The sequence below is a fragment of the Chrysemys picta genome, chromosome 1 (genome assembly GCF_011386835.1).
Source record: "Chrysemys picta bellii isolate R12L10 chromosome 1, ASM1138683v2, whole genome shotgun sequence".
In the NCBI taxonomy this organism is placed as follows: Eukaryota; Metazoa; Chordata; order Testudines; family Emydidae; genus Chrysemys; species Chrysemys picta.
In genome coordinates, this window is record NC_088791.1 from 114413430 (window position 1) to 114556714 (window position 143285).

The following is a 143285-nucleotide window of genomic DNA, read 5'->3' on the forward strand; positions in this document are numbered from 1 at the left end:
TGAATTGAAAAATACTATTTATTTTGTTTTACCGTGCAAATATTTGTAATAAAAAATATAAAGTGAGTACTATACACTTTGTATTCTCTGTTGTAATTGAAATCAATATTTTTGAAAATGTAGAAAACATCCAAAAATATTTAAATTGTATTCCATTATTGTTTAACAATACAATTGCAATAAATTTTTTTAATCACACGATTAATCGTGATTCATTTTTTTAATCGCTTGATAGCCCTGGAAATAAGCTATATTTGCAAAGGGCTTTTCTCCACAGTATATCTGCATCTATACAGGGTGCTTTTGCTGGTATAGCATTCCTATCTCTCAATCATGCCAGCAAAAGGCAGACTAGACAAGATATTTACTAACCTTGCAGAATTCCTTATGTATGCATAAACTACCTTTAATAACTCCTTAACTATTATCCCAAGACACCTACCTCTCTCTTTCCTGAAAAGTTACCAGTTCTTCCCCCAACCTTCCGTGAGAGAAGAAAGGAGAATAAAAATAACTAGAAAAAGGTTGAGTTTAGGTTGGACCCATGTAACCTAATGCATACTAGTTAAGTGATCTAAACTCAGCTATTTTCCTAGTGCAGACGCAGGGCAACATCTCTAACATATTAGCTGGTCAATTTCTAGACTAGGCTCCTGAATCTATATTAAGAAAAAAAGGTTGGCTTTAGCTACCATGGTGTAGCTAAGTCTGAAGTAAATTCAAAACTTTCCCTAGTAAGGCAAACCCTACAGAGTGTTTCACAGTTTCAGCCTAGATGTTTGGGAATTATGATAAACCAAATCAAAAAGTTTAGTTACTAAATTAGTCACACTAGATTAGAAATGGTCTAGACTAAGACTAAAAATAGTTATAACTAAAAACAACGGAGGAGTCCTTGTGCCGCCTTAGAGACTAACAAATTTATTTGGGTATAAGCTTTCGTGGGCCAGAACCTACTTCATCAGCTGCATGGAGTGGAAAATACAGGAGCAGGTATAAATACATGAAAGAATGGGAGTTGCTTTCTCAAGTGTAAGGTCAGACTAATAAGACCCCAGGCATCCTGTGAAGTGAGACTTGGCCACAGCTGCGATGACATATGTTAAGCTGTTATGTAAGATTTGTTTTCCTGAAGATTGCTCAGTAAAATGCACACATCTGGGAGAGCAAGATCCCAAGCCATAAAACTATCACTGGTGCTGAGTGTGTTTACATCCTGGAGCACAGGCTGTCACTTGGAGGGTGTTAATGCTTCATGGATAGGGGAAATATAAGTGTGTGGTCAGTGGTTTTGTTCCGTACCAAAGGGTAAATGGTAGTAAATGGGGAGGAGATACTTTAAGAACCACTGACCTTTCTAGAAAAGCACCGGCTCATTTCAGAGGAAAAGTGGTTACACACGCGGGATCTGGGTTTAATTCCCAGCTCTGCCACAAATTCCTGTAGGGCCTCAGACTAGTCATTTCAGTTCTTTGTGCTTCTGTTTCCCATTTGTAAAATAGGTATAATCTTTTCTTCCACCCATTGTCTGTTTAGATTATAAATTCTTAGGGGAAGAGACCGTCTTCTGCTTCTGCTTCTGCCTAGCACAACAAGACCTGAGTCAGTTGGGGACTTCAGGCGCTGTCATAATACAAATAACAGCAATAGTAGTTTGCCCAATTTCTCATTAAAACAATTCTATCATTAGATTGGTGGCAAACAGTGGTAATAGTAGTGCTGTTGCAAAAGGGCCAGCCTTTTAAAGGTATTGAGGCACCTAAAGATGCAGATAGGGATCTAGTGAGATTTTCAAAATGCAAGGTGCCCAATGGGAATTATGTGCCTAGAAACTTTTTGAAAATCCCACCAGGTGCCGATTTACCTTTCTGTGTTCCTAAATACTATTGAAAATCTGCCCGTTAGTATCTCAGGTGCAGGTAGAACATGTGCTGCAAAGGTTTTCTAAAAGCTCTGCTCTAGGAATTATAGTGGGGACAGGGCCGGCTCTACCATTTTTGCTGCCCCAAGCAAAAAAAAAAAAAAATTAAAAAAAAGCTTCCCGAACTGCCGAAGCAAAATAAATAAATAAAAAGGCCGCTCGGTTTGCCGCCCCAAGAATGGATGGAATGCCGCCCATAAGCGTTCGCCGCCCCAGGTACTTGCTTCCTCCGTTATACAGGAGGTCAGACTAGATGACCACAGTGGGCCTTTCTGGCCTTATAATCTATGAATCTATGAGTCAGGCTTTCAAATGAAGATTTGGGGAAGCTGTGTTCCATTCTGACATTATTGCCTTTCACTCGGCAGCATAACCTTATTCTCTTGTTTCTTCCGGTTAAACCTACAGCTTTTGCAGAAAGGCATGGAATGGCTTCTGCTCAGCAGCAGCAAGGTTACGACAGTTGCTGGGTGCGTTTGGGCTCCATGATGACCAAATTCCAGCAATGTGCTTTCCAGCATTCCCAGAGCAAGGTGAGGGATGCCGGCCAAAGCATCTGGGAGGCTCTTCAAACTAGTTCCCTGGTAGGAACCAAGTTCTTTCCCCTTCATCCTTATCCCAGAGATGTTCTGAGCAGGACCACAATATAACTAATCTTCTTCTTTGAGTGGCCTCTGCATATTCCCACTCTTGAGATCTACCCAGTGCTTAATTTGTAATGAAAGCGGTGCTGGGGCTCAAGCAGTTAAGTGCTGGTGATCAAGAATTTTTTTACTTTCATAACTGATACGGCAAGCCCAGAAGTGCCGAGGTTATGAGCTGCCAAGCCTAAAGGTGCCGGGGCTCAGCCCTGGCAAGCCCTGACGCAAATTAAGCACTGAATGTACCTGTGGCACAGCCAGGATCAGTGGAACCTTCCAATGCCATTGGAACATACCTTACACCCTCTTCTTGTCACTCCAAATGTTTGCGGATCAGAGCAATAAAAGTGGTGTGGAGCACGAACTGTCACAGTTCCTTCCAGCCACGGTGGCAGACGGAACGGGAACCTCACCTGGTCCATGGACCCAGTTTTGTCAGAATATATCATCCAGTGCCTTCTTCATTAGGATTAGTGTTAGTTAGCGCCTTTAGTTAGACAGTTTTTACTTATCTTTTTCAGGTTTGGCAGCTTCATTGTTGTTCTTTGTCCCAGTAGGTTTTTTTTCTTTAGCAATCCAGTCTTTATGAGAGTCAAAGCTTGCAAGACTTCTTATTTATCTAGGCCCATTCCAGACCGTATATAGCAGTGATACTCAGACGGAAGCTCGCGAGCCGCAAGTGTCTCTTTAATGTGTCTCCTGTGGCTCTTTGCAGCACGGGATATTAAAACACTGTGATTTAATTATTAACCAATCTAAGTGATTTACCAATCAGGATGCTTTTCCTATGATATTAACCAATTAAGTTATCAACTTGCACTAAGTTATTAACTGATTTACTGCGTGAGTAATATATATATAAAACTAAATGTAATATAGTACTATCGTAAATGAAACAATGAATTCACACTACTGGGTAATGTTGATCTCTAATGTGGCTCCTGGACCACTGAACGCTGAGTATCACTGGTATATAGTTTCAACAGAAGCTCCTCAATGGTCAGGGGGAACCATACCAAACAGGGCTGGATTGGCATGGAAAACATCAAAGAGAGCGGGAACAATGGTTCTGTATTGGGGAACAGTTTTAGGATCAAACAATAGTGTAGTTGTAGACGTCTCCCATTTCAAGAGGTATTTCTGAAACTTGTTCCTTCACAGTATTAATTTGCTTCTTGCAGTTGCTGAAATATTGCATCATTGCCTTGATTCATACAATTACCCAACCCCTGAAGACCATCTACCTGATCCTACTGGTTATTATTGAACTCTTTCCCGTCAACTTTCAGGACAAGATGCAACAGGTTTCCCATACCACAGAAGTGCTCCATGCTTCAGTCTCCACTCTTGATTCCTTCCAAGATCTGTCAAAGCACCCAAAACCTCCATGAAATGAAAAACTGAAAAAAAAAAATGATTTAGGGTCAAATGAATTGTTTTGTTTGGCTTGAAACACATTTGTTCATTTATTCCATTTAGATGAGGAAAAATTGAAAAATAAAATCCGTTTTGATTTGATCTGATTGTTTTTAACTTTATTTTTTGTGCAGCCCCTGAAATGAAAAATTCATTATTTGCTCAGTCCTAGTCCGCACGCAAATATTTTAATGTTGCATGACAATGTCAAGTGGGAAAGGTGGCAGCTAAGGGGAAGGATGTCAGAATCTCAATCTAGTTGCCCATTTGGGATAGACATTTAGAAGGGAAGGTGATAGTGTAACGCTGACAAACCCCAGTCACCAGGATTGAACTGGGGACCTCTGGAGCTTAGTGCAGGAGCCTCTAGCGCATGAGCTAAAAGCAACTGCCTCTTAGCGAAGGCTCTAGAGCAGACTCCTTAATTGCTCTCTCTTTAAGTGGTCTCGGTGCCACTCGATGGGACAGAACACCACACCCAGAAGATGTGTGGGTTACAAAAGCACTAACATAAAAAGACTACAAGGGTGGGAATTAAGATGGATTCAGCACTGGTTAGGGTATCAAAATTAAAGAATCTCAGTTGCTTCTGGAATTATCCATGACTCTTTTGCTGCCCCAACTAACTGCACCAGAACCTGACACCTCTTCAAAAATATCACAAGGAATGCCATGAAGTGGTTTGTGCCACAAGGCTGTACTGTACAGTGAGCAAGAAGGAATCCAATGGGAAATGGTATTTTCATGCAATCATGCTCATTTTACAAATGTTTACAATTTCCTTGATATTTATCAGTATTGAAGGCATATAAACTGTCAATGGAGAGGAGAGGCCTTTTTCTTAAGTATTACAAAATGCAGCCAGAAAGCACATTTGAGAAATGCAGCTTCATATGTTTAGAATGAACAGTAAAATACTTCCAAATTCAGTTACTTGGAAAACGTTGTGCCTTGCGAGTTACATGATAAAGCGGCCTCATTCTGGGAGAACCCCAAAACAGTCAGGGTGCATCAGAGGTCCCGTCCAGACTTACATTTCTGTGTTTCTTGCATTATCTGGAGTGGCTGGTCTTCAAGTGCTAATGGAGCTAAGCTCTATCAATATAATGTGACAACAGATTATGGAAAAAACCTTGAAAACATGATAAGAGCAAAAACGGATGCACAAGCATTTGCCTGCCTCTGCAGAGAGCCTGACACAGGAGCTCAGAAAGGTGTGAACTGCCCCATTCATCAAAGTGGGGTAACTCCAATGCAAAGTGATGGTGATATACATGTCTAGATTTTTCACTATTTCACTGCTGATCAAAGTAAGCAAAAAAAGAGAGGGAGGATTGCAGATCTGCATAATCTACCTGGGGTGGGATCTCATTTTCATGGTGAGAGTGGATGTCATTAGGGAACTATTCACACTCCCATGGCCAACATCTGACCGTTGGGGCTAAAAGACCAGATGCCACCAATCCCACAGAGCCCAGCTAGTCGAAGTCCTGGGAAGGTGGGTGGGCGCACAGCAAGAACAGCAAGGGCCAAGAGGGGGGTAAAGAGTTACCTCCCTTGGTATGGATGCTGCTTCTCCCTCTGCAGAAGGCTGGGGGCAGACACAGGCAGACATCACTTTCAGGGGAGGAATAGCTCAGTGGTTTGAGCATTAGCCTGCTTAAACCCGGGGTTGTAAATTCAATCCTTGAGGGGGGTCATTTAGGGATCTGGGCCAAAAATCTGTTTGGGGATTAGTCCTGCTTTGAGCAGGGGGTTGGACTAGATGACCTCAAGAGGATCCTTCCAATCCTGGTATTCTATGATCACTGTCTCAGTTCTATTCAATGGATAATCTCAAGCTTTTCTTGCAGCCATGTGGAGTAGAAACATTTATTTTTAAATAACAGCTGAGACTGACATAATCACATGACTCGGTTCCAGGCATGTGGCTATCGTGCCTCCATCTTAATCTGGTCATATCTAGTGGTGTAGCTGAAACTTACAGAGAGGGACCCAAGCCCCAAGGGGAACCCAGCAGAGCATGTGTGCTCATGTTTTGTACACCTGCACAATCTGCTAAAGTAGCATCTCATATAGGCAGAGCTTGGATTGTGGGCAGGACTTGGGACAGTACCACCACTTCTTTTCCAATTCAATCCAATTCCAATTCAAACTCTGAGGGAGAACAATGAAGGGGGTGACAGAAGAATAAACACACTTTTCTCCCACCCGTCCCTGAAACAGAAAGTGGCACACTTTTCCTTTTTTCTGAAAGGGGGATGAAGGTGGAGAAGGGCAAGTTCTTCCAGTTACCCTACCTAACTCTTGTTCCCCAACAAAATGCTTCACTATCTATCTAAGGTATTTATATAGCCCTGATTGCCAGAGTATCTGAGCACCTCACAAAACTTCTATGAAGCATGGAAGCCATATTATCCCCACTGTACAGAGGGGAAATTGAGGCACCGAGAGGCTAAGTGACTTGCACAAGGTCACACAGGAAGTCTGTGGTAGAGCCTAAAATTGAACCCAGTTCAAATCCTAGGCTAGTATGGTAATCACTGGAAAAAACTACCTGTCTTCAATATGCCACTCCTTGTTCCAGTGTGCCAGTTTTTACTTTGAAACTATGGGCAACATGCAGGTGAAGCAGGAACATTGCTATCTGCAACCTTACCACCAGAGATGGTCTATATTTGGCTGATTTTTTATTTGTTTGAGGGTTTTTTTTTAGATTTTTTTTAACACAATGAAAAGTTCTGTTTCAATTTTTTACCCTTTTTAAAAAAACTTTTCTCTCCCATTTCCCATTGGAAAGGGCAATGACAATTAATGATTTTTTAAGTCACACAGGTGTTTTTGAAAATGTTACCCATCCTAACTAGCAACTGTTTCTAGGCAGGCTGTGGACTCAAAGTGAGTTCAGCTGGGTGACAGCAAAGACCCAGTGGTATCACATTTGGGGAATAATTAACTCCCAGTATTTTCAGCTAACCAATAGGAGAATGCAAATCCTTCTTTTCACTGATTCCCTGAACTGTCAGTCCTGAGTATTTCACTCCCTCCCCTCACAATTACATCACCGGGGATGTATAAAATCTGACCAGTGGGTGAGTGGAGTAAAACAGTGTTTGGAGTACTGAGAAAGGTTAGTGGGTTGGTTTGGGGCTCGTACTTAAAAGAGTGGGACTTGGTGGTGAGGCTTTTTAGTCTTTTTTTTCATTGTTTATACAATTTCTTGGTCAGGGCTTTGCAGTTATGCTACTAAGAAATGTTTGGATGTGTAAATGTCTGTATTAAGAAGCTGTGGGTAGGACAGGATTGGGGAAGCTGAGTCTGGGGAACTTAATGCTCACTGGCCTTAAGTCTCTTAGCTGGTGAGATAGGATCACATTCTTAACTTTTTTTCCCTGTAGTTAGAACTATTAAATGGCCTTTATTAGTAATGACACCTACTGTCTCTAATGGACTCTCCCCAAAAAACAAAAAAAAATGAAGGTTTTCAACTACTCTGTGTCAGGAGAAGGAAACCTCCTACTTCCTTTTTCATTAGCTGTAGTAGAACTGAAATATTTCTTTTTCTTTTAAAAGAAAGAAAAAAAAAAAAAAAAAAAAAAAGGAAAAAGCAGTGACCATGTATTTAGCTCACTATTGCTCTAAATATTCCTTGTTAATCTGATGAGGGCCATGCCATTTCTTCTACTCCAAAGAGAGAGTAGAACACCACTCTTGTCTTTAGGGTACTGTAACTTTTCCTTAGAAACTTAACTTGTAACTTCAGGCCTGTCGTCTTGTCCTTTTCAGGTATATCTGATTATACCATGGCTTCTAATGGAAAAGAGACAACTATGGCATCTCCAGACCATGGAGAAGAAGAGCAACAGGTAATTGCTCCCTCTTAAGCATTGCTGGTTCAACATGTGAATACAAAAGATGGCTGGCTGTGATCTGGTAGCAGGCTTCACATATGCACACCTCAATGTCTAGAGATTTGTGCAGTTGCTCTTCCAGATGCTGCAAAATAGCTTAGTTTATAATATTTAAAAATGCTTCTTGCTTTAGTTCACCTTGTGACCCAGTACTCTAACTTCAGAAGCAGCTGTTGGGCCTCTTAGCTTGTCAGATTTTTGACCAATAAACAATCCTTTGATTGGGGGCTAACCCATCCAAGGGTATAACCACTTGAAAAAGTAATGGTTGAGCTCCAGTACAGAATATTGCCTTCCTGACTCACTGTTCTGTCCCCTGCCCCACTAGAATGTCTTGAGGAGGGTGGCTAGTCTACCTTTAGTCAACTCTGCCTATGATCTGGCTGCCACTGCCTACGCTTCCACCAAGGAGAGCCATCCCTATGTGAGGTCCATCTGTGACATGGCAGAGAAGGGAGTGACTTCCATAACCAGTGTTGCAGTTAGCAGTGCACAGCCAGTTGTAACTAAACTTGAACCTGAGGGTGAGTAAAGCATATATGCAGACCTTTCTGTTAGTATGGTACGATTACTCAACAGTAGGATCTTGACACCCTGTCAGGAAGCTTCCGTTTCTAAAACTCAGGTCCATGAAGATCAGTATGCCTTCAGTACTGGAGGAGAAGCTGGCAGTGGGGGTGGTGTGACTATATAGGAATAATACAATAGCCCATGCATGTAAACTAACATCTGCTAGAGGCTAACAAAGGGCTTTGTTGACACTAATTGCTATTGCTGAACCTGCACCCTCCTTGACTGTAGCCAGGAAGTGAGATCAGTGCTAAGCTCCCTCCATTTAAGGAGCAACACCCTTATAAAGGTACCGAATTGCAAACTGAGATCTCCTCATTCTGCAACTAGAGAGGCTCAGAATCTAGTCTGTCACCACCAGAAGTTGGTCCAACAGAAGATTACCTCACCCACCTTGTCTAATCTCTGGACCAACATGGCTACAACAACACTGCAAACGGATTACAACTGTTAAACTTGTCTTAACATCCGGCAATAGCTCACCGGCAATAGCAAGTCCTTAACTTGCTTCCTTTATGAGAACAGTTAGTTGGACTTATTGCAGCCAAGACATTGCGAAAACTTCTTGGTGCCTTCCAGAGGGATGTTAAACATTTGATCAAAAAGCTTCAGATCTGTAAGACTATGGAGTGAGATCATTGCACATAAAAACCTCTCACTTGGAGAGGGAGCCTGGAAAGTAATGCCTAGAATGCTTGGGCAAGAGACAATTCTGCCGTCAGTATAGATAGGAGGAGAAAGTATTCAGATGCCAGTTATAACAATCTTAATTGGGTAACTGTATTATGATGCATGGGAGGAAACCTGGAACTATGAACTATTGAAGGGGACACTATTTTTCATGGAAAATGTTCACCAAAGAAAGTTCATAACTTGGGGGAGAGGGAGTGAACCACCTTGCATGGGGAAGGAAGGGGGAAATAAAATCCTCCTGACAGTCTTGAATCAGTGTAATTGTAAATGTGCAGCACCTACAACCCAGAACTATTGCTGCGTGAACATATTGGAGAACCGAAGATTTCATTACAGATGTGAGCCAGGTTCTGTACATATGGCAGTAGCAACATTGACCTATTAAGAAATTAAACTCTGGTTTTTCTATAGTGACGACAGCAGAGGAGTGTGCTTCTGAAGTACCTGACAAAGTGGAGGATAATCTACCAATCCCTCAACAGACTGCTGATGAGGTAACTTTCACCACCCTCTCCCTAGACAAAATGACAATGCTATGTGTTTATGAAAGGGGTGCCAATAATGAGAGGCTTCCTCCAGCAGAGGAACACTCCATCCTAAAAGTGGTCAAGAGGCAGGAGCTAGTGGTTAAACATAACTCTGGTCTGGTGCTTAGCAGCAAGATGCAGTTCTCCCCCCTGAAGATTTATGACCTATGGAGCAGAGCACGTGGTAATCCCCCTCCCCAACCTCAATCTCTGGGTCAATGGGGTATTATCACCCTGAATTACTGTACAATGTCTTGCTTGATCGCTCTTCTCTAGGTTACATCTGAAGCACAGGAGTTGGCATCTTCCAGACTGACAGATGTCAAGGAGACCATGATCAGAATGGTAGATATGACCAAAGAGGCTGTGCAGGACAGTATGAAGACCACCAGATCAGTGGTAACTGACAGCATGAGCACAGTTGTGGAATCAAGAATGGGCCAATTGGCCATAAGTGGAATGGAAGCAGTGCTGGAGAAATCTGAAGAGCTCTTGGATCACTATCTTCCCATGACAGATGAGGAACTAGGTCAGAACACGTGAATGACAGGTCTATTATCTAAAAGTTTAGGGTAATCCTCCCATTGGGCCGAACTTCTCTCTAGGCTTCTCAGTCTTATGTCACCAAATGCAGGCTCATCTTACAGCCTTTTCATATCTTAACCCTCAGTCTCTGCTTTTAGTTGGTGGGCATGTAAAAATGACTTGAGCAACAAGTGGGGACAGGGTGGTACTAGAATAAATGATGGGCATGACTCTTCATTAGTCAGTTTCCCTATCAAAGTAGGCTGTGTGGTGCATGGGTTTTTGTTGTGCTTTTGTTTTAAGGCTGAAGTTACCTCTGGTACTTGATAGGTGCTAAGCCAAATGCTTGTTACAAGGGAGCTTAAGATTTAGCAGATCAGTATGACTTGTACTCCTTTACCAATCTCTCAATCTGAGAGGGTGAACAACCTGAGCTTTCTTCCCTCTAGCTGAACTTGCTGAATCTGTGGAAGGGGCTGAAGTGTCTTCAGCAACACCACAAGAGCGTCGGAGTTACTTCGTGCGGTTAGGTTCCCTGTCAACCAAACTTCGCCAACGTGCCTACCGCTATTCCTTAAACAAGATGAGAGATACCAGTCAAAGCATCAGAGAGGCTCTTTCCCAGCTTCATCAAACCATGGGACTGGTAGGAACTCCACTATCTCTTAAAACTGATGCCCTTCAGGGCAGGGAACACCTCCAATTCTACCTGTATAGAATGAGGCTTAGACCTCATTCATAGTTGTTATGTAAATAGACGCTTCTACTCTTGATGCATTGAGCATACCACTCTGTGGGGTGAAGGCATGTCATAAACCATGGAACTAGAATAACTGATGTGCAAATGTCTCAATATACTTAATCCACTTCTAGATTGAATACCTTAAGCAAGGTGTTACTCTTCAAGAAGTCCAGGAGAAGTTCCATCACATATGGGTGAGCTGGAATAGAAAGCAGACAAAAGGCAGTGAGATCAAAGATCTGGCAAAACCAGAGGTATGTACATTTCGGGGTGGGGGGCCAGCTCTGATCTGAGAGGTTAGCCATTATTCTGAGCCTTGCAGGGTGGCTTATCTTTGGATAAGTAGCTGATAAATTCAGGTGATCTTGGTTTATTACAAAAAGTTGTCCCCTTTGAGCCTAATAAATAGGTGGCTTCCTTGCTGTGACATCACTTTAGGGATGTCTAAGCACCAGCAAGGTCTGCCCAAGAAGCATAGTCTCTTTAAAAAGAGAAATCTAAACCTTCGGGACAGCCTGCAAACTGATTGCAGATCATGGGTTTGCAACCAGTGACACCCCTGTTAACTGACTTGGCTTAGCTCTGTTTTGACCTAGCTTACATGGCTTATTGCCTCTGGTGTTAGCCTCCATTGTCACAAGTTGCTTCTCATAGGGAAGGCGCAACTTGTTTGCTTTATATTTCTCCTGAAAGAGTGCATGGCACACCCATTGCAGACCTTGTTGGTGCCAATGGTCTTTCCATCAGACCTCCTTGATGCCTACCATTAGTACCTTGCAGCATAACTTGTCACTTTGCAACATCACCTGAGGTGGTGGTGGCAGCAGCAAGTTTGATGATCCTTATTGTGTTTTGAACATTAGGATTAAACATCTGTTTCTCCAACAGATGGAGTCTGAGACTTTGGCTATGTCCCGCAGCATTATCCAGCAGCTGCAGGATGCCTGCCAGATGCTAGTATCCAGCATTCAAGGTCTCCCCACCAACTTTCAGGATCTCTCCAGCAGCCTCCTAACCCAGAGCCAGGAGATGGTGACCAAGGCCCAGGAATATGTAGATGAGCTGATGGCATACATGATGGCAAATACTCCTCTGTCTTGGGTTGTGGGACCCTTCACCCCATCAGGCAAGGTGTCTGCCGATTCCATTGAACCACACAACCAAGAAAACGAGGCTGAGGAAGCTAAAGTCCTCACAGCATCCAAGGCTAAGGAGGACCTGTGACCTAGAAACATGAAACTTCACTTCTAAGGAAGAAGGCAAATTGATTCTGTCTTCCTTCTGACTTCATGTGTACTAGCCTCCTTCTGCAGGAAAGACACCAATGGCTGGTACTAGTAAGCATTCTGCCAAGATCTCTACTAATGTCTAGAGGTGGTGTGTGACTGCCATAATGTAGGTCACTTCTCTGCTCCAATACTACTTGTTTGTGTTTAATATCCCTGTCTTCAAAATAAAATGTCACTGCATTTGAATGAAGGTCTAACCTGTTCTTTCTAAGAGGTGATTACCAGTTCTACAGTAAAAATCTGTGCCTGCAATTAGTCATGCTAGATGTAGCCTTGTTTCTCAGTAGTGGCAACCACTGGCATTCGTGTGTAGACACTTAGAAGCCTGGGACGCTTCCCCTACTATACCATAGAACCAAATCTAGAGCCTTAATTTCTAAGTTGTTCTTGAGCAACTACTCACACCTGTAAACAAGCTCTAGTTTCTGGTTTAAACTTAGAACAGAAATGAGTTACCTTTGTTGCTGTCATATGGCTGTGGTAGAATTGTACTTGGGATTTCAGGTAGCAACTTCTGAAAAGCAAACATTGTAGTTACTTTGATTCCTACCCCCAGTCTAGCCCAGGTTGGCTAGACACTACCTGGGTTGCTCAGTCCTGGGGCAGGAGCCAGGAGAAAATGAGGCAAAGGAATCCCAGGTGCATATCATAAAACAGGGCTGGCCCTAGAGGGGCTCCAGGGCACAAATATCACAGCCTATGAAATATTGGTTCTTGTGGGGAATGGGCCAGTGTGTAGATAGAATCTCAAACATCAAGAATATTCCTTGGTGTTTGTATGAAGGCTGCATAAATCCACACTTCACAGCTGGAACTGTAAAAGGCTATACATGCAATTTTAGCCCTCATGTGCAGTGGGCCCTCTAAATCCACATCATAGAGTGACAAGTATCATGGGTAGCAGTGTTTTGGGGTTTTTTGTGGATACAGACTGAGGCGTCTTTTAGCACCTTAAAGATGACCAGGTTTATTTAGGCATACACTTGTGGCTAGAGAACCCACTTCTTCAGATGCATCTGAAATGGGTTCTTTGCTCACAGAAGCTTATCCCTAAATAGATCTTGGTCTTTAAGGTGCTACCAGACTCCTCATTGTTCTTGTTATCAAAGGGTGAGGAATTCAGCTTTTTCCACAGCCTCCTATCTACCTGTCAGCTGGGAAAGATTTCAATCACTGCTATGAAATACCTAGCAAACCACACTTTAACATAATACAGATTAAAATAAGAGCTTTGGAATTTCAATTGAAGGTGGTATAGTGCCCATACCCTGGGAAAGCCAAAAGATTGGGGCCCTTGTGCTTAAAGGTGTTTAGGCATTGCTTGACTCAGTGTTGCAGGACCTCCCTGAGACAACTTTCATTTACAAATGATATAGGCACTAAATGCTGAAGTCACTTTTTGAAAATGAGATTTACGTTGCTACCACATGGGTCTTGCCAAACAATGTTTAAACACTCTATAGTGCAGAGCAGCCCAGTTTTATTTGTAAAGTTCTTTAATCTAAAACCCAGGCCAAGCTTGAGGGCGCTATGATAGGTAGTAAATGACCATGTCTTTGGTTATTCCCAGCCCTGTTATTCCCGTGAGTCATTTCTATGCTTTGTGCCTCTATAAAAGGGCCCCATGATAGCACTTGTAAAATGGGGATAATTGTTCTCTGTAATCATGCAGTATTTAGAAATCTGGTCATATTCAGTAACTAGCACAAAGGGACCCAGTTGCAGCAGGGTAGCACATGGAGGCCCCCAACTGCAACTATTACTGCTGTGAATGTGCACAAGTGCTTGAGTACAGCTACATTGTGCAAACTTTAAATCAATGGGAGAGAAGCTGTTCCATATACATTTTCCTAAACTACTCTTTCTACAGAGGGGAAAACTGATCCAGTGGTTCTGGAATACCTACATTCTATAAAAGCCACCAGGAATGCCTTGCCTACAGTAGAAAGGGAAATGCAGCTTATTCCAGTAAAACTTTGTTGCCAGTATCATTATGACTTTAGCAAATAAGTAGGGCTGACAATTAATTGCAGTTAACTCACACAACAACTCTAACAGTGCAATTAAGCAGTTTTTTAAACAATAGAATACAAATTCAATATTTTTGGATGTTTTTCTATATTTTCAAATTGATTTCTATTACAACACAATACAATGTGTACAGTGCTCATTTTATATACATGTTTCTTATAAATACTTGCACTGTAAAAGTGATAAAAAATAGTATTTTTCCATTCACCTCCTACAAGTACTGTAGTTCAATCTCCTTATCAGGAAAGTACAATGTGCAAATGTAGACTTTTTTGGGGTTACATAACTGCTCTCAAACAAAACAATGTAAAACTTTAGAGCCTACAAGTCCACTCATCCTACTTCTTATTCTGCCAGTTGGTAAGACAGACAAGTTTGTTTACATTTACAGGAGATGCTGCTGCCTGCTTCTTATTTACAATGTCACCTGAAAGTGAGAAGAGGTGTTTGCATAGCACTTTTGTAGCTGGTGTTGCAAAGTATTTATGTTCCAGATACGCTAAACATTCATCTGCCCCTTCATGCTTTGGCCACCATTCCACAGGACATGCTTTCATGTTGATGATGCTTGTTTAAAAAATATTAAATTTGTGATAGAACTCCTTGGGGGAGAACTGTTTTACCCACATTTTGCCATATATTTCATGTTCTAGCAGTCTCAGATGATGACCCAGCACGTTTGTTTTAAGAACACTTTCACTGCAGATTTGACAAAATGCAAAGAAGGTACCAATGTGAGATTTCTTAAAAATAGCTACAGCACTTGACCCAAGGATTAAGAATCAGAAGTGCTTTCCAAAATCTGAGAGGGACGAGGTGTGGTGCATGCTTTCAGAAATCTTAAAAGAGCAACACTCAGATGTGGAAACTACAGAACCCAAACCACCAAAAAGGAAAATCAACCTTCTGCTGGTGGCATCTGACTCGGATGATGAAAAGGAACATGCGTCCGTCCACTCTTCTTTGGATAGTTATTGAGCAGAACCCGTCATCAGCATGGAAGCATGTCCTATGGAACTGTGGTTGAAGATGAAGGGACATATGAATTTTTAGCACATCTGGAACATAAATAGCTTGCAATGCCAGCTACAATAGTGCCGTGCAAATGCCCACTCTCGTTTTTAGGTGACATAAAAAAGAAGCAGCCAGCATTATCTCCTGCAAATTGTATCCAAGTTTGTTTGTCTGAGCGATTGGCTGAAGTAGGACTGAGCGGACTTGTGGGACAAAGTTTTACATTTGTTTTATTTTCAATGCAGTTATTTTTATACATAATTCTACATTTGTAAGTTCAACTGTGATGACAGAGATTGCATTATAAAACTTGTATGAGATGAATTGAAAAATACTATTTATTTTGTTTTACCGTGCAAATATTTGTAATAAAAAATATAAAGTGAGTACTATACACTTTGTATTCTCTGTTGTAATTGAAATCAATATTTTTGAAAATGTAGAAAACATCCAAAAATATTTAAATTGTATTCCATTATTGTTTAACAATACAATTGCAATAAATTTTTTTAATCACACGATTAATCGGGATTCATTTTTTTAATCGCTTGATAGCCCTGGAAATAAGCTATATTTGCAAAGGGCTTTTCTCCACAGTATATCTGCATCTATACAGGGTGCTTTTGCTGGTATAGCATTCCTAACTCTCAATCATGCCAGCAAAAGGCAGACTAGACAAGATATTTACTAACCTTGCAGAATTCCTTATGTATGCATAAACTACCTTTAATAACTCTTTAACTATTATCCCAAGACACCTACCTCTCTCTTTCCTGAAAAGTTACCAGTTCTTCCCCCAACCTTCCGTGAGAGAAGAAAGGAGAATAAAAATAACTAGAAAAAGGTTGAGTTTAGGTTGGACCCATGTAACCTAATGCATACTAGTTAAGTGATCTAAACTCAGCTATTTTCCTAGTGCAGACGCAGGGCAACATCTCTAACATATTAGCTGGTCAATTTCTAGACTAGGCTCCTGAATCTATATTAAGAAAAAAAGGTTGGCTTTAGCTACCATGGTGTAGCTAAGTCTGAAGTAAATTCAAAACTTTCCCTAGTAAGGCAAACCCTACAGAGTGTTTCACAGTTTCAGCCTAGATGTTTGGGAATTATGATAAACCAAATCAAAAAGGTTAGTTACTAAATTAGTCACACTAGATTAGAAATGGTCTAGACTAATAACTATTTTTAGTCTAACTAAAAACAACGGAGGAGTCCTTGTGCCGCCTTAGAGACTAACAAATTTATTTGGGTATAAGCTTTCGTGGGCCAGAACCTACTTCATGAGCTGCATGGAGTGGAAAATACAGGAGCAGGTATAAATACATGAAAGGATGGGAGTTGCTTTCTCAAGTGTAAGGTCAGACTAATAAGACCCCAGGCATCCTGTGAAGTGAGACTTGGCCACAGTTGCGATGACATATGTTAAGCTGTTATGTAAGATTTGTTTTCCTGAAGATTGCTCAGTAAAATGCACACATCTGGGAGAGCAAGATCCCAAGCCATAAAACTATGACTGGCGCTTACATCCTGGAGCACAGGCTGTCACTTGGAGGGTGTTAATGCTTCATGGATAGGGGAAATATAAGTGTGTGGTCAGTGGTTTTGTTCCGTACCAAAGGGTAAATGGTAGTAAATGGGGAGGAGATACTTTAAGAACCACTGACCTTTCTAGAAAAGCACCGGCTAATTTCAGAGGAAAAGTGGTTACACACGCGGGATCTGGGTTTAATTCCCAGCTCTGCCACAAATTCCTGTAGGGCCTCAGACTAGTCATTTCAGTTCTTTGTGCTTCTGTTTCCCATTTGTAAAATAGGTATAATCTTTTCTTCCACCCATTGTCTGTTTAGATTATAAATTCTTAGGGGAAGAGACCGTCTTCTGCTTCTGCTTCTGCCTAGCACAACAAGACCTGAGTCAGTTGGGGACTTCAGGCACTGCCATAATACAAATAACAGCAATAGTAGTTTGCCCAATTTCTCATTAAAACAATTCTATCATTAGATTGGTGGCAAACAGTGGTAATAGTAGTGCTGTTGCAAAAGGGCCAGCCTTTTAAAGGTATTGAGGCACCTAAAGATGCAGATAGGGATCTAGTGAGATTTTCAAAATGCAAGGTGCCCAATGGGAATTATGTGCCTAGGAACTTTTTGAAAATCCCACCAGGTGCCGATTTACCTTTCTGTGTTCCTAAATACTTTTGAATATCTGACCGTTAGTATCTCAGGTGCAGGTAGAACATGTGCTGCAAAAGTTTTCTAAAAGCTCTGCTCTAGGAATTATAGTGGGGACAGGGCCGGCTCTACCATTTTTGCCGCCCCAAGCAAAAAAAAAAAAAAATTAAAAAAAAGCTTCCCGAACTGCCGAAGCAAAATAAATAAATAAAAAGGCCGCTCGGGTTGCCGCCCCAAGAATGGATGGAATGCCGCCCATAAGCGTTCGCCGCCCCAGGTACTTGCTTCCTCCGTTATACAGGAGGTCAGACTAGATGACCACAGTGGGCCTTTCTGGCCTTATAATCTATGAATCTATGAGTCAGGCTTTCAAATGAAGATTTGGGGAAGCTGTGTTCCATTCTGACATTATTGCCTTTCACTTGGCAGCATAACCTTATTCTCTTGTTTCTTCCGGTTAAACCTACAGCTTTTGCAGAAAGGCATGGAATGGCTTCTGCTCAGCAGCAGCAAGGTTACGACAGTTACTGGGTGCGTTTGGGCTCCATGATGACCAAATTCCAGCAATGTGCTTTCCAGCATTCCCAGAGCAAGGTGAGGGATGCCGGCCAAAGCATCTGGGAGGCTCTTCAAACTAGTTCCCTGGTAGGAACCAAGTTCTTTCCCCTTCATCCTTATCCCAGAGATGTTCTGAGCAGGACCACAATATAACTAATCTTCTTCTTTGAGTGGCCTCTGCATATTCCCACTCTTGAGATCTACCCAGTGCTTAATTTGTAATGAAAGCGGTGCTGGGGCTCAAGCAGTTAAGTGCTGGTGATCAAGAATTTTTTTACTTTCATAACTGATACGGCAAGCCCAGAAGTGCCGAGGTTATGAGCTGCCAAGCCTAAAGGTGCCGGGGCTCAGCCCTGGCAAGCCCTGACGCAAATTAAGCACTGAATGTACCTGTGGCACAGCCAGGATCAGTGGAACCTTCCAATGCCATTGGAACATACCTTACACCCTCTTCTTGTCACTCCAAATGTTTGCGGATCAGAGCAATAAAAGTGGTGTGGAGCACGAACTGTCACCGTTCCTTCCAGCCACGGTGGCAGACGGAACGGGAACCTCACCTGGTCCATGGACCCAGTTTTGTCAGAATATATCATCCAGTGCCTTCTTCATTAGGATTAGTGTTAGTTAGCGCCTTTAGTTAGACAGTTTTTACTTATCTTTTTCAGGTTTGGCAGCTTCATTGTTGTTCTTTGTCCCAGTAGGATTTTTTTCTTTAGCAATCCAGTCTTTATGAGAGTCAAAGCTTGCAAGACTTCTTATTTATCTAGGCCCATTCCAGACCGTATATAGCAGTGATACTCAGACGGAAGCTCGCGAGCCGCAAGTGTCTCTTTAATGTGTCTCCTGTGGCTCTTTGCAGCACGGGATATTAAAACACTGTGATTTAATTATTAACCAATCTAAGTGATTTACCAATCAGGATGCTTTTCCTATGATATTAACCAATTAAGTTATCAACTTGCACTAAGTTATTAACTGATTTACTGTGTGAGTAATATATATATAAAACTAAATGTAATATAGTACTATCGTAAATGAAACAATGAATTCACACTACTGGGTAATGTTGATCTCTAATGTGGCTCCTGGACCACTGAACGCTGAGTATCACTGGTATATAGTTTCAACAGAAGCTCCTCAATGGTCAGGGGGAACCATACCAAACAGGGCTGGATTGGCATGGAAAACATCAAAGAGAGCGGGAACAATGGTTCTGTATTGGGGAACAGTTTTAGGATCAAACAATAGTGTAGTTGTAGACGTCTCCCATTTCAAGAGGTATTTCTGAAACTTGTTCCTTCATAGTATTAATTTGCTTCTTGCAGTTGCTGAAATATTGCATCATTGCCTTGATTCATACAATTACCCAACCCCTGAAGACCATCTACCTGATCCTACTGGTTATTATTGAACTCTTTCCCGTCAACTTTCAGGACAAGATGCAACAGGTTTCCCATACCACAGAAGTGCTCCATGCTTCAGTCTCCACTCTTGATTCCTTCCAAGATCTGTCAAAGCACCCAAAACCTCCATGAAATGAAAAACTGAAAAAAAAAACCATTTAGGGTCAAATGAATTGTTTTGTTTGGCTTGAAACACATTTGTTCATTTATTCCATTCAGATGAGGAAAAACTGAAAAATAAAATCCGTTTTGATTTGATCTGATTGTTTTTAACTTTATTTTTTGTGCAGTCCCTGAAATGAAAAATTCATTATTTGCTCAGTCCTAGTCCGCACGCAAATATTTTAATGTTGCATGACAATGTCAAGTGGGAAAGGTGGCAGCTAAGGGGAAGGATGTCAGAATCTCAATCTAGTTGCCCATTTGGGATAGACATTTAGAAGGGAAGGTGATAGTGTAACACTGACAAACCCCCGTCACCAGGATTGAACTGGGGACCTCTGGAGCTTAGTGCATGAGCCTCTAGCACATGAGCTAAAAGCAACTGCCTCTTAGCGAAGGCTGTAGAGCAGACTCATTAATTGCTCTCTCTTTAAGTGGTCTCGGTGCCACTCGATGGGACAGAACACCACACCCAGAAGATGTGTGGGTTACAATAGCACTAACATAAAAAGACTACAAGGGTGGGAATTAAGATGGATTCAGCACTGGTTAGGGTATCAAAATTAAAGAATCTCAGTTGCTTCTGGAATTATCCATGACTTTTTTGCTGCCCCAAATAACTGCACCAGAACCTGACACCTCTTCAAAAATATCACAAGGAATGCCATGAAGTGGTTTGTGCCACAAGGCTGTACTGTACAGTGAGCAAGAAGGAATCCAATGGGAAATGGTATTTTCATGCAATCATGCTCATTTTACAAATGTTTACAATTTCCTTGATATTTATCTGTATTGAAGGCATATAAACTGTCAATGGAGAGGAGAGGCTTTTTCCTTAAGCATTACAAAATGCAGCCAGAAAGCATATTTGAGAAATGCAGCTTCATATGTTTAGAATTGTGGAAGCAGAGAAAGAACTGACAGAAAGGAACTGCAATACATGACAGTTCGTTAGCAAGAGTCAGGCTAACTGTAACCCTGATAACGCAAGATTTGTAGAAGCGAGGATTGTGTGAGGCGGGTGAGAAAGAACTGTGTAAGAAGTCATTATGACCTGGTATAGATAAGGTGTAGAAGACCTTGTGTAGATAAGGTATAGAAAATATTGTATGTTGGCAAGAGTCAAAACAAGTGAAGAAATGAGATATCAGCTGTCCCTCATTATTTCTGTAATGAAAGGTATAAATGCTTGCTGTAATTAGTTACCTGAGAGAGACCTGCTTAGCTCACTCCCTCTGCGCAATTGTGAGAGTTAATAAAGCATCTGACTTGCTGTACCCAAACAAATAGTGAGAACTCTGTTTTTCTCCGACAGAATGAACAGTAAAATACTTCCAAATTCAGTTACTTGGAAAACATTGTGCCTTGCGAATTATATGATAAAGCGGCCTCATTCTGGGAGAACCCCAAAACAGCCAGGGTGCATCAGAGGTCCCATCCAGACTTACATTTCTGTGTTTCTTGCATTATCTGGAGTGGCTGGTCTTCAATGGAGCTAAACTCTATCAATATAATGTGACAACAGATTATGGAAAAAACCTTGAAAACATGATAAGAGCAAAAACGGATGCACAAGCATCTGCCTGCCTCTGCAGAGAGGCTGACACAGGAGCTCAGAGAGGTGTGAACTGCCCCATTCATCAAAGTGGGGTAACTCCGATGCCAAGTGATGGTGATATACATGTCTAGATTTTTCACTATTTCACTGCTGATCAAAGTAAGCAAGAAAAGATAGGGAGGATTGCAGATATGCATAATCTACCTGAGGTGGCATCTCATTTTCATGGTGAGAATGGATGTCATTAGGGAACTATTCACACTCCCATGGCCAACATCTGACCATTGTGGCTAAAAGACCAGATGCCACCAATCCCACAGAGCCCAGCTAGGCATTTACCTGTCGAAGTCCTGGGAAGGTGGGTGGGCGCACAGCAAGAACAGCAAGGGCCAAGTGGGGGGTAAAGAGTTACCTCCCTTGGTATGGATGCTGCTTCTCCCACTGCAGGAGGCTGGGGGCAGACACAGGCAGACATCACTTTGGGAGGAGGGATAGCTCAGTGGTTTGCGCATTGGCTTGCTAAACCCAGGGTTGTAAATTCAATCCTTGAGGGGGGGTCATGTAGGGATATAGGGCAAAAATTTGTTTGTTGATTAGTCCTGCTTTGAGCAGGGGGTTGGACTAGAGGACCCTTCCAATCCTGGTAATCTATGATGACTGTATCAGTTCTATTCAATGGATAATCTCAAGCTTTTCTTTGCAGCCATGTTGGGTAGAAACATTTATTTTTAAATGACAGCTGAGACTGACATAATCACATGACTGGGATCCAGGCATGTGGCTATTGTGCCTCCATCTTAATCTGGTCATATCCAGTGGTGTAGCTGAACCTTACAGAGAGGGACACAAGACCCCAGGGGAAACCAGCAGAGCATGTGTGCTCATGTTTTGTACACCTGCACAATCTGCTAAAGTAGCATCTCATATAGGCAGAGCTTGGATTGTGGGCAGGACTTGGGACAGTACCACTACTTTTTTTCCAATTCAATCCAATTCCAATTCAAACACTGAGGGAGAACAATGAAGGGGGTGACAGAAGGATAAACACACTTTTCTCCCACCCTTCCCTGAAACAGAAAGTGGCACACTTTTCCTTTTTTCTGAAAGGGGGATGAAGGTGGAGAAGGGCAAGTTCTTCCAGTTACCCTACCTAACTCTTGTTCCCCAACAAAATGCTTCACTATCTATCTAAGGTATTTATATAGCCCTGATTGCCAGAGTATCTGAGCACCTCACAAAACTTCTATGAAGCACGGAAGCCATATTATCCCCACTGTACAGAGGGGAAATTGAGGCACCGAGAGGCTAAGTGACTTGCACAAGGTCACACTGGAAGGCTTAGGTAGAGCCTAAAATTGAACCCAGCTCAAATCCTAGGCTAGTATCCTAACCACTGGAAAAAACTACCTGTCTTCAATATGCCACTCCTTGTTCCAGTGTGCCAGTTTTTGCTTTGAAACTATGGGCAACATGCAGGTGAAGCAGGCACATTGCTATCTGCAACCTTACCACCAGAGATGGTCTATATTTGGCTGATTTTTTATTTGTTTGGGCTTTTTTATGGGTTTTTTTTTTTAGATTTTTCTTAACACAATGAAAAGTTCGGTTTCAATTTTTTACCCTTTTTTAAAAAAACTTTTCTCTCCCATTTCCCATTGGAAAGGGCAATGACAATCAATGGTTTTTTAAGTCACACAGGTGTTATTGAAATGTCACCCATCCTAACTAGCAACTGTTTCTAGGCAGGCTGTGGACTCAAAGTGAGTTCAGCTGGATGACAGCAAAGACCCAGTGGGGTTAATTGGAATCACATGTGGGGAATAACTCACTCCCAATCTTTTCAGTCCCCAAAGGATTTGCATTCTCCTATTGGTTAGCAAAGCCTTCTTTTCACTGATTCCCTGAACTGTCAGTCCTGAGTATTTCACTCCCTCCCCTCACAATTACATCACCGGGGATGTATAAAATCTGAGCTGTGGGTGAGTGGAGTAAAGCAGTGTTTGGAGTACTGAGAAAGGTCAGTGGGTTGGTTTGGGGCTGGCTCTTGAAGGAGTGGGACTTGTTGGTGAGGCTTTTTAGTCTTTTTTTCATTTTTTATACAATTCCTTGCTCATAGCTTTGCACTTATGCTACTAAGAAATGTTTGGATGTGTAAATGTCTGTATTAAGAAGCTGTGGGTAGGACAGGGGTTGGGAAGCTGAGTCTGGGGAACTTAATGTTCATTGGCCTTAAGTCTCTTAGCTGGTAAGACAGGATCACATTCTTAACTTTTCCCCCTGTAATTATAACTATTAAATGGTCTTTAGTAGTAATGACACCTACTGCCTCTAATGAACTCTCCCAAAAAAAATTTTTCCCAAGGTTTTCAACTTCTCTGTGCCATGACAAGGAATTCTCCTACTTCCTTTCTCTTTAGCTGTAGTAGAACTGAAAAATTTCTTGGTTTTTATTTAAAAAAAAAAAAAGGCAGTGACCATGTATTTAGCTCACTATTGCTCTAAATATTCCTTGTTAATCTGATGAGGGCCATGCCATTTCTTCTGCTCCCTCTTTGGCGTAGAAAACCCCTCTTGTCTTTAGGGTGCTGTAACTTTTCCTTAGAAACTTAACTTGTAACTTCAGGCCTCTCGTCTTGTCCTTTTCAGGTATATCTGATTATACCATGGCTTCTAATGGAAAAGAGACAACTATGGCATCCTCAGAGCATGGAGAGGAAGAGCAACAGGTAGGGGCTCCCTCTTAAGCATTGCTGGTTCAACATGTGAATACAAAAGATGGCTGGCTGTGATCTGGTAGCAGGCTTCACATATGCACACCTCAGTGTCTAGAGATTTGTGCAGTGGCTTTTCCAGATGCTGCAAAATAGCTTAGTTTATAATATTTAAAAATGCTTCTTGCTTTAGTTCACCTTGTGACCCAGTACTCTAACTTCAGAAGCAGCTGTTGGGCCTCTTAGCTTGTCAGATTTTTGACCAATAAACAATCCTTTGATTGGGGGCTAACCCATCCAAGGGTATAACCACTTGAAAAAGTAATGGTTCAGCTCCAGTATAGAACATTGCCTTCCTGACTCACTGTTCTGTCCCTTGCCTCACTAGAATGTCTTGAGGAGGGTGGCCAGCCTACCTTTAGTCAACTCTGCCTATGATCTGGCTGCCACTGCCTACGCTTCCACCAAGGAGAGCCATCCCTATGTGAGGTCCATTTGTGACATGGCAGAGAAGGGAGTGACGTCCATAACCAATGTTGCAGTTAGCAGTGCACAGCCAGTTGTAACTAAACTTGAACCTGAGGGTGAGTAAAGCATATATGCAGACCTTTCTGTTTGTGGTACAATTTCTCAACAGTAGGATCTTGACACCCTGTCAGGAAGCTTCAGTCTCTAAAACTCAGGTCCATGAAGATCAGTATGCCTTCAGTACTGGAGGAGAAGCTGGCAGTGGGGGTGGTGTGACTATATAGGAATAATACAGTAGCCCATGCATGTAAACTAACATCTGCTAGAGGCTAACAAAGGGCTTTGTTTACACTAATTGCTATTGCTGAACCTGCACCCTCCTTGACTGTAGCCAGGAAGTGAGATCAGTGCTAAGCTCTTTCCATTTAAGGAGCAACACCCTTTGAAAGGTACCTAATTGCAAACTGAGATCTCCTCATTCTGCAACTAGAGAGGCTCAGAATCTAGTCTGTCACCACCAGAAGTTGGTCCAACAAAAGATTGCTCACCCACTTTGTCTAATCTCTGGACCAATATGGCTACAACAACACTGCAAACAGATTACAACTGTTAAACTTGTCTTAACATCCGGCAATAGCTCACCGGCAATAGCAAGTCCTTAACTTGCTTCCTTTATGAGAACAGTTAGTTGGACTTATCGCAGCCAAGACATTGCGAAAACTTCTTGGTGCCTTCCAGAGGGATGTTAAACATTTGATTAAAAAGCTTCAGAGCTGTAAGACTATGGAGTGAGATCATTGCACTTTATTCAGAACATAAAAACCTCTCACTTGGAGAGGGAGCCTGGAAAGTAATGCCTAAAATGCTTGGGCAAGAGACAATTCTGCCGTCAGTATAGATAGGAGGAGAAAGTATTCAGATGCCAGTCATAACTATCTTGATTGGGTAACTGAATTATGATGCATGGGAGGAAACCTGGAACTATGAACTATTGAAGGGACACTATTTTTCATGGAAAATGTTCACCAAAGAAAGTTCATAACTTGGGGGAGAGGGAGTGAACCACCTTGCATGGGGAAGGAAGGGGGAAATAAAATCCTCCTGACAGTCTTGAATCAGTGTAATTGTAAATGTGCTGCACCTACAACCCAGAACTATTGCTGCGTGAACGTGTTGGAGAACCAAAGCTCTCCATTACAGATGTGAGCCAGGTTCTGTACATATGGCAGTAGCAACATTGACCAATTAAGAAACAACTGTTTGTTTTTTTTCTATAGTGACGACAGCAGAGGAGTGTGCTTCTGAAGTACCTGACAAAGTGGAGGATAATCTACCAGTCCCTCTTCAGACTGCTGATGAGGTAACTTTCACCACCCTCTCCTTAGCATTGTCATTTTGTCTATGTGTTTATGAAAGGGGTGCCAATAATGAGATGCTTCCTCCAGCAGAGGAACACTCCATCCTAAAAGTGGTCAAGAGGCAGGAGCTAGTGGTTAAACATAACTCTGGTCTGGTGTTTAGCAGCAAGATGCAGTTCTCCCCCCTGAAGCTTTGACCTATGGGGCAGAGCAGGTGGTAATCCCCCTCCCCCCAACCTCAATCTCTGGGTCAATGGGGTATTATCACCCTGAATTACTGTACAATGTCTTGCTTGATCACTCTTCTCTAGGTTACAGCTGAAGCACAGGAGTTGGCATCTTCCAGACTGACAGATGTCAAGGAGACCATGATCAGAATGGTAGATATGACCAAAGAGGCTGTGCAGGACAGTATGAAGAGCACCAAATCAGTGGTAACTGACAGCATGAGCACAGTTGTGGAATCAAGAATGGGCCAATTGGCCATAAGTGGAATGGAAGCAGTACTGGAGAAATCTGAAGAGCTCTTGGATCACTATCTTCCCATGACCGATGAGGAACTAGGTCAGAACACATGAATGACAGGTCTATTATCTCTAAAAGTTTAGGGTAATCCTCCCTTTGGGCTGAACTTCTCTCTAGGCTTCTCAGTCTTATGTCACCAAATGCAGGCTCATCCTACAGCCTTTTCATATCTTAACCCTCAGTCTCCGCTTTTAGTTGGTGGGCATAAAATGATTTGAGCAACAAGTGGGGACAGGGTGGTACTAGAAGGAATGATGGGCATGACTATTCATTAGAAGTCAGTATCTTTTTATAAAAGTATTCAAAATAAAAAATCTTAGTAGTGCTGTGTGGGCTTTGTTTTAAGGCTGAAGTTACCTCTGTGGTACTTGATAGGTGCTAAGCCAAATGCTTGTTACAAGGGAGCTTAAGATTTAGCAGATCAGTATGACTTGTACTCCTTTACCAATCTCTCAATCTGAGAGGGTGAACAACCTGAGCTTTCTTCCCTCTAGCTGAACTTGCTGAATCTGTGGAAGGGGCTGAAGTGTCTTCAGCACAACCACAAGAGCGTCGGAGCTACTTCGTGCGTTTAGGTTCCCTGTCGACCAAACTTCGCCAACGTGCCTACCGCTATTCCCTAAACAAGATGAGACATACCAGTCAGAGCATCAGAGAGGCTCTTTCCCAGCTTCATCAAACCATGGGACTGGTAGGAACTCCACTATCTCTTAAAACTGATGCCCTTCAGGGCGGGGAACACCTCCAATTCTACCTGTATAGAATGTGGTAGAATGAGGCTGAGACCTCATTCATGGTTGTGTTATGTAACTAGACCCTGATGCATTGGGCATACCACTCTGTGGGGTGAAGGCATGTCATAAACCATGGAACTAGAATAACTGATGTGCAAATGTCTCTATATACTTAATCCACTTCTAGATTGAATACCTTAAGCAAGGTGTTACTCTTCTGGAAGTCCAGGAGAAGTTCCATCACATATGGGTGAGCTGGAATAGAAAGCAGACAAAAGGCAGTGAGATCAAAGATCTGGCAAAACCAGAGGTATGTACATTTGCAGGGAGGGGACAGCTCTGGTCTGAGAGGTTTGCCATTATTCTGAGCCTTGCAGAGTGGCTTATCTTAGGATAAGTAGCTGATAAATTCAGGTGACCTTAATTTTATTAGAAAAAGTTGTCCCCTTTGAGCCTAATAGACATCCCTAAAGTGATGTCACACCAGCAAGGTCTGCCCAAGAAGCATAGTCTCTAAAAAGAGGAAAAAAATCTAAACCCTCACGACAGCCTGCAAACTGATTGTAGATCATGGGTTTGCAACCAGTGACACCCCTGTTAACTAACTTGGCTTAGCTCTGTTTTGACCTAGCTTGCATGGCTATCAGACCTCCTTGATGACTGCCATTAGTTCCTTGCAGCATATCGTGCCACCTTCCAACATCACCTGAGGTGGTGGTGGCAGCAGCAAGTTTGATCCTTATTGTGTTTTGAACATTAGGATTAAACGTCTGTTTCTCCAACAGATGGAGTCTGAGACTTTGGCTATGTCCCGCAGCATTATCCAGCAGCTGCAGGATGCCTGCCAGATGCTAGTATCCAGCATTCAAGGTCTCCCCACCAACTTTCAGGATAAGGTGCAACAGGTGTATCACAACATGGAAGAGCTTCATGCTTCCTTCTCCACTGCCCATTCCTTCCAGGATCTCTCCAGCAGCCTCCTAACCCAGAGCCAGGAGATGGTGACCAAGGCCCAGGAATATGTAGATGAGCTGATGGCATACATGATGGCAAATACTCCTCTGTCTTGGGTTGTGGGACCCTTCACCCCATCTGGTCAGGTGTCTGCAGATTCCATTGAACCACAAAATCAAGAAAATGAGGCTGAGGAAGCTGAAGTCCTCACAGCATCCAAGGCTAAGGAGGACCTGTGACCTAGAAACATGAAACTTCACTTCTAAGGAAGAAGGCAAAGTCATTGTCTTCCTTCTGACTTCATGTGTACTAGCCTCCTTCTGCAGGGAAGACACCAATGGCTGGTACTAGTAAGCATTCTGCCAAGATCTCTACTAATGTCTGGAGGTGGTGTATGACTGCTATAATGTAGATCACTTCTCAGCTCTGATACTACTTGTTTGTGTTAAATATCCCTGTCTTCAAAATAAAATGTCACTGCATTTGAATGAAGGTCTAACCTGTTCTTTCTAAGAGGTGATTTCTAGTTCTATAGTAGAAATCTGTGCCTCGAATTAGTCATACTAGATGTAGCCTTGTTTGCCAGTAGTGGTAACCACTGGCATTAGTGTGTAGACACTTAGAAGCCTGGGACACTTCCCCTATATACCCTAGAACCAAATCTAGAGTCTCAATTTTGAAGTAGTTCTCTATCAACTACTCCCACCTGTAAACAAGCTTTAGTTTGTGGTTAAGCTTAGAACAGAAATAAGTGACTTTTGTTGCTCTCATATGGCTGTGGTAGAATTGCACTTGGGATTTCAGGTAGCAACTTCTGAAAAGCAAACATTGTAGTTACTTTGATTCCTACCCCCAGTCTAGCCCAGGTTGGCTAGACACTACCTGGGTTGCTCAGTCCCGGGGCAGGAGCCAGGAGAAAATGAGGCAAAGGAATCCCAGGTGCATATCATAAAACAGGGCTGGCCCTATAGGGGCTCCAGGGTACAAATGTCAGAGCTTATGAAATACTGGCACATTGTTCACCAGAATAACCAATGTGTAGATAAAGCTCAAACATCTAGAAAATCCCTTGATGTCTGTATCAAGGTTGCATAAATCCACACTTCACAGCTGGAACTGTAAAAGGCTATACATGCAACTTTAGCCCTCATGGGCAGTAGGCCCTCTAAATCCACATCATAGGGTGACAAGTATCATGGGTACCAGTGTTTGGGGTTTTTTTTTTTTTTTGTGTGGATACAGACTGAGGAGTCTTTTAGCACCTTGAAGATGACCAGGTTTATTTAGGCATACACTTGTGGCTAGAGAACCCACTTCTTCAGATGCATCAGAAATGAGTTCTTTGTCCACAAAAGCTTATGCCTAAATAAATCTTAGTCTTTAAGGTGCTACCAGACTCCTCATTCCTTTCGTTAGCAAAGGGTGAGGAATTCACCTCTTTCCACAGCCTCCTATCTACCTGTCAAATGGGAAAGATATCAATCACTGCTATGAAATACCTAGCAAACCACACTTTAACATAATACAGATTAAAATAAGAGCTTTTGAATTTCAATTGAAGGTGGTACAGTGCCCATACCCTGGGAAAGCGAAAAGATTGGGGCCCTTGTGCTTAAAGGTGTTTAGGCATTGCTTGACTCAGTGTTGCAGGACCTCCCTGAGACAACTTTCATTTACAAATGATATAGGCACTAAGTGCTGAAGTAAGTCTCATTTTCAAAAAGTGACATTGCTATCACATGGGTCTTGCAGAGCAATGTTTAAACACTTTATAGTGCAGAGCAGCCCAGTTTTATTTATAAAGTTCTTTAATCTAAAACCCAGGCCAAGCCTGAGGGTGCTATGATAGATGGTAAATGACCTGTCTTAGGTTATTCCCAGCCCTGTTATTCCCATGAGTCATTTTCATGAGTCATTTCTATGTTTTGTGCCTCTATAAAATGGCCCCATGATACCACTTGTAAAATGGGGATAACTGTCCTCTGTAATCGTGCAGTATTTTGAAATCTGGTCATCTTCAGTAACTAGCACAAAGAGACCCAGTTGCAGCAGGGTAGCACATGGAGGCCCCCAACTGCAACTATTACTATTGTGAATGTGCACAAGTGCTTGAGTATAGCTACATTGTGTAAACTTTAAATCAATGAGAGAGAGAAGCTGTTCCAGATGCATTTTTTCTAAGCTACTCTTTCTACAGAGGGAAAACTGATCTAGTGGTTCTGGAATACCTATGTTCTATAAAAGCCTCCATGAATGCCTTGCCTACACTAGAAAGGGAAATGCAGCTTATTCCAGCAAAACTTTGTTGCCAGTATCATGACTTTAGCAAATAAGTAGGGCTGACAACTAATTGCAGTTAACTCACACAATAACTCAAATTAACAGTGCAATTAAGCAGTTTTTTAAACAAGAGAATACCAATTCAATATTTTTGGATGTTTTTCTATATTAAATACAATGTGTACAGTGCACATTTTTCTTCCAAATACTTGCACTGTAAAAGTGATAAAAGAAATAGTATTTTTCAATACACCTACTACAAGTACTGTAGCATAATCTCCTTATCAGGAAAGTACAACTTGCAAATGTAGACTTTGTTTTGGGTTACATAACTGCTGTCAAACAAAACAATGTAAAACTTTAGAGCCTACAAGTCCACTCAGTCCTACTTCTTATTCTGCCAATTGGTAAGACAGACAAGTTTGTTTACATTTACAGGAAATGCTGCTGCCTGCTTCTTATTTACAATGTCACCTGAAAGTGAGAAGAGGTGTTTGCATAGTGCTTTTGTAGCTGGTGTTGCAAAGTATTTATGTTCCAGATATGCTAAACATTCATATGCCCCTTCATGCTTTGGCCACCATTCCAGAGGACATGCTGATGATGCTTGTTAAAAAGTATTAAAATTGTGATAGAACTCCTTGGGGGAGAACTGTATATCTTCAACTGTTTTACCCACATTCTGCCATATATTTCATGTTCTAGCAGTCTCAGATGATGACCCAGCACGTTTGTTTTAAGAACACTTTCACTGCAGATCTGACAAAATGCAAAGAAGGTACCAATGTGAGATTTCTAAAAATAGCTACAGCACTTGACCCAAGGATTAAGAATCAGAAGTGCCTTCTAAAATCTGAGAGGGACAAGGTGTGGTGCATGCTTTCAGAAATCTTAAAAGAGCAACACTCAGATGTAGAAACTACAGAACCCCAACCACCAAAAAGGAAAATCAACCTTCTGCTGGTGGCATCTGACCCAGATGATGAAAAGGAACATGCGTCCATCCACTCTGCTTTGGCTAGTTATTGAGCAGAACCTGTCATCAGCATGGAAGCATGTCCTATGGAACTGGGGTTGAAGATGAAGGGACATATGAATTTTTAGCACATCTGGGACATAGCTTGCAATGCCAGCTACAATAGTGCCATGCAAATGCCCACTCTCATTTTTAGGTGACATAAACAAGAAGCAGCCAGCATTATCTCCTGCAAATTGTATCCAAGTTTGTTTGCCTGAGCAATTGGCTGAAGTAGGACTGAGCAGACTTGTGGGACAAAGTTTTACATTTGTTTTATTTTCAATGCAGTTATTTTTTGTACATAATTCTACATTTGTAGTTCAACTGTGATGATAGAGATTGCATTACAGTACTTGTATGAGGTGAATTGAAAAATACTATTTATTTTGTTTTACAGTGCAAATATTTGTATTAAAAAATATAAAGTGAGTACTATAAACTTTGTATTCTCTGTTGTAATTGAAATCAATATTTTTGAAAATGTAGAAAACATCCAAAAATATTTAAATTGTATTCCATTATTGTTTAACAACACAATTACAATAAATTTTTTTAATCACATGATTAATCGTGATTCATTTTTTTTAATCGCTTGATAGCCCTAGAAATCAGCTATATTTGCAAAGGGCTTTTCTCCCCAGTATATCTGCATCCATACAGGGTGGTTTTGCTGGTATAGCATGCCTAACTCTCAGTCATGCCAGCAAAAGGCAGACTAGACAAGATATTTATTAACCTTGCAGAATTCCTTATGTATGCATAAACTACCTTTAATAACTCCTTAACTATTATCCCAAGACACCTACCTCTCTCTTTCCTGAAAAGTTACCAGTTCTTTTCCCAACCTTCTGTGAGAGAAGACAGGAGAATAAAAATAACTAGAAAAAGTCTGAGTTTAGGTTGGACCTATGTAACCTAATGCATACTAGTTAAGTGATCTAAACTCAGCTATTTTCCTAGTGCAGACGCAGGGCAAGATCTCTAACATATTAGCTGGTCAATTTCTAGACTAGGCTCCTGTATCTATATTAAGAAAAAAAGGTTGGCTTTAGCTACCATGGTGTAGCTAAGTCTGAAGTAAATTCAAACCTTTCCCTAGTAAGGCAAACCCTACAGAGTGTTTCACAGTTTCAGCCTAGATGTTTGGGAATTATGATAAACCAAATCAAAAAGATTAGTTACTAAATTAGTCACACTAGATTAGATTAGAAACGGTCTAGACTAAGACTAGAAACAGTCATAACTAAAAACAACGGAGGAGCCCTTGTGGCACCTTAGAGACTAACAAATTTATTTGGGCATAAGCTTTCGTGGGCTAGAACCCACTTCATCAGCTGCATGGAGTGGAAAATACAGGAGCAGGTATAAATACATGAAAGGATGGGAGTTGCCTTCCCAGGTCTCGTTAGTCTGACCTTACACTTGAAAAAGCAACTCCCATCCTTTCATGTATTTATACCTGCTTCTATATTTTCCACTCCATGCAGCTGATGGAGTGGGTTCTAGTCCACGAAAGCTTATGCCCAAATACATATGTTAGTCTCTAAGGTGCCTCAAGGACTCGTTGTTTTTGCTGATACAGACTAACACAGCTACCACTCTGAAACCAGTCATAACTAAGTATTCCACCCCATCCTTAAAGGGCAAGGGGTAAAATAATCTTTTGATTTTGGTTCATCCTAATTTTCTGTTTAAAGAGTTCAAAGACAGAACTAGTAGAAGTTGTACCTGGACTCAAATTGCTGCAAACCCCCGTCCTCCACCTCCAAAACCCAATGTCTTCTCAGTGTATGCACATACAGTACCTATTGCTCAGAAATGTGAAGTAGGACTAGATGTTTGATTTTATTAGGCTTTTCAAATTACCTAGTTTAAAAAGACGTATTGACGCAGACCATGGATTCTGATTTTCTTTGAGCAGATGATAGGATTTCATTTCCTCTGCAACTCCAGATCCACAACCACTGTACATGGTGTAGCTCCATTGACTTCAGTGAAGTGCTGCCATTTAAACTAGCTCTGGAGCTGGTCCTAAACCTTTGGAAAGCCAGATAGATCCATCAGAGTTTTGAGTTTGCTTCTTAACCTGCCAGTGAATCTTTGCTGATGTGACTTTTCCTGTTTTGCCTCAGTGTAATGTCTTGAAGAAACCGAGTGGCCTACCCTTCGTTAGCACTGTCTGTCACTTGGTTTCCACCAAATATATTTCCATCAAAAAGAGACACTCGTACAACAAATCTATGTGTACTGGAACAGAGAAAGGAGTGAAGACCATTAATGAAGTTGTGGTCAGCAGTGCACAGCCAGTTCTGAATACCCTGGAACCTCAACGTAAGTAAACCGGGATAGAGAAGTTTTTCTCAACGGGAAGGGAAAGTGTAACTCAAAATAAAAATTCAGTGGGAAATTCCTCATTCAGTCCTGACTGCCACATATAGATGGTGTGCAATTTCTCAGCAATTTCTGTGCCTAAAACCAGCTGGAAATTTGGCCTCTTGTCTCCACTTCTGATATGGCTGATTTGAGAACGATGGCATATAAACATAAGCCAGTCTATTCCGACTCACACTGAAAGAGAGTTAAGAAACTAATTCAATTTACCTGTCTATAGCTGCAACAGTAAACTGCAAGGGTCTAGAGTCAGTGGAGGAGAAGCTGCCGATACTTTGTCAAAACGCCGATCAGGTAATTATCTTTTATTCAACTAGAGACTCCTTAAAGGGGAAGGCTATGATCTGATCTATTAGCAAGAGTGACTAGAGCTGTGGTGGCAGCTGAATGCCTTGCCGGAGAGGTGTGGATAGTTGTAGCCTATTTTGCAAGAACGTATCTGATCAAAAAAGGGGTAATTGTGGATTTCACTAGATAATAACAGGCAGTCTATGCAGTTTCAATTCAAACTCTGGAGGGAATGTTGGGGCAGTGGACAAACACACATTTTCTGATGACTGCAAACTAGGAAAGGGGAGATAAAATTGGATGACACAAGCCCCGTTTCATAGAGGTTCCAGGACAACATTATGTTGAAATGTCTCCTGTATGGATGATTAAAGCTCACCACAAGCGGAAGGTGATGTCCCTTCATCAATTGAGATCTACCCTATTTTGAGATGAGATCTTAGGTCAAAGTGTTAAGAAACGGAGCTGCCGTTGTTCAGCAGTTTTGAAAATTGCCCTCACCTTATTAGATAGCCTCATTATGAATTTAGCAGCCTAGCTTTGGGCACCCGAGTCTGAAAACTTTGTCGAAGATCTTTTTTTATTTTAGTATAAAACCAACTTTCCTCTATTTTTTTTCCAGATTGTTTCAGATGTAAAGGACTTCATGAGGTTTTCCGAAGTGACGGGTGAAAATGATGCAGTGACCAACACAATCATAGGAGTGGTTGGCCTGACAAAAGAAGCCATCCAGACCAATATGGAGACCCCTGAATCAGCAGTGATTAATGGTATGAGTACAGTCATGGGATGAAAAGTATGTAGGGCTGGCCGGGAAAGAAGAATTCTGATTTACAACAAAAGTGGAGGATTTGAAATTAGTTTTGTTCCACAGTGGAATGAAAATGAGACCTTTCAAAAATGTTCATTAAAAAACAGGAGCGAGTCCAAACCTACAATAGACTGGTAATTAGGGTACTAGTCTGGTATATGGGAGACCCAAGTTCAAGTCCCTGCTCTGCTTGATTTGGAGCAGGGAGTTGGCTGTTCTGGGGTGGGGCTCTGTTGATTCCATCCTGGAGCTGATAAACCTTCATGATCAAAGTTCCATCCAAATCACTACACTTCTGTGAATGGTTTTGACGAATCTGTATTTTCCAATATAAAAACATTCTGCTGAAAAATTCCTGACCATCTTTAGTCAGATGGCCAAGAATGAAGTTTAAGCCGTGCTGGAGACAGCTGAAGAGCTAGCACATCCCTACCTCCCCACAGCTGGTGAAGTGGGTAAGAACTTGTGTGGGTCACACCCAGGTTGGGAATTTCAAAGAAGCCTAAGGGAGTTCAGTGTCCAGCTTCTACTGATTTCCAGTAAAAGTTGAGTACCTACATCTCATAGGTTCTTTTGAAAATTCCAGTCCTGGTGTCAATATTTTTGACATAGCTCCAAAATAAAATGGGGGCATCCCAATGTTCCACTCTTTTCGTTACCTTGCACTTTCCCTCTATTTGGAGTTGGCTGATATAATAACAAGCGAGTAAATGGATAAAGGGCCCCTTGCATTGATAAGACCAAATAATTAACAGGGTTCCCACTTGAACTAGCTTTAGGCCATGAGCTACTCCTTCATTCTAGTCCTTGCTTTCATCCATTCACACACTGGGGTGTAAAAGGTAGACAAATATCAGACTGATAGAAGAGAGTTAGTTCAAAATATGTCCCCAGGCATCCTGTGAAGTGAGACTTGGCCACAGCTGCGATGACATATGTTAAGCTGTTATGTAACATTTGTTTACCTGAAGATTGCTCAGTAAAATGCACACATCTGGGAGAGCAAGATCCCAAGCCATAAAACGATGACTGGTGCTGAGTGTGTTTACATCCTGGAGCACATGGTGTCACTTGGAGGGTGTTAATGCTTCATGGATAGGGGAAATATAAGTGTGTGGTCAGTGGTTTTGTTTCTTACCAAAGGGTAAATGGTAGTAAATGGGGAGGAGATACTTTAAGAACCACTGACCTTTCTAGAAAAGCACCGGCTAATTTCAGAGGAAAAGTGGTTACACACGCGGGATCTGGGTTTAATTCCCAGCTCTGCCACAAATTCCTGTAGGGCCTCAGACTAGTCATTTCAGTTCTTTGTGCTTCTGTTCCCCATTTGTAAAATAGGTATAATCTTTTCTTCCAGCCATTGTCTGTTTAGATTACAAATTCTTAGGGGAAGAGACTGTCTTCTGCTTCTGCCTAGCAAAACAAGACCTGAATCAGTTGGGGACTTCAGGCGCTGCCATAATACAAATAACAGCAATAGTAGTTTGCCCAATTTCTCATTAAAACAATTCTATCACTAGATTGGTGGCAAACAGTTGTAATATTAGTGCTGTTGCAAAAGGGCCAGCCTTTTAAAGGTATTGAGAAACCTAAAGATTCCGATAGGGATCTAGTGAGATGTTCAAAGTGCAAGGTGCCTATCTCTAACAATGGGAATTATGTGCCTAGGAACTTTTTGAAAATCCCACCGGGTGCCAATTTACCTTTCTGTGTTCCTAAATACTTTTGAAAATCTGCCCGTTAGTATCTCAGGTGCAGGTAGAACATGTGCTGCGAAGGTTTTCTAAAAGCTCTGCTCTAGGAATTATTGTGGGGACAGGGCCGGCTCTACCATTTTTGCCGCCCCAAGCAAAATAAATAAATAAATAAATAAATAAATAAAAGCTGCCCGAACTGCCGAAGCAAAATAAATAAATAAATAAAAAGGCCGCTCGGTTTGCCGCCGCAAGAATGGATGGAATGCCGCCCATAAGCGTTCGCCGCCCCAGGTACTTGCTTCCTCCGTTATACAGGAGGTCAGACTAGATGACCACAGTGGGCCTTTCTGGCCTTATAATCTATGAATTTATGAGTCAGGCTTTCAAATGAAGATTTGGGGAAGCTGTGTTCCATTCTGACATTATTGCCTTTCATTTGGCAGCATAACCTTATTCTCTTGTTTCTTTTAGTTAAACCTACAGCTTTTGCAGAAAGGCATGGAATGGCTTCTGCTCAGCAGCAGCGAGATTATGACAGTTACTGGGTGCGTTTGGGCTCCATGATGACCAAGTTGCAGCAATGTGCTTTCCAGCATTCCCAGAGCAAGGTGAGGGATGCCGGCCAAAGCATCTGGGAGGCTCTTCAAACTAGTTCCCTGGTAGGAACCAAGTTCTTTCCCCTTCCTCCTTATCCCAGAGATGTTCTGGGCAGGACCACAATATAACTAATCTTCTTCTTTGAGTGGCCTCTGCATATTCCCGCTCTTGAGATCTACCCAGTGCTTAATTTTAATGAAAGCGGTGCTGGGGCTCAAGCAGTTAAGTGCTGGCAATCAATAATTTTTTTACTTTCATAACTGATACGGCAAGCCCAGAAGTGCCGGGGTTATGAATTGCCAAGCCTAAAGGTGCCGGGGCTCAGCCCTGGCAAGCCCTGAAGCAAATTAAGTACTGAATGTACCTGTGGCACAGCCAGGATCAGTAAGGAGTCTGGTGGCACCTTAAAGACTAACAGATTTATTTGGGCGTAAGCTTTCGTGAGTTAAAACCTCACTTCTTCGGATGCATAGAGTGAAAGTTACAGATGCAGGCATTATATACTGACACATGGAGAGCAGGGAGTTACTTCACAAGTGGAGAACCAGTGTTGACAGGGCCAATTCAATCAGGGTGGATGTAGTCCACTCCCAATAATAGATGAGGAGGTGTCAATTCCAGGAGAGGAAAAGCTGCTTCTGTAGTGAGCCAGCCACTCCCAGTCCCTATTCAAGCCCAGATTAATGGTGTTAAATTTGCAAATGAATTTTAGTTCTGCTGTTTCTCTTTGAAGTCTGTTTCTGAAGTTTTTTTGTTCAATGATAGTGACTTTTAAATCTGTAATAGAATGACCAGGGAGATTGAAGTGTTCACTTACTGGCTTATGTATGTTACCATTCCTGATGTCCGATTTGTGTCCATTTATTCTTTTGCGGAGGGACTGTCCGGTTTGGCCAATGTACATGGCAGAGGGGCATTGGTGGCACATGATGGCATATATGACATTAGTGGATGTGCAGGTGAATGAGCCCCTGATGGTGTGGCTGATGTGGTTGGGTCCTCTGATGCTGTTGCCAGAGTAGATATGGGGACAGAGTAGGCAACGAGGTTTGCTACAGGGATAGGTTCCTGGGTTGGTGTTTCTGTGGTGTGGTGTGTAGTTGCTGGTGAGTATTTGCTTCAGGTTGGGGGGTTGTCTGTAAGCGAGGACTGGCCTGCCGCCCAAGGTCTGTGAGAGTGAGGGATCATTTTCCAGGATAGGTTGTAGATCGTGGATAATGCGCTGGAGAGGTTTTAGCTGGGGGCTGTATGTGATGGCCAGTGGTGTTCTGTTATTGTCCTTGTTGGGCCTGTCCTGTAGTAGGTGATTTCTGGGTACCCGTCTTGCTCTGTCAATCTGTTTCCTCACTTCCCCAGGTGGGTATTGTAGTTTTACGAATGCTTGATAAAGATCTTGTAGGTGTTTGTCTCTGTCTGAGGGGTTGGAGCAAACTCGGTTGTATCTTAGGGCTTGGCTGTAGACAATGGATCGTGTGATGTGTCTAGGATGGAAGCTGGAGGCATGTAGGTACGTATAGCGGTCAGTAGGTTTCCGGTATAGGGTGGTGTTTATGTGACCATCACTTATTTGTACTGTAGTGTCCAGGAAGTGGATCTCTTGTGTGGACTGGTCCAGGCTGAAGAAGTGAGGTTTTAACTCACGAAAGCTTATGCCCAAATAAATCTGTTAGTCTTTAAGGTGCCACCAGACTCCTTGTTGTTTTTTCAGTTAGACAGTTTTTACTTATCTTTTTCAGGTTTGGCAGCTTCGTTGTTGTTCTTTGTCCCAGTAGGTTTTTTTTCTTTAGCAATCCAGTCTTTATGAGAGTCAAGGCTTGCAAGACTTCTTATTTATCTAGGCCCATTCCAGACCGTATATAGCAGTGATACTGAGACTGAGGCTCGCGAGCCGCAAGTGTCTCTTTAATGTGTCTCCTGTGGCTCTTTGCAGCACGGGATATTTTAAAACACTGTGATTTAATTATTAACCAATCTAAGTGATTTACCAATCAGGATGCTTTTCCTATGTTATTAACCAATTAAGTTATCAACTTGCACTAAGTTATTAACTGATTTACTGTGCGAGTAATATATATAAAAAACTAAATGTAATATAGTACTATCGTAAATGAAACAATGAATTCACACTACTGGGTAATGTTGATCTCTAATGTGGCTCCTGGACCACTGAACGCTGAGTATCACTGGTATATAGTTTCAACAGAAGCTCCTCAATGGTCAGGGGGAACCATACCAAACAGGGCTGGATTGGCATGGAAAACATCAAAGAGAGCGGGAACAATGGTTCTGTATTGGGGAACAGTTTTAGGATCAAACAATAGTGTAGTTGTAGACGTCTCCCATTTCAAGAGATATTTCTAAAAATTGTACCTTCACAGTATTAATTTGCTTCTTGCAGTTGCTGAAATATTGCATCATTGCCTTGATTCATACAATTACCCAACCCCTGAAGACCATCTACCTGATCCTACTGGTTATTATTGAACTCTTTCCCGTCAACTTTCAGGACAAGATGCAACAAGTTTCCCATACCACAGAAGTGCTCCATGCTTCAGTCTCCACTCTTGATTCCTTCCAAGATCTGTCTAGACGAATCCTCTCCCAAATATGGGAGAAAGTGACTAAGGAGGAGGAACATATGAATGAGCTGCTGGAGTATTTGGCGTACAGTACACCTCTCTGTTGGTTTGTGGGACCCTTCAATGCTTTAAGAGGTAGAACATAAGCAGACTCCACAGAAACTGCAGAATATGGATAAGAAGGCGCACAAAACATGTGACACTATTTAGACTGCATGCGTTTGGAAGCTGTTACAGGACAGGACTTTCCGGTGGAGCTAATTTATTTGTAGAAGTGTCAAGTTTGTCAAACAAAAGCTTTGATCTTTGTGAACATAATAACAGCCATACTGGGTCAGACCAAAGGTCCATCCTGCCCAGTATCCTGTCTTCCGACAGGGGCCAATGCCAGGTGCTTTCAGAGGGAATGAACAGAAGAGGTAATCACCAAGTGTTCCATCTCCTGTCACCCATTCCCAGCTTCTGGCAAACAGAGGCTAGGGGGGACACCGTCCCTGTCCATCCTGGCTAATAGTGATGGACCTATCTTCCATGAACTTATCTTGTTATTTTTTGAACCCTGTTGTAGTTTAAATTCTGTTCCAGTGGTCTCCTATTGTGAGTAGAAAGCTTTTTAAGGGCAAATTGAGATTTGCCCTACATAGCCAGGTAGGTCAGGAAGAGTGGCTGAGTAGGGAATCACTGTTCTGTGGCTGATGGGATATCAGGCTCTGTGGGGCTGCTACTGCCTTCCCCAATGCAGGTGGGAAGAGAGTGGGCAGACCAGACAGAAGAATATATAGACCTTCACTATATGTCCTGGGACACTTGCACAATGCAGGCCTGCTTCTCCACTGCTTTGCACCTTGTGTAGTCATTTACCCCTGTGCATAGTGGGTGTGAAATGCTGCCACATCAGAATGGCAGTGTAATCCAGCCTAACACAGTGGGGCTTTTGTCCCCCACCCCATTAGCCAGTCCACCTAAAGAAGTGTATGAGTTTGCTAAGGAACCTGGATTCTTCAGCACAGGTAACAGAGGCTCAATTTGACACAGGATGAAGAATCCTCAGTAGAGCTGGATAAAATATTTTTTAATCATAAATTTGTCCAAAAATGCATTTTTCAGAACACAGAAGTTATTTGCAAATTCAAGTAAAAAATGGGGGAAAGAAATTGAAAAAGTCAAAACAGTTTGTTTTGGTCATTTCAAAATGAAATATTTTGACTTTTCATTTCAAATAGTTTCATTTTGATCATTTGGAAATGAAATACTTCTTTTTTCATTTTGAAATGGTGTTTCTTTTCCAAATTTAGCTAGTTTTAAAAAAAGGGAGAGGGTAAAAAGCACCCAAAACCTCCATGAAATGAAAAACTGAAAAAAAAAATCATTTAGGGTCAAATGAATTGTTTTGTTTGGCTTGAAACACATTTGTTCATTTATTCCATTTAGATGAGGAAAAACTGAAAAATCAAATCCGTTTTGATTTGATCTGATTGTTTTTAATTTTATTTTTTGTGCAGCCCCGAAATGAAAAATTCATTATTTGCTCAGTCCTAGTCCACACTCAAATATTTTAATTTTGCATGACAATGTCAAGTGGGAAAGGTGGCAGCTAAGGGGAAGGATCTCAGAATCTCAATCTAGTTGCCCATTTGGGATAAACATTTAGAAGGGAAGGTGATAGTGTAACGCTGACAAACCCCAGTCACCAGGATTGAACTGGGGACCTCTGGAGCTTAGTGCAGGAGCCTCTAGCACATGAGCTAAAAGCAACTGCCTCTTAGCGAAGGCTGTAGAGCAGACTCATTAATTGCTCTCTCTTTAAGTGGTCTCGGTGCCACTCGATGGGACAGAACACCACACCCAGATGATGTGTGGGTTACAAAAGCACTAACATAAAAAGACTACAAGGGTGGGAATTAAGATGGATTCAGCACTGGTTAGGGTATCAAAATTAAAGAATCTCAGTTGCTTCTGGAATTATCCATGACTTTTTTGCTGCCCCAACTAACTGCACCAGAACGTCACACCTCTTCAAAAATATCACAAGGAATGCCATGAAGTGGTTTGTGCCACAAGGCTGTACTGTACAGTGAGCAAGAAGGAATCCAATGGGAAATGGTATTTTTATACAATCATGCTCATTTTACAAATGTTTACAATTTCCTTGATATTTATCTGTATTGAAGGCATATAAACTGTCAATGGAGAGGAGAGGCCTTTTTCTTAAGCATTACAAAATGCAGCCAGAAAGCACATTTGAGAAATGCAGCTTCATATGTTTAGAATGAACAGTAAAATACTTCCAAATTCAGTTACTTGGAAAACGTTGTGCCTTGCGAGTTACATGATAAAGCGGCCTCATTCTGGGAGAACCCCAAAACAGTCAGGGTGCATCAGAGGTCCCGTGTTTCTTGCATTATCTGGAGTGGCTGGTCTTCAAGTGCTAATGGAGCTTTAAACTCTATCAATATAATGTGACAATAGATTATGGAAGAAACCTTGAAAACATGAAAAAAGCTAAAACGGGTGCACAGGCATCTGCCTGCCTCTGCAGAGAGCCTGACACAGGAGCTCAGAGAGGTGTGAACTGCCCCATTCATCAAAGTGGGGTAACTCCGATGCCAAGTGATGGTGATATACATGTCTAGATTTTTCACTATTTCACTGCTGATCAAAGTAAGCAAGAAAAGATAGGGTGGATTGCAGATCTGCATAAACTACCTGGGGTGGCATCTCATTTTCATGGTGAGAGTGGATGTCATTAGGGAACTATTCACACTCCCATGGCCAACATCTGACCATTGGGGCTAAAAGACCAGATGCCACCAATCCCACAGAGCCCAGCTAGGCATTTACCTGTCGAAGTCCTGGGAAGGTGGGTGGGCGCACAGCAAGAACAGCAAGGGCCAAGTGGGGGGTAAAGAGTTACCTCCCTTGGTATGGATGCTGCTTCTCCCTCTGCAGGAGGCTGGGGGTAGACACAGGCAGACATCACTTTCAGGGGAGGGATAGCTCAGTGGTTTGAGCATTGGCCTGCTAAACCCAGGGTTGTAAATTCAATCCTTGAGGGGGGTCATTTAGGGATCTAGGGCAAAAATCTGTTTGGGGATGGGTCCTGCTTTGAGCAGGGGGTTGGACTAGATCACCTCCTGAGAATCCTTCCAATCCTGGTATTCTATGATGACTGTCTCAGTTCTATTCAATGGATAATCTCAAGCTTTTCTTTGCAGCCATGTGGGGTAGAAACATTTATTTTTAAATAACAGCTGAGACTGACATAATCACATGACTCGGTTCCAGGCATGTGGCTATTCTGCCTCCATCTTAATCTGGTCATATCTAGTGGTGTAGCTGAACCTTACAGAGAGGGACTCAAGCCCCAGCGGGAACCCAGCAGAGCATGTTTGCTCATGTTTTGTACACCTGCACAATCTGCTAAAGTAGCATCTCATATAGGCAGAGCTTGGATTGTGGGCAGGACTTGGGACAGTACCACCACTTCTTTTCCAATTCAATCCAATTCCAATTCAAACTCTGAGGGAGAACAATGAAGGGGGTGACAGAAGAATAAACACTCTTTCCTCCCATCCTTCCCTGAACCAGAAAGTGGCACACTTTTCCTTTTTTCTGAAAGGGGGATGAAGGTGAATAAGTTACCCTACCTAACTCTTGTTCCCCAACAAAATGCTTCACTATCTATCTAAGGTATTTATATAGCCCTGATTGCCAGAGTATCTGAGCACCTCACAAAACATCTATGAAGCATGGAAGCCATATTATCCCCACTGTACAGAGGGGAAACTGAGGCACTGAGAGGCTAAGTGACTTGCACAAGGTCACACAGGAAGTCTGTGGTAGAACCTAAAATTGAACCCAGCTCAAATCCTAGGCTAGTATCCTAACCACTGGAAAAAACTACCTGTCTTCAATATGCCACTCCTTGTTCCAGTGTGCCAGTTTTTACTTTGAAACTATGGCCAACATGCAGGTGAAGCAGGCACATTGCTATCTGCAACCTTACCACCAGAGATGGTCTATATTTGGCTGATTTTTTATTTGTTTGGGTTTTTTTATGTTTTTTTTTTTTTTAGATTTTTCATAACAAAATGAAAAGTTCTGTTTCAATTTTTTACCTTTTTCTCTACCTTATATAAAAAAAATTTCTCTCCCTTTTCCCATTGGAAAGGGCAATGAAAATCAATGATTTTTTAAGTCACATAGGTGTTTTTGAAAATGTTACCCATCCTAACTAGCAACTGTTTCTAGGCAGGCTGTGGACTCAAAGTGAGTTCAACTGGATGACAGCAAAGACCCAGTGGGGTTAATTGGAATCACATGTGGGGAATAACTCACTCCCAATCTTTTCAGTCCCCAAAGGATTTGCATTCTCCTATTGGTTAGCAAAGCCTTCTTTTCACTGATTCCCTGAACTGTCAGTCCTGAGTATTTCACTCCCTCCCCTCACAATTACACCAGCAGGGGTGTATAAAATCTGACCAGTGGGTGAGTGGAGTAAAGCAGTGTTTGGAGTACTGAGAAAGGTCAGTGGGTTGGTTTGGGGCTGGCACTTGAAGGAGTGGGACTTGTTGGTGAGGCTTTTTAGTCTTTTTTTCATTGTTTATATAATTCCTTGGTCATAGCTTTGGAGTTATGCTACTAAGAAATGTTTGGATGTGTAAATGTCTGTATTAAGAAGCTGTGGGTAGGACAGGGGTTGGGAAGCTGAGTCTGGGGAACTTAATGTTCACTGGCCTTAAGTCTCTTAGCTGGTGAGATAGGATCACATTCTTAACTTTCCTCCCCTGTAGTTAACACTATTAAATGGCCTTTAGCAGTAATGCCTTTAATGTAGTCTCAAAAAAATGGAAGGTTTTCAACCACTCTGTGCCATGAGAAGGAATCCTCCTACTTTCTTTCTCATTAGCTGTAGTAGAACTGAAATATTTCTTTGGTTTTTTTTTTTTTTATTTAAAAAAAAAAAGGTAGTGACCATGTGTTTAGCTCCCTATTCCTCTAAATATTTGTTCTTTGTTAATCTGATGAGGGCCCTGACATTTCTTTTAGTCCCTCTTTGGAGTAAAACACCACTCTTGTCTTTAAGGTCCTGTAACTTTTCCTTAAGAAATTTAACTTGTAACTTCAGGCCTGTCGTCTTGTTCTTTTCAGGTATATCTAATTATACCATGGCTTGTAATGGAAAAGAGACAACTATGGCATCTCCAGAGCATGGAGAGGAAGACCAACAGGTAGGGGCTCCCTCTTAAGCATTGCTGTATTAACATGTGAATACAAAAGATAGCTGGTTACCTGGTCGCAGGCTTCACATATGCACACCTCAATGTCTAGAGATTTGTGCAGTTGCTCTTCCAGATGCTGCAAAATAGCTTAGTTTATAATATTTAAAAATGCTTCTTGCTTTAGTTCACCTTGTGACCCAGTACTCTAACTTCAGAAGCAGCTGTTGGGCCTCTTAGCTCGTCAGATTTTTGACCATTAAACAATCCTTTGATTGGGGGCTAACCCATCCAAGGGTATAACCACTTGAAAAAGTAATGGTTCAGCTCCAGTATAGAACATTGCCTTCCTGACTCACTGTTCTGTCCCTTGCCTCACTAGAATGTCTTGAGGAGGGTGGCCAGCCTACCTTTAGTCAACTCTGCCTGTGATCTGGCTGCCACTGCCTACGCTTCCACCAAGGAGAGCCATCCCTATGTGAGGTCCATCTGTGACATGGCAGAGAAGGGAGTGACGTCCATAACCAATGTTGCAGTTATCACTGAACAGCCGGTTGTAACTAAACTTGAACCTGAGGGTGAGTAAAGCATATATGCAGACCTTTCTGTTTGTGTGGTACAATTTCTCAACAGTAGGATCTTGACACCCTGTCAGGAAGCTTCCATCTCTAAAACTCAGGTCCATGAAGATCAGTATGCCTTCAGTACTGGAGGAAAAGCTGGCAGTGGGGGTGATGTGACTATATAGGAATAATACAATAGCCCATGCATGTAAACCAACATCTGCTAGAGGCTAACAAAGGGCTTTGTTTACACTAATTGCTATTGCTGAACCTGCACCCTCCTTGACTGTAGCCAGGAAGTGAGATCAGTGCTAAGCTCTTTCCGTTTAAGGAGCAACACCCTTTGAAAGGTACCTAATTGCAAACTGAGATCTCCTCATTCTGCAAGTAGAGAGGCTCAGAATCTAGTCTGTCACCACCAGAAGTTGGTCCAACAAAAGATTACCTCACCCACCTTGTCTAATCTCTGGACCAACATGGCTACAACAACACTTCACATCCGGCAATAGCTCACCAGCAATAGCCACTCCCAAACTTGCTTCCTTCATGAGAACAGTTAGTTGGACTTATCGCAGCCAAGACATTGCGAATACTTCTTGGTGCCTACCAGAGAGATGTTAAACATTTGATCAAAAAGCTTCAGAGCTGTAAGACTATGGAGTGAGAGCATTGCACTTTATTCAGAACATAAAAACCTCACTTGGAGAGGGAGCTGGGAAAGTAATGCCTAGAATGCTTGGGCAAGAGACAATTCTGCCGTCAGTATAGATAGGAGGAGAAAGTATTCAGATGCCAGTCATAACTATCTTGATTGGGCAACTGAATTAAGATGCATGGGAGGAAACCTGGAACTATGAACTATTGAAGGGGACACTATTTTTTGGAAATGTTTACCAAAGAAAGTTCATAACTTGGGGGAGAGGGAAGGAACCACCTTGCATGGGGAAGGAAGGGGGAAATAAAATCCTCCTGAAGGTCTTAAATCGGTGTAATTGTAAATGCGCAGCACCTACAACCCAGAACTATTGCTGCTTGAACATATTGGAGAACCGAAGATCTCATTACAGTTGTGAGCCAGGTTCTGTACATATGGCAGTAGCAACGTTGACCAATTAAGAAATTAAACTCTGGTTTTTCTCTAGTGACAACAGCACCTGAGTGTACTTCTGAAGTACCTGACAAAGTGGAGGATAATCTACCAATCCCTCAACAGACTGCTGATGAGGTAACTTTCACCACCCTCTCCCTAGACAAAATGACAATGCTATGTGTTTATGAAAGGGGTGCCAATAATGAGAGGCTTCCTCCAGCAGAGGAACACTCCATCCTAAAAGTGGTCAAGAGGCAGGAGCTAGTGGTTAAACATAACTCTGGTCTGGTGCTTAGCAGCAAGATGCAGTTCTTCCCCCTGAAGATTTATGACCTATGGGGCAGAGCAGGTGGTAATCCCCCTCCCCCAACCTCAATCTCTGGGTCAATGGGGTATTATCACCCTGAATTACTGTACACTGTCTTGCTTGATCACTCTTCTCTAGGTTACAGCTGAAGCACAGGAGTTGGCATCTTCCAGACTGACAGATGTCAAGGAGACCATGATCAGAATGGTAGATATGACCAAAGAGGCTGTGCAGGACAGTATGAAGACCACCAAATCAGTGGTAACTGACAGCATGAGCACAGTTGTGGAATCAAGAATGGGCCAACTGGCCATAAGTGGAATGGAAGCAGTGCTGGAGAAATCTGAAGAGCTCTTGGATCACTATCTTCCCATGACAGATGAGGAACTAGGTCAGAACACATGAATGACAGGTCTATTATCTTTAAAAGTTTAGGGTAATCCTCCCTTTGGGCCGAACTTCTCTCTAGGCTTCTCAGTTTTATGTCACCAAATGCAGGCTCATCCTACAGCCTTTTCATATCTTAACCCTCAGTCTCTGCTTTTAGTTGGTGGGCATGTAAAAATGACTTGAGCAACAAGTGGGGACAGGGTGGTACTAGAAGGAATGATGGGCATGACTATTCATTAGAAGTCAGTATCTTTTTATCAAAGTATTCAAAAAAAATCTTAGTAGTGCTGTGTGGCCTTTGTTTTAAGGCTGAAGTTACCTCTGTGGTACTTGATAGGTGCTAAGCCAAATGCTTGTTACAAGGGAGCTTAAGATTTAGCAGATCAGTATGAATTGTACTCCTTTACCAATCTCTCAATCTGAGAGGGTGAACAACCTGAGCTTTCTTCCCTCTAGCTGAACTTGCTGAATCTGTGGAAGGGGCTGAAGTGTCTTCAGCACAACCACAAGAGCGTCGGAGCTACTTTGTGCGTTTAGGTTCCCTGTCGACCAAACTTCGCCAACGTGCCTACCGCTATTCCTTAAACAAGATGAGACATACCAGTCAGAGCATCAGAGAGGCTCTTTCTCAGCTTCATCAAACCATGGGACTGGTAGGAACCCCACTATCTCTTAAAACTGATGCCCTTCAGGGCAGGGAACACCTCCAATTCTACCTGTGTAGAATGAGGCTGAGACCTCATTCATGGTTGTGTTATGTAACTAGACCCTGATGCATTGGGCATACCACTCTGTGGGGTGAAGGCATGTCATAAACCGTGGAACTAGAATAACCGATGTGCAAATGTCTCAATATACTTAATCCACTTCTAGATTGAATACCTTAAGCAAGGTGTTTCTCTTCAAGAAGTCCAGGAGAAGTTCCATCACATATGGGTGAGCTGGAATAGAAAGCAGACAAAAGGCAGTGAGATCAAAGATCTGGCAAAACCAGAGGTATGTACATTTGCGGGGAGGGGACAGCTCTGGTCTGAGAGGTTAGCCATTATTCTGAGCCTTGCAGGGTGGCTTATCTTAGGATAAGTAGCTGATAAATTCAGGTGACCTTAATTTTATTACAAAAAGTTGTCCCCTTTGAGCCTAATAGACATCCCTAAAGTGATGTCATACCAGCAAGGTCTGCCGAAGAAGCATAGTCTCTCTAAAAAAGGGGGGGTGGGGAATTTAAACCCTCGGGACAGCCTGCGAACTGACTGTAGGTCATGGGTTTGCAACCAGTGACACCCCTGTTAACTGACTTTGCTTAGCTCTGTTTTGACCTAGCTTACATGGCTTATTGCCTCTGGTGTTAGCCTCCATTGTCACAAGTTGCTTCTCATAGGGAAGGAGCCAATGGTCTTTCCATCAGACCTCCTTGATGACTGCCATTAGTACCTTGCAGCATAACTTGCCACCTTGCAACATCACCTGAGGTGGTGGTGGCAGCAGCAAGTTTGATGATCCTTATTGTGTTTTGAGCACTAGGATTAAACATCTGTTTCTCCAACAGATGGAGTCTGAGACTTTGGCTATGTCCCGCAGCATTATCCAGCAGCTGCAGGATGCCTGCCAGATGCTAGTATCCAGCATTCAAGGTCTCCCCACCAACTTTCAGGATAAGGTGCAACAGGTGTATCACAACATGGAAGAGCTTCATGCTTCCTTCTCCACTGCCCATTCCTTCCAGGATCTCTCCAGCAGCCTCCTAACCCAGAGCCAGGAGATGGTGACCAAGGCCCAAGAATATGTAGATGAGCTGATGGCATACATGATGGCAAATACTCCTCTGTCTTGGGTTGTGGGACCCTTCACCCCATCAGGCGAGGTGTCTGCAGATTCCATTGAACCACAAAACCAAGAAAATGAGGCTGAGGAAGCTGAAGTCCTCACAGCATCCAAGGCTAAGGAGGACCTGTGACCTAGAAACATGAAGCTTCAACTTCTAAGGAAGAAGGCAAATTGATTCTGTCTTCCTTCTGACTACATGTGTACTAGCCTCCTTCTGCAGGAAAGACATCAATGGCTGGTACTAGTAAGCACTGTTCCTAGATCTCTATAGCAGTCATACACCCCCAGACATTAGTAATGTAGATCACATCTCAGCTCCGATACTACTTGTTTGTGTTTAATATCCCTGTCTTCAAAATAAAACGTCGCTGCATTTGAATGAAGGTCCAACCTGTTCTTTCTAAGAGGTGACTTCTAGTTCTATAGTAGAAATCTGTGCCTGGAATTAGTCATGCTATATGTAGCCTTGTTTCTCACTAGTGGCAACCACTGCCGTTAGTGTGTAGACACTTAGAAGCCTGGGATGCTTCCCCTATATACCATAGAGCCTTAATCTCTAAGTAGTTCTCGATCAACTACTCACACCTGTCAACAAGCCTTAGTTTCTGGATAAACGTAGAACAGAAATAAGTTACTGTTGTTGCTCTCATATGGCTGTGGTAGAATTGCACTTGGGATTTCAGGTAGCAACTTCTGAAAAGCAAACAATGCAGTTAGTCTAAGATTGCTACCCCCAGTCTAGCCCAGGTTGGCTAGACACTACCTGGGTTGCTCAGTCCTGGGGCAGGAGCCAGGAGAAAATGAGGCAAAGGAATCCCAGGTGCATATCATAAAACAGGGCTGGCCTTAGAAGGGCTCCAGGGCACAAATGTCACAGCCTATGAAATATTGGTTCTTCTGGTGGGGAATGTGCCAGTGTGTAGATATAATCTCAAACATCAAGAAAATCCTTGATACAGACAAAGGGCTGCATAAATCCACACTTCACAGCGGGAAATGTAAAAGGCTATTGTAGTGGGGTGGTACCCTGCTCCTGCCTGGAAGGGCTTAAAACAGCCCTGGCAGAGGGCTGGAGCTCTAAGAGCTAGGCTGATTGGGAAAGTAGCCACAGCTGGGCTATGGTAAATGAGGGTGCTATGATAGCTTAAGTGTGGCCTGGGTTTAGAAATGACTGCTGGGAATAACAGGGCTGTGACTAACCTAAGACATAGGTCATTTACCACCTATCATAGCACCCTCAAGTTTGGCCTGGGTTTTAGATTAAAGAACTTTATAGTTCAGAGGAGCAGTTTTAATTTTTAAAGTGTTTAAACACTGCTATGCAAGACCCATGTGACAGCAATGCAAGTCTCATTTTCAAAAAGGGCCTTGAGCACTTAGTGCGTAAGTCCTCAAGTCAATCAGTTGTAAAGGAAAGTTACATCTCCGAGGTCCAGCAATGCTGAGTGGAGCAATGCCTAAATACCTTTTAGCACACAGGCCCTAATGTTTTTGCTTTTCCAGAATATGTGGTGCACAAAAACAGAACCCATATCCTCTATTATGGGCACTGTACCACCCTCATTTGAAATTCAAAAGCTTTATTTTAATCATTTTATGATAAAATGTGGCTTATGTATTTTTCATAGCAGTGATTGATATCTTGCCCATCTGGCAGGTAGATGGGAGGCAGTAGAAAAAGCTGAATTAATCACCCTTTGAGAATGAGGAGTCTGGTAGCATCTTTAAAGGCTAACAGATTTATTTGGGCATAAGCTTTTGTGGGTAAAGAACCCATTTCAGATTCTTTTGAAGAAGTGAGGTGTGTGGTGGGGTTTTTTTTTTTTTTTTTTTTTTAAAACCCATGAAAGCTTATGCCCAATAAATCAGATAGGCCTGGTCTACACTACGAGTTTAGGTCGACTTTAGCAGCGTTAAATCAAATTAAGCCTGGACACATTCACACAACAAAGCCCTTTCTTTCGACTTAAGGGGCCCTTTAAATCAGTTTCTTTATTCCACCTCCAACAAGGGCATTAACGATAAAATCGGCCTTAGTGGGTCAGAATTGGGGTAGTGTGGACAGAATTCGACGTTATTGGCCTCCGGGAGCTATCCCACAGTGCTTCATTGTGACCGCTCTGGACAGCACTCTCAACTCAGATGCACTGACCAGGTAGACAGGAAAAGCCCTGCGAACATTTGAATTTCATTTCCTGTTTGCCCAGCATGGAGAGCATAGGTGACCATGTAGAGCTCATCAGCACAGGTAACCATGATGGAGTCCCAGGATCGCAAAAGAGCTCCATCATGGACCAAACAGGAGATATGGGATCTGCTCACCATATGGGGAGATGAATCAGTGCTAGCTGAACTCCGTAGCAGTAAACAAAATGGCAAAATATTAGAAAAGGTCTCCAAGGCCATGAAGGACAGAGGCCATAACAGGGACGCACAGCAGGGCTGTGTGAAAATTAAGAAGCTAAGGCAAGCCTACCACAAAGCCAGAGAGGCAAATGGAAGGTCCGGGGCAGAGCCGCAAACAGGCCGCTTCCACGCGGAGCTGCATGCCATACTAGGGGGTGCAGCCACCACTACCCCAACCGTGTGCTATGACTCCATCACTGGAGAAACACACAGGGAAGAGGGTTCAGGGTATGAGGATGAAGATAATGTAGATAGCTCACAGCAGCAAGGACGCAGAGAAACCCATTTCCCCAACAGCCAGGATATGTTTATCACCCTGGACCTGGAACCAGTAACCCCCAAACTCACCCAAGGCGTACTCCCAGACCCTGAGGGCACACAAGGGACCTCTGGTGAGTGTACCTTTGTAAATATTACACATGGTTTAAAAGCAAGCGTGTTTAATGATTAATTTGCCCTGGCAATCGCGGCCAGTACGGCTACTGGAAAAGTCTGTTAACGTGTATGGGGATGGAGCAGAAATCCTCCAGGGACATCTCCAGAAAGCTCTCCTTCATATACTCTCAAAGCCTTTGTAAAAGGTTTCTGGGGATGGCTGCCTTACCCCATCCGCCATGGTAGGACACTTTACCACGTCAGGCCAGTAGCACGTAGTCTGGAATCATTGCATAACAAAGCATGGCAGCGTATGGTCCCGGTGTTTGCTGGCATGGAGACAACATCCATTCCTTATCTCTCTCTGTTATCCTCAGGAGAGTGATATCATTCACGGTCACCTGGTTGAAATGGAGTGATTTTATTAAGGAGACATTCAGAGGTGCCCATTCCTGCTTGGCTGAACAGAAATGTTCCCCACTGTTAGCCACGCGGTGGGGGGTAGGAGTGAAGTGATCTGATCATCCATGATAATTGGGTGGGGAGGGAAGGGGGGTTAGTTGGGTTTGTGCTGCATGTTAACCCAGAAACTGCAGCCCCTCCTTTTACATTGCAAACCCATTTTCAATGGCCAACCCAATGGGTGCTTGGTATGGGAAATGAGGGCGCTACTGTTTGAAACCATTCCCACATGTTAAGAAGGTTAAAGCCAAAAGACTGTGGCTTACCATGGCTGCCTGCAAGCCGAAATCTGTTGCCTGGCACTGCGTGAGTGATCTCTCACACCAAACCGGCAGGCCTTCAATATAAGAGAAAAAATGCGACCTTGTAATGAAAGCACATGTGCTGTGTAATGTGAACAGCAAAATTTAACGTGAAAGAGTGTACCCATTGTTCTCTAAAATGTCTTTTTCAACCACCTCTCCCTTCTCCTCCACCAGCTGCAAATGTTTCTCCTTCACAGAGGCTAGTGAAGATTAGAAGGAGAAAACGGCGGACTCGGGATGATATGTTCTTGGAGCTCCAGATGTCCTCCCACGCTGACAGAGCACAGCAGAATGCGTGGAGGCAGTCAATGTTAGAGTGCAAAAAAGCACAATATGAACGAGAGGAGAGGTGGCGGGCTGAATCACAGGATGAACAGAGCAAGTGGCGGGCTGAAGAGGATAGGTGGCGTCAGCTTGGTGACAGAAGCCAAGAGTCGATGCTCCAGCTGCTGGAGCATAAAACTGATATGCTCCAGCATACGGTTGAGCTGCAGGAAAGGCAGCAGGAGCAGAGACCGCCGCTACAGCCCCTGTGTAACCAACAGCCCTCCTCCCCAAGTTCCATAGCCTCCTCACCCAGATGCCCAAGAATGCAGTGGGGGGGGGGCCTCCAGCCACCCAGTCACTCCACCCCAAATATTTGCCTGAGCATCAGAAGGCTGGCCTTCAATAAGAGTTAAAGTTTTAAACTGCAGTGTGTCCTTTTCCTTCCCTCCTCCCCCACCCATCCTGGGCTACCTTGGCAATTATCCCCCTAGTTGTGTGATGAATTAATAAAGAATGCATGAAGGTGAAGTAACAATGACTTTATTGCCTCTGCAAGCGGTGCTCGAAGGGGGGAGGGGAGAGTGGGATGGCTGGTTTACAGGGAAGTAGAGTGAACTGGGTGGGGCGGAGGGTTCATCAAGGAGAAACAAACAGAAGTTTCACACCGTAGCCTGGACAGTCACAAAACTCATTTTCAAAGCTTCTCTGATGCGCACCGCGCCCTGCTGTGCTCTTCTAACCGCCCTGGTGTCTGGCTGCGCGTAATCAGTGGCCAGGCAATGTGCCTCAACCTCCCACCCTGCCATAAATGTCTACCCCCTTACTCTCACAGATATTGTGGAGCACACAGCAAGCAGCAATAACAATTGGAATATTCTTTTCGCTGAGGTCTGAGCGAGTCAGTAAGCTGCGCCAGCGCGCTTTTAGACATCCAAATGCACATTCTACCACCATTCGGCACTTGCTCAGCCTGTAGTTGAACAGGTCCTGACTACTGTCCAGGCTGCCTGTGTACGGCTTCATGAGCCATGGCATTAAGGGGTAGGCTGGGTCCCCAAGGATAACTATAGGCATTTCAACATCCCCAACGGTTATTTTCTGGTCTGGGAAGAAAGTCCCTTCCTCCAGCTTTAGAAACAGACCAGAGTGCCTGAAGACGCGAGCATCATGTACCTTTCCTGGCCATCCCACATTGATGTTGGTGAAATGTCCATTGTGATCCACCAGGGCTTGCAGCAACATTGAAAAGTACCCCTGGTGGTTTATGTACTCGGTGCCTGGTTCTCCGGTGCCAAGATAGGGATATGGGTTCCGTCTATCGCCCCACCACAGTTTGGGAATCCTATTGCAGCAAAGCCATCCACTATGGCCTGCACATTTCCCAGAGTCACTACCCTTGATATCACCAGATCTTTGATTGCCCTGGCAACTTGGATCACAGCAGCCCCCACACTAGATTTGCCCACTCCAAATTGATTCCCGACTGACCAGTAGCTGTCTGGCGTTGCAAGCTTCCACAGGGCTATCGCCACTCGCTTCTCAACTGTGAGGGCTGCTCTCCTCCTGGTATTCTGGTGCTTCAGGGCAGGGGAAAGCAAGTCACAAAGTTCCATGAAAGTGCCCTTACGCAGGCAAAAGTTTCGCAGCCACTGGGAATCGTCCCACACCAGCAGCACAATGCGGTCCCACCAGTCTGTGCTTGTTTCCTGGGCCCAGAATCGGCGTTTCACGGCACGAACCTGCCTCAGTAACACCATGATTTGCAGATTGCTGGGGCGTGTGCCTTGTGAGAGGTCTATATCCATGTCAATTTCCTCATCACTTTCATCGCCGCGCTGCAATCACCTCCTCGGGTGGTCCTGGTTTTGCTTTGGCATGTCCTGGCTCTGCATATACTCCAGGACAATGCGCGTGGTGTTCATAGTGTTCATAATTGCCGCGGTGATCTGAGCAGGCTCCATGATCCCAGTACTATGGCGTCTGGTCTGAAAAAAGGCGCAAAACTAGTATCTGACGGACGGAGGGAGGGAGGGAGGGGCGAGTGACGACATGGCGTACAGGTACAGGGAATTAAAATCAACAAAGGTGGCTGTGCATCAGGGAGAAACACAAACAACTGTCACACAGAATGCCCCCCCCCAAAGATTGAACTCAAAACCCTGGGTTTAGCAGGCCGTTTATTTCACGGAGGGAGGGGGAAGCAAATGAATACAGAACAAATCTATTTTTTACATCTTAAGCTGGCAGACGACAGTGCAGCATGACTGATAGCCCTCGGCATCTTCTGGGTGCTTGGCAGAAAATACTGGGTGCGTGGCAGAAAATAGCATACTACAACTGATAGCCATCATCGTCAAGACTGCCCAGGTGCCCATGATTGACAGCCACTGCAGTACAACGATGACAGATATCAGTCGTAATATACCATCTTCTACCAAAAGGCAAGGGGCTGCTGCTGTGTGCAATGCAGTCCCACGTCTGCCAGCACCCAGAGGCCATATGGTGACGCTGAGCTGAGCTGAGCGGGCTCCATGCTTGGCGTGGTATGTTGTCTGCACAGGTAACCCAGGTAAAAAGGCGTGAATCGATTGTCTGCCATTGCTCTGACGGAGGGGGAGGTGCCTGACGACATGTACCCAGAACCTCCTGCGACACTGTTTTGCATCATTCAGGCATTGGGATTTCAACCCAGAATTCCAATGATGCGGCGGAGACTGCGGGAACTGTGGGATAGCTACCCACAGTGCAATGCTCCAGAAGTCGACGCTAGCCTCGGTACTGTGGATGCACTCTGCCGACTTCATGCTCTTTTATGTGGGGACACACACAATCGGCTGTACACAACCAATTTCTATAAAACCAGCTTCTATAAATTCGACCTAATTTCGTAGTGTAGACATACCCTTAGTCTTTAAGGTGCTACCAGCTTCCTCAGTCTGTATCCACAAAAAACCAAACACTGCTACCCCTGTGATACTTGTCACCCTATGATGTGGATTTAGAGGGCCTACTGTGCATGAGGGCTAAAATTGCATGTATAGCTGTAGAGGAGCGGACTCACCCCTGTGGCACCTCCTGCTAGTGACTCTGGGAATCAGCTCGTTCAGCATCTGGAGCACCCTCTACAGGCCAGTGATCCACCTTGTCCCTTGCACTGGCCCCCGTGTCCCTCCCAGGACCCTGGTGCCCCTTGCTCTGGGTGCTGCCCCCTGGCAGTATCCCACAGATCTGGGTCTCCCCTCCCTGGGGAACCCCCACCCACTAGCCCTACCTCACCTCAGAATAAGGCCACTGCCAGTCACCAACTAGCTCCCGCTCCCTGGGGCAGACTGCAATATAGGCCACTCATCACAGGCAAGGTTGGGTTTTGACCTGCTGCCTTGGCCTACCCATGGGCTGCCCTCTGCAACCCCAGTACGTGTTGGCCCCCTACTAGGCTGCAGCCTGGGGCTATCTAGGTTATTCCCAGCCCTTGAGTCATTTCTATGCTTTGTGCCTCTGTAAAAGGGCCACATGATACCACTTGTAAAATGGGGATAACCATTCACTGTAATCATGCAGTATTTTGAAATCTGGTTATTCAGTAACTAGCACAAGAGGGCCCAGTTGCAGCAGGGTAGCACATGGAGGCCCCAACTTCAACTATTACAGCTGTGAACTTCCTAATGTGCACAAGTGCTAAAGTTTGCACAATGTAGATGTACTCAAGGTCAATGGGAAAGAAGCCGTTCCAGATGCATTTTTTCTAAGCCACTCTTTCTACAGAGGGAAAACTGATCTAGTGGTTCTGGAATACCTATGTTCTATAAAAGCCACCATGAATGCCTTGCCTACACTAGAAAGGGAGATGCAGCTTATTCCAGCAAAAGTTTGTTGCCAGTATCATTTATGACTTTAGCAAATGAAATAAGTATGGCTGACAATTAATTGCAGTTAACTCACACAATTAAGTCAAATTAATGATTAATAGTGCAATTAAGCAGTTTTTAAAACAATAGAATACCAATTAAATATTTTTGGATGTTTTTCTACATTTTCAAATATATTGATTTCTATTACAACACAATGTGTACAGTGCTCACTTTACATATATTTTTCTTACAAATATTTGCCCTTTAAAAATGATAAAAAATAGTATTTTTCAATTCACCTCTAAGTACTGTAGTACAATCTCTTTAGCAGGAAGGTGCAACTTACAAATGTAGACTTTTTTTTTTAGTTACATAACTGCTTTCAAAAACAAAACAATGTAAAACTTTAGAGCCTACATGTCCACTCAGTCCTACTTCTTATTCTGCCAATTGGTAAGACAGACAAGTTTGTTTACATTTACAGGAGATGCTGCTGCCTGCTTCTTATTTACAATGTCACCTGAAAGTGAGAACAGGTGTTCGCATGGCACTTTTGTAGTTGGTGTTGCAAGGTATTTGTTCCGGATATGCTAAACATTCATATGCCCCTTCATGCTTTGGCCACCATTCCAGAGGACATGCTTTCATGCTGATGATGCTTCTTAAAAAATAATGCAGTAATTAAATTTGTCACTGAACTCCTTGGGGGAGAACTGTATATCTTCATCTCTGTTTTACCCACATTCTGCCATATATTTCATGTTCTAGCAGTCTCAGATGATGACCCAGCACGTTTGCTTTAAGAACACTTTCACTGCAGATTTGACAAAATGCAAAGAAGGTACCAATGTGAGATTTCTAAAAATAGCTACAGCACTTGACCCCAGGCTCAGGAATGAGCAGTGCCTTCCAAAATCTGAGAGGGACGAGGTGTGAAGAATGCTTTCAGAAATCTTTAGAGCAACACTCAGATGCAGAAACTACAGAACCCAAACCACCAAAAAGGAAAATCAACCTTCTGCTGGTGGCATCTGACTCGGATGATGAAAATGAACATGCGTCCGTCCACTCTGCTTTGGATAGTTATCGAGCAGAACCCATCATCAGCATGGATGCATGTCTTATGAAACTGTGGTTGAAGATGAAGGGACATATGAATTTTTAGCACATCTGGGACATACATAGCTTGCAATACGAGCTACAATAGTGCCATGCAAATGCCCACTCTCACTTTTAGGTGACATAAACAAGAAGCAGCCAGCATTATCTCCTGCAAATTGTATCCAAGTTTGTTTGTCTGAGCGATTGGCTGAAGTAGGACTGAGCAGACTTGTAGGAAAAAGTTTTACATTGTTTTATTTTCAATGCAGTTATTTTTTGTACATAAGTCTACATTTGTAAGTTCAACTGTCATGATAAAGAGATTGCACTTCAGTACTTGTATGAGGTGAATTGAAAAATACTATTTTTGTTTTTTACAGTGCAAATATTTGTAATAAAAAATATAAAGTGAGTACTATATACTTTGTATTCTCTGTTGTAACTGAAATCAATATATTTGAAAAAGTAGAAAACAACCAAAAATATTTAAATTGTATTCCATTATTGTTTAACAACACAATTGCAATAAATGTTTTTTAATCACACGATTAATCGTGATTCATTTTTTTAATCGCCTGACAGCCCTAGAAATAAGCTATATTTGCAAAGGGCTTTTCTCCCCAGTATATCTGCATCTATACAGGGTGCTTTTGCTGGTATAGAATTCTTAACTGTCAGTCATGCCAGCAAAGGCAGACTAGACAAGATATTTACTAACCTTGCAGAATTCCTTATGTATGCATAAACTACTTTAATAACTCCTTAACTATTATCCCAAGACACCTACCTCTCTCTTTCCTGAAAAGTTACCAGTTCTTCCCCCTACCTTCTGTGAGAGAAGAAAGAAGAAAAAAAATAACTAGAAAAAGTTTGAGTTTAGGTTGGAGCCATGTAACCTAATGCATACTAGTTAAGTGATCTAAACTCAGCTATTTTCCTAGTGCAGACGCAGGGCAACATCTCTAACATATTAGCTGGTCAATTACTAGACTAAGCTACTGTACCTATATTAAGAAAAAAATGTTGGTTTTAGCTACCATGGTGTAGCTAAGTCTGAAGTAAATTCAAAACTTTCCCTAGTAAGGCAAACCCTACAGAGTGTTTCACAGTTTGAGCCTAGATGCTTGGGAATTCTAATCAACCAAATCAACAACGTTAGTTACATTAGATTAGAAACGGTCTAGACTAAGACTAGAAACAGTCATAACTAAAAACAACAGAGGAGTCCTTGTGGCACTTTAGAGACTAACAAATTTATTTGGGTATAAGCTTTCGTGGGCTAGAACCCACTTCATCAGCTGCATGGAGTGGAAAATACAGGAGCAGGTATAAATACATGAAAGGATGGGAACTGCCTTCCCAGGTCTCGTTGGTCTGACCTTACACTGGGAAAGCAACTCCAAGATTGCTAAGTAAAATGCACACATCTGGGAGAGCAAGATCCCAAGCCATAAAACTATGACTGGTGCTGAGTGTGTTAAGATCCTGGAGCACATGGTGTCACTTGGGGGGTGTTAATGCTTCATAGACAGGGGAAATATAAGTGTGTGGTCAATGGTTATGTTTCTTACCAAAGGGTAAATGGTAGTCAATGGGGAGGAGATACTTTAAGAACCACAGACCTTTCTAGAAAAGCACCGACTAATTTTAGAGGAAAAGTGATTACACACGCGGGATCTGGGTTTAATTCACAGCTCTGCCACAAATTCCTGTAGGGCCTCAGACTAGTCATTTCAGTTCTTTGTGCTTCTGTTTCCCATTTGTAAAATAGGGATAATCTTCTCTTCCACCCATTGTCTGTTTAGATTACAAATTCTTAGGGGAAGAGACCGTCTTCTGCTTCTGCCTAGCACAACAAGACCTGAATCAGTTGGGGACTTCAGGCGCTGCCATAATACAAATAACAGCAATAGTAGTTTGCCCATTTCTCATTAAAACAATTCCATCACTAGATTGGTGGCAAACAGTGGTAATAGTAGTGCTATTGCAAAAGGGCCAGCCTTTTAAAGGTATTGAGGCACCTAAAGATGCAGATAGGGATCTAGTGAGATGTTCAAAATGAAAGGTGCCTATCTCTATCAATGGGAATATGTGCCTAGGAACTTTTTGAAAATCCCACCCGGTGCCGATTTACCTTTCTGTGTTCCTAAATACTTTTGAAAATCTGCCCGTTAGTATCTCAGGTGCAGGTAGAACATGTGCTGCGAAGGTTTTCTAAAAGCTCTGCTCTAGGAATTATTGTGGGGACAGGGCCGGCTCTACCATTTTTGCCACCCCAAGCAATAAATAAATAAATAAATAAATAAATAAAAAGCCTCCTAAATAAATAAAAAGGCCGCTCGGTTTGCCGCCCCAAGAATGGATGGAATGCCGCCCATAAGCGTTCGCCGCCCCAGGTACTTGCTTCCTCCGTTATACAGGAGGTCAGCCTAGATGACCACAGTGGGCTTTTCTGGCCTTATAATCTATGAATCTATGAGTCAGGCTTTCAAATGAAGATTTGGGGAAGCTGTGTTCAATTCTGACATTATTGCCTTTCACTTGGCAGCATAACCTTATTCTCTTGTTTCTTTCGGTTAAACCTACAGCTTTTGCAGAAAGGCATGGAATGGCTTCTGCTCAGCAGCAGCAAGGTTACGACAGTTACTGGGTGCGTTTGGGCTCCATGATGACCAAATTCCAGCAATGTGCTTTCCAGCATTCCCAGAGCAAGGTGAGGGATGCCGGCCAAAGCATCTGGGAGGCGCTTCAAACTAGTTCCCTGGTAGGAACCAAGTTCTTTCCCCTTCCTCCTTATCCCAGAGATGTTCTGAGCAGGACCACAATATAACTAATCTTCAGTCTCCACTCTTGATTCCTTCCAAGATCTGTCTAGACGAATTCTCTCTCAAATATGGGAGAAAGTGACCAGGGAGGAGGAACATATGAATGAGCTGCTGGAGTATGTGGTGTACAGTACACCTCTCTGATGGTTTGTGGGACCCTTCAATGCTTTAAGAGGTAGAACATAAGCAGATTCCACAGAAACTGCAGAATATGGATAAGAAGGCGCACATAACAAGTGACACTATTTAGACTGCATACGTTTGGAAGCTGTTACAGGACAGGACTTCCCGGTGGAGCTAATTTATTTGTAGAAGTGTCAAGTTTGTCAAACAAAAGCTTTGATCTTTGTGAACATAAGAACAGCCATGTTGGGTCAGACCAAAGGTCCATCCTAACCAGTATCCTGTCTTCCCGACAGTGCCAAATGCCGGGTGCCCCAGAGGGAATGAACAGAACAGGTAATCACCAAGTGATCCGTCTCCTGTCACCCATTCCCAGCTTCTGGCAAACAGAGGCTAGGGTGGACACTGTCTCTGTCCATCCTGGCTAATAGTGATGGACCTATCTTCCATGAATTTATATTGTTCTTTTTTGAGCCCTGTTGTAGTTTAAATTCTGTTAGAGTTCCAGTTGTCTCCTCTTGTGAATAGAAAGCTTTTTAAGGGCAACACTGAGATTTGTCCTACATAGCCAGGTAGGTCAGGAGGAGTGGCTGAGTAGGGAATCACTGTTCTGTGGCTGATGGGATATCAGGCTCTGTGGAGCTGCTACTGCCTTCCCCAATGCAGGTGGGAAGAGAGTGGGCAGACCAGACAGAAGAATATATAGACCTTCACTATATGTCCTGGGACACTTGCACAATGCAGGCCTGCTTCTCCACTGCTTTGCACCTTGTGTAGTCATTTACCCCTGTGCATAGTGGGTGTGAAATGCTGCCACATCAGAATGGTAGTGTAACCCAGCCTAGCCAGTGGGGCGTTTTATCCCCCACCCCATTAGCCAGTCCACCTAAAGAAGTGTATGAGTTTGCTAAGGAACCTGGATTCTTCAGCACAGGTAACAGAGGCTCAGTTTGACACAGGATGAAGAATCCTCATTAGAGCTGGATAAAATATTTTTAATCATAAATTTGTCCAAAAATGCATTTTTCAGAACACAGAAGAAATTTGAAAAGTCAAAACAGTTTGTTTTGGTCATTTGAAAATGAAATGTTTTGACTTTTCATTTCAAATAGTTTCATTTTGACCATTTGGAAATGAAATACTTTTTTTTTTCATTTTGAAATGGTGTTTCTTTTCAAAATTTAGTTAGATTTAAAAAAAGGGAGAGGGTAAAAAGCACCCAAAACCTCCATGAAATGAAAAACAGAAAAAAAAAACATGATTTAGGGTCAAATGAATTGTTTTGTTTGGCTTGAAACACATTTGTTCATTTATTCCATTCAGATGAGGAAAAACTGAAAAATAAAATCCGTTTTGATTTGATCTGATTGTTTTTAACTTTATTTTTTGTGCAGTCCCTGAAATGAAAAATTCATTATTTGCTCAGTCCTAGTCCGCACGCAAATATTTTAATGTTGCATGACAATGTCAAGTGGGAAAGGTGGCAGCTAAGGGGAAGGATGTCAGAATCTCAATCTAGTTGCCCATTTGGGATAGACATTTAGAAGGGAAGGTGATAGTGTAACGCTGACAAACCCCAGTCACCAGGATTGAACTGGGGACCTCTGGAGCTTAGTGCATGAGCCTCTAGCGCATGAGCTAAAAGCAACTGCCTCTTAGCGAAGGCTGTAGAGCAGACTCATTAATTGCTCTCTCTTTAAGTGGTCTCGGTGCCACTCGATGGGACAGAACACCACACCCAGAAGATGTGTGGGTTACAATAGCACTAACATAAAAAGGCTACAAGGGTGGGAATTAAGATGGATTCAGCACTGGTTAGGGTATCAAAATTAAAGAATCTCAGTTGCTTCTGGAATTATCCATGACTTTTTTGCTGCCCCAACTAACTGCACCAGAACCTGACACCTCTTCAAAAATATCACAAGGAATGCCATGAAGTGGTTTGTGCCACAAGGCTGTACTGTACAGTGAGCAAGAAGGAATCCAATGGGAAATGGTATTTTCATGCAATCATGCTCATTTTACAAATGATTACAATTTCCTTGATATTTATCTGTATTGAAGGCATATAAACTGTCAATGGAGAGGAGAGGCCTTTTCCTTAAGCATTACAAAATGCAGCCAGAAAGCACATTTGAGAAATGCAGCTTCATATGTTTAGAATGAACAGTAAAATACTTCCAAATTCAGTTACTTGGAAAACGTTGTGCCTTGCGAGTTATAGGATAAAGCAGCCACATTCTGGGAGAACCCCAAAACAGTCAGGGTGCATCAGAGGTCCCGTCCAGACTTACATTTTTGTGTTTCTTGCATTATCTGGAGTGGCTGGTCTTCAAGTGCTAATGGAGCTAAACTATCAATGTAATATGACAACAGATTATGGAAAAAACCTTGAAAACATGAAAAGAGTAAAAGCGGATGCACAGGCATCTGACTGCCTCTGTAGAGAGCCTGACACAGGAGCTCAGAGAGATGTGAACTGCCCCATTCATCAAAGTGGGGTAACTCCGATGCCAAGTGTTGGTGTCACTAGGCATAGCTACCAGGTAACTCGGGAGAGTGGAAGGCCAAAAGAGCCGATGAAGCTCTTCTGCTCTGGGCCTACCTGAGCCACAGTGACTCCATCTTGTGAACTCTCACCTACTTCTATGCTAACTGCTTACATGCTAAAGCAGAAATGTAAGGGTCAGCTTTTCTAGCAGGCAGCTGCTGTAAACAGGCCTTGCAAGGCCAAGAGATAAGCAGACGAATGGGAACTTTTCTAATTGTAACTGCTACAGAAGGGAGGGGTGGGAGGGGTAAGAGGGAGTAACAGAACACAGGCTTACACAGAAACTGCTTGGAATATAAAAGGGAAAATTTTATTTGTATGTGCTGCACTTGATTTGAGACATGCTGGTCTCCTAGTGCCATTTCAGAGCTCTGAAATAAACTTGGCTTGCTTTCTCCCCTCAGTTTCACTTCAAAAGTTTTTTTTCTCTTAATTAATTGGCCTCTCAGAGTTGGTAAGACAACTCCCACCTGTTTATGCTCTCTGTATGTGTGTATATATATCTCCTCAATATATGTTCCATTCTATATGCATCCGAAGAAGTGGGCTGTAGTCCACGAAAGCTTATGCTCTAATAAATTTGTTAGTCTCTAAGGTGCCACAAGTACTCCTGTTCTTCTTTCTCCCCTCGGTGTCTTTATTGGTGCCAAGCACAGCGGGCAACGAACCCCTGTTTGCCATCTCGGGGCCCAGTTCTGGGCAGGCAACACAAGTGATGGTGATATACATGTCTAGATTTTTCACTATTTCACTGCTGATCAAAGTAAGCAAGAAAAGATAGGGTGGATTGCAGATCTGCATAATCTACCTGGGGTGGCATCTCATTTTCATGGTGAGAGTGGATGTCATTAGGAAACTATTTACACTCCCATGGCCAACATCTGACCGTTGGGGCTAAAAGTCCAGATGCCACCAATCCCACAGAGCCCAGCTAGGCATTTACCTGTCAAAGTCCTGGGAAGGTGGGTGGGCACACACCAAGAACATCAAGGGCCAAGTGGGGGGTAAAGAGTTACCTCCCTTGGTATGGATGCTGCTTCTCCCTCTGCAGGAGGTTGGGGGCAGACACAAGCAGGCATCACTATGGGGGGGGGGGATAGCTCAGTGTTTTGAGCATTGGCCTGCTAAACCCAGGATTTCGAGTTTAATCCTTGAGGGGGTCATTTAGGAATCTAGGGCAAAAATGTGTTTGGGAATGGGTCCTGCTTTGAGCAGGGGGTTGGACTAGATGACCTCCTGAGGTCCTTTCTAATCCTGGTAGTCTATGATCACTGTCTCAGTTCTATTCAGAGGATAATGTCAAGCTTTTCTTTGCAGCCATGTGGAGCAGAAACATTTATTTTTAAACAACAGCTGAGATTGACATAATCACATGACTGGGTTCCAGGCATGTGGTTATTGTGCTTCCATCTTAATCTGGTCATATTCAGTGGTGTAGCTGAACAGAGAGGGACTCAAGCCCCAAGGGGAACCCAGCAGAGCATGTGTGCTCATGTTTTGTACACCTGCACAATCTGCTAAAGTAGCATCTCATATAGGCAGAGCTTGGATTGTGGGCAGGACTTGGGACAGTACCACCACTTTTTTTCCAATTCAATCCAATTCCAATTCAAACTCTGAGGGAGAACAATGAAGGCGGTGACAGAAGAATAAACACAATTTTCTCCCACCCTTCCCTGAAAGAGAAAGTGGCACACTTTTCCTTTTTTCTGAAAGGGGGATGAAGGTGGAGAAGGGCAAGTTCTTTCAGTTACCCTACCTAACTCTTGTTCCCCAACAAAATGCTTCACTATCTATCTAAGGTATTTATATAGCCCTGATTGCCAGAGTATCTGAGCACCTCACAAAACTTCTATGAAGCATGGAAGCCATATTATCCCCACTGTACAAAGGGGAAACTGAGGCACAGAGAGGCTAAGTGACTTGAACAAGGTCACACAGGAAGTCTGTGGTAGAGCCTAAAATTGAACCCAGCTCAAATCCTAGGCTAGTATGGTAGTCACTGGAAAAAACTACCTGTCTTTAATATGCCACTCCTTGTTCCAGTGTGCCAGTTTTTACTTTGAAACTATGGCCAACATGCAGGTGAAGCAGGCACATTGCTATCTGCAATCTTACCACCAGAGATGGTCTATATTTGGCTGATTTTTTATTTGTTTGGGTTTTTTTGTTTTTTGTTTTTAGATTTTTCATAACAAAATGAAAAGTTCTGTTTCAATTTTTTACCCTTTTCTCTACCTTTTTTAAAAAAAAAACATTTCTCTTCCATTTCCCATTGGAAAGGGCAATGACAATTCATGATTTTTTAAGTCACACAGGTGTTTTTGAAAATGTTACCCATCCTAACTAGCAACTGTTTCTAGCCAGGCTGTGGACTCCAAGTGAGTTCAGCTGGATGACAGCAAAGACCCAGTGGGGTTAATTGGAATCACGTTTGGGGAATAACTCACTCCCAATCTTTGCAGTCCTCAAAGGATTTGCATTCTCCTATTGGTTAGCAAAGCCTTCTTTTCACTGATTCCCTGAACTGTCAGTCCTGAGTATTTCACTCCCTCCCCTCACAATTACACCACCAGGGGTGTATAAAATCTCACCCGGGGATAAGTGCAGTAAAGCAGTGTCTGGAGTACTAAGAAAGGTCAGGGGGTTGGTTTGGGGCTGGCTCTTGAAGGAGTAGGACTTGTTGGTAAGGCTTTTAGTCTTTTTTTTTTTTTTATTGTTTATACAATTTCTTGGTCAGGGCTTTGCAGTTATGCTACTAAGAAATGTTTGGATGTGTAAATGTCTGTATTAAGAAGCTGTGGGTAGGACAGGGGTTGGGAAGCTGAGTCTGGGGAACTTAATGCTCACTGGCCTTAAGCCTCTTAGCTGGTGAGACAGGATCACATTCTTAACTTTCCTTCCCTGTAGTTAGAACTATTAAATGGCCTTTAGTAGTAATGATACCTACTGCCTTTAATGTAGTCTCCAAAAAAATGGAAGGTTTTCAACCACTCTGTGCCATGAGAAGGAATCCTCCTACTTACTTTCTCCTTAGATGTAGTAGAACTGCAATATCACTGGCTTCCAAAAAAAAAAAAAAAAAAAAAAGGCAGTGACCATGTGTTTAGCTCACTATTCCTCTAAATATTTGTTCCTTGTTAATTTGATGAGGGCCCTGCCATTTCTTCTAGTCCCTCTTTGGAGTAGAACACCACTCTTGTCTTTAGGGTCCTGTAACTTTTCCTTAAGAAACTTAACTTGTAACTTGAGTCCTGTCTTCTTGCCTTTTTCAGGTATATCTGATTATACCATGGCCTCTAATGGAAAAGAGACAACTATGGCATCCCCAGAGCATGGAGAAGAAGAGCAACAGGTAGGTGCTCCCTCTTAAGCATTGCTGGTTCAACATGTGAATACAAAAGATGGCTGGCTGTGATCTGGTAGCAGGCTTCACATATGCACACCTCAATGTCTAGAGATTTGTGCAGTTGCTCTTCCAGATGCTGCAAAATAGCTTAGTTTATAATATTTAAAAATGCTTCTTGCTTTAGTTAACCTTGTGATCCAGTACTCTAACTTCAGAAGCAGCTGTTGGGCCTCTTAGCTCTTCAGATTTTTGACCATTAAACAATCCTTTGATTAGGGCCTAACACATCCAAGGGTATAACCACTTGGAAAAAGTAATGGTTCAGCTCCAGTATAGAACATTGCCTTCCTGACTCACTGTTCTGTCCCTTGCCTCACTAGAATGTCTTGAGGAGGGTGGCCAGCCTACCTTTAGTCAACTCTGCCTGTGATCTGGCTGCCACTGCCTACGCTTCCACCAAGGAGAGCCATCCCTATGTGAGGTCCATCTGTGACATGGCAGAGAAGGGAGTGACGTCCATAACCAGTGTTGCAGTTAGCAGTGCACAGCCGGTTGTAACTAAACTTGAACCTGAGGGTGAGTAAAGCATATATGCAGACCTTTCTGTTAGTATGGTACGATTTCTCAACAGTAGGATCTTGACACCCTGTCAGGAAGCTTCCATCTCTAAAACTCAGGTCCATGAAGATCAGTATGCCTTCAGTACTGGAGGAGAAGCTGTCAGTGAGGGTGGTGTGACTATATAGGAATAATACAGTAGCCCATGCATGTAAACTAACATCTGCTAGAGGCTAACAAAGGGCTTTGTTTACACTAATTGCTATTGCTGAACCTGCACCCTCCTTGACTGTAGCCAGGAAGTGAGATCGGTGGTAAGCTCTTTCCATTTAAGGAGCAACACCCTTTGAAAGGTACCGAATTGCAGAATGAGGAGATCTCCTCATTCTGCAAGTAGAGAGGCTCAGAATCTAGTCTGTCACCACCAGAAGTTGGTCCAACAAAAGATTACCTCACCCACCTTGTCTAATCTCTGGACCAATATGGCTACAACAACACTGCAAACTGATTACAACTGTTAAACTTGTCTTCACATCCGGCAATAGCTCACCAGCAATAGCCACTCCCTAACTTGCTTCCTTCATGAGAACAGTTAGTTGGACTTATCGCAGCCAAGACATTGCGAAAACTTCTTGGTGCCTTCCAGAGGGATGTTAAACATTTGATCAAAAAGCTTCAGAGCTGTAAGACTATGGAGTGAGATCATTGCACTTTATTCAGAACATAAAAACCTTCCTCTTGGAGAGGGAGCCTGGAAAGTAATGCCTAGAATGCTTGGGCAAGAGACAATTCTGCTGTAAGTATAGATAGGAGGAGAAAGTATTCAGATGCCAGTCATAACTATCTTGATTGGGTAACTGAATTAAGATGCATGGGAGGAAACCTGGAACTATGAACTATTGAAGGGACACTATTTTTCATGGAAAATTTTTACCAAAGAAAGTTCATAACTTGGGGGAGGGGGAGGGAACCACCTTGCATGGGGAAGGAAGGGGGAAATAACCTTCCCCTGAAGGTTTCGAATCACTGTAAGTGTAAATGTGCAGCCAGGGCCAGTTCCAGGCACCAGATGAGAAACAACGTGCCTGGGATGGCACATTGTAAGGGGCAGGATTCTGGCCAATTTTGGGGCAGCCAGCCCAGCCCTGCAGGGGCATGAACTAGCAATGCCCGCCACTCCCGGGATGCGCCACTCGCCGCCTCTGCCTCCTGCACTGCTCTGAGCCTGGCCGAGCCACCTTTAAAGGAGCGGCTGAGCCAGCACCTTCTGCAGCCCCCAGGGGCTCCCTCTGCCTGGCCAGGAGAGGCACCCCCAGGCCAGAGGGCTGCCCATGGGCTGAGGGAGTGGGCGGGTGCTTGCCCCCTGCAAGCTGCCTTGACCACCCTCGATGCGCTCCCTGCAGCTGCTTTTCTCTCTTCTCCCCCCCACCCCCCGCCCTCCGTGGGGCAGCAAAAAAGCTAGAGCCGGCCCTGTGTGCAGCACCTACAACCCAGAACTATTGCTGCCTGAACATGTTGGAGAACTGGAGCTCTCATTACAGTTGTGAGCCAGGTTCTGTACATATGGCAGTAGCAACATTGACCAATTAAGAAACTAAACTCTGGTTTTTCTCTAGTGACAACAGCACCTGAGTGTGCTTCTGAAGTACCTGACAAAGTGGAGGATAATCTACCAATCCCTCAACAGACTGCTGATGAGGTAACTTTCACCACCCTCTCCTTAGACAAAATGACAATGCTACGTGTTTATGAAAGGGGTGCCAATAATGAGAGGCTTCCTCCAGCAGAGGAACACTCCATCCTAAAAGTGGTCAAGAGGCAGGAGCTAGTGGTTAAACATAACTCTGGTCTGGTGCTTAACAGCAAGATGCAGTTCTTCCCCCTGAAGATTTATGACCTATGGGGCAGAGCAGGTGGTAATCCCCTTCCCCCAACCTCAATCTCTGGGTCAATGGGGTATTATCACCCTGAATTACTGGACAATATCTTGCTTGATCACTCTTCTCTAGGTTACAGCTGAAGCACAGGAGTTGGCATCTTCCAGACTGACAGATGTCAAGGAGACCATGATCAGAATGGTAGATATGACCAAAGAGGCTGTGCAGGACAGTATGAAGACCACCAAATCAGTGGTAACTGACAGCATGAGCACAGTTGTGGAATCAAGAATGGGCCAACTGGCCATAAGTGGAATGGAAGCAGTGCTGGAGAAATCTGAAGAGCTCTTGGATCACTATCTTCCCATGACAGATGAGGAACTAGGTCAGAACACATGAATGACAGGTCTATTATCTTTAAAAGTTTAGGGTAATCCTCCCTTTGGGCCGAACTTCTCTCTAGGCTTCTCAGTTTTATGTCACCAAATGCAGGCTCATCCTACAGCCTTTTCATATCTTAACCCTCAGTCTCCGCTTTTAGCTGGTGGGCATAAAATGATTTGAGCAACAAGTGGGGACAGGGTGGTACTAGAAGGAATGATGGGCATGACTATTCATTAGAAGTCAGTATCTTTTTATCAAAGTATTCAAAAAAAAAATCTTAGTAGTGCTGTGTGGCCTTTGTTTTGAGGCTGAAGTTACCTCTGTGGTACTTGATAGGTGCTAAGCCAAATGCTTGTTACAAGGGAGCTTAAGATTTAGCAGATCAGTATGAATTGTACTCCTTTACCAATCTCTCAATCTGAGAGGGTGAACAACCTGAGCTTTCTTCCCTCTAGCTGAACTTGCTGAATCTGTGGAAGGGGCTGAAGTGTCTTCAGCACAACCACAAGAGCGTCGGAGCTACTTCGTGCGTTTAGGTTCCCTGTCGACCAAACTTCGCCAACGTGCCTACCGCTATTCCCTAAACAAGATGAGACATACCAGTCAAAGCATCAGAGAGGCTCTTTCCCAGCTTCATCAAACCATGGGACTGGTAGGAACCCCACTATCTCTTAAAACTGATGCTCTTCAGGGCAGGGAACACCTCCAATTCTACCTGGATAGAATGTGGTAGAATGAGGCTGAGACCTCATTCATGGTTATGTAACTAGACCCTGATGCATTGGGCATACCACTCTGTGGGGTGAAGGCATGTCATAGACCATGGAACTAGAATAACTGATGTGCAAATGTCTCAATATACTTAATCCACTTCTAGATTGAATACCTTAAGCAAGGTGTTTCTCTTCAAGAAGTCCAGGAGAAGTTCCATCACATATGGGTGAGCTGGAATAGAAAGCAGACAAAAGGCAGTGAGATCAAAGATCTGGCAAAACCAGAGGTATGTACATTTACGGGGAGGGGACAGCTCTGGTCTGAGAGGTTAGCCATTATTCTGAGCCTTGCAGGGTGGCTTATCGTTGGGTAAGTAGCTGATAAATTCAGGTGATTTTAGTTTTATTACAAAAAGTTGTCCCCTGAGCCTAATAAATAGGTGGCTTCCTTGCTTAGACATCCCTAAAGTGATATCACACCAGCAAGGTCTGCCCAAGAAGTGTAGTCTCTTTAGATTTTATTTTCTTTTCCCTTTTTGAAAACCCTCAGCACAGCCTGCAAACAGATTGTAGATTATGGGTTTGCAACCAGTGACACCCCTGTTAACTAACTTGGCTTAGCTCTGTTTTGACATAGCTTACATGGCTTATTGCCTCTGGTGTTAGCCTCCATTGTCACAAGTTGCTTCTCATAGGGAAGGAGCAATTTGGTTTCTTTATTTCTCCTGAAAGAGTGCATGGCACACCCATTGCCGACCTTGTTGGTGCCAATGGTCTTTCCATCAGACCTCCTTGATGACTGCCATTAGTACCTTGCAGCATAACTTGCCACCTTGCGACATCACCTGAGGTGGTGGTGGCAGCAGCAAGTTTGATGATCCTTATTGTGTTTTGAACATTAGGATTAAACGTCTGTTTCTCCAACAGATGGAGTCTGAGACTTTGGCTATGTCCCGCAGCATTATCCAGCAGCTGCAGGATGCCTGCCAGATGCTAGTATCCAGCATTCAAGGTCTCCCCACCAACTTTCAGGATAAGGTGCAACAGGTGTATTCCAACATGGAAGAGCTTCATGCTTCCTTCTCCACTGCCCATTCCTTCCAGGATCTCTCCAGCAGCCTCCTAACCCAGAGCCAGGAGATGGTGACCAAGGCCCAGGAATATGTCGATGAGCTGATGGCATACATGATGGCAAATACTCCTCTGTCTTGGGTTGTGGGACCCTTCACCCCATCAGGTGAGGTGTCTGCAGATTCCATTGAACCACAAAACCAAGAAAATGAGGCTGAAGAAGCTGAAGTCCTCACAGCATCCAAGGCTAAGGAGGACCTGTGACCTAGAAACATGAAACTTCACTTCTAAGGAAGAAGGCAAAGTCATTGTCTTCCTTCTGACTTAATGTGTACTAGCCTCCTTCTGCAGGAAAGACACCAATGGCTATTACTATAAGCACTGTCCGAAGATCTCCACTAATGTCTGGAGATGGTGTGACTGCTATAATGTAGATCACTTATCCGCTCCGATACTATTTGTTTGCATTTAATATCCCTGTCTTCAAAATAAAATGTCACTGCATTTGAACGAAGGTCTAACCTGTTCTTTCTAAGAGGTGATTTCCAGTTCCATAGTAGAAATCTGTGCCTGCGATTAGTCATGCTATATGTAGCCTTGGTTCTCAGTAGTGGCAACCACTGGCATTCGTGTGTAGACACTTAGAAGCCTGGGATGCTTCCCCTATATACCATAGAGCCTTAATTTCTAAGTAGTTCTCTATCAACTATTCACACCTGTCAACAAGCTTTAGTTTCTGGATAAACTTAGAACAGAAATAAGTTACTGTTCTCATATGGCTGTGGTAGAATTGTACTTGGGATTTCAGGTAGCAACTTCTGAAAAGCAAACAGTGCAGTTAGTTTAAGATTCCTACCCCCAGTCTAGCCCAGGTTGGCTAGACACTACCTGGGTTGCTCAGTCCTGGGGCAGGAGCCAGGAGAAAATGAGGCAAAGGAATCCCAGGGGCATATCATAAAACAGGGCTGGCCCTAGAGGGGCTCCAGGGCACAAATGTCAGAGCCTATGAAATATTGGTTCTTCTGGCAGGGAATGGGCCAGTGTGTAGATATAATCTCAAACATCAAGAATATTCCTTGGTGTCTATATCAAGGTTGCATAAATCCACACTTCACAGCTGGAACTGTAAAAGGCTATACATGCAATTTTAGCCCTCATGTGCAGTGGGCCCTCTAAATCCACATCATAGGGTGACAAGTATCATAGGTAGCAGTGTTTTGGGGTTTTTTGTGGATACAGACTGAGGAGTCTTTTAGCACCTTAAAGATGACAAGGTTTATTTAGGCATACGCTTGTGGCTAGAGAACCCACTTCTTCAGATGCATCAGAAATGGGTTCTTTGCCCACAAAAGCTTATACCTAAATAGATCTTAGTCTTTAAGGTGCTACCAGACTTCTCATTCCTTTTGTTAGCAAAGGGTGAATAATTCAGCTTTTTCCACAGCCTCCTGTCCAGCTGTTAGATGGGAAAGATATCAATCACTGCTATGAAATACCTAGCAAACCACACTTTAACATAATACAGATTAAAATAAGAGCTTTCGAATCACAATTGAAGGTGGTATAGTGCCCATACCCTGGGAAAGCCAAAAGATTGGGGCCCTTGTGCTTAAACGTGTTTAGGCATTGCTCGACTCAGCGTTACAGGACCTCCCTGAGCCAACTTTCATTTACAAATGATATAGGCACTAAGTGCTGAAGTCACTTCTTGAAAATGAGACTTGCAGTACTATCACATGGGTCTTGCAGAGCAATGTTTAAACACTCTATAGTGCAGAGCAGCCCAGTTTTATTTGTAAAGTTCTTTAATCTAAAACCCAAGCCAAGCTTGAGGGTGTGATGATAGGTAGTAAATGACCTGTCTTAGGTTATTCCCAGCCCTGTTATTCCCATGAGTCATTTGTGAGTCATTTCTATGCTTTGTGCCTCTATAAAAGGGCCCCATGATAGCACTTGTAAAATGGGGATAACTGTTTTCTGTAATCATGCAGTATTTTGAAATCTGGTCATATTCAGTAACTAGCACAAAGGGGCCCAGTTGCAGCAGGGTAGCACAAGGAGGCCCCCAACTGCAACTATTACTGCTGTGAATGTGCACAAGTGCTTGAGTACAGCTACATTGTGCAAACTTTAAATCAATGGGAGAGAAGCTGTTCCAGATGCATTTTTTCTAAGCTACTCTTTCTACAGAGGGAAAACTGATCTAGTGGTTCTGGAATACCTACGTTCTATAAAAGCCACCATGAATGCCTTGCCTACAGTAGAAAGGGAAATGCGGCTTATTCCAGTAAAACTTTGTTGCCAGTATCATTATGACTTTAGCAAATAAGTAGGGCTGACAACTAATTGCAGTTAACTCACACTAACTCTAACAGTGCAATTAAGCAGTTTTTAAAACAATAGAATACCAATTAAATATTTTTGGATGTTCTACATTTTCAAATATATTTCTATTACAACACAATACAATGTGTACAGTGCTCATTTTATATCCATTTTTCTTACAAATACTTCCACTGTAAAAGTGATAAAAGAAATAGTATTTTTCAACTCACCTCCAAGTACTGTAGTACAATCTCCTTATCAGGAAAGTGCAACTAACAAATGTAGACTGTTTTGTTTGAGAGCAGTTATGTAACCCCCCACCCCCAAAAAGTAAAACTTTAGAGCCTACAAGTCCACTCAGTCCTACTTCTTATTCTGCCAATTGGTAAGGCAGACAAGTTTGTTTACATTTACAGGAGATGCTGCTGCCTGCTTCTTATTTACAATGTTACCTGAAAGTGAGAACAGGTGTTTGCATAGCGCTTTTGTAGCTGGTGTTGCAAAGTATTTATGTTCCAGATATGCTAGACATTCATATGCCCCTTTGTGCTTTGGCCACCATTCCAGAGGACATGCTTTCATGCTGATGATGCTTGTTAAAAAATATTAAATTTGTGATATACAGTTCTCCTGCAAGGAGTTCTGTATCTTCATCTCTGTTTTACCCACATTCTGCCATATATTTCATGTTCTAGCAGTCTCAGATGATGACCCAGCACGTTTGTTTTAAGAACACATTCACTGCAGAAATGACAAAATGCAAAGAAGATACCAATGTGAGATTTCTAAAAATAGCTACAGCACTTGACCCAAGGTTTAAGAATCAGAAGTGCTTTCCAAAATCTGAGAGGGATGAGGTGTGGTGCATGCTTTCAGAAATCTTAAAAAAGCAACACTCAGATGTAGAAACTACAGAACCCAAACCACAAAAAAGGAAAATCAACCTTCTGCTGGTGGCATCTGACTCGGATGATGAAAATGAACATGCATCCGTCCAGTCTGCTTTGTCTAGTTATTGAGCAGAACCCGTCATCAGCCTGGAAGCATGTCCTATGGAACTGTGGTTGAAGATGAAGGGACATATGAATTTTTAGCACATCTGGGACATAAATAGCTTGCAATGCCAGCTACAATAGTGCCATGCCCACTTTCATTTTTAGGTGACATAAACAAGAAGCAGCCAGCATTATCTCCTGCAAATTGTATCCAAGTTTGTTTGAGCAATTGCCTGAAGTAGGACTGAGCGGACTTGTGGGACAAAATTTTACATTGTTTTATTTTCAATGCAGTTATTTTTTGTACATAATTCTACATTTGTAAGTTCAATTGTCATGATAGAGATTGCATTACAATACTTGTATGAGGTGAATTGAAAAATACTATTTATTTTGTTTTTTACAGTGCAAATATTTGTAATAAAAAATATAGTGAGTACTATATACTTTGTATTCTCTGTTGTAATTGAAATCAATATATTTGAAAATGTAGAAAACATCCAAAAATATTTAAATTGTATTCCATTATTGTTTAACAACACAATTGCAATAAATTTTTTTAATCACACGATTAATCGTGATTCATTTTTTTAATCGCTTGACAGACCTAGAAATAAGCTATATTTGCAAAGGGCTTTTCTCCCCAGTATATCTGCATCTATACAGGGTGCTTTTGCTGGTATAGCATTCCTAACTCTCAGTTATGCCAGCAAAAGGCAGACTAGACAAGATATTTATTAACCTTGCAGAATTCCTTATTAAAGGTACTTTATACATACATAACTCCTTAACTCTTATCCCAAGACACCTACCTCTCTCTTTCCTGAAAAGTTACCAGTTCTTCCCCCAACCTTCTGTGAGAGAAGAAAGGAGAATAAAAATAACTAGAAAAAGTCTGAGTTTAGGTTGGAGCCATGTAACCTAATGCATACTAGTTAAGTGATCTAAACTCAGCTATTTTCCTAGTGCAGACGCAGGGCAACATCTCTAACATATTAGCTGGTCAATTTCTAGACTAGGCTCCTGTATCTATATTAAGAAAAAAAGGTTGGCTTTAGCTACCATGGTGTAGCTAAGTCTGAAGTAAATTCAAAACTTTCCCTAGTAAGGCAAATTACAGAGTGTTTCACAGTTTCAGCCTAGATGTTTGGGAATTATGATAAACCAAATCAAAAAGGTTAGTTACTAAATTAGTCACACTAGATTAGATTAGAAATGGTCTAGACTAAGACTAGAAACAGTCATAACTAAAAACAATGGAGGAGTCCTTGTGGCACTTTAGAGACTAACAAATGTATTTGGGTATAAGTTTTCGTGGGCTAGAACCCACTTCATCAGCTGCATGGAGTGGAAAATACAGGAGCAGGTATAAATACATGAAAGGATGGGAGTTGCTTTTTCAAGTGTAAGGTCAGACTAACGAGACCTGGGAAGGCAACTCCCATCCTTTCATGTATTTATTCCTGCTTCTGTATTTTCCACTCCATGCAGCTGATGAAGTGGGTTCTAGTCCACGAAAGCTTATGCCCAAATAAATTTGTTAGTCTCTAAGGTGCCTCAAGGACTCGTTGTTGTTTTTGCTGATACAGACTAACACAGCTACCATTCTGAAACCAGTCATAACTAAGTATTCCACCCCATCCTTAAAGGGCAAGGGGTAAAATAATCTTTTGATTTTGGTTCATCCTAATTTTCTGTTTAAAGAGTTCAAAGACAGAACTAGTAGAAGTTGTACCAGGACTCAAATTGCTGTAACCCCCCGTCTTCCACCTCCAAAACCCAATGTCTTCTCAGTGTATGCACATACAGTACCTATTGCTCAGAAATGTGAAGTAGGACTAGATGTTTGATTTTATTAGGCTTTTCAAATTACCTAGTTTAAAAAGACGTATTGACGCAGACCATGGATTCTGATTTTCTTTGAGCAGATGATAGGATTTCATTTCCTCTGCAACTCCAGATCCACAACCACTGTACATGGTGTAGCTCCATTGACTTCAGTGAAGTGCTGCCATTTAAACTAGCTCTGGAGCTGGTCCTAAACCTTTGGAAAGCCAGATAGATCCATCAGAGTTTTGAGTTTGCTTCTTAACCTGCCAGTGAATCTTTGCTGATGTGACTTTTCCTGTTTTGCCTCAGTGTAATGTCTTGAAGAAACCGAGTGGCCTACCCTTCGTTAGCACTGTCTGTCACTTGGTTTCCACCAAATATATTTCCATCACAAAGAGACACTCGTACAACAAATCTATGTGTACTGGAACAGAGAAAGGAGTGAAGACCATTAATGAAGTTGTGGTCAGCAGTGCACAGCCAGTTCTGAATACCCTGGAACCTCGACGTAAGTAAACCGGGATAGAGAAGTTTTTCTCAACAGGAAGGGAAAGTGTAACTCAAAATAAAAATTCAGTGGGAAATTCCTCATTCAGTCCTGACTGTCACATATAGGTGGTGTGCAATTTCTCAGCAACTTCTGTGCCTAAAACCAGCTGGAAAATTGGCCTCCTGTCTCCACTTCTGATATGGCTGGTCTGAGAACGATGACATATAAACATAAGCCAGTCTATTCCGACTCACACTGAAAGAGAGTTAAGAATCTAATTCAATTTACCTGTCTATAGCTGCAACAGTAAACTGCAAGGGTCTAGAGTCAGTGGAGGAGAAGCTGCCGATACTTTGTCAAAACGCCGATCAGGTAATTATCTTTTATTCAACTAGAGACTCCTTAAAGGGGAAGGCTATGATCTGATCTATTAGCAAGAGTGACTAGAGCTGTGGTGGCAGCTGAATGCCTTGCCAGAGAGGTGTGGATAGTTGTAGCCTATTTTGCAAGAACGTATCTGATCAAAAAATGGGTAATTGTGGATTTCACTAGACAATAACAGGCAATCTATGCAGTTTCATTTCAAACTCTGGAATGTTGGGGCAGTGGACAAACACACATTTTCTGATGACTGCAAACTAGGAAAGGGGAGATAAAATTGGATGACACAAGCCCCGTTTCATAGAGGTTCCCGGACAACATTATGTTGAAATGTCTCCTGTATGGAAGATTAAAGCTCACCACAAGCGGAAGATGATGTCCCTTCATCAATTGAGATCTACCCTATTTTGAGATGAGAGCTTAGGTCAAAGTGTTAAGAAATGGAGCTGCCATTGTTCAGCAGTTTTGAAAATTGCCCCCACCTTATTAGATACCCTCATTATGAATTTAGCAGCCTAGCTTTGGGCACCCGAGTCTGAAAACTTTGTCCAAGATCTTTTTTTTTTTAGTATAAAACCAACTTTCCTATTTTTTTTTTCAGATTGTTTCAGATGTAAAGGACTTCATGAGGTTTTCCGAAGTGACGGGTGAAAATGATGCAGTGACCAACACAATCATAGGAGTGGTCGGCCTGACAAAAGAAGCCATCCAGACCAATATGGAGACCCCTGAATCAGCAGTGATTAATGGTATGAGTACAGTCATGGGATGAAAAGTATGTAGGGCTGGCCGGGAAAGAAGAATTCTGATTTACAACAAAATTGGAGGATTTGAAATTAGTTTTTGTTCCACAGTGGAATGAAAATGAGACCTTTCAAAAATGTTCATTAAAAAACAGGAGCAAGCCCCAACCTACAATGGCCTGGTAATTAGGGTACTAGTCTGGTATATGGGAGACCCAAGTTCAAGTCCCTGCTCTGCTTGATTTGGAGCAGGGAGTTGGCTGTTCTGGGGTGGGGCTCTGTTGATTCCATCCTGGAGCTGAGAAACCTTCATAATCAAAGTTCCATCCAAATCACTACACTTCTGTGAATGGTTTTGATGAATCTGTATTTTCCAATATAAAAACATTCTGCTGAAAAATTCCTGACCAGCTTTAGTCAGATGGCCAAGAATGAAGTTTAAGCCGTGCTGGAGACAGCTGAAGAGCTAGCACATCCCTACCTCCCCACAGCTGGTGAAGTGGGTAAGAACTTGTGTGGGTCACACCCAGGTTGGGAATTTCAAAGAAGCCTAAGAGAGTTCAGTGTTCAGCTTCTACTGATTTCCAGTAAAAGTTGAGTACCTACATCTCATAGGTTCTTTTGAAAATTCCAGTCCTGGTGCCAATATTTTTGCCATAGCTCCAAAATAAAATGGGGGCATCCCAATGTTCCACTCTTTTCGTTACCTTGGACTTTCCCTCTATTTGGAGTTGGCTGATATAATAACAAGTCAGTAAATGGATAAAGGGCCCCTTGCATTGATAAGACCAAATAATTAACAGGATTCCCACTTGAACTAGCTTTAGGCCATGAGCTACTCCTTCATTCTAGTCCTTGCTTTCATCCATTCACACAGTGGGGTGTAAAAGGAAGACAAATATCAGACTGATAGAAGAGAGTGAGTTCAAAATATGTCCCCAGGCATCCTGTGAAGTGAGACTTGGCCACAGCTGCGATGACATATGTTAAGCTGTTATGTAACATTTGTTTTCCTGAAGATTGCTCAGTAAAATGCACACATCTGGGAGAGCAAGATCCCAAGCCATAAAACGATGACTGGTGCTGAGTGTGTTTACATCCTGGAGCACATGGTGTCACTTGGAGGGTGTTAATGCTTCATGGATAGGGGAAATATAAGTGTGTGGTCAATGGTTATGTTTCTTACCAAACGGTAAATGATAGTAAATGGGGAGGAGATACTTTAAGAACCACTGACCTTTCTAGAAAAGCACCGGCTCATTTCAGAGGAAAAGTGGTTACACACGCGGGATCTGGGTTTAATTCCCAGCTCTGCCACAAATTCCTGTAGGGCCTCAGACTAGTCATTTCAGTTCTTTGTGCTTCTGTTCCCCATTTGTAAAATAGGTATAATTTTTTCTTCCACCCATTGTCTGTTTAGATTATAAATTTTTAGGGGAAGAGACCGTCTTCTGCTTCTGCTTCTGCCTAGCACAACAAGACCTGAGTCAGTTGGGGACTTCAGGCGCTGCCATAATACAAATAACAGCAATAGTAGTTTGCCCAATTTCTCATTAAAACAATTCCATCACTAGATTGGTGGCAAACAGTGGCAATAGTAGTGCTATTGCAAAAGGGCCAGCCTTTTAAAGGTATTGAGGCACCTAAAGATGCAGATAGGGATCTAGTGAGATGTTCAAAATGCAAGGTGCCTATCTCTATCAATGGGAATTATGTGCCTAGGAATTTTTGAAAATCCCACCAGGTGCTGATTTACCTTTCTTTGTTACTAAATACTTTTGAAAATCTGACCGTTAGTATCTCAGGTGCAGGTAGTATCTACATGTGCTGCAAAGGTTTTCTATAAGCTCTGCTCTAGGAATTATTGTGGCTCTACCATTTTTGCCGCCCCAAGCAAAAAAAATAAATAAAATAAAATAAAAAAAAGCTGCCCGAACTGCCGAAGCAAAATAAATAAATAAATAAATAAAAAGGCCGCTCGGTTTGCCGCCCCAAGAATGGATCGAATGCCGCCCATAAGCGTTCGCCGCTCCAGGTACGTGCTTCCTCTGCTGGTGCCAGGAGCAGGCCCTGTGTGGGGATGTTCTATTGCTTGCGTTATACAGGAGGTCAGACTAGATGACCACAGTGGGCCTTTCTGGCCTTATAATCTATGAATATATAAGTCAGGCTTTCAAATGAAGATTTGAGGAAGCTGTGTTCCATTCTGACATTATCGCCTTTCATTTGGCAGAATAACCTTATTCTCTTGTTTCTTTCAGTTAAACCTACAGCTTTTGCAGAAAGGCATGGATTATGACAGTTACTGGGTGCGTTTGGGCTCCATGATGACCAAGTTCCAGCAATGTGCTTATCAGCATTCCCAGAGCAAGGTGAGGGATGCCGATCAAAGCATCTAGGAGGCTCTTCAAACTAGTTCCCTGGTAGGAACCAAGTTCTTTCCCCTTCATCCTTATCCCAGAGATGTTCTGGGCAGGACCACAATATAACTAATCTTCTTCTTTGAGTGGCCTCTGCATATTCCGACTCTTGAGATCTACCCAGTTCTTAATTTGTAATGAAAGCAGTGCTGTGGCTCAAGCAATTAAGTGCTGGTGATCAAGAATTTTTTTACTTTCATAACTGATACGGCAAGCCCAGAAGTGTCGGGGATATGAGCTGCCAAGCCTAAAGGTGCCGGAGCTCAGCCCTGGCAAGCCCTGACACAAATTAAGCACTGAATGTACTTGTGGCACAGCCAGGATCAGTGGAACCTTCCAATGCCATTGGAACATACCTTACACCCTCTTCTTGTCACTCCAAATGTTCGAGGGGCAGAGGAATAAAAGTGGTGTGGAGCACGAACTGTCACAGTTCCTTCCAGCCACGGTGGCAGACGGAACGGGAACCTCACCTGTTCCATGGACCCAGTTTTGTCAGAATGTATCATCCAGTGCCTTCTTCATTAGGATTAGTGTTAGTGTCTTCAGTTAGACAGTTTTTACTTATCTTTTTCAGGTTTGGCAGCTTCATTGTTGTTCTTTGTCCCAGTAGGTTTTTTTTCTTTAGCAATCCAGTCTTTATGAGAGTCAAAGATTGCAAGACTTCTTATTTATCTAGGCCCATTCTATACAATATATAGCAGTGATGCTCAGACTTTAATGTGTCTCCTGTGGCTCTTTACAGCATGGGATATTAAAACACTGTGATTTAATTATTAACCAATCTAAGTTATTTACCAATCAGGATGCTTTTCCTATGATATTAACCAATTAAGTTATTACCTGATTTACTGTGTGAGTAATATATATAAAAAACTAAATGTAATATAGTACGATCGTAAATGAAACAATGAATTCACACTACTGGGTAATGTTGATCTCTAATGTGGCTGCTCGACCACTGAACGCTGAGTATCACTGGTTTATAGTTTCAACAGAAGCTCCTCAATGGTCAGGGGGAACCATACCAAACAGGGCTGGATTGGCATGGAAAACATCAAAGAGAGCGGGAACAATGGTTCTGTATTGGGGAACAGTTTTAGGATCAAACAATAGTGTAGTTGTAGACGTCTCCCATTTCAAGAGATATTTCTAAAAATTGTTCCTTCACACTATTAATTTGCTTCTTGCAGTTGCTGAAATATTGCATCATTGCCTTGATTCATACAATTACCCAACCCCTGAAGACCATCTACCTGATTCTACTGGTTATTATTGAACACTGTCCTGTCAACTTTCAGGATAAGATGCAACAAGTTTCCCATACCACAGAAGTGCTCCATGCTTCAGTCTCCACTCTTGATTCCTTCCAAGATCTGTCTAGACGAATCCTCTCCCAAATATGGGAGAAAGTGACCAAGGAGGAGGAACATATGAATGAGCTGCTGGAGTATGTGGTGTACAGTACACCTCTCTGTTGGTTTGTGGGACCCTTCAATGCTTTAAGAGGTAGAACATAAGCAGACTCCACAGAAACTGCAGAATATGTATAAGAAGGCGAACATAACAAGTGACACTATTTAGACTGCATACGTTTGGAAGCTGTTACAGGACAAGACTTCCCAGTGGAGCTAATTTATTTGTAGAACTGTCAAGTTTGTCAAACAAAAACTTTGATCTTTGTGAACATAAGAACAGCCATGTTGGGTCAGACCAAAGGTCCATCCTGCCCAGTATCCTGTCTTCCAACAGTGGCCAATGCCAGGTGCTTTCAGAGGGAATGAACAGAATAGGTAATCACCAAGTGTTCCATCTCCTGTCACCCATTCCCAGCTTCTGGCAAACAGAGGCTAGGGGGGACACCGTCCCTGTCCATCCTGGCTAATAGTGATGGACCTATCTTCCATGAACTTAACTTGTTCTTTTTGAACCCTGTTGTAGTTTAAATTCTGTTCCAGTTGTCTCCTCTTGTGAGTAGAAAGCTCTTTAAGGCAAATTGAGATTTGCCCTACATAGCCAGGTAGGTCAGGAGGAGTGGCTGAGTAGGGAATCACTGTTCTGTGGCTGATGGGATATCCGGCTCTGTGGGGCTCCTACTGCCTTCCCCAATGCAGATGGGAAGAGAGTGGGCAGACCAGACAGAAGAATATATAGACCTTCACTATATGTCCTGGGACACTTGCACAATGCAGGCCTGCTTCTCCACTGCTTTGCACCTTGTGTAGTCATTTACCCCTGTGCATAGTGGGTGTGAAATGCTGCCACATCAGAATGGTAGTGTAACCCAGCCTAACACAGTGGGGCGTTTTGTCCCCCACCCCATTAGCCAGTCCACCTAAAGAAGTGTATGAGTTTGCTAAGGAACCTGGATTCTTCAGCACAGGTAACAGAGGCTCAGTTTGACTAAGGATGAAGAATCCTCACTAGAGCTGGATAAAATATTTTTTAATCATAAATTTGTCCAAAAATGCATTTTTCAGAACACAGAAGAAATTGAAAAAGTCAAAACAGTTTGTTTTGGTCATTTCAAAATGAAATGTTTTGACTTTTCATTTCAAATAATTTCATTTTGACCATTTGGAAATGAAACCCTTTTTTTTTTTCATTTTGAAATGGTGTTTCTTTTCAAAATTTAGTTAGAATTAAAAAAAGGGAGAGCGTAAATAGCACCCAAAACCTCCATGAAATGAAAAACTGAAAAAAAAATCATTTAGGGTCAAATGAATTGTTTTATTTGGCTTGAAACACATTTGTTCATTTATTCCATTTAGATGAGGAAAAACTGAAAAATAAAATCCGTTTTGATTTCATCTGATTGTTTTTAATTTTATTTTTTGTGCAGCCCCTGAAATGAAAAATTCATTATTTGCTCAGTCCTAGTCCGCACTCAAATATTTTAATTTTGCATGACAATGTAGGATCTCAGAATCTCAATCTAGTTGCCCATTTGGGATAAACATTTAGAAGGGAAGGTGATAGTGTAACGCTGACAAACCCCAGTCACCAGGATTGAACTGGGTACCTCTGGAGCTTAGTGCATGAGCCTCTAGCACATGAGCTAAAAGCAACTGCCTCTTAGCGAAGGTTGTAGAGCAGACTCATTAATTGCTCTCTCTTTAAGTGGTCTCGGTGCCACTCGATGGGACAGAACACCACACCCAGAAGATTTGTGGGTTACAAAAGCACTAACATAAAAAGACTACAAGGGTGGGAATTAAGATGGATTCAGTACTGTTTAGGGTACCAAAATTAAAGAATCTCAGTTGCTTCTGGAATTATCCATGAGTTTTTTGCTGCCCCAACTAACTGCACCAGAACCTGACACCTCTTCAAAAATATCACAAGGAATGCCATGAAGTGGTTTGTGCCACAAGGCTGTACTGTACAGTGAGCAAGAAGGAATCCAATGGGAAATGGTATTTTCATGCAATCATGCTCATTTTACAAATGATTACAATTTCCTTGATATTTATCTGTATTGAAGGCATATAAACTGTCAATGGAGAGGAGAGGCCTTTTTCTTAAGCATTACAAAATGCAGCCAGAAAGCACATTTGAGAAATGCAGCTTCATATGTTTAGAATGAACAGTAAAATACTTCCAAATTCAGTTACTTGGAAAACGTTGTGCCTTGCGAGTTACATGATAAAGCGGCCTCATTCTGGGAGAACCCCAAAACAGTCAGGGTGCATCAGAGGTCCCGTCCAGACTTACATTTCTGTGTTTCTTGCATTATCTGGAGTGGCTGGTCTTCAAGTGCTAATGGATCTTTAAACTCTATCAATATAATGTGACAATAGATTATCGAAAAAACCTTGAAAACATGAAAAAAGCAAAAACGGGTGCACAGGCATCTGCCTGCCTCTGCAGAGAGGCTGACACAGGAGCTCAGAGAGGTGTGAACTGCCCCATTCATCAAAGTGGGGTAACTCCGATGCCAAGTGATGGTGATATACATGTGTAGATTTTTCACTATTTCACTGCTGATCAAAGTAAGCAAGAAAAGATAGGGTGGATTGCAGATCTGCATAAACTACCTGGGGTGGCATCCCATTTTCATGGTGAGAGTGGATGTCATTAGGGAACTATTCACACTCCCATGGCCAACATCTGACCATTGGGGCTAAAAGACCAGATGCCACCAATCCCACAGAGCCCAGCTAGGCATTTACCTGTCGAAGTCCTGGGAAGGTGGGTGGGCACACACCAAGAACATTAAGGGCCAATTGCGGGGTAAAGAGTTACCTCTCTTGATATGGATGCTGCGTCTCCCTCTGTAGGAGGCTGGGGGTAGACACAGGCAGACATCACTTTCAGGGGAGGGATAGCTCAGTGGTTTGAGCATTGGCCTGCTAAACCCAGGATTGTAAATTCAATGCTTGAGGGGGGTCATCTAGGGCAAAAATGTATTTGGGGATGGGTCCTGCTTTGAGCAGCGGGTTGGATTAGATGACCTCCTGAGGTCCTTTCCAACCGTGGTATTCTATGATCACTGTCTCAGTTCTATTCAATGGATAATCTCAAGCTTTTCTTTGCAGCCATGTGGAGTAGAAACATTTATTTTTAAATAACAGCTGAGATTGACATAATCACATGACTGGGTTCCAGGCATGTGGTTATTGTGCTTCCATCTTAATCTGGTCATATTCAGTGGTGTAGCTGAACCTTACAGAGAGGGACCCAAGCCCCAAGGGGAACCCAGCAGAGCATGTGTGCTCATGTTTTGTACACCTGCACAATCTGCTAAAGTAGCATCTCATATAGGCAGAGCGTGGATTGTGGGCAGGACTTGGGACAGTACCACCACTTTTTTTCCAATTCAATCCAATTCCAATTCAAACTCTGAGGGAGAACAATGAAGGGGGTGACAGAAGAATAAACACTCTTTTTTCCCACCCTTCCCTGAAAGAAAAAGTGGCACACTTTTCCTTTTTTCTGAAAGGGGGATGAAGGTGGAGAAGGGAAGTTCTTCCAGTTACCCTACCTAACTCTTGTTCCCCAACAAAATGCTTCACTATCTATCTAAGGTATTTATATAGCCCTGATTGCCAGAGTATCTGAGCACCTCATAAATCTTCTATGAAGCACGGAAGCCATATTATCCCCACTGTACAGAGGGGAAATTGAGGCACCGAGAGGCTAAGTGACATGCACAAGGTCACACAGGAAGTCTGTGGTAGAACCTAAAATTGAACCCAGCTCAAATCCTAGGCTAGTATCCTAACCACTGGAAAAAACTACCTGTCTTCAATATGCCACTCCTTGTTCCAGTGTGCCAGTTTTTACTTTGAAACTATGGGCAACATGCAGGTGAAGCAGGCACATTGCTATCTGCAACCTTACCACCAGAGATGGTCTATATTTGGCTGATTTTTTATTTGTTTGGGTTTCTTTCTGTTTTTTTTTTTTTAGATTTTTCATAACAAAATGAAAAGTTCTGTTTCAATTTTTTATCATTTTCTCTAACTTTTTTAAAAAAACTTTTCTCTCCCTTTTCCCATTGGAAAGGGCAATGACAATCAATGATTTTTTAAGTCACACAGGTGTTTTTGAAAATGTTACCCATCCTAACTAGCAACTGTTTCTAGGCAGGCTGTGGACTCAAAGTGAGTTCAGCTGGATGACAGCAAAGACCCAGTGGGGTTAATTGGAATCACATTTGGAGAATAACTCACTCCCAATCTTTGCAGTCCCCAAAGGATTTGCATTCTCCTATTGGTTAGCAAAGCCTTCTTTTCACTGATTCCCTGAACTGTCAGTCCTGAGTATTTCACTCCCTCCCTTCACAATTACACCACCAGAGGTGTATAAAATCTGACCATTTTGTGAGTGGAGTAAAGCAGTATTTGAAGGACTGAGAAAGGTCAGTGGGTTGGTTTGCGGTTGGCACTTGAAGGAGTGGGATTTGTTGGCGAGGCTTTTTAGTCTTTTTTTCATTGTTTATACAATTCCTTGGTCATAGCTTTGCAGTTATGCTACTAAGAAATGTTTGGATGTGTAAATGTCTGTATTAAGAAGCTGTGGGTAGGACAGGGGTTGGGAAGCTGAGTCTGGGGAATTTAATGTTCACTGGCCTTAAGTGTCTTAACTGGTGAGATAGGATCACATTCTTAACTTTCCTTTCCTGTGGTTAAAACTATTAAATGGTCATTAGTAGTAATGACACCTAATGTCTTTAAGGGACTCTCCCAAAAAATGGAAGGTTTTCCAACCACTCTGTGCCATGAGAAGGAATCCTCCTACTTCCTTTCTCCTTAACTGTAGTAGAACTGCAATATCACTGGATTCCAAAAAAAAAAAAAAAAAAAGGCAGTGACCATGTGTTTAGCTCACTATTCCTCTAAATATTTGTTCCTTGTTAATTTGATGAGGGCCCTGCCATTTCTTCTAGTCCCTCTTTGGAGTAGAACACCACTCTTGTCTTTAGGGTCCTGTAACTTTTCCTTAAACTTAACTTGTAACTTGAGTCCTGTCTTCTTGCCTTTTTCAGGTATATCTGATTATACCATGGCCTCTAATGGAAAAGAGACAACTATGGCATCCCCAGAGCATGGAGAAGAAGAGCAACAGGTAGGTGCTCCCTCTTAAGCATTGCTGGTTCAACATGTGAATACAAAAGATGGCTGGCTGTGATCTGGTAGCAGGCTTCACTTATGTACACCTCAGTGTCTAGAGACTTGTGCAGTTGCTCTTCCAGATGCTGCAAAATAGTTTATAATATTTAAAAATGCTTCTTGCTTTAGTTCACCTTGTGATCCAGTACTCTAACTTCAGAAGCAGCTGTTGGGCCTCTTAGCTCGTCAGATTTTTGACCGTTAAACAATCCTTTGATTGGGGGCTAACACATCCAAGGGTATAACCACTTGAAAAAGTAATGGTTCAGCTCCAGTATAGAACATTGCCTTCCTGACTCACTGTTCTGTCCCTTGCCTCACTAGAATGTCTTGAGGAGGGTGGCCAGCCTACCTTTAGTCAACTCTGCCTGTGATCTGGCTGCCACTGCCTACGCTTCCACCAAGGAGAGCCATCCCTATGTGAGGTCCATCTGTGACATGGCAGAGAAGGGAGTGACGTCCATAACCAGTGTTGCAGTTAGCAGTGCACAGCCGGTTGTAACTAAACTTGAACCTGAGGGTGAGTAAAGCATATATGCAGACCTTTCTGTTAGTATGGTATGATTGCTCAACAGTAGTATCTTGACACCGTCTCAGGAAGCTTCCATCTCTAAAACTCAGGTCCATGAAGATCAGTATGCCTTCAGTACTGGAGGAGAAGCTGGCAGTGGGGGTGGTGTGACTATATAGGAATAATACAGTAGCCCATGCATGTAAACTAACATCTGCTAGAGGCTAAGAAAGGGCTTTGTTTACACTAATTGCTATTGCTGAACCTGCACCCTCCTTGACTGTAGCCAGGAAGTGAGATCAGTGCTAAGCTCTTTCCGTTTAAGGACCAACACCCTTTGAAAGGTACCTAATTGCAAACTGAGATGTCCTCATTCTGCAACTAGAGAGGCTCAGAATCTAGTCTGTCACCACCAGAAGTTGGTCCAACAAAAGATTACCTCACCCACCTTGTCTAATCTCTGGACCAATATGGCTACAACAACACTGCAAACGGATTACAACTGTTAAACTTGTCTTAACATCCGGCAATAGCTCACCAGCAATAGCCACTCCCTAACTTGCTTCCTTCATGAGAACAGTTAGTTGGACTTATCGCAGCCAAGACATTGCAAAAACTTCTTGGTGCCTTCCAGAGGGATGTTAAACATTTGATCAAAAAGCTTCAGAGCTGTAAGACTATGGAGTGAGATCATTGCACTTTATTCAGAACATAAAAACCTCCCACTTGGAGAGGGAGCCTGGAAAGTAATGCCTAGAATGCTTGGGCAAGAGACAATTCTGCTGTAAGTATAGATAGGAGGAGAAAGTATTCAGATGCCAGTCATAACACTCTTGATTGGGCAACTGAATTAAGATGCATGAGAGGAAACCTGGAACTATGAACTATTGAAGGGGACACTATTTTTCATGGAAAATCTTTACCAAAGAAAACTCCTAACTTGGGGGAGAGGGAGTGAACCACCTTGCATGGGGAAGGAAGGGGGAAATAAAATCCTCCTGAAGGTCTTGAATCGGTGTAACTGTAAATGTGCAGCACCTACAACCCAGAACTATTGCTGTGTGAACATATTGGAGAACCGAAGATCTCATTACAGTTGTGAGCCAGGTTCTGTACATATGGCAGTAGCAACATTGACCAATTAAGAAATTAAACTCTGGTTTTTCTATAGTGACAACAGCAGAGGAGTGTGCTTCTGAAGTACCTGACAAAGTGGAGGATAATCTACCAATCCTTCAACAGACTGCTGATGAGGTAACTTTCACCACCCTCTCCCTAGACAATGACAATGCTATGTGTTTATGAAAGGGGTGCCAATAATGAGAGGCTTCCTTCAGCAGAGGAACACTCCATCCTAAAAGTGGTCAAGAGGCAGGAGCTAGTGGTTAAACATAACTCTGGTCTGGTGCTTAGCAGCAAGATGCAGTTCTCCCCCTGAAGATTTTTGACCTATGGGGCAGAGCAGGTGGTAATCCCCCTCCCCCCAACCTCAATCTCTGGGTCAATGGGGTATTATCACCCTGAATTACTGGACAATGTCTTGATCACTCTTCTCTAGGTTACATCTGAAGCACAGGAGTTGGCATCTTCCAGACTGACAGATGTCAAGGAGACCATGATCAGAATGGTAGATATGACCAAAGAGGCTGTGCAGGACAGTATGAAGAGCACCAAATCAGTGGTAACTGACAGCATGAGCACAGTTGTGGAATCAAGAATGGGCCAATTGGCCATAAGTGGAATGGAAGCAGTGCTGGAGAAATCTGAAGAGCTCTTGGATCACTATCTTCCCATGACCGATGAGGAACTAGGTCAGAACACATGAATGACAGGTCTATTATCTCTAAAAGTTTAGGGTAATCCTCCCTTTGGGCCGAACTTCTTTCTAGGCTTCTCAGTCTTATGTCGCCAAATGCAGGCTCATCCTACAGCCTTTTCATATCTTAACCCTCAGTCTCTGCTTTTAGTTGGTGGGCATGTAAAAATGATTTGAGCAACAAGTGGGGACAGGGTGGTACTAGAAGGAATAATACACATGACTATTCATTAGTCAGTTTCACTATCAAAGTAGGCTGTGTGGCGAATGGGTTTTTGTTTGTTTGTTTGTTTTTTAAGGCTGAAGTTACCTCTGTGGTACTTGGTAGGTGCTAAGCCAAATGCTTGTTACAAGGGAGCTTAAGATTTAGCAGATCAGTATGGCTTGTACTCCTCCTTTACCAATCTCTCAATCTGAGAGGGTGAACAACCTGACCTTTCTTCCCTCTAGCTGAACTTGCTGAATCTGTGGAAGGGGCTGAAGTGTCTTCAGCACAACCACAAGAGCGTCGGAGCTACTTCGTGCGTTTAGGTTCCCTGTCGACCAAGCTTCGCCAACGTGCCTACCGCTATTCCCTAAACAAGATGAGACATACCAGTCAGAGCATCAGAGAGGCTCTTTCCCAGCTTCATCAAACCATGGGACTGGTAGGAACTACACTATCTCTTAAAACTGATGCCCTTCAGGGCAGGGAACACCTGCAATTCTACCTGTATAGAATGTGGCACAATGAGGCTTAACACAACTATGAATGAGGTCTATGTAACTAGACCCTTCTACTCTTGATGCATTGAGCATACCACTCTGTGGGGTGAAGGCATGTCATAAACCGTGGAACTAGAATAACTGATGTGCAAATGTCTCAATAGGCTTAATCTACTTCTAGATTGAATACCTTAAGCAAGGTGTTACTCTTCAAGAAGTCCAGGAGAAGTTCCATCACATATGGGTGAGCTGGAATAGAAAGCAGACAAAAGGCAGTGAGATCAAAGATCTGGCAAAACCAGAGGTATGTACATTTGGGGGGGAGGGGTGCAGCTCTGGTCTGAGAGGTTAGCCATTATTCTGAGCCTTGCAGGGTGGCTTATCTTTGGATAGCAGCTGATAAATTCAGGTGATCTTAGTTTTATTACAAAGTGGTCCCCTTTGAGCCTAATAAATAGGTGGCTTCCTTGCTTAGACATCCCTAAAGTGATGTGTCACCAGCAAGGTCTGCCCAAGAACCAAGGTCTCTTTAGATTATTTTTTCTTTTTGAAAACCCTCAGCACTGACTGTAGATCATGGGTTTGCAACCAGTGACACCCCTGTTAACTAACTTGGCTTAGCTCTGTTTTGACCTAGCTTACATGGCTTATTGCCTCTGGTGTTAGCCTCCATTGTCACAAGCTGCTTCTCATAGGGAAGGCGCAATTTAGTTTCTTTATATTTCTCCTGAAAGAGTGCATGGCACACCCATTGCAGACCTTGTTGGCGCCAATGGTCTTTCCATCAGACCTCCTTGATGACTGCCATTAGTACCTTGCAGCATAACTTGCCACCTTGCAACATCACCTGAGGTGGTGGTGGCAGCAGCAAGTTTGATGATCCTTATTGTGTTTTGAACATTAGGATTAAACGTCTGTTTCTCCAACAGATGGAGTCTGAGACTTTGGCTATGTCCCGCAGCATTATCCAGCAGCTGCAGGATGCCTGCCAGATGCTAGTATCCAGCATTCAAGGTCTCCCCACCAACTTTCAGGATAAGGTGCAACAGGTGTATCACAACATGGAAGAGCTTCATGCTTCCTTCTCCACTGCCCATTCCTTCCAGGATCTCTCCAGCAGCCTCCTAACCCAGAGCCAGGAGATGGTGACCAAGGCCCAGGAATATGTAGATGAGCTGATGGCATACATGATGGCAAATACTCCTCTGTCTTGGGTTGTGGGACCCTTCACCCCATCTGGTCAGGTGTCTGCAGATTCCATTGAACCACACAACCAAGAAAATGAGGCTGAGGAAGCTGAAGTCCTCACAGCATCCAAGGCTAAGGAGGACCTGTGACCTAGAAACATCAAACTTCACTTCTAAGGAAGAAGGCAAATTGATTCTGTCTTCCTTCTGACTACATGTGTACTAGCCTCCTTCTGCAGGAAAGACACCAATGGCTGGTACTAGTAAGCACTGTGCCAAGATCTCCACTAATGTCTGGAGGTGGTGTGACTGCCATAATGTAGGTCACTTCTCAGCTCCAATACTACTTGTTTGTGTTTAATATCCCTGTCTTCAAAATAAAATGTCACTGCATTTGAATGAAGGTCTAACCTGTTCTTTCTAAGGGGTGATTTCAAGTTCTATAGTAGAAATCTGTGCCTGCGATTAGTCATACTAGATGTAGCCTTGTTTCTCAGTAGTGGCAACCACTGGCATTCGTGTGTAGACACTTAGAAGCCTGAGCCGCTTCCCCTATTATACCATAGAACCAAATCTAGAGCCTTAATTTCTAAGTAGTTCTCGATCAACTACTCACACCTGTCAACAAGCTTTAGTTTCTGGATAAACTTAGAACAGAAATGTTACTGTTGTTCTCATATGGCTGTGGTAGAATTGCACTTGGGATTTCAGGTAGCAACTTCTGAAAAGCAAACAGTGCAGTTAGTTTAAGATTCCTACCCCCAGTCTAGTCCAGGTTGGCTAGACACTACCTGGATTGCTCAGTCCTGGGGCAGGGGCCAGGAGAAAATGAGGCAAAGGAATCCCAGGTGCATATCCTAAAACAGGGCTGGCCCTAGAGAGGCTGTGACATTTGTGCCCTAGAGCACATGAAATAGTGGTTATTCTGGTGGGAGAATGTGCCATAGTGTGTGTGTAAATCTCAAACACCTACAAAATCACTTGGAGTCTGTAACAAGGTTGCATAAATCCACACTTCAGAGCTAGAAATGTGAAAGGCTATACATGCAGTTTTAGCCCTTAGGCACAGCAGGTCTTCTAAATCCACATCATAGGGTGACAAGTATCAGAGGCATAGCAGTGATTTGGGGTGTTTTTTTGGTGTGGATACAGAATGAGGAGTCTGGGGGTACCTTAAAGACTAACAGATTTATTTGGGCATAAGCTTTCATGGGTGAAGAACCTGTTTCAGATGCATCTGAAGAAGTGGATTCTTTACCCACAAAAGTGTAGGCCCAAATAAATCTGTTGCCTTTAAGCTACCCCCAGACTCCCCATTTCTTTTGTTTAAAGGGGTGAGTAATTCAGCTCTTCCCACAGCCTCAGATCTTCCTGTCATCTAGGAAAGGTTTCAGTCACTATGAAAAATACATAACAAACCACCTTGTAACATAATACAGATTAAAACAAGAGCTTTTGAATTTCAAATGAAGGTGCTACAGTGCCCATACTACAGAGGATATGGGTTCTGTTTAGTGTACCACATACCCTGGGAAAGCAAAAACATTGGGGCCTGTATACTTAAAGGTATCTAGGCATTGCTCCACTCAGCATTGCAGGACCTCTTTGAGATCTAACTTTTCCTTTACAACTGACATAAGCCCTAAGTGCTGAAGTCACTTTTTGAAAATGAGACTTATGTTGCTGTCACATGGGTCTTGCATAGCCATGTTTAAACACTTTTTATAGTTCAGAGCAGCGGTTTTATTTGTAAAGTTCTTTAATCTAAAACCCAGGCCAAACTGGAGGGTGCTATGAGAGGTGGTAAATGACCTATATCCTAGGTTATTCACAGCCCTGCTACTCCTGTGAGTCATTTCTAAACCCAGACCAAACTTGAGCTATCATAGCACCCTCATTTACCTCCTAGGTTATTCCCAGCCCTTGAGTCACTTCTATGCTTTGTGCCTCTGTAAAAGGGGGATAACCATTCACTCTAATCATGCAGTATTTTGAAATCTGGTTATATTCAGTAACTAGCACAAGGGGGCCCAGTTGCAGCAGGGTAACACAGGGAGGCCCCTAACTGCAACTATTACAGCTGTGAACTTCCTAATGTGCTAAAGTTTGCACAATGTAGCTGTATTCAAAGTCAATGGGAAAGAAGCAGTTCCAGATGCATTTTTTTTCTAAGCCACTCTTTCTACAGAGGGAAAACTGATCTAGTGGTTCTAGAATACCTATGTTCTATAAAAGCCACCATGAATGCCTTGCCTACCCTAGAAAGGGAGATGCAGCATATTCTAGCAAAAGTTTGTTTCCAGTATCATTTATGACTTCAGGAAATGAAATAAGTAGGGCTATCAATTAATTGCAGTTAACTTGCACAATTAACTCCAATAATCATCATTAACAGTGCAATTAAGCAGTTTTTTTAAACAATAGAATACCAATTAAATATTTTTGGATGTTTTTCTACTTTTTCAAATATTGATTTCTATTACAACACAATACAATGTGTACAGTGCTCACTTTATATTTTTCTTACAAATATTTGCACTGTAAAAATGATAAAAGAAATAGTATTTTTCAATTCACCTCCAGCTACTGAAGTACAATCTCTTTAGCAGGAAAGTGCAATCTACAAATTGTAGACTTTTTTTTTTTAGTTACATAACTGCTCTCAAAAACAAAACAATGTAAAACTTTAGAGCCTACAAGTCCACTCAGTCCAATTGGTAAGACAGACAAGTTTGTTTACATTTACAGGAGAGGCTGCTGCCTGCTTATTTACAATGTCACCTGAAAGTGAGAATAGCTGTTTGCATGGCACTTTTGTAGCTGGTGTTGCAAAGTATTTGTTACAGATATGCTAAACATTCATATGCCCCTTCATGCTTCGGCCACCATTCCAGAGGACATGCTTTCATGCTGATGAAGCTTGTTAAAAAATAATGCATTAATTAAATTTGTGACTGAACTCCTTGGGGAGAACTGTATATCTTCAGCTCTGTTTTACCCTAGACTAGACTAGACAAGATATTTATTAACCTTGCAGAATTCCTTATGTATGCATAAACTACCTTTAATAACTCCTTAACTATTATCCCAAGACACCTACCTCTCTCTTTCCTGAAAAGTTACCAGTTCTTCCCCCAACCTTCTGTGAGAGAAGAAAGGAGAAAAAAAATAACTAGAAAAAGTTTGAGTTTAGGTTGGACCCATGTAACCTAATGCATACTAGTTAAGTGATCTAAACTCAGCTATTTTCCTACTGCAGATGCAGGGCAACATCTTTAACATATTAGCTGGTCAATTTGCCATATATTTCATGTTCTAGCAGTCTCAGATGATGACCCAGCATGTTTGCTTTAAGAACACTTTCACTGCAGATTTGACAAAATGCAAAGCAGGTACCAATGTGAGATTTCTAAAAATAGCTACAGTACTTGACCCAAGGTTCAAGAATCAGCAGTGCCTTCCAAAATCTGAGACGGACGAGGTGTGAAGAATGCTTTCAGAAATCTTAAGAGCAACACTCAGATGCGGAAACTACAGTACCCAAACCACCAAAAAGGAAAATCAACCTTCTGCTGGTGGCATCTGACTTGGATGATGAAAATGAACATGCGTTTCCTCCACTCTGCTTTGGATAGTTATCGAGCAGAACCCATCATCCGCATGGATGCATGTTCTATGGAACTGTGGTTGAAGAGGAAGGGACATATGAATTTTTAGCACATCTGGGACATAAATAGCCTGCAATGCTAGCCACAATAGTGCCATGCAAATGCCCACTCTCACTTTTAGGTGACATAAACAAGAAGCAGCCAGCATTATCTCCTGGAAATTATATTCAAGTTTGTATGTCTGAGCAATTGGCTGAAGTAGGACTGAGTGGACTTGTAGGACAAAGTTTTACATTGTTTTATTTTCAATGCAGTTATTTTTTGTACATAATTCTACATTTGTAAGTTCAACTGTCATGATAAAGAGATTGCACTTCAGTACTTGTATGAGGTGAATTGAAAAATACTATTTTGTTTTTTACAGTGCAAATATTTGTAATAAAAATATAAAGTGAGTACTATACACTTTATTTACTCTGTTGTAATTGAAATCAATATATTTGAAAATGTAGAAAACATCCAAAAATATTTGAATAAATTATATTCTATTGTTGTTTAACACAATTAATTGCAATACATTTTTAATCACACGATTAATCGTGATTCATTTTTTTAATCGCCTGACAGCCCTAGAAATAAGCTATATTGGCAAAGGGCTTTTCTCCCCAGTATATCTGCATCTATACAGGGTGCTTTTGCTGGTATAGCATTCCTAACTCTCAGTTATGCCAGCAAAAGGCAGACTAGACAAGATATTTATTAACCTTGCAGAATTCCTTATGTATGCATAAACTACCTTTAATAACTCCTTAACTATTATCCCAAGACACCTACCTCTCTCTTTCCTGAAAAGTTACCAGTTCTTCCCCCAACCTTCTGTGAGAGAAGAAAGGAGAAAAAAAATAACTAGAAAAAGTTTGAGTTTAGGTTGGAGCCATGTAACCTAATGCATACTAGTTAAGTGATCTAAACTCAGCTATTTTCCTAGTGCAGACGCAGGGCAACATCTCTAACATATTAGCTGGTCAATTTCTAGCCTAGGCTCCTGTATCTATATTTAAAAAAAAAAAAAGGTTGGCTTTAGCTACCATGGTGTAGCTAAGTCTGAAGTAAATTCAAAACTTTCCCTAGTTAAGGCAAACCCTACAGAGTGTTTCACAGTTTCAGCCAAGTTGTTTGGGAATTATGATAAACCAAATCAAAAAGGTAATTTTTCAAGAAGTGAAAACACCTCTTGTTATATGCAGAGCTCCCAAATACCATCTCCAGTTTGCCTTAGACTTTTGAGACAAATTCAGCCCTGGCATAAGAAAAATGTCATAGAGCTTGGTTTATTTCTGGTAAATTTAGGGTTAAGACTTTGTGCAACGGAGAACAAGTATTTGCAGGACATGGGTCTTAGGCAATAAGGTGCAAAACAGGCTGATTTTGGAAGGACAGCATCTCTAGCTATTAAACTGCATTAACACTCTATTACAAATAATTAGTATAATTACAATATAGTATTCTTAGAAGTTGGAGAGACTTTAAATAATCCATACCAAATCAGCTGGGAAACCACACACCACTGCTCCTTTAGTGTCTAGTCTTTGTTAGTAAGAAAAAACACCTTCTCCTAATTAGCAATAATTGCTAGGCAGGGTGTGGCATCCTGGAGGAGTCCAGTTGAATGAAAGAATAGTGCCAGTCAAAGAAATAGGCTACCTCATACATTATTTTAATTACTATCTTTCTCTTTCAGGTCTCCAAGATTTTGAACTAACTTTTTGTGGTGAGACTGACTTTGGTGGTTGGTAGGTATGTTTCTCTCTTCCCTTTCTCTTCTCACACCCACCCTATCTCTGTGTTAGCTTCCTTTAGAGATAGTATTTTAGATCAAATATTTTGATCTCCTCCTAATCTGAAGTACAATACTCACCATTTATTTTAGGCAACACCATTTCAGATTTCTCACATTTCTATATTCCATAATTAAATGGGTTATGATGTTTGAGTTTTCATAAAAAGAAATTGTTGAATGTCTTCCTTTTTAGTATATATCTGTGTTCTGGGGTGCTCCTTATATTATTGTTCTTGGAGGGGTCGGTTGTAAGTTAACTTTCTCTATGAATGTTGTGTGAAATCTTTGTCTTGCTACAGGTCTGAAGTGAAATGGGAAGATCTAAAACTAGCTCAGATTATAGCTATTGCTAATATCAAAAGATACAGGAGAAAAATGGTTATTGCCATGTGTTGCTTTGCTATTTTTATGTCTACTGTAATTGTATTCAGACTGCCTGGGTGTAGCCCCTAACTATGTGGCTTGAACAGGGAGTTGAAATGAAGGTGGATTTTATTGGTTTGTCCATCTGTCCACTAATCAATCCTGGACTCTGTCAAGCCTGTCTCACAATCTTTAAGAGCTGGTGGTTGTTGTTTCTTGTGTATTTAAAAAACACATTTGGATATGATGCATCTCCCCTTTTTATTCTTTTGTCTGCTTTAGATCCTAGTTGTAGTAGCTTCTTGTAAGAAGGGTACAGTTGGGACTTACTTTCTGTCTCTGCATTTCATAGAAAGCATGTAATGTTCTTGTGCTGCAGTGTTTTGTTTGTATGATGCTGGACTACTGTTTACTCTGCCATTTGGACCTGCAATAATTTTTCTTGCTTTTCAGTTTCATCTGACTAGAACACATCTTCCCAGCCAAATGAGAAATCAAAGCAGATAGGTGCTGTCAGTAGAAATTTAAGCTTCTGTAGGTAAATTACTGATCTTAACTCTTGGGTGTTAGCCACCAGTTGATTGTTGTACTCAGTATCATTACTCTCTAGAAACCAGTCACATTATACGGTCCTTGTTATTGCTGTAGTGGCTTCAGAAAAATCTAGAGCTGGTCAGAGAATGACAGTTCAGTCTCAAGAAAACTTTTGAGGTTTCAATATTTGTTTTTGTCCTACATTAGAATGAAAACAAAACTTTGGAATGTTTTCACAAAATAGAATTGTGTTAAACATGTGTCTTGCGATCAGAAAGGTCAGGTTTTTGATCTCTCTCTGGTCAGAAGTGACCAGAGAGCCCTGGATATGAAGCCTTCCCATCAGAAACTTTGTTGAAACTGCTAAGTTTCTGTGGAATGTTCTGGCTTTGACTAAATAGCATATTGAGGTGAAATTACATTTAGTTGAAAATGTTCCAATCAGCTCTAGAAAAAACTTGAAAGGCTGGTAATTGTAGATGATGTTGAAGCACAATGCTACTCGCAGATGTTATTACGACTCAATCAACCACATTTTATTCAAGGTAATAGTCATTTTTGTTGAGGGGCAGTTCCTGGAAGAGCTATGTGTCCAATCTGAGCTGAATGACCCTCTAGCTTTCAAAGTGGAAGACCCTAAATGTTAAGGGAACCTGGAAAGAGAACTACGGAGAGGGAATGAGCTTATGCCCTCCTCTTTTTTCTGCTTTATAATATATGGAAACAACATGAAAGGATTTTTTTTTTTTTACCTCTCCAAAAGAGTCATCTTGGTTGGCGATCTTTTGAAATTGTAACCCTTCTCTCATTGAGATTTTCATTTTCACACAGAGACAGTAAACTGGACAGTTGAGGGAAAGAGATGTTTAGTCATACTGTTAACTTGTTTCTTAACACCTTTCTAAGTCTAACACATAATACAACTTGTGGGAAAAGATAATTATTTAAAAAGATTTAATTCTCTCAATTCAAGGAAGATGTGGAAGTGCACAATGCCCATTTTCTAAGCACCCCTCTCCTCCTAGGTACTCCAGCAAACCTAGGGAAATTTAGTCTAATATTTCTAAGATTAAAAACATGCAGACTTACTCTTCTGCCTCCTCCCCTGCAGTGATGCTATGGAGATACAGGCAAGAAGAATAACAAAGCCTTCTTTGGAAACATGATAAGGAAGCAAAAAGGCACACCCAATTTTTAATAAATGCCTCTTGCAAGTCACATCAAACTAACAATATAAGTACTCTTACCTTGGCTACTACTCATAGTTAAATAGATCCCTGCAGTGGATACCTAGACTCCTGAAGTAGCTTGATTTAATTTGAGTCTTCAGCCCACAGAGACTTCTATTGTCAATATCCACAACAGCTCCAAAGGGACTGATTTCCTGGAAACATAGGTGATTCAATCTCCACAGTGACAGTCCTTCCTCCAAGTCAATGACATGATGCTTCTTTTTGTAGGATGTATTCAGCAAGGTCCTCAGTCAGCTCTTAGTCCATGCTGCCCATGGCCTGGGTTCCATGCTTCCACCTCTGAAAAGGAGCACCACTGAAACATCACATTTGCCTGTGATCCTGCCATCAGTGATAGACCCCCAGTTATGACTACACTTGAACTTCAAGGTGAGTAAACCATGGGATAAAGTTGGATTTCTGTACTTATCTCAGAGGTGACGTGCAACTAGAATGTACTGCTTTCTATGTGGAAAACTGACTGCTGTGTGACCTTAGGCAAGTCACTTCACAGCACTGCCTTGCTTCCCTCCCCATCCTCCTATAAAATGGAGGCAATGATATTTGAATTCCTTTGTAAATTAGTTTGAGATTTACAGATGAATAACACTGTGAACTTACTATTACCTTCCCTCACACTCTAGTCAGAACAGAGCTTTAAAGTCGCAGTTATAACTCTGAGATCACAGCAGGATTTGCAAGTATGGGATGGAAGAGAAAGTGGGTTGAGTGTCGTCTAGAGTTTCATGAACTGGATATTGTAATATTTGGCGCAGATGGGAAGGGGCCTCGTGGTACATTTTAGAAGAAGGGATAAAAATGTGTTGCTTGCAACATGACTTAATGGAAATGCCTGCAGAGCAAAAGTGTCAACATGTTGCTCTTCCTCACTTTTTGTCTGCTGCAATTGTAATATGGCCTTGAAAAGAGCCTACCAGAAATTATGATAAGGCTGATATTGTAGGGTCCTGTGACTCAAACATCTCAATAATTTGTTTATGGTGGGTTTTGTGTCTGTGTTTGGTTTCAAGTCCAATTGAAACACAGTTTAAGGAAATCAAATTCACGGGAATTGTTTTTTTTTTTTTCTGAAAGATTAAAAATGAGGCAGAAATAAAGGCACAATGCAGGGAAGAGGCACAGAGAGAGGAAGTGTAGGTGAAAAACTGTAACCAGCTAATTACTCATGAATCTTTGATCACCATCCCTCCTCTCTGCTCCCTATTTCACCTAGTCTTCTGGGACTTATTTGAACATTCCAAACTTAGGGGTGGTTGATGGGTTTTAAAACAAAAAAAAAAAAAAGAAAAACTGCTTGCTACTAAAACATTTCCTCTTTCTCTAACTTCCAAAAATGTGGAACTTCTGTCTCCCAAAATTACTCTGTCTGAGGCCATATTTACCTCGCTATGTCCATCCTTAAAGTCAGATCTCTCAGCCCTCTAGGATGAGAATTTAAGAGGCGATTCCCAGCTGTTAATAGGGAAGGCACTTTGCTTCTAGCCCTGGGAAGTCTTGATGACTGAAGGTGTAGAGGATCTGGAGTGGCACTTCCATGTAGAGAGTTATTTGAAGACACTTTTTGGACTTGTCGAGACAGAGACTTTGGGTATGTCTACACTACGAAATTAGGTCGAATTTATAGAAGCTGGTTTTATAGAAATCAGTTTTATACAGTAGATTGTGTGTGTCCCCATATAAAATGCTCTAAGTGCAGTAAGTCGGCGGACCGCGTCCACAGTACCGAGGCTAGCATCGACTTCCGGAGCGTTGCACTGTGGGTAGCTATCCCACAGTTCCTGCTGTCTCCGCCGCCCATTGGAATTCTGGGTTGAGATCCCAATGCCTGATGATGCAAAAACAGTGTTGGGGGGGGGGTTCTGGGTACATGTCATCAGGCCCCTCCCCCTCCGTTAGAGCAACGGCAGACAATCGATTCACGCCTTTTTACCTGGGTTACCTGTGCAGACAACATACCACGGCAAGCATGGAACCCGCTCAGCTCAGCTCAGCTCACCGTCACCATATGTCATCTGGGTGCCGGCAGACATGGTACTGCATTGCTACACAGCAGCAGCTAATTGCCTTTTGGCAGTAGACGGTGCAGTATGACTGGTAGCCGTCATCGGCTATCTGGGTGCTGGCAGACATGGGGCTGCATTTCTATACAGCAGCAGCTCCTTGCCTTCTGGCAGTGGATGGTGTATTACGATTGATATCCATCATCATTATATTCCTCAGTGAGTTCAGTCAGAGGCACCTGGGCAGACACGTTTTGTCTCCTGGAGACTCAGTCCTGTCGGCAGTCCTATTGAACCGTCTTGACGACGATGGCTAGCACTCGTAATACAGCATTTTCTGCCAAGCACCCAGAAGATGCCGATGGCTATCAGTCATGCGGCACCGTCTGCTGCCAGCTTATGATATAAAAAATAGATGGACCAGATTTGTTCTGTATTCATTTGCTTCCCCCTCCCACCGTAAAATCAACGGCCTGCTAAACCCAGGGTTTTGAGTTCAATCTTTGGGGGGGCCATTCTGTGTGACAGTTGTTTGTGTTTCTCCCTGATGCACAGCCACCTTTGTTGATTTTAATTCCCTGTAAGCCATGTCATCACTCGCCCATCCCTCCCTCCCTTCATCAGACAATAGTTTCACGCCTTTTTTCAGCCCAGACGCCATAGCACTGGGATCATGGAGCTCGCTCAGATCACTGCGGCAATTATGAGCACTATGAACACCACGCGCATTGTCCTGGAGTATATGCAGAGCCAGAACATGCCAAAGCAAAACCAGGCGAGGAGGCGATTGCAGCGCGGCGATGAGAGTGATGAGGAAATTGACATGGACATAGACCTCTCACAAAGTACAGGCCCCAGCAATGTGCAAATCATGGTGTTACTGGAGCAGGTTCATGGTGTGGAACGCCGATTCTGGGCCCGGGAAACAAGTACAGACTGGTGGGACCGCATCGTGTTGCAGGTCTGAGATGATTGTCAGTGGCTGAGAAACTTTTGCATGCGTAAGGGGCACTTTCATGGAACTTTGTGACTTGCTTTCCCCTGCCCTGAAGCGCCAGAATACCAGGATGAGAGCAGCCCTCACAGTTGAGAAGCGAGTGGCGATAGCGCTGTGGAAGCTTGCAATGCCAGACAGCTACCGGTCAGTCAGGAATGAATTTGGAGTGGGCAAATCTACTGGGGGGGCTGCTGTGATCCAAGTAGCCAACGCAATCAAAGACCTGCTGATATCAACGGTAGTGACTCTGGGAAACGTGCAGGTCATAGTGGATGACTTTGCTGCAGTGGGATTCCCAAACTGTGGTGGGGCAACAGACGGAACCCAGATCCCTATCTTGTCACCGGAGCACCAAGCCACCAAGTACATAAACCGCCAGGGGTACTTTTCAATGCTGCTGCAAGCCCTGGTGGATCACAAGGGACGTTCCACTAACATCAACATGGGATGGCCGGGAAAGGTCTGTGATGCCCGCATCTTCAGGAACTAGGGTGACCAGATGTCCTGATTTTATAGGGACAGTCCCGATTTTTGGGTCTCTTTCTTATATAGGCTCCTATTACCCCCACCCCCCGTCCTGATTTTTCACATTTGCTGTCTGGTCACCCTATCAGGAACTCTGGTCTGTTCAAAAGCTGGAGGAAGGGACTTTCTTCCCGGAACAGAAAATAACCATTGGGGATGTTGAAATGCCTATAGTTATCCTTGGGGACCCAGCCTACCCCTTAATGCCATGGCTCATGAAGCCGTACACAGGCAGCCTGGACAGTAGTCAGGACCTGTTCAACTACAGGCTGAGCAAGTGCTGAATGGTGGTGGAATGTGCATTTGGACATTTAAAAGCGTGCTGGTGCAGTTTACTGACTGGGATAGACCTCAGCGAAGCCAATATTCCAATTGTTATTGCTGCTTGCTGTGCGCTCCACAATATCTGTGAGAGTAAGGGGGAGACATTTATGGTGGCGTGGGAGGTTGAGGCAAATCGCCTGGCCACTGATTACGCGCAGCCAGACACCAGGGCGGTTAGAAGAGCACAGCAGGGCGCGGTGCGCATCAGAGAAGCTTTGAAAATGAGTTTTGTGACTGGCCAGGCTACGGTGTGAAACTTCTGTTTGTTTCTCCTTGATGAACCCTCCGCCCCCACCCCACCCCCCGGTTCACTCTACTTCCCTGTAAACTAACCACCCTCCCCTCCCCCCTTCGAGCACCACTTGCAGAGGCAATAAAGTCATTGTTACTTCACATTCATGCATTCTTTATTAATTCATCACACAAATAGGGGGATAACTGCCAAGGTAGCCCGGGAGGGGTGGGGGAGGAGGGAAGGAAAAGGACACACTGCAGTTTAAAACTTTAACTCTTATTGAAGGCCACCCTTCTGATGCTCGGGCAATCATCTGGGGTGGAGTGACTGGGTGGCCGGAGGCCCCCCCCCACCGCATTCTTGGGCGTCTGGGTGAGGAGGCTATGGAACTTGGGGAGGAGGGCTGTTGGTTACACAGGGGCTGTAGCGGCGGTCTCTGCTCCTGCTGCCTTTCCTGCAGCTCAACTATACGCTGGAGCATATCAGTTTGATGCTCCAGCAGCCGGAGCATCGACTCTTGCCTTCTGTCAGCAAGCTCACGCCACCTATCCTCTTCAGCCCGCCACTTGCTCTGTTCATCCCGCAATTCAGCCCGCCACTTCTTCTCTCGTTCATATTGTGCTTTTTTGCACTCTGACATTGACTGCCTCCACGCATTCTGCTGTGCTCTGTCAGCGTGGGAGGACATCTGGAGCTCCAAGAATGTATCATCCCGAGTCCGCCGTTTTCTCCTTCTAATCTTCACTAGCCTCTGTGAAGGAGAAACATTTGCAGCTGGTGGTGGAGAAGGGAGAGGTGGTTGAAAAAGACACATTTTAGAGAACAATGGGTACACTCTTACACGTTAAATTTTGCTGTTCAGATTACACAGCACATGTGCTTTCGTTACGAGGTCGCATTTTTCCTCTTATATTGAGGGCCTGCCGGTTTGGTGTGAGAGATCACTCACGCAGTGCCAGGCAACAGATTTCGGCTTGCAGGCAGCCATGGTAAGCCACAGTCTTTTGGCTTTTTTAACCTTCTTAACATGTGGGAACTGTTTCAAACAGTAGCACCCTCATTTCCCAGACCAAGCACCCATTGGGTTGGCCATTTAAAAGGGGTTTGCAATGCAAAAGGAGGGGCTGCGGTTTCTGGGTTAACATGCAGCACAAGCCCAACTACCCCTTCTTCCCCACACACCCAATTCTCTGGGATGATCACTTCACCTCTCCCCGCCCACCGACTGGCTAACAGCGGGGAACATTTCTGTTCAGTCGAGCAGGAATGGGCACCTCTGAATGTCTCCTTAATAAAATCACCCCATTTCAACCAGGTGACCATGAATGATATCACTCTCCTGAGGATAACAGAGATAAGGAATGGATGTTGTCTGCATGCCAGCAAACACCAGGACCATACGCTGCCATGCTTTGTTATGCAATGATTCCAGACTACGTGCTACTGGCCTGGTGTGGTAAAGTGTTCTACCATGGCGGACGGGGTAAGGAAGCCCTCCCCAGAAACCTTTTACAAAGGCTTTGGGAGTATATGAAGGAGAGCTTTCTGGAGATGTCCCTGGAGGATTTCCGCTCCATCCCCATACACGTTAACAGACTTTTCCAGTAGCTGTACTGGCCGCGATTGCCAGGGCAAATTAATCATTAATCATTAAACACGCTTGCTTTTAAACCATGTGCAATATTTACAAAGGTGCACTCACCAGAGGTCCCTTGTGTGCCCTCAGGGTCTGGGAGCATGCCTTGGGTGAGTTTGGGGGTTACTGGTTCCAGGTCCAGGGTGATAAACATATCCTGGCTGTTGGAGAAACCGGTTTCTCCGCTTCCTTGCTGTGAGCTATCTTCATTGTCGTCTTCATCTTCTTCCTCGTATCCTGAACCTGCTTCCCTGTTGCGTGATTCTCCATTGATGGAGTCAAAGCACATGGTTGGGGTAGTGGTGGCTGCACCCCCTAGCATGGCATGCAGCTCCGTGTAGAAGCGGCATGTTTGCGGCTCTGCCCCGGACCTTCCCTTTGCCTCTCTGGCTTTGTGGTAGGCTTGCCTTAGCTCCTTAATTTTCACACGGCCCTGCTGTGCGTCCCTGTTATGGCCTCTGTCCTTCATGGCCTTTGAGACTTTTTTTCTAATATTTTGCCATTTCGTTTACTGCTACGGAGTTCAGCTAGCACTGATTCGTCTCCCCATATGGCGAGCAGATCCCGTACCTCCCGTTCTGTCCATGCTGGAGCTCTTTTGCGATCCTGGGACTCCATCATGGTTACGTGTGCTGATGAGCTCTGCGTGGTCACCTGTGCTCTCCACGCTGGGCAAACAGGAAATGAAATTCAAAAGTTCGCGGGACTTTTCCTGTCTACCTGGTCAGTGCATCTGAGTTGAGAGCGCTGTCCAGAGCGGTCACAGTGAAGCACTGTGGGATAGCTCCCGGAGGCCAATAACGTCGAATTCCGTCCACACTGCCCCAAATCCGACCCGCAAAGGCCGATTTTTAGCGCTAATCCCTTCATCGGAGGTGGAGTAAAGAAACCAGTTTAAAGGGCCCTTTAAGTCGGAAAAAGGGCTTCGTCGTGTGGACGTGTCCAGGCTTAATTCAATTTAACGCTGCTAAATTCGACCTAAACTCGTAGTGTAGACCAGGCCTTTGTGTGTGGTAAACCAGGTGTAAATCTCGAACACACTAACTGGCTGTGTGTACCCTGCCACTATGCAGTAAAATTTACCTAGTATGCAATGACATACTACTCTTTGAAAGAGGAGCAGATCAGTGTGAACTGAGAAACATTTAGTACACGGCAGCAAGGTCCATATGGCTAGTTAGTGTGCAGCACTCTAATGTGCTGTAGATTTACACCCTGGTTTGCCATGCATTCATTCTCTTTTAAGGCAAGTCCTTTATAGTTCCTTCAGAGCCCTGGATCATAAATCTGTATTCCCAGCCCATCCTCACAATTCCCCTTGATTGCAGCAGGAGTTGTGGATGCCCAGCATTTATGAAAAATCAGGCACATGGTAATGAAGGCACCTACCATTAGAGAGAGCGAGAGATAGTGGCCCCCGTAATTCTTTTAAAAACATTTACGTTCCCTCACACACTTTCTGTAACTCAGGGTAATGTGCCCACCTCCTGGGGAGAACCTTTACACCACACCATGTAGTATGTGTAGGGACTGACTTTTTTTTTTTTAATATTGTGATTTTTATTACATCTTAAAATTTTCAGAAACACCTTGTACCAACTATCACAGTTCCTGAGGTAACTGCATCTCTGATCCCTTCATGATCTCCTTGAAGGCACCCTATATAGGTTTCAGACCTCCAGCCGTTGTCTTTCTTGGGGAGGAGTCCCATGACACTCTCCCTCTAGACTGTGGATTTAAGCTGCAATTCTTCCTGCCCTTTGGTTTGGTTTTATGTCCAATTGAAATACAGTTTAAAGAAATTGAATTCATGGGAATAGCAAGCCTCACTTCAGTTCAACACCTGCAACCTTGTTCTCTCACGGGCCATGACAGGGTTAACCAGTGACCATCCAACCTTCACAAAGCAAGGTGTTTGTTCAGAATAAAAGCATTACAGAGAAGACTTCTTAAACAGTGAACAGTTTACATGTCGGGCTTGGCTTATCAGGCAGCCATCCATCTACCACATGGAGACTTTGATAGGAACAAAGTACTTCAGATCCTTTCCATAGGGTCTATCCCTCTTGCGGCTGCTGTGTCAGTTCATGGGTAAATCAGAGCGACCAACCCTAGCTCAGACTGATACAAATATCACTTTTTAAATTGATACAGTGCTCTCTGAACATTCCATGATTCTATTGCTCAGTTCATAGGTTGACAACTCCTGATAGTTCATTCACGTTTATGTGGTGACATCCCCCGGCACTGCATTGCTTGTCTGTTCAAAGAAAGAAATTAACTCCTTTGCAACCAGAGAGTAACACAACCAATTGAGAAGGGACTGAGTCACATTTTTAATGAAAAAACAAAGTATCCCAGTTCCGTACACCCACCTCATGCTCTTAGTATATTGTATGCATTAAAGATACATATCTGTTAGAACTTCTCTTTACACTTTCAGCTAGTACCTGTACTTCCAATAGTCCCAGGTGAAATGGAATGTCTTAATATGGCCTCTGAAGGGATATTGCTATGGTGTATTCTTGGTTCAGAGCGAGAAGCACGGTTAGGTCTTGGCACCGGCCAGCATCTTGGAATGCTGTTTTGGAAGAATAATCATTCTTGTGTGTTAGGTCAGAGCCATGAAAGTGATGGGGAGAAGGCCGGACCATCACAGACCAGCAGCAGTGCACATGCTAGTAAACCTGGGCTTTCAGTGGCAGCTCATGCTTTGTCCAGCCATCCTGAGAGTGGGAGCAACAAAGTGAATATTAGACATGGCAGCCAGGATGATGAAATCTCAATCCTGGATTTCTCTGACCTTAAAGGGGAGCATGAAGGAAGTATAATCCCTGTATTCGGCCTGGAGGACAGAGAGAAATCGGAAGATACTGCTTGTAACAGGTTTGCTGCAAGACCGAGTCATTGTGATGTACCTACTGGGAAGAGCAACCTCAAAGAAGGGGATGACCCCCCAGCAGTGGCACCAGGGGGGCAGGCTTCTCCAAGCCATCAAGCTCAGGAGGAGATGACAAAATTTCAGTTTACAGAGAGTGAGAGGGTCACATCTGCAACAAGTAAGAGAGTACTAGAGTTCTTAGAAACCAGCCATCGGGAAGACTCTGAGGCCATACAGAGCATGGAAACACAACTGAGGGGAATGGGGGTAGCCTCAGCTATCATCCATAAACAGCTGGAAGCAATAGTTAATCTCCTCAGCCAGCCTCCTAGGCCTGTCCCTGCACAGCCAGATAGCTCCTTCTCTGCCACACCCTGTGTAGAAAAGGTAGATGCTTCTACATACACTGGTGACAACTGCATGTGATCCGGAGGGTTAGTTGCTCTTTGGAGTCATAAGAGATGGCTCCTGCCTAGTGTAGCTCTCACTTGCAGAAGGTGGCAATGGAACAAGCCTAGGGAGGGAAGAAGAGAGCATGTGGGGCTTAATCTACATATGGTATCTTGTATCTCTTATAATACTCTACATGTTTTACTGGTCAAGATTTTAAAGAATAACCATCCTATGGGGGTAGTACTAAATAACGCTTGAGGGGAAGCAGCCATATGAGGCATTGTTTGACTAGGATTTTTGAATCTCCACCTGTTGTCTCTCTGTTATTTGATACAAAATGTGTTTTCTGGAGATTTTTGAAATTGTATCCTAACAATTAAACTTTGCTATTTATATGAGGGTGTGCATGTGGCTGGTTCAGTTATCCTTAAGTTCTCTTTGGATAAATCTGTGCCAGGTTGATTTGTCATCTTGGTCTGATGGCTATAGGTCATTTTTTCTTCTTGGATTTACGGTTTCACTGTGATTTATCAGCAAGAGAGGATGATCCACCATTTGCAGTAACTCTACACGATATGTCAATGGTATCTTCCTCCTGATTGCATTTTAGGTGCCTGAATCTCCATTTTCATAGAGGGAAATGCACTTTCTGAATCTTGCTTGACCACAGGAAGGTACTCCGCCACTGTTAGCAGAAACCATTAGCCCTTCCTTTCTCAAAAGAAGTTGCTGCATTTTGTGAACTGTGAGCCAGTCAAGTGGCAGCTGCAGGAAGGGGCTCCTTTTGTACAATTTGGCTTGGGCTGGATAGTGGAAGAGGGTCTACGTTTATTATGGATGTGGAGTGAGTGTGTGTGTAAACAATATGTTCATACCCTACTATTTGAGGTCATCAGGTGGTCTGTACAGGAAGACTTTGGGGAGGGATCAGGGAAGAGGATGTGTTTGAGTGGGAAAGGATTGTGTAAAGACAGAGGACTACATGTCTTGGGCGGGAGGTCCTCCATAGGTTTCAGTTACCTTCATAAGCATCCTTCCTTTGTCACTACATTTATAGTGCAGCTAATTTATAGAATGCTTGGCTGTGTTTAGGCAGTGGCTTGCATACTGATTGATCTGCCAACATTCTGAAAAAAAACATCAATATTTGGCATTCACTGCCCTAGTGGCATTGTGTATGCCTTGGTATGTGAGGGCACCTGAAATAAAACTTGCAGGCCAAAAAGAAACCAACTTCCTGCATTCAGCATTATATTGTTACACAGCTCCATTACAGAACAAATACTTCAAATATATATATTTTTTTAAATCCAGGAACCAACTGACATACTCATAGGAGCCAAATGATTTGAAAACCAATAGCTTTCTGTAAAGCTATTTTACAATTTCACCATATTAGCCCAGTAGGTTATTAAAGAAAAATCTTTTACTAAGCCAATTTGATCTTTCCTCATAACTACCAGTCTGTAAAATGTAAGGGCCTAATTGAGTTTTGATTGAAGTCAGGCTTCTGCCATTGACTTCAGTAAGAGAAAGGGAAGATATGAAAATTGAAGAGTATGGCAACCAAATCTGGTCAAAATTCAGAATTTCCATTTTGTGGGAAATTTTGACACTACAAATCTTGTTCCCCTGATTCGTAATGAAAACACTTTGAAAAACTCCCACCATGAAAATTTTAAAAGAGAACTTTTAAAAAAAAATGTATACCAAAACTTTTTAGATTTTTTTTTTTTTTATCAATTTAAAATAAAAATTTTTTGAAACAACGATTTGGAATTTTTTAAATCTTTCTCAAGACTCTCTCTTTTCTGAATACTCTCCAATTCTTCAACATCCTTCCTGAATTGTGGACAGGAGAACTGAACAAGGAATTCCAGTGCCAGTTCTGCCAATGCTAAACAGAGGTAATAACCTCTCTTCTACTTAAGATTCACCTGTTTATACATCCAAGGATTGCATTAGCCCTTTTGGCCACAGTGTCTCACTGGGATATAATGTTCAGCTGATTATCCATTATGCTCTCCTAGTCATTTTCACAATTGGTGCTTACCAGAATAGTCCCCTATCTTGGAAATATGACGTACATTCTTTGTTCTTAAATGATAACTGTTTACCTATAACAATTGGTCATGTCAAAATGGCTACTATTTGCTTGCACCCAGCTTACCAAGCAATCACGATCACTCCCCATCAGTAACCCTCTTTATTATTTATGCTCCTCCAGTCTTTAGAATCTGCAAACTCTTGCAGTAATAACTTGGGGCTTCATTCAAAGGAATTCAGGGCATTGGAATGCTGAGCATTTGCAATGCTCAACTTTTAGGGGCCTACACAATCACAGGAACACCACTGCAATCCACAAAGAGGGGCGCCAGAACGGGGGGTGGGCAGGAGGTCATGGCCCCATCACTTTTTACTGGCCGTAGGGGTGAGCAATGGGTGAGGGGGCAGAGAGGAGTGAGTGGGGGATGGGGTCTCGGGCGGGAGGAGGGGGAAGGGATGGAAGGAGGGGGGGGGCTCAGGGGGAAGGGTGGCATGGGGGGTGGGACTACAGTTCAGGTGCCAATAGCCCCCACACACTTTTAGGCTTTGTGGACAGGAGTAGCAGAAGCTTCCTAAGTTAAGCATCTAGGCTCCCTATGCAATGAAGCGGCAGAGCTAAGCACCTTACAATTCAGTTCATAGGAGCCAGTGCATTAGGTGGGGAGCCACCTAAGTTAGTCAAATAGGAGATGTGGGTAACAGAGGTATGTGTCATATGCCACATCCCTCTAATAGAGATAAATGCCTATCTCTGCTAGTGATCCACGACTGAGTGCCCCTGTCCTGGAATCAGGTGGCTTAGATAGCTGAGTTGTTTCTAGGTTGAGTGATGGGAGAGTGGACCCTGTATGCTTTACCCCCAACTCTGCCAGCTGGCTGCCCTACTTGCCAGGCTCCAGAGTCATTCTCTCTCTCTTTCTCTCTGCCCCAATGACTCTAAGTATTTATCCACAGTGGAACAGCTTCAACTAGTCACACTGGACATATCAATGGCACGGCCAAGGACTAATTATTTGTCCTAATTTGCTGAAATTTCCCAACCTCTCCTTATTTTTTCCCTTCCCACTGTACAGTTAGTAAAATTCCTGCCACTCTTCCTAGCACAGGTACACTACACACATCTCTATAGAGAAACATTAATAAAGATTTCATAGAGGTGTCTCTCTTAAAACGTTTCCAAGGCCAGCAGTCGAGGAGCTCTCTCCTACAGATGATCATGTAACATGTGAAATGTTACTCCTATATTGTATGTATTATCAAAAAATGTGTTAACTACTTATGCTAAGCAATTTTGTTCCACCTTGTATTTAGCTGTGACACTGAGTATATTTCCCAGAGCTGAAGCAGAGCTCTGTGTAGCTCGAAAGCTTGTTTCTCCCACCACCAAAAGCTGGTCCAATAAAAGATAGTACCTCACCCACCTCGTCTTTCAGTGGCATTTAGCCCCACAGTTCCACACTATAGTACTCTTGAACACCTTGTAAATCACTTGGACGCTCTATCAAGGTGGCATGCTTCAGCACTCAAGCACAGGAAATGCCAAAGTAGAGGCTGTCCATTCAATTCTAACCCTTGTGCGTAGCAGGCATTACAAAGTGATAGTTTTAGATTGCATACTAAGTAATATAGCTCTTCCACAACCTCTGGTCTACCTGTCAAACGCTCTTTCTATCACTCACGTGTATGAAATATACACAATAACCATTATTGTGTAACGTTACAGCAAACAAATGTAACCAAACTCTCTGACTTGCAAATGCAGTTGGCATATAGCTCTTTTCATAGTTCGCTCCTCACTTGTACTTCAGAAGCAGCTGTCAGATTTTAAAGCGGAAGAAATAAATTATATGATATATGGGTAATGATTAAATACACAGGTAAGAAATCTGAAGATAAACTGGACATTTCTGTGAACATAGTTAAACATAAATATACATGACTGGAAAAAGTTGCAACTCTGTCAGGTTTAGAGAGGAGGGTTAAATGCTATGTGATCATGTATGTAAGGTTGTACCATACTGCATCTATGTAAAGAAGACGCAGTTAAATCTGTAAAAGTGAGCTTAATTTTGTCATGGCCTGATTTTTAAGTGCACTCTTTACATTCTGATCATGACTTTGCAAATGTAGCCTATATTCTGTGCATTAATACACTGCCAACTCCAAGAAACCCAGCCTTCCAAAGAAAGCTGCACTTCAAGCTGAAAGCCAAGACAAAACTCAGAGGGGCACCTGGAAGAGTTGAGCAGGGTGAAGGAGTGTCATCCCATGGATAAGATAGGACACTGCACTATAATTCAGGGATCTGAATTGCTATTCCTAGTCCTGGCACTAACTCATTATGTGACTCGGGGCAAGTTATTTCAATGCTCTGTGCCTCCATTTCCCATCTGTATAATGGGAATGATGACGCTTATGAAGTACTTTGAAAGCTCTTGCTGTGCTTATACTCAGTAACTAACACAATGGGGCTCAGTCTCAGGTGGGGCCTCTAGGTGCTACTGGGCTGCAATTGTGAACTTCCCAGCAGGGGCACAATCACGACAGGAGTTTGTATAATGTAACTCTGCTCCATAAAAATCCCACGTGCCGAAAGCTGTGCCAGATGCAACTCCTATACTTGATCTAGCTGTTCTTAAATTCCTAGTTTCTGTAATAATCAACAAGAAAATATAGGAACCCCTCAGAATTTATGAATGCATAAATTGCCTTTAATAACTCCCCTGGCCATAAGAAAAAATAATCAAAGTTACCAATGATCCCCTCCACAACACACACACCACCTTGCAAAAGAAGAGAGGAGAATAAATGTCATGACTAGGAAAAGAGATTGAGTTTAGGGTTGGACCTACGTGACCTGACACATGCTGACCTAATGTCAATTTTAGATGGATGAGTTATTGCCTAGTCTCCTGCATCTATACTAAGAATAAAGATTGGCTTGTATTAGGTAAGCCTAAACTAAATACAACTGCTTTCCCTAGCCAAGGCAAATCCCATGGAGTGTTTTGGCCAAGATGTTTTGGAATTTGAGCCAACTCAAAAAGATACATTTTTAAGAAATAAAATCATCTCCTCTTGGTATATGCAGAGCTCCCACATACCTTCCCTAATTTGTCTCAAACATCTGAAAAAAATTCTACCCTGGCATAAGAGAAATGTCATACAACTTTGTTTATTTCTGGTAAATTTAGTTCAAAGACTTGTGCACATTCTTAACTATTCACAAGGGAGGACCTTAATAAAGGACAAGTATTTGCAGGACCAGGGCCTTAGGCAATGGGGTTCAAAACAGACTGGGTGCATAACTGGCTGGATAACCGTACTCAGAGAGTTGTTATTAATGGTTCCCAATCCTGCTGGAAAGGCATAACGAGTGGGGTACTGCAGGGGTCTGTTTTGGGAGCGGCTCTGTTCAATATCTTCATCAACGACTTAGATATTGGCATAGAAAGTACGCTTATTAAGTTTGCGGATGATACCAAACTGGGAGGGATTGCAACTGCTTTGGAGGACAGGGTCATAATTCAAAATGATCTGGACAAATTGGAGAAATGGTCTGAGTTAAACAGGATGAAGTTTAACAAAGACAAATGCAAAGTGCTCCACTTAGGAAGGAAAAATCAGTTTCACACATACAGAATGGGAAGAGACTGTCTAGGAAGGAGTACGGCAGAAAGGAATCTAGGGGTTATAGTGGACCACAAGCTAAATATGAGTCAACAGTGTGATGCTGTTGCAAAAAAAGCAAACATGATTCTGGGATGTATTAACAGGTGTGTTGTGAGCAAGACACGAGAAGTCATTCTTCCACTCTACTCTGCTCTGGTTAGGCCTCAGCTGGAGTATTGTGTCCAGTTCTGGGCACCACATTTTAAAAAAGATGTGGAGAAATTGGAAAGGGTCCAGAGAAGAGCAACAAGAATGATTAAAGGTCTTGAGAACATGATCTATGAAGGAAGGCTGAAAGAATTGGGTTTGTTTAGTTTGGAAAAGAGAAGACTGAGAGGGGACATGATAGCAGTTTTCAGGTATTTAAAAGGGTGTCATAAAGAGGAGGGAGAAAACTTGTTCACCTTAGCCTCTAAGGATAGAACCAGAAGCAATGGGTTTAAACTGCAGCAAGGGAGGTCTAGGTTGGACATTAGGAAAAAGTTCCTAACTGTCAGGGTGGTTAAACACTGGAATAAATTGCCTAGGGAGGTTGTGGAATCTCCATCTCTGGAGATATTTAAGAGTAGGTTAGATAAATGTCTATCAGGGATAGTCTAGACAGTATTTGGTCCTGCCATGCGGGCAGGGGACTGGACTCGATGACCTCTCGAGGTCCCTTCCAGTCCTAGAATCTATGAATCTATGATTATGGAAGGCTAGCTTTAACCTAAATGTATTATATTTAGAACTTGTGAGAGACTAATGCCCCTTTTAAATAACCCAAAGTAAATCAGCTGGGAAACCACGCAGTGCTGCTCCTTCAGTGTCTATTCTTTGTTAGCAAGAAAAACAACTTCTCCTAATTAGTAATGGTTGCTAGGCAGAGAGTGGCAGCCAGGGAGATTCCAAATGAATGGGAGGCTGCTGCTAATCCCAGAAAAAGATAATTAAAATAACGTGATGAGTTAGCCTCTTCTTTCTCAGTCTGCTAAAGCTCTCCATTCAACCTAGCAGAGTGCTGCTTTCTTATTTTTCACTGCTAGCATACTAGTATTATCATGTGTTTGTATAGACTGGGGGTATGTCTACACTACGAAATTAGGTCAATTTTATAGAAGTCGATTTTTTAGAAATCGGTTTTATACAGTTGATTGTGTATCCCCCCCACTAAGCGCATTAAGTCGACGGAGTGCGTCCCCAGTACCAAGGCTAGCGTCGACTTTCGGAGTGTTGCACTGTGGGTAGCTATCCCACAGTTCCCGCAGTCTCCGCCGCCCATTGGAATTCTGGGTTGAGCTCCCAGTGCCTGATGGGGTAAAAACATTGTTGCGGGTGGTTTTGGGTACATGTCGTCAGGCCCGCCTCCCTTCCTCCCTCCTTCCCTCTGTGAAAGCAATGGAAAACAATCATTTCTCGCCTTTTTTCCTGGGTTACCCATGCAGACGATATACCTCGGCAAGCATGGAACCCGCTCACCTCACCGTCACCATACGTCTCCTGGGTGCTGCTGGCAGACGTGGTACTGCATTGCTACACAGCAGCAGCTCCTTGCCTTCGCAGCAGCAGATGGTGCAGTACGACTGCTAGCCGTCATCGTCATCTCCTGGGTGCTCCTGGCCGATCTCAGTGAGGTCGGTCGGCCGCCTGGGCAGACATGGGTGCTCCTGGCAGACCTCAGTGAAGTCGGTCAGGGGTGCCTGGACATAAATGGGAGTGACTCCAGGTCATTCTCTTCTTTAAGTTTTGTCTCATGGAGATTCAGTCCTGCCTGGAATATCATGCGAGCTGAAGGCTTCTGCCTCAGGCTGCTCTCCCAGCCAGCAGCACCGTGCGATCACACCTACCCCAGCCTACCCCTTGCTCCCATGGCTCATGAAGCCTGGACAGTAGTAAGGAGCAGTTCAACTATAGGCTGAGCAAGTGCAGAATGGTGGTAGAATGTGCCTTTTGTCGTTTAAAAGCTCAGTGGCGCTGTTTGCTGACTAGGCTGTTTGCGATTAGAAGAGCACAGCAAGGCACGCTGCACATCACAGAGGCTTTGAAAACCCGTTTCATGACTGGCCAGGCTTCGGTGTGACAGTTGTGTGTGTTTCTCCTTGATGCAAACCTGCCCCCTTTGTTGATTTTAATTCCCTGTAAGCCAACCCTGCAAGCCATGGGTTTAGTTGCCCCTCCCTCCGTGAGAGCAATGGCAGTTATGAGCACTGTAAACACTACACGCATTATCCTGCGGTATATGCGGCACCAGAAACTTCAAAAGCAGACGAGGAGGCGACAGCAGCGTGGTGACAAGAGTGATGAGGATATGGACAGAGGCTTCTCTCAAATCACGGGCCCTGCCAAGTTGGACATCATGGTGGTAATGGGGCATGTTCATGCCATGGAATGCTGATTCTGGGCCCAGGAAACAAGCACAGACTGGTGGACAGCATAGTGTTGCAGGTCTGAGATGATTCCCAGTGGCTGCAAAACTTTTGCATGCATAAAGGCACTTTCATGGAACTTTGTGACTTGCTTTCCCCTGCCCTGAAGTGCAAGAATACCAAGATGAGAGCAGCTCTCACAGCTCACAAGCGAGTGGTGGAGCCCTCTGGAAGCTTGCAACGCCAGACAGCTACCGGTCAGTCGGGAATGAATTTGGAGTGGGAAAATCTACTGTGGGGGCTGCTGTGATCCAAGTAGCCAATGCGATCACTGACCTGCTGCTATCAAGGGTAGTGACTCTGGGAAATGTGCAGGTCATAGTGGATGGCTTTGCTGAAATGGGATTCCCTAACTGTGGTAGGGTGATAGACGGAACGCATATCCCTATCTTGGGACTGGAGCACCCAGGCAGCCACTACATAAACCGAAAGGGGTACTTTTCAATGGTGCTGCTAGCACTGGTGGATCACAAGGGACATTTCACCAACATCAACATGGGATGGCCCGGAAAGGAACATGATGCTCACATCTTTAGGAATTCTGGTCTGTGTGAATGGCTGCAGCAAGGGACTTACTTTCCAGACCAGTAAATAACTGCTGGGGATGTTGAAATGCCTATAGTTATCCTTGGAGACCCAGCCTACCCCTTAATGCCATGGCTCATGAAGCCATACACAGGCAGCCTGGACACTCTACTTCCCTGTAAGCCAACCGCCCTCCCCTCCACCCTTTGATCACCGCTTGCAGAGGCAATAAAGTCATTGTTGTTTCAAATTCTTGCATTCTTTATTAATTCATCACACAAATGGGGGAAATAACTGCCAAGGTAGCCCAGGAGGGGTGGGGGAGGAGGGAAGTACTGGGTGGGATGATGGAGGGGAGGAGGGAAGGACAAGGCCACACTGCACTTCAAAATTTATTGAATACCAGCTTTCTGTTGCTTGGGCAGTCCTCTGGGGTAGAGTGGTTGGGTGCCCGGAGGCCCCCCCACCGTGTTCTTGGGTGTCTGGGTGAGGAGGCTATGAAACTTGGGGAGGAGGGCGGTTGGTTACACAGGGGCTGCAGCGGCGGTCTGTGCTCCTGCTGCCTTTCCTGCACCTCAACCATATGCCAGAGCATATCAGTTTGATCCTCCAGTAGCCTCAGCATTGCTTCCTGCCTCCTCTCATCACACTGATGCCACTTATCATCTTGATCCCACCACCTCTCCTCTTGCTCCTGCCACCTGTCCTCTCGTGTGTCCCTCCTGTCCTCATGTTCATTTTGTGCTTTCCTGCACTCTGACATTGTCTGCCTCCACGCATTCTGCTGAGCTCTTTTAGTGTGGGAGGACTGCATGAGCTCAGAGAACATTCCATTGCGGGTGCATTTTTTTCGCCTTCTAATCTTCGCTAGCCTCTGGGACGGAAATGATAGGGGGAGCGTTGAAACATTTGCAGCTGCGGGAGGAAAAAAAGGGAGAATAGTATTTAAAAAGACACATTTTAGAGAACAATGGGTAGACTCTTTCACAGTGAACCAAGCTGTTAACATTACATAGCACGTGTGCTTTCTTTACAAGGTTGCATTTTGCCTCTTATATTGAGGGCCTGCCAGTTTGGTGTGAGAGATCACACATGCAGGGCCAGCGGGCAACAGAATGTGGCTTGCAGGAAGACATGGTAAGCCACAGTCTTTTGGCTTCTTTAACCTTCATAACATGTGGGAATGGTTTCAAACAGCGCCCTCATTTCCCATACCAAGCACCCATTGGGTTGGCCATTTAAAATGGGTTGGCCATTTAAAAGGAGGTTTTCGGGTTAACGTGCAGCACAAACTCAACTAACCCCTCCCACACACCCAATTCTTTGGGATGATTGCTTCACCCCACTTCCCACTGCGTGGCTAACAATGGGGATGATTTCTGTTCAGCCACAGGCAAACAGCCCAGTAGGAACAGCCACCTCTGAATGTCCCCTTAATAAAATTCCTGTATTTCAACCAGGTGACCATGAGTGATATCACTCTCCTGAGGATAACGCAGAGAGATAAAGAACGGATGTTGCTTCAATGCCAGCAAATGCTGGGACCATACGCTGCCATGCTTTGTTATGCAATGATTCCAGACTACGTGCTACTGGCCTGGCATGGTAAAGTGTCCTACCATGGAGGAGGGAATAAGGCTGCTCTCCCCAGAAACCTTTTGCAAAGGCTTTGGGAGTACATCCAGGAGAGCTTCATTGAGATGTCCCCGGAGGATTTCTGCTCCATCCCCATACACGTTAACAGACTTTTCCAGTAGCTGTACTGGCCACGAATGCATCCCAAGTCTTCAGGGCAACTTAATCATCAAACACGCTTGCTTTTAAACCATGTATTATATTTACAAAGGTACATTCACCAGAGGTCCTTTCTCCGCCTTCAAGGTCCGGGAGCCTGCCTTGGTTAGGTTGGGAGGGTACTGACTCCAGAGTGATAAACAGTTTCTGGCTGTTGGGGAAAACAGTTTCTCTGCTTGCTTGTTGTGCGCTATCTTCAACCTCCTCATCATCTTCCTCGTCCCCAAAATCCACATCCCTGTTGCGTGAGAATCCATTGACGGAGTCCACGCACAGGGGTGGGGTAGTTGTAGGGGCACCCCCTAGAATGGCATGCAGCTCATCATAGAAGCGGCGTGTCTGGGGCTGTGACCTGGAGCGGAAATTTGCCTCTCTGGTTCTTTGGTAAGCTTGCCTGAGCTCCTTAAGTTTCATGTGGCACTGCTGCGGGTCCCTGTTATAGCCTCTGTGCTGGAGATTTTTTCAAATATTTGGGCATTTTGTCTTTTGGAACAGAGTTCTGATAGCACGGATTCCTCTCCCCATACAGCGATCAGATCCAGTACCTCCCGTTCGGTCCATGCTGGAGCCCTTTTGCCATGCTGGGACTCCATGGTCACCTCTGCTGATGAGATGTGCCTGGTCACCTCTGAGCTCGCCACGGTGGCCAAACAGGAAATGAAATTCAAAAGTTTGCAGGGCTTTTCCTGTCTACCTGGCCAGTGCATCTGAGTTGAGAGTGCTGTCCAGAGCAGTCACAATGGAGCACTCTGGGATAGCTCCTGGAGGCCAACCCCGTCGAATTGCATCCACACTACCCCAAATTCGACCCAGAAAGGTCGATTTCAGCACTAATCCCCTCGTCGGGGAGGAGTACAGAAATCGATTTTAAGAGCCCTTTAAGTCGACAAAAATGGCTTTGTCGTGTGGATGGGTGCAGGGTTAAATCGATCGAACGCTGCTAAATTCGACCTAAACTCGTAGTGTAGACCAGGGCTAAGAGGGGGAGTCACTTTTATAGTACAGATTTGGTGTGCTTAAACAGGCAGCTTTGTGGTAAGAGTGTTGGTGGTAAATAGATTCTCCTTTAGCATCCTCCCACTCTTACCTTCCTTTACATAAAATATTCAGTGATTCTCCTAATCTTCCACTGGCTCCTAACCATCTCTTTTAGGTAACTTATTTTCAGATCTCTTGCATTGCTGCATTCTGTAATTAAAGGCGTTGTGATATTCTAGTTATAACAAGCATATGTTGAATAGCTTCCATATATGTGCCATATATATATGAGAATGTTCTAGGTGCTTCTTATATTATGTTTTCTTTTCAGAGGAGTGAGATGTAGCCTTTCCTGGGACCATTGCCTGAAACTGTTGTTATCCTATAGGTCTGAAGTGAAATGGGAAGATCTAAAACTAGCTCAGATCATGGCTATAGATAATACCAAAAGATAGAGGGGTTACATGGTTATTGGGATTACTTTGCTATTTTTATGTCTACTGTAGTTGTATTCAAAGTGCTAGCTGAACCTACATCTATTTATCTTGTTTTTCGGTTTCATCTGATTTCAGCATGTCTCCCCAGCCAAAGGGAAAAAAACCAAAGCAGGTAGGTGCCTTCAGTAAGAGTTTAGGCTTCTGTAAGAGGGATACTCATTTCTTAGGTGTCAGCTAACAGGTGTATTGTTGTACTTGGTATCATTTGTCTAATAAGAATGATTTCTAGACACTCGTTGTCATTACTGTAGTCTGACTAAATGTTGACAATCTGGTACTTGTAGATGTAAATGAAGAACAATGATTGAGCCCTAATAAAATCTAGGACTGGCAGTCACACTTGTGAATATACAATTCTTAGGAGGGGTAGCTCCTGGAAGACCTAATATTGCTCTTTGAGCGGAATGACTCTGTGCTGGTTGTATGACCTAACTCTTGGAGAAACCTGCAAGAAGTGAAGCATGAGTACTGCTGTCCATGTGGGAAAATTCTTGCGATCCAATGTATAGTCTTAAAGGTCTGAGATGTGGCTATTACCCTCACTAATGGAGAGGAGAGAATACTGTTCTTTGTGTCTTGCTGGGGAATGATATCGCTTAATTGGTTCCTGTGGGTGGACGGGTATCATCTAGGCTACCCAGGGAATAATACCTAGGATAAGGTAGGAAACAGAGCCTTGGAATTTACTTTCCTGTTGATGTTTTGTTAAGTAAAAGATCTCTGAACTCAAAGACAAGATCTGATTTTCTTTTTTTAATGGATTTAGCTTCATGTTTATCCTTGATGCCAGCTGTAGTTGCAGGAGCTGGGCTACTATTGATCTATCACTGTCCATCTGGTCTCTTTATGGATCAAGTAACTCTGGAACAACTAGTGAGTCTTATGAGTAGGGTGCATCAGCCAGAAGCCCTACAAAAAACCTTATCAAGATGCAAAGCTGTAGAGTAAACAAGAATAATCACGGCCCAGCTGAAGGGGCTTTGGACTGGAACTTGGGAGACGGGGGTTCTATTCCCAAGTGAGTGCTGAAGTGATTTACCCAAGGTTACCCCTCTCTTTGCGTCTTCTCCCTCCCCCTCCTTTTGTAAAATGTGATACTTGCCTGCCTCTGCAAACTGTTTTGAGATCTACAGATGAAAAGTACTCAGAGCTCAATGTTACCTTCCTTTTACATTTAGTCAGATCAGAGCTTTAAAGTCTATTTTATAACCCTGAGATCACAGCAGGATTGTGGATAAAAACTTTGTAAATGTGGAGGTGGGATAAAGATTTTCACTTCATTAAATGAATATTGCAATATGTGGCTCAGATTGGAAGAGATAAGTTGGTGTTGCCTGCAATGCTATTTCCTGGAAGTGACTTCAGAGCAGAAGTGTCAACGTGCTGTTGGTCTTAGTTTTGTCAGTTTATTCTTAATATGGCCTTGAACAGATCCTAGCAGGAATTTGTGATAAGGCTGATATTGTTGGATCTTGTAAACTAGAACATCTGCAATAATTTCTCTTTTATGGTGGGTGGTGCGTGTTCTCTCTACACAACAGTAAGAATGAGGTAGAACATGGGCACAGTTGGGTTCCAAATAACTTTTTACTAACTATATACAAACATACAATGCCTAGCCAAATATATACAGTAACTCCTCACTTAACATTGTAGTTATGTTCCTGAAAAATGCGACTTTAAGCGAAACAATGTTAAGCGAATCCAATTTCCCCTAAGAATTAATGTAAATGGGGGGTGGGAAAGGGGTTAGGTTCCAGGGAAATTTTTTTCACGAGACAAAAAACTATATATTATATAGATTTACACACCGTATACGTTTTAAACAAACAATTTAATACTGTTCACAGCTATGATGATTGTGAAGCTTGGTTGAGGTGGTTGAGTAAGAGGGAGGGATATTTCCCAGGGAATGCCTTGCTGCTAAATAATGAACTAGCACTCGGCTGAGCCCTCAAGGGTTAACACATTGTTAATGTAGCCTCTCACACAAGGCAGCACGAACACAAGGGAGGGGGGACAGCATAGCAGACAGAGACAGACACACACCTTGTGTGTGGGAGAGAGAGAGAGATGCACACTGCCCCTTTAAGTAAGCTGACCCATTCTTAAGTGCATTGTCTTTTTAAGTGGATCAGGAAGTTGAGACAGCAGCTGCTGCCCCAAGCTCGCTCTGTCTCTCTCTGTCCATGTCCCCTCCCTGCTCTATATGTAGAAGGGGTAAGCGGGTTGCAGAAGCAGGGGGGAGGGGGACACCCTGACATTGGCCCCCCTCCCCCTTCTCCCCCTGCACAGCAAGCAGGAGTCTCTGGGAGCAGCTCCAAGGCAGAGGGCAGGAGCAGCACATGGCGGTGGCGGGAGGGACAGCTGAACTGCCGGCAATTGATAGCCTGCTGGGCAGCTGCAGCATAGGGAACTTAGGGGAGCAGGGAGCTGATAGGGGGGCTGCCAGTCCACCCTGGTTACAAGCCCCCACCAGCTAGCTCCAACGGGCTGCTCCTCCTTCAAGCAGTGGACAAAGCAGGCAGTTGCCAAACGACGTTAGAAGGGAGCATTGCACAACTTTAAACGAGCATGTTCCCTAATTGATCAGCAACGTAACAATGAAACAATGTTAACCGGGAGGACTAAGTGAGGAGTTATTGTACACATTTGCTGTTTGGATCTAGTAGTTCTGCAATACAAGTAGGCTTGGGAGAATTCAATTTTTTGTAAAATTTTTGATGGTTATACCTGTCTTTATGCATTTTAAAAAACTTGTTATCAGTTTAAATTCTAAGCTTTGCAAACTCATGGGGTTTAAACACTTTAAATGATTTTACTGAAATTTTCACACTCGTGGGAAATTATGGTGGGGGTCAAACAAGGGGGGTGTCAGACAGTTATGTAATGGCAGATGTTGAGATTCAAAGGTAAAGTTTTGTACTGTTAAAACACAAATTGTCAGCAAGACATGTCAAAGGATACAAAGTAAATATCTTCAAAACAAGCTTCAATAAGTTTTCAAGCAGCTTTTTTCTATCTGTAAATTTTGATTATCAGTGGAAATATTGTGTGTGTGTGTGTGTGTGTGTGTGGTGAAATTGATAGTTACTGACACTTACTAATAAAAATCTAATCCTTCCAAGCCTGAATGAGACATGGAGGCCCACTGCAGGCTCCCAAACTATTTAAAGGGATACTACCCAATTCCTGTACATTCTACTGTGGGCTTATTATGTGTCTGCAGGCTACTGTGGTTTTAGATCTTTTGCCTGATTGAAATACAGGGTCTAGATTTCTTTTTTGAAAGAATATTTTTAAACTGGGTATTCTGACCTCTGTACGATGAGAAGATCACTTGAAAAAGGATATTAACAGCTTCCTGATGGAGAATGCACTCTTCTTCCAGCCCTAGAAAGCTTTCATGACTACTTATAAAACTGTTGAGGCTTTTTATTTGGGTGTGTTTGTAGCAATGCTATTTTAGGTGACTTTGTTTCTTGTGATGTGGCCTACCCATACAGGCCTCCAAAAATGTTTTCCCAATCCACCTGCCGGATTTGCTACCCCATCTCATACAGATGACCTTTTAAAATTTACCATGAATTATGCAAAAGTGAAAATTGTATTACACCTAAAACGTACTAAAACACTTAGCAGCCATCTCATTTTTGTAGTATGTATTGGAATAAATGTACAGGGAAACTACATGTGTTAGAAGTTCTCTTTACACCTTCAGCTAGTATCTTACTTCCAATATACTCAGGTGTCACATTCCATGGTGCAATCCAGACCAGTGAGGGGTTACCACCACCTGTTGTTGTTCCCACTGGGTCACTCACAGTCTATCAGCATGCAGGTCACACCCTGAGTGTCTGTGTATAGCTGCAGCTCTGACCCCAGCTGCCTGTCAGCAACACTCCAGTCACACTCTCTGGCTTCCACCAGCCTGAGTTACTACTTGCAGGGTGGCCCCAACACACTGCCAGTCCCAAATTTCCCACCAAATGTGTGTTCTGCACAGCCCAGCCCTCTCCTGGATATTTGAGATATTAGAGCTCCATTGACCCTGTAATGGGTCGATATTCAACAATTTGCTACTTTAATTGGAGTTACCAAATAGTTCAGTTCAACACAACACTGGCTTTGTTTTAATTTAAAAATAAAACAAGTTTATTTAGCTACAAAGAGATTTTAAGTGAGTACAAGCATTAAAGTCAGAAATGGTTACAAGAGAAATAAATATAAAACACTGTTTAGTATCTAAAACTTAGCAAACTAGACTTAGTTCAAGATAAAATCCTTACTGCAGTTTGTCAGCAATGTTGACCAAATTCCCAGGTCAAGATGTCTTTTCCCCCAAAGTCAAAGGACTGGTTCCTTTGTCCTTTTAGGTGAGAGGAAAGGACAAGAGGGGCAGAGAGTCTCGTGAACCTTGTTTAGTACTTACTTGTAAATTGAGGAAAACACACATTCCTTTGTTTAGAATAGATCTGTTTAATACCTCTTGCCTAGTCAGGGCTGTGTGGGATTGGACATGTGCTCACATAATCATCATTCCGGAATTCATAACTTTACATATAATGTTGCTATTAAATAAAAATTAGACTAAATCAGGCATGTTTCTGCTGGGAGTAATTTGTTCAGGTTTGAAACTTCCGCTAGTTAATGTCTGAACCCAATTGTAGGTACTGTTCATAATCATATCGCTGTCCATATTACTTCTTTGAGTCAAATATCAATTTCAGCTTGATAAGGAAATTATTTTAAAAGCAACGTATCTAGCTTGAAGCTAGATATTAATTCACTGTAGAAATGACCTGTTTCAGTCTGAGATATGGGGTAAAATTTCTAAAAGTGACTTAGCAATCTACAGGTTAAATCTCCATTGGAAGTCCAGTGCATTTAGGCCCCATTTAAAATTGTATCCTGGATTCTTTTTCAGTTAGGGTTTTTTATCTCACAGGTATTTGTTGTCTGAAACATGCCATTGGTCTGAGGGAAAGGGGAAGCTCACTGCACTCTGTCATGTTTAGGAGACATGAAACAAAACCATGAAAGAGAAATTGCTAGAGTAAATGTAATCAAGTAAAATATACACATTGCTTAGAGGGGAGGAAGAACTGCTGAGTGCTTTTCAATTGCTGAATACTTCAGTGCTACTTACTTCAATGACCCAAGTAAGCTAAATTTATTGTAAGAGGGAACATGTTAACTGATTCACATCACCATGGTGTAGTTAAAAAAAAATCTATTTGATTGCATCAAATCACCAGTGCAGTGATGTCTCTTGCTACAACTAAATCAGTTTTGCTAAACAAATATCTTTATAGGCAAGACAATTTAATGCGGATAGAAAGAGAACCTGCTAAAGGACATCTTAGTAGGCAGCCAGCAAAAATAATCCTAAAATTGTTTTTAGATTAACCTTTAGCAATATATGTCAATAAGAGAGTTGGTATTTGGTGTAGTATGTGAAAAAATTGTCTAAGTTATATCTGTTCTCTGCAAACTAGTGTGCTCATTTTCCCCGAGTCTCTTCACAGGACTTGCTACTGCACAGTTAAGCTGCCTGTTTCCTCTGCACAGGTTGCCCTCCTTAGGGGCTTTGGAATGCAGTGAGTTTCTGCTCATGGCATTTTTGACTTAATTCTCCCATTTATGGGGCGTGGTGTTGGTGCACATGAGGGTGGCAGGAGGAGAGAAAATATTTGGATCTTCCCTAACCTTGAAATAGGAGGAGGATGGGCCCGATAATATCCTAGAGGGAGCAGCAGCATTGACACGATAAACCTAAGCCCTGTGGAATATGGGGAAGTGCAGCCTACCCTACAGTCAGCCCTCTCAATCAGCCAACATCCAAATGTGGAACTCAGTGTATGTGATAAAAAGCCAAAATTGCGGGGGAGGGGAGTTATGCAAAACTTATGTGGGAAATTTAAAATGATGTGGGCTTCCTTCCTTTATTCTGAACTCTTTCCATGAGCTTCAGCTTAGTGATTTGTTGTCTCTGATGTAAATCCATTAGTGAGGATGATGCCAAGTTAGGGTGGAACATAAATTACTTGTGGAGAGAAATGTGGTAGCTTAGCACCACCCGAGAGGATGACTGAAAGGGGTGTTTATGCTCTTGGGGAGGAGGGCAGATGTGGACAGTTTTCTTAAATTCCAATTTTGAAAATACAGAGAATTGAAAAATGAATAAGAAACAGAAAAATTAAGGAGAAGAGGCTGAGAGTGTCGGATAATTTAAATTAATGGAGATATCCCATCTCCTGGAACTGGAAGGGACCTTGAAAGGTCATTGAGTCCAACCCCCTTTAACTCTCCTACCCAGGCTGTCACCTACACTGCTCTGCTAGTGATCAGCAAATCCCGCCAGGCTCTGTTCCCTCAGCCATCCGTGTACAGAGGCAGACCCAGCTAAATTGCATGAATACTTTCCTGAGCTCCACACCAACTACTACATATAGGGAAACCCCAGCAAATTCCCTCAGCCACAGTCTTGCACACCAGAAATGTGCATCTTACATTGCTCAAGACCTTCTTGATCAATGCAAGGTCATTAATGAATTCACCACTCCTTCAAAGGGTACTGGACATGCTGCAGCCTCTGTCATCTGAGCAAATTCCCCCAATCACTTTCGACAAACTCACTGGTTTAGATTAAACATCAACATAAGTTTATTACTGTAGAAAGATAATCACTTAAAATCTAAGTGGTATTGGCATAGAAGGTTAGAATTGGTTACAAAAGGAAACAAATGGCAAAATTACAATCTAAATCCTAACTTTTACCAGGCCAATAATTCTAAAAGCAAGAGGATTTCTTTCATCCAACAGCAGTTCATGCTAACTGGAATGCCTTCCAGTTAGGCCCAGCCCTTCCCAAAGTCTCAATGGAGGTTTTTGTTTTCCAGGCAATCTTGTTTCCTTGTGTAGAGATGGGGGGTAGAGCGGTGAGGCAGGCCCCGTGGTGATGTCACTGTCCCTCATTAAAACTTTTCTCCAGGTGCTGGAAAAATCCATGCTGTGTCATGGGAGTAGGCACCCTCCATGGTGTAAGTGAGCTGCCGACTGTCCTTTATTATGAATTGCAAATTTTTGCTTGCACCTTTTTTCTATGTGTGGTTTGGCATGTAAGGCCTCTGTGTGGACAGTTCCTTTGTCCTCTGAGGGGCTCATCTGTGGGCATTTCCTAGACTCACAGTAAATTTCAGTGACAAACATATGAAGTTATGAGATTTTGCTATATACGTTCATACACACATTTCAACAAGATAATGAGGTTCACCAAATCAAGACTCTTCAAATGATACATCACAAGATATATTTTGTACAAAACATATAATATAGCAGTGGTGAATATGTGGGTACAAGGGGTAACATGGGGTACAGTACGTCACACCCACCATACACTGATTCTCAATATGACCCCATGCTTGTAAAATGCCATGTAAATGTACAGTATTCTGTTAATAAAAAACAATTTATATAGATAAAGGAGCCAGTGTAGCTGCTTTAACTGTAGAAAAATGTTTGACCTGTAATCTGGCCACTAATGCATCTGACAAATCATGAATCAAAGTTGCCAAATAAACCTCTTGATAGCTAGTCAATACACTCTTTGAGTTGCTAATTATTATTTAATGGAGGGGAAGCTTTAATTAAGTCTTGTCAGTCTTCAAAGTCTGGGCAGATTAATGTGCAAACTAATTCACTCATTCTCTTAGCAAAACTGGGGAAGGGATTGAATTTTTGTTAACATAGGCAGTACATACTATTCAGCCCATTTTCGAATCCTCTTGAATAGGAATACACAGTGGTATACAAAATTACTGGCAGATGTAGCAGGTGTAGCTTTGTTATATGTATCATTGTCTTAGCTGATTTCATGAGCTAACTTTCTCATTCTAAATGTCCATCAACTTGAAATGATTCTTCCTAGTCGGAGAGCTTTTGTTAACATGTACACACTGCATAGCTAAATGAAAACATGCAGGTGTTTATGTTTTACTGGATGGAAACATTTATTGATTTGTTAGCTGAATTGATCTAACAGGTTTTCCTCACTGTCATAATGGACCGTCTACTCCCACTCATTTCTTGGGGCATGTCACAGTTCTGGAGTTAACTGTACTTCTGCCCAGTCCATATTCTGCTCATAGGTGCCCCTCTAGCTCCCAGGCCTCCAGCTGTCACTTCTGTATGAGTGGGGACGTGTGGCCCTCTGCCCTGAGACCATGGATTCCAGCTTGCGGTCCCCCTGCAACTCTCTGTGCCTGTCTGAGCAAGTCTGACCTTAGAGCAGCACCTGCTGTTTTGCTGTCTCCTGGGGGCTATGAACATGCTTACTGTTACCCCAAGATTTAGACCTCAGACATTCCAATAATGGTTTGCTTAAGACTATGCAATTTGTTTTATCAAAAGGGGTAATAAGGTAGTGGTCCACCCCAGAGGAATTGCCAGAGTATTACCAGGGGGCTTGTCTTTGACCAGCAGAGGGCTCCCCAGAGCAAGCCCCCTTGAAAGGACATGGATACAGCCTTCTGCTCAAAGGATTGACTATATCTATTTAAAGAACAGGAGTACTTGTGGCACCTTAGAGACTAGCAAATTTATTTGAGCATAAGCTTTTGTGGGCTACAGCCCACTTCTTTGGCTGGTACACGGCTGCTACTCTGAAACCTATATTTATTTATTTATTTAAAGAAGAAGAATCAGTTACATTGAAGTCAGTAGAATGAAAAAGAATACATACGAAATACTATTAACTCCTACTCAGAAATCGTACATTAAGACGACACATCGGAATAAAAGAGACTACATGGAATATTTCTATATCACATATAGAGAATAGAACAGTTAAAATGTAATGATAGTGAGAGACAGAGAACCTGTATACATATGCATAAGAGCCCTTAATGCAGTGCTGCTACACGTTATTGTACCTATTATAATCAACAAAGCTTCTATAGATAAGGAAGCATAACAGGATAATACATTTAAAGGATGTTGCAATTTAATATTACCATTCTGCAAGTGGGGGCCAACCAGTCACAGAATGGGGTGGGGTAGATCTCACTCAGAAACGGGCATAGAATATTAGGGTTGGAAGAGACCTCAGGAGGTCCAATCCCCTGCTCAAGGCAGGACCAACACCAACTAAATCATCCCAGCCAGGGCTTTGTCAAACCAGGCCTTAAAAACCTCTAAGGATGGAGATTCCACCACCTCACTAGGTAACCCATTCCAGTGCTTCACCACCCTCCTAGTGAAATAGTGTTTCCTAATATCCAACCTAGACCTCCCCCACTGCAATTTGAGACCATTGCTTCTTGTTCTGTCATCTGCCACCACTGAGAACATCCTAGCTCCATCCATCCAGGTAGTTGAAGGCTGCTATCAAATCCCCCCACTCTTCTCTTCTGCAGACTAAATAACCCCAGTTCCCTCAGCCTCTCCTCGTAAGTCATGTGCCCCAGCCACCTAAAAATTTTTGTTGCCCTCCACTGGACTCTCTCCAGTTTGTCCACATCCCTCCTGCAGTGGGGGGACCAAAACTGGACACAATACTCCAGGTGTGGCCTCACCAGTGCTGAATAGAGGGGAATAATTACTTCCCTCGATCTGCTGGCAATGCTCCTACTGATAAAGCCCAATATGCCGTTGGCCTTCTTGGCAACAAGGGCACACTGCTGACTCATATCCAGCTTCTCGTCCACTGTAATCCCCAGGTCCTTTTCTGCAGAACTGCCACTTAGCCAGTTGGTCCGCAGCCTGTAGCAGTGCATGGCATTCTTCCTTCCTAGGTGAAGGACTCTGCACTTGTCCTTGTTGAACCTCAGATTTCTTTTGGCCCAATCCTCCAATTTTTCTAGGTCACTCTGGACCCTATCCCTACCCTCCAGCGTATCTACCTCTCCCTCCTTAGTGTCATCTGCGAACTTGCTGAGGGTTCAATCTATCCCATTATCCAGATCATTAATGAAGATGTTGAACAAAACCAGCCCCAAGACCAACCCTTGGGGCACTCCGCTTGATACCAGCTGCCAACTAGACATCAAGCCATTGATCACTACCCATTGAGCCCGACAATATAGCCAGCTTTCTATACACCTTATAGTCCATTCATCCAGCCCATACTTTAACTTCCTGGCCAGAATACTGTGGGAGACCGTATCAAAAGCTTTGACAAACACCCAGGCGCTCCTTAAGAAGAGAGAGGAAAATCAGACTTTCACTCACACCCAGAATCCCTCTGACTCATCAGAGGGTCCTTCTGCTCTGTCAGTATCAGAGAGGATGGTGTCAGCGCCTGGAGATGATGGGGCTGTTAGTCCAAAATAATTCAAAGGGAAATTGCAAACACGCTATTTAAAAAAAATGCAATGAGGATAAGTAAGTCTTATGCTTGGACCTGAGCTAATCACCACTGGGTCCAGAACGAAATCTCCACTCTACACCAACACCCCCATCAAATACAGCATGGCACAGTTAGCTAGCTATGTGTGACAGTGTGCACCAGCTGGAACCCCTTGTTTAGTGGGTAAACTTCAGCTCTGCTTCCCCCTTCCTTTGCTTGGAAGGAAGAGATGGAAAAATGGCAGCTTTCGATTCAGATTGGGAGGAGAAGAATTCAAGCCCCAGTGCGTTGGGGAGGTCAGGCCCCAATTTCAGGGTTACAGAACTGGGCTGAATCTCAAGCTGGGGAATTATTCTGTTTAGCTTTAGCCAAGATTTTTAAAAACAGGAGCCTACAGTTTGGTTTGTAAATCCATATTTATGCATCAAAATAAGTGACGACATATTCAAAAGTTGAGAATCCAACAGCTCCCATGGGCTTCAACCAACACAAGCTATCAAGCTGGCCTTAGAGGTGGCTTAGAGCATTAGAGTATTAATCATTTATCTGACAACTAGGAGTATACACAGTAACGCACTAATTTTAAGAGCCCAAGTAAAGGGATAAATGTTGCACTGTCGCCTGAAGCATTGTAGCATGCCTTGAAGCTTGCTGCTGGAAAACATGTGTTGATGTGCCTAGTTTAATATCAAAGAGATAAAAGCAAATTCTGTTGCCAAATAACAATGTGAAGGTAGGAATCTTGTGATGAGCTTCCAGAAGCTGGACTTCTAGCCATCTGATTCCATTTAACTCAGGGAATAGATACTGGTTCAAGGTTAAATAAAATAGCTTGTATTGGTTTAACATAGACTTATTCACCTGGTTACTGTCCTACCTTCTTAGGGAGTTTACCTAGCAACTGGACCCAATCCTGAGAGGTCTCAACTGCCGCTGAAATGGATGCATGTAACAATAACTGAGAATGTCCTTAAATATGTGGCGCAGTCCTGTACTTGAAGTCAATGGGTGTTGTATTTGGATAATTCATGGCAGAACTGGGCCCAAGAACTTTACTTGTCCGAGGCCACCAGAAATCTAGCCGACAGTGACTATTTTTTTTCAAACTAATATTTTTTTCCCCCATATGTGGCTGTAATTCCCTGTTTTGAGCTATGATGCTTTCATAAAATAGTGATTATATTTCCTGACAATTGTTTAGGAAAAATATGAATGCATGTTACAACCCTCACATATTGCACCGGATTCTTGAACTGCTTCAGCGCTTCTCTAAGAGCTCTTCACAGTACAAAATCCATAACATTTGTATTTGGGAAATAATAATAGGTTCTATATGCAAGTTATCTTCCAAAAGGATCCCATAGCACTTTTCAAGCTTTTGGCCATATGCAAAGCTCATTGAAGTCAGTGGAAAGACTCCCACAGGATAAGCCTCTTAAACGGCAACAAAAAGAAAATGCACTATTAAATGTAAAACTTCTATAATCTCAGTCAAGGAGTTACTTTAATGCAAATTTCTTTAAAATTGACCTTGACTATCTAGCCTCTTGACTACTTACATTTTTCACAAACTTTTTTCCATTACTTGCATCTGAAGAAGTGAGGTTCTTACCCACGAAAGCTTATGCTCCCAATACTTCTGTTAGTCTTAAAGGTGCCACAGGACCCTCTGTTGCTTTTTACAGATTCAGACTAACACGGCTACCCCTCTGATACTACATTTTTCACCTCATTTGTGTTGTACGTGCTTTCTCAAACTATTTTATTTTTTTCAGTCCGACCAGAACATAGGAGCAATCATAGACAAGCAAGCCCTGAGTCACAACGTAGAATATGAAAAGGCCTAATAATAAACACGACTGGCAATACGGCTGAGTAGCATATGTGCTACAGTATATCAGTTGCCATGGGAAAGGAAAAGTAGGGAGGAAAAAGGCAATTCTAATGTTTATTTTTCTGTATGTTGCTTGGTGACTTGTTTTGCTAATAATAAACATCTTCATGAAAATTAGAAAAGAGCACAAGTCAAAATTCAGATTCAAATCTATAAGATCCCATGGTTTATGGCTGTTTGGCTTTGGAGTTTCCAGTTAGCACTAGTTAGGAATAGGGATCAGCCACAAGCTTCAAATCCAGTCTGAATCCACATTTTCCTGAAATTCCAGAGTGGAGGTTTTCAGAATTCTAGTTCCAGTCTGTATATAAGAACAGCCATACTGGGTCAGACCAAAGGTCCATCTAGCCCAGTATCCAGTCTACCAACAGTGGCCAATGCCAGGTGCCCCAGAGGGAGTGAACCTAACAGGTAATGATCAAGTGATCTCTCTCCTGCCATCCATCCATCTCCATCCTCTGACAAACAGAGGCTAGGGACACCATTCCTTACCCATCCTGGCTAATAGCCATTAATGGACTTAACCACCATGAATTTATCCAGTTCTCTTTTAAACGCTGTTATAGTCCTAGCTTTCACAACCTCCTCAGGTAAGGAGTTCCACAAGTTGACTGTGCACTGTGTGAAGAACTTCCTTGTATTTGTTTTAAACCTGCTGCCTATTAATTTCATTTGGTGACCCCTAGTTCTTGTATAATGGGAATAAGTAAATAATTTTTCCTTATCCACTTTCTCCACATCACTCATGATTTTATATACCTCTATCATATCCCCCCTTAGTCTCCTCTTTTCCAAGCTGAAGAGTCCTAGCCTCTTTAATCTCTCCTATGGGACCCATTCCAAATCCCCAATCATTTTAGTTGCCCTTCTCTGAACCTTTTCTAGTGCCAGTATATCTTTTTTGAGATGAGACCACCACATCTGTATGCCGTATTTGAGATGTGGCTCTACCATCAATTTATATAAGGGCAATAATATATTATCAGTCTTATTTTCTATCCCCTTTTTAATGATTCCGAACATCCTGTTTGCTTTTTTGACTGCCTCTGCACACTGCGTGGACACCTTCAGAGAACTATCCACAATGACTCCAAGATCTTTTTCCTGACTTGTAGCTAAATTAGCTCCCATCATATTGTATGTATAGTTGGGGTTATTTTTTCCAATGTGCATTACTTTACATTTATCCACATTAAATTTCATTTGCCATTTTGTTGCCCAATCACTTAGTTTTGTGAGATCTTTTTGAAGTTCTTCACAGTCTGCTTTGGTCTTAACTATCTTGAGCAGTTTAGTATCGTCTGCAAACTTTGCCACCTCACTGTTTACCCCTTTCTCCAGATCATTTATGAATAAGTTGAATAAGATCGGTCCGAGGACTGACCCTTGGGGAACACCACTAGTTACTCCTCTCCATTCTGAGAATTTACCATTAATTCCTACCCTTTGTTCCCTGTCTTTTAACCAGTTCTCAATCCATGAAAGGACCTTCCCTTTTATCCTATGACAGCTTAATTTACGTAAGAGCCTTTGGTGAGGGACCTTGTCAAAGGCTTTCTGGAAATCTAAGTACACTATGTCCACTGGATCCCCTTGTCCACATGTTTGTTGACCCCTTCAAAGAACTCTAATAGATTCGTAAGACATGATTTCCCTTTACAGAAACCATGTTGACTATTGCTCAACAGTTTATGTTTTTCTATGTGTCTGACAATTTTATTCTTAACTAGAATGTACTAGAATCACTATATTCAGAGTCATATCTAAACTTTCCCAAAGTTTGAGGGTGTTCTAATTCAGGCTTATTCTAGACACTGTGGTTCAGGCCTATATTCAGGGGTGCTGGAACAATTTGTATAGTGGGAGTGCTGAGAGCCATTGACCCAAACTGTAAACCCTAGTGGAAACCACTTCAAGTCAGCACCACCAACACCCTTAGTTCCAGCACCTATGCCTCTATTCAGATCTGGATTGGAACTTTCTCTGTTTTCACTATGTGGGTTGGCTATGGGGTTTCAGTTCAAGCCAATCTTTAATTAAAACTACTTTTAAAAAACAATTAAATTGATGTACAGATTAAACATTGTTTGTTCTTCTTTGTTTCAATGGTAGAATCTGGGCTGAAGCACAGCTTCTGTTTAATATCACACAGAAACACTGAACAAGAGTTTCTATAATGAATAATAACAGTTGTGTGGGAAATGGTTTTACTGTCCCATGAAAAATGTTGGAATTTTGAAGTTTCCCACCCTGGGGAAAAAACGGAGACCTTTTAGTAGTCATTCAACAAGAGAAGTCTATCCCAGAGTAGCCAATAGTCTGGTGATTATGGCACTCTCCTGAGATGCAGGAGACGCAGGTGTAAGTCCCTGGATTGAATCAGGCAAAGAAGGGATTTTTAACCAGGCCTCCCACACTCCAAGTGAGTGCCCTAACCAGGGGACTATTGGCTATTGTGGTGTCTTTCTCTGACCAGACATTTCATCCTGGACCTGATGAACCTTTCTGGATGAAAACCTGTTCCATCAGAAATTTCTTGATCAACTCTTCTTATCCTACTACTTTAATTATTTAGCATCTTTTATCTAAACATCCATTATTCCTTTTGAGATAGAAAAGCATAGTATCTCTATTTCACTGATGGAAAAAGTGAGAGGCATTGAAAGGTTATGTGACAAAGTGAGTCAGTGGCATAATTCACATCCAGAATTCCTGGCTTCCAATCCTCTGCTCTAACAGGGTCACATTTTGTATGAATGGAAGCTATGTAGAACCTGATCTTGCTCTTTTTGAAGTAAATGGCAAAACTCATGTTGACTTCAGTAGGAGCAGGATTCGCCCATTCTGAGAAACCACATGATTTCCTGTTGAAACTGCAAAATGAGGGATGAGACTTACATTTTGGGGAAAAAAAATGTATATGGACAGCTGCTGTCATTAGTGCCATTTCTTCATCCCTCTTGTTAAATGTGAGATGTGTATTGAGCTCCCTCCTTTCCACGGCATGGGTGCATGATGTGAGGTTTGTGATAAAGATCAGCGACTCAGATTTCTTCACATAAGTGTGCATCACCTGAGGGAGACAAACTGCTGCACATTGTGCATAAAGTTAAAAATGAAAACCCCCTTGAATAGGTGGCAATAAAAGCTTCTGCCAATTTAAACATTTAAGTGCAATTATCGTAGAAAAGTAACTCTGTAGTGAAAAGGACACGGTGGGATTCCCCACTGTGTCATCCTCTTTCAAGAGCTTCAGTATCAAATAGGCTCAGTTTATAAGTTAAAAGACTACATTGTTCATCATTTAACCGCCAGCCCCGCACACCTGGGGTTTACAATGCCCGAGGTGTTCTTTCTGCTTTTTATATCCCTCATCAGAAATGAAGATCTCAGAGTCAGAATTTAGCTCACAGTCTTACTGATGATTCGTAAGGCCAGCCAGCAGTCACAGCCCTTCAGTGCAAACAAAAATAAATTTGTAAGGTAAAATAAGCAGCTCTGGGTCAGAGTCCCAGCACAGAGCAAATATATTGAGAAAAGACAATATTTTTACAAGGTGATTTTTCTGCTATAACCACGCTTTAAGATTTATGTGCCCAGCTCAATGAATAGGGCAATTCTATGAGAAAAATCAATAACCATTGAACTGGTACCATACTATTCAGAACAGTCTCCATTCAGGCAGAAAATGAATTATAAGGGCACATTTTAAAATGGTGTTTTGGCTTCTAAACAACTTATTTTTTTTCTTTCCCTCATAATGCTTTACAGAGTAGAACATTAGAATTACGGAGTCAAAGAAAAGTAGGAGGAGAGAGAAATGCAGAGATACAGGAAAAGGACAAAAGTTAACAAAAGAAATGTTTCCTGTTCAGATTTTAAAAGGGGTGGGGAGTTAATGCAGTAGAAAGATGCAAGAAGGCTGTTCCAGACAGCAGGAGCCGCAGAAGGAATTCTCTTACACAAACAGGGCCAAGGTCGTGTGAGAAAAAGAGGGAAGCCCAGTGCTACATGATCATAGGGAAGGGAATAGTCAGACACATGGTCCATCCAACAGGCTGGACCAAATCCCTGTCTTATGAGCAAAGGGCCCAATTCTGCCTTCATCTACAGGGGTGCAACTGCCATTGACATCACTGTATGTGTCAGCAATAATAGATGGTTAGGAGGAATGACCTTGTTAAAAAATAATTGGCACTGTCCATCTCCTCTACTCCATCTCTGCAGAAATCCTCATCCAGACTTTCACTTTCGCTTTGGCCTACTGTGACGGAGTCCTTGGATTGCAGCCTGGACCGTGGGACTGCTGAGCCCCCTGGAACCCGCCAACTTGGGCTGCCTCTCACTGTGATGCTGATGTAAAGCTACAAACCTCTGACAGGCACTGCACATCCACAGGCAGGGACACACCCAACTGAGTTACATGGATGATCTCCCAGTCACTCATGAACCATCAAAATAGAGGCTGCAGTCAATTCCCCCCAGCTCCAGTCCTACACCCCAGGACTGTACCATCTTACACTGCTCAAGGCTCCAGTTCATTAATTAATTCACTACTCCCTCAGATGGGAATGAACACATGCTAGCCTTTGTAAACTGAGCTGAGATTTCCCAAGCACTTCAACCAAAACGTGTTGTTTTAGGTAACACACAAAACAGATTTATTAACTACAGAAAATTTTTAAGTGATTAAAAGTGGTAGGTATAAAGGCCAGAGAGCGTTTACTTTCCATTTTCTTAAGGTAACATGCATTCTAAATCCTAAACTTTTACTCTATACCAGGGTTGAACCAAACAATGTCTCACCCTGATAGATGGTACAAGCAGGTTACAGTTCGTCAGTACACAGGCTGGGACTACCTTCCAGCCTGAGACCACCTTTCCCCAGTTCAAAGTCTTTATCCTCCAGATGGTCCTCCGGGTGTTGAGTTGAGGGGGGAAGGGGCAGGAAGTGATGTCACTTCCCCTCTTTTATATTTTCTTCCAGCTTCCTGGAAATAGCTTTGCTGTGATGTGGGTTAGTTCACCTACATGGTGTATATGCCTCCTCCAAGAAATCTCTAGGATAGTGGATTGTGTGTTGGTGAGCCAGTCATACCATCTGGCTTTTCAGGGCTACTCCTTTTCTTTAACTGAAAGGCTATTTGTGCATGTTCCCAACCACACAACATATTTCAGTAACACGTATAGTAATACTTTATAACTTCACATACACCTATAGTACATACAATCCAACAGGATATTATTGTTCAACAGATGAAGACTTACAAAATGATACCTCACAAGGCATACTTTGTACAAAACCTATCATAATAATATCACAGTGGTGAATATGGGGGTTCCAGGGTGCTACTTTGAGGTACAGAGTGTCACAGCTGCTCAAGTCCCAGGTCTTCAGAATCCAGGACTCAGAATGCTGCTGATATCCTCAAACAAAAACCAAACCAAAACAGCCACCGATTCCTATTCATTTCAGGAGCCTGTTAAAAATGGCTCACTTTGGAGCCAATTTTTGACTTGCCTGCAAGGGTACTTATAATGATTACATTAGTCAAAATCCATTGCCTGAGAGTTGAGCAATTAGGACCATCTTCTCATTGATTTCAATTGGCTTTTGATCAGATAGAGAGAATTTGGGATAGTGTGGATTGGTGGTGATGTGGAAGTTCCCAAAGTAGAATACTTTTCTGTATTAGGCAGATAAATTTGTTAAAAAGCCTGACAAGATTGTTGTATTTCTCTACGTTTGATGAATCAGCTACATGGGGACTGTGCAGTGTTCAGACAAATTCTACCAACATCTTGAGTATTTTAGAGTTAGTTCTGGATGTCCTGAACCTCTGATTTTTATTTTTTCCATTACAAGAAAATTAATGTCATTAAATTCAACATGGGAGGCAAGTGTTTTGGTTGGCCGTCTGGTAGTGGTTTTGAAATTTTGCATCCAAAGAACATATCAGATCTTGCCATTGGCAATGTCACTCTTTGGCAGAATTATTTAATCATTAAAATAGATTTCATGACCCAAATGCCTTGATTTACTTAAATTGGCCTGTAATTTGGAAAATTTTACTTTTTAAGGATGCAACAACTTGGTGGGTTTATTTCAGCCCACTAGTCTGTGTATCAGCACCTCTCTACCAAGTCAGTTATGATAGCACCTAGTAGAAAGCGAATTTTTAATAAAAGGTATTAAAACAAAATTATACTGGAAACCCTAAGCATACTTTTAGGTGGCTGCTTTAGACAGGGGGATGCCTATTGGAAATGGGCTTTAGAAAACATTAGGTTTCATTGCGGCAAGCTTTAGGATTAATTTTTGAGGAAGTCTCCTGCAGTCTTGTGAATAGAAGAATGGCCATACTGGGTCAAACCAATGGTCCACCTAGCCCAGTATCCTGTCTTCCAACAGTGGCCAATGCCAGGTGCCTCAGGGGGAACAGTGACTATTATGGCAACCAGGAATATTTCTAATGCTACGGTAAGCCCTGGTGCAGTTTATTAATTCTATATAGTAGTGAGTAAAATATTCAGTCATCATCAGGGTTTGGCTTAGGGAGAGGAAGGATGGACTTATGGTACAAGACTGGGAGTGAGGACATCTGGATTCTATTCTCTTTTTACCTGGGGAGGTACTGTCCTGATCCCAGTGAAGCCAAGGGGACTTTAACACAGCCTTTCTGTGGCAGCTGGCTCTATGCCTGCCTTAAACAAATGTTTGGGGTCACTGAAGCAATATAAATGTGGATCTTCTGGCTGCTATCATGGCCTGTCCCAAGGCAGATGAGCTCTTCGAAGCTGACAAGAAGACTACCTCAGAGCTCCCAAGCATATCTAGTTCCATAGAATGTTGCACATTTGAGCTGAATCAGGCTACCTGTTCTGCTGCACTGTCAAGACAAGCAGTGTTCTACAAACATGAGAAAGTGAGAGAGCCTTCTCATCCAAGCTCCTTTGTCTTAAGAAGTGGTATGGTGAGTCACAAGCCAAGAAATCATGAGTTCTCCTCTCACCTCTACTGATTGTTGGTTACATTTCTGTGTACTTGGTACTGATTTCTGTGCACTTATTCATAGCCTAATCCTAACAGGCAGTCAAGTACAATCCTGTGATGCTTCCTGGGGGAACCCAGGGTTGTAATGCTCCTTGCTACCACCTGCCCTTAGTGTGAAGTAGCTTCATCTGTGCCTGCCAGGGGTCAACTCCTTGACTCTCCCAGACTAGCTTTCCGCCCACTCTAACACCTGAATCTTCTGAGCATCCCACTACAGTGTGTGGCAGAGCTCTGACTTTGCCCTCGTGGGTCCTGCACTTCTAGGCAGTATATGTTAGCCTCAGTGGCTTACTGTGACCCTCCATATAGCCCTTCTCTCTCTAGGGCCAGGGTAACAGTCTACTGAGCCCTTTTCCATCATAGGCCAGTAAGGAGGTTGGTGAGAGATCTCCCACAGTCTCTGTTGTCCCTAGGGGCTTGTTTTAGAACAGTGTAGCCTCCTGTCCTGACAGGGCCCTGACTTCCCGTCCCAGGAGGTGTTCCTGTAGTGGTGGATTGGGGGGAACCCAGGCCTGCCCTCTACTCCAGGTTCCAGCGAGGGACCCTAATGGTATCAGCTGTTGGCAGACAACGTTTCACTGCCAGAGTTGTTACATTTCCCTGGGCCACTTCCCCACAGCTCTCCTGCTTCTCCCTTCTTCACACTTACCTTAGGGCTCTCTTATCAATAACTTGAGGGTGTCTTCATTAACCAGCCCTTCAGCCGCACTTCCTCTCCTCTGGCTTCCTGGCTCTCCTCTGCCTGACTGGAGTGAGCCCTTTTTATAGTATCAGTGGGGCCTTAATTAGAGTCAGGTGGTCACATTAGCTTAATGGCCTCACCTGACTCTTTGGGGGTTAATTGGAGTCAGGTGTTCTCATTAGCTTGGAGTAGCCCCTGCTCTGGTCGGTCAGGGAACAGAAAACTGTTAATCCAGTGGCCAGTATATCTGCCTTCTGCTATTCTGCTGTACCCAACTGGCCTGGGTCTATCACAAGTGTCTGTCCCCTTATCCACGGGCCAGTCACAGACTTACCAGGACCACTGTTCCCAAAGGAAAAGTATACCATAGCTTACCTTAGAACACAGCTTCACATGATAGCAAATAGAAATATTGGAAACAAAGGGTTATGTATGAAACAAAATCATAACATGCTTTCTGGAGCCTAAATTTTACTAACAAGACTTTCTCCTGTCTGAAGAGTTTCTCACCCAAAGCTATGTCCAGTGTTTTCTTTTACGATCAAGCTGACTTGTCAGTTTACTTCCTTGGGGAAGGATCTATAGACATCCCATTTATAGTTCCAGAAATTCATTATCTTTACTTCTAAACAGGATAACCCCTGCTGCTTTTGGTTTTTATCTGTAGCATCCACAATCCATTGACATGCATTTTGCTCACACTATAAAGGGGCTATACAATACTCAATTTGCACATGACCAGCGAGAGAGTGAGAAGCATCTCTTCTCCCCTGCCTGCCACCACCTTTTGGGGACCTGCCTTAGCTCACAGACCTAGAGAACATGTTTTTTTTAGTATATATACACATTTTCTGTACATACATTTTGACAGGGGATGGATCACTTGATAAGTTCCCTGTTCTGTTCATTCTCTCTGAAGCACCTGGCATTGGCCACTGTCGGAAGACAGGATACTGGGCTAGACGGACCTTTGGTCTGACCCTGTATGGCCATTCTTATGCATGTACTGCACCTAGTGCAGTGTGGGTTCCCATCCTGATTAAAACTTCTAGACACTACTTGTCTAGTAATTCCCAGTGAGTGGTGCTCTTGAAAAGTGGTGGAGTGGAGTTCTTTCCTTAGCTCCAGGAAGTGGAGATATGCTTTAGCTTATTGAGAAGCTCTGGGCTCAATGCAACAATTAGTGGATGAAATTCTTTGGCCTGTGTTATACAGGAAGTTAGACTAGGTGATCATCACAATCCCTTCTGGCCTTAATATCTATGAATGTGAATGTAAGACAATTGCAATGGAAAAATAAGGGGCCTGACTCTGATCTCCCTTACACTGTTGTAAGTCCATTAACTTGTGTAGAATTATTCCTAACTTATTCCAGTGTGAGGAGGGAATCAGGCCCAAGATGTTGAATCATTCTGCCCTCTTTGAATATGCTACTGATTAGGCCTGTTGTGTTAGGCTGTAGTATTGGTGCAACCAAACACCAGTGCATTCAAACCTGGAGGGAACCAACAGGAGGAGATAGGAGAGGACATGATCTAAAAACAGATGCATAAACAAAACACTTATTAAAAAATTGCTTTGTGGAGAATTTCAAAATTTTTAGTTTTCTCTCTGAGTCAGAATGAAACCAAATCTCAAAATCCTTCATGAAACACACTTGTGTTCTTGCTTAGCTCTAGCTAAGAGGCTCTTTCTTTTTTCAAAGCACCACCAATGTCTTTTTCTCCTCATTTCCTGATATCTCTGTTTTCCGATTGGAGTCATCTCCTCTTGTGCTATTTTTGATGCCACTGTTTCTAGTTTGCTCCAGTACTAAAGCACCCAGTGTTGTTACTACAACTAATCCACTGTTTCTCTTCCCCTCTCTCTGGTATTCATACTTGCAAATTTTCAAACCCTGTTGCCAAACCTAGGTATGCTTAAAAGCACAGCATGAAATAGGACATAACCTCAAATCGCTGATAGAGTTCAAAATTCTCAAAACAAGCTCTTCACATGCTTAAAAGGACATTACCAAGAGATCTGGCCCCAAATTAAAGGAAAATAAAACTCTCTATGAAGGGCTCTTTATGTAGAGTAATGGGCAATGATTTGCACAGCTGGCAAAACTATGGTAAATATAAGTTTTGCCAGACTTACAAAAACAGCTGATCTTTGTTTGGCTATGATTTTGATTCCTTCTTTTCTTCTACCATTTATTCTGAACCAATGGCCTAGCATTCTACTAGGGAGCACTGTGTTACTGGAAGGATTGCCTTTCAGCTGAGCTTTCCAATTAAATTTGGAAGTTATATACTGTCTACCTAAAATTTCCTTGGCAGTTCCTACTGGATGCAATGGGTGACATCCTCAGCTGGTTTAAATCTGCATAATTCCACTGAAGTTAGGAAAGAGACACTGATTTAGACAAGCTGAGGGTCTTGGTCCAAAAACCTTCCCTTTGTGTTCCAAAGTGATATGCGCATAACTTTTGCATGGATTTTAAATCAGGGCAGGAATTTTCTCAACATATGTAAATCTTTAAAAACCCGTTAGAATAAAATGTGCAACATAAGAGAGTCTTAAAAGTAAAACAGTCTCTTAATGAATGACTTTCAAAATTAAACCAATAAGCCATTTGCTATGATGGGGCTATTCACTCTGGTAAAGATGAGTGGAGTTATATAAATGTTTATAGCATAGGTAGAGCCAGAAATAATCAGGAGACTGTTGAGTTTCCTTAAAGTGAGATCTTAAGTAAAAGGAAACAAAATGAGTAAAGGCTGTATCAAAAGTGCCAGCAGTATTTGAAGTTGGTGGGATTCTAGCCAGAAGCTAGGTGATATGCTGTATTAAAACAAGGGGCTTTCACATTCAGGAAAAATAAAAATAAAACTAGAACATGTTCACAGAACGCACTCTGCCTCACCAGTAACTTCATGTACTTCTTTTGATGTAGTTGCAATAACTTGTGATTGGCATTTGAGCATCTTTATAAATAAATATATATCCTACTGCTTGATCAGAGGGATGTTGTAAGCCTTGGCCCCTACAAAACTCATTTTAGGAAGAGACAAGATTGTATAACAAATATCATTGCAAGATCCCTTCCAGGTTTATTATTTGATCAACGTTATGTTAAGTGGGAACTTTGCTGCTGAGTTCACCAGGATTACTGTTTGTTTGTTTTTTTATTTATTTATTAGAGAAGGAGAATCTTCATGTAATTATAGATGTTGGAGAGGGCCAATTTTTATAGTATAAACAACTGAACTCCATTGCTCCAAGGGAGTTACACCTGCCTAGTGGAGTTGCTTACACCAGGGCTGAATCTGACCGTTATTTAGGTCTCGTCCATTTTTAATTATCCAAATAATGAGGCTTCCACTAATCCACTAATGAAAGCTTGGGGCTTGTCTCGATGGCCCCACAGTGTGGACTATGGAGTGTAAACTACCTCACGCTGAAGTGTTGCATTGTAACTTCTTTGTGCAGACCCTGCTAGTTCAAGCTAAAAGGTACCTGGTTTGACTCAACACAGTCCTGTCTGAAATTGAACTATAGGGGTATGCAGCAGCAAGATCCTGACCTGGCCTTTGCTGTTGTCTTCTGTTTCTTGTCATGAACCAAAACCAACCCCCCTAGATG

The 143285-nt window shown here is 42.8% G+C and overlaps 5 protein-coding genes and 1 long non-coding RNA gene across 9 annotated transcripts; all 6 read left to right on the plus strand.

Annotated features, from left to right (window-relative positions):
• The first annotated feature begins 7040 nt into the window (after nt 1-7040).
• Nucleotides 7041-12421, plus strand: LOC135975645 (perilipin-3-like). Of its 2 annotated transcripts, none has more exons than XM_065567344.1 (8): nt 7041-7108; nt 7765-7844; nt 8218-8413; nt 9564-9646; nt 9956-10208; nt 10654-10850; nt 11078-11200; nt 11940-12421. In XM_065567344.1, exons 2-8 carry the CDS (start codon nt 7782-7784, stop codon nt 12168-12170), a joined length of 1146 nt encoding a protein of 381 aa, XP_065423416.1. In that variant the 5' UTR covers nt 7041-7108; nt 7765-7781; the 3' UTR covers nt 12171-12421. The 2 variants fall into 2 exon arrangements, with proteins under 2 accessions (XP_065423416.1, XP_065423410.1); XM_065567338.1 differs by having other exon boundaries at nt 7042-7108; nt 11835-12421.
• Nucleotides 12422-23075: 10654 nt separating this feature from the next.
• Nucleotides 23076-28644, plus strand: LOC101948176 (perilipin-3-like). The gene is made up of 8 exons (XM_065567325.1): nt 23076-23149; nt 23779-23858; nt 24232-24427; nt 25589-25671; nt 25981-26233; nt 26689-26885; nt 27116-27238; nt 27714-28644. The coding sequence occupies exons 2-8, from the start codon at nt 23796-23798 to the stop codon at nt 28119-28121; spliced, it is 1323 nt and encodes a 440-aa protein (XP_065423397.1). The 5' UTR covers nt 23076-23149; nt 23779-23795; the 3' UTR covers nt 28122-28644.
• A 15346-nt stretch (nt 28645-43990) lies between these two features.
• On the plus strand, nt 43991-50212 carry LOC101948457 (perilipin-3-like). The gene is made up of 8 exons (XM_065567333.1): nt 43991-44117; nt 44695-44774; nt 45145-45340; nt 46468-46550; nt 46861-47113; nt 47569-47765; nt 47986-48108; nt 48662-50212. The coding sequence occupies exons 2-8, from the start codon at nt 44712-44714 to the stop codon at nt 49067-49069; spliced, it is 1323 nt and encodes a 440-aa protein (XP_065423405.1). The 5' UTR covers nt 43991-44117; nt 44695-44711; the 3' UTR covers nt 49070-50212.
• On the plus strand, nt 44032-71914 carry LOC101948739 (perilipin-3-like). 2 transcript variants are annotated; one of them, XM_065567321.1, is made up of 8 exons: nt 44032-44069; nt 66481-66560; nt 66935-67130; nt 68729-68811; nt 69122-69374; nt 69829-70025; nt 70251-70373; nt 71014-71914. In XM_065567321.1, the coding sequence occupies exons 2-8, from the start codon at nt 66498-66500 to the stop codon at nt 71419-71421; spliced, it is 1323 nt and encodes a 440-aa protein (XP_065423393.1). In that variant the 5' UTR covers nt 44032-44069; nt 66481-66497; the 3' UTR covers nt 71422-71914. The 2 variants fall into 2 exon arrangements, with proteins under 2 accessions (XP_065423393.1, XP_065423388.1); XM_065567316.1 differs by lacking the exon at nt 44032-44069 and adding an exon at nt 65733-65891 and having other exon boundaries at nt 71014-71901.
• Nucleotides 71915-86132: 14218 nt separating this feature from the next.
• LOC122173567 (perilipin-3-like) lies at nt 86133-91573 on the plus strand. Of its 2 annotated transcripts, none has more exons than XM_065567310.1 (8): nt 86133-86204; nt 86832-86911; nt 87280-87475; nt 88638-88720; nt 89025-89277; nt 89733-89929; nt 90169-90291; nt 90917-91573. In XM_065567310.1, exons 2-8 carry the CDS (start codon nt 86849-86851, stop codon nt 91322-91324), a joined length of 1323 nt encoding a protein of 440 aa, XP_065423382.1. In that variant the 5' UTR covers nt 86133-86204; nt 86832-86848; the 3' UTR covers nt 91325-91573. The 2 variants fall into 2 exon arrangements, with proteins under 2 accessions (XP_065423382.1, XP_065423377.1); XM_065567305.1 differs by lacking the exon at nt 86133-86204 and adding an exon at nt 86299-86338.
• A 4873-nt stretch (nt 91574-96446) lies between these two features.
• Nucleotides 96447-108114, plus strand: LOC135983817 (uncharacterized). The gene is made up of 3 exons (XR_010601641.1): nt 96447-96579; nt 98980-99141; nt 107105-108114. It is a non-coding gene; the product is annotated as an uncharacterized LOC135983817 (long non-coding RNA).
• The last annotated feature ends 35171 nt before the right edge of the window (nt 108115-143285 follow it).

Excerpts from the sequence above, each read along its gene's own strand:
- LOC135975645 (XM_065567338.1), top strand. The coding sequence starts at position 7,782 with ATGGCTTCTAATGGAAAAGAGACAACTATGGCATCTCCAGACCATGGA. Across the intron at positions 7,845-8,217 it reads ATGGAGAAGAAGAGCAACAG|AATGTCTTGAGGAGGGTGGC; the intron begins GTAATTGCTCCC and ends CTGCCCCACTAG. Across the intron at positions 11,201-11,834 it reads AAGATCTGGCAAAACCAGAG|ATGGAGTCTGAGACTTTGGC; the intron begins GTATGTACATTT and ends TTTCTCCAACAG.
- LOC101948176 (XM_065567325.1), top strand. The coding sequence starts at position 23,796 with ATGGCTTCTAATGGAAAAGAGACAACTATGGCATCCTCAGAGCATGGA. Across the intron at positions 26,234-26,688 it reads CATGACCGATGAGGAACTAG|CTGAACTTGCTGAATCTGTG; the intron begins GTCAGAACACAT and ends TCTTCCCTCTAG. Across the intron at positions 27,239-27,713 it reads AAGATCTGGCAAAACCAGAG|ATGGAGTCTGAGACTTTGGC; the intron begins GTATGTACATTT and ends TTTCTCCAACAG.
- LOC101948457 (XM_065567333.1), top strand. The coding sequence starts at position 44,712 with ATGGCTTGTAATGGAAAAGAGACAACTATGGCATCTCCAGAGCATGGA. Across the intron at positions 44,775-45,144 it reads ATGGAGAGGAAGACCAACAG|AATGTCTTGAGGAGGGTGGC; the intron begins GTAGGGGCTCCC and ends TTGCCTCACTAG. Across the intron at positions 47,766-47,985 it reads TTCATCAAACCATGGGACTG|ATTGAATACCTTAAGCAAGG; the intron begins GTAGGAACCCCA and ends ATCCACTTCTAG.
- LOC101948739 (XM_065567321.1), top strand. The coding sequence starts at position 66,498 with ATGGCCTCTAATGGAAAAGAGACAACTATGGCATCCCCAGAGCATGGA. Across the intron at positions 66,561-66,934 it reads ATGGAGAAGAAGAGCAACAG|AATGTCTTGAGGAGGGTGGC; the intron begins GTAGGTGCTCCC and ends TTGCCTCACTAG. Across the intron at positions 69,375-69,828 it reads CATGACAGATGAGGAACTAG|CTGAACTTGCTGAATCTGTG; the intron begins GTCAGAACACAT and ends TCTTCCCTCTAG.
- LOC122173567 (XM_065567305.1), top strand. The coding sequence starts at position 86,314 with ATGCTACTAAGAAATGTTTGGATGT. Across the intron at positions 87,476-88,637 it reads AACTAAACTTGAACCTGAGG|TGACAACAGCAGAGGAGTGT; the intron begins GTGAGTAAAGCA and ends GTTTTTCTATAG. Across the intron at positions 90,292-90,916 it reads AAGATCTGGCAAAACCAGAG|ATGGAGTCTGAGACTTTGGC; the intron begins GTATGTACATTT and ends TTTCTCCAACAG.